General features: G+C 40.1%; 1 protein-coding gene across 3 annotated transcripts; it reads left to right on the plus strand.

Annotated features, from left to right (window-relative positions):
* The first annotated feature begins 4,007 nt into the window (after positions 1-4,007).
* MLIP (muscular LMNA interacting protein) lies at positions 4,008-118,063 on the plus strand. 3 transcript variants are annotated; one of them, XM_075049310.1, is made up of 15 exons: positions 4,008-4,048; positions 50,067-50,225; positions 52,256-52,624; positions 58,592-60,220; positions 65,701-65,772; positions 73,952-74,017; positions 74,100-74,183; positions 74,279-74,338; positions 76,077-76,121; positions 80,107-80,151; positions 88,602-88,727; positions 93,496-93,684; positions 107,502-107,555; positions 115,766-115,800; positions 117,720-118,063. In XM_075049310.1, the coding sequence occupies exons 1-14, from the start codon at positions 4,043-4,045 to the stop codon at positions 115,790-115,792; spliced, it is 2,931 nt and encodes a 976-aa protein (XP_074905411.1). In that variant the 5' UTR covers positions 4,008-4,042; the 3' UTR covers positions 115,793-115,800; positions 117,720-118,063. The 3 variants fall into 3 exon arrangements, with proteins under 3 accessions (XP_074905411.1, XP_074905410.1, XP_074905412.1); XM_075049309.1 differs by lacking the exon at positions 4,008-4,048 and adding an exon at positions 5,275-5,480; XM_075049311.1 differs by lacking the exon at positions 4,008-4,048 and adding an exon at positions 40,624-40,777.
* The last annotated feature ends 1,523 nt before the right edge of the window (positions 118,064-119,586 follow it).

Genomic DNA, 119,586 nt, shown 5'->3' on the forward strand with positions numbered 1-119,586 from the left:
GTGGAAAAGGTGACCTGGGAGGTGCCTAGAAAAAGCCTACTGCCTGACTACGGAGCAGTCGCTCGTTTTCTGTGGGGAACTGGCTTCTCCTCCTTCCCAGCTGCCACATCAGTTAAAAGATAGCTGAGAAGGTATTTAATGCTTTCCTAATGTATTTTGTTAGCCACGTCTCGTCATTGCCACGTCCATCATTGTGGAGGAAGGCAAGGCAAACAGTACCACTGAACATGGGAGGGAAGATTTTTTTTTTTTTTGTGATGCATTGAAATATATTTTACAGCCTAGAATAATTTGGTTTGCTGGGACATAGCAGTAATATTCAGACGTCATGTGTATATAGCTGAAAGGATGGATATCCAACAGAAGAGAGGTCAGTTGTTCCACTGCTGTCTGTACTCCTGGAGGACAGCAGATGTAGGACCTTGCCAGCACAAGGATACTCCACTTTAACACAATTGACTTAAAAGACCCGTGAAAGGAAGAAAGCACTTAGAGCTTCCATGGACGGCCATGTCAGAGAAGGTTCAGAGCTCTCCGAATCAGTTTATTGCAGTGTTGAAATAACCTTCCTTATTTTTATCCTAGAACGTATTCAAACTTGCCCCTTTGGAGAAAATTCGTCAAGGAGCCTCCTGCTCCCCGTACGTGACCTGTAGGGCTCTGCTTCCTCAAAGGCAAAGCAGAGACTTGTTGGTGCCCGTGTCGTTTCCCTTTTTCCGCGCCTGCTCCCTCCCGCTCCGGGAGCGTTTTTCGGAGCCAGCGCGACGGACCAAGGAGCGACAGCAGCAGCTGCCGGGTGCCGCGGCAGGAATTTGGACCCACCTCTCCTAAGGATCAGCTTCCCGGCCGCCGGCGAAGGTAAGCCTGCTCCGTAGAGTGTCCCGGCAGCTCCGTCGCGCTCTTCGTTTCTGCAAGGAACACGCCGTGAAATACCAGCTGGAAACGCTGCCGAGGTGCTGACGTTCCCCCGGCGTGTGCGTGTGACCTTGGGTGGACGCGCTGGAGTAACGTAGGGGATGCGTGCTGGGGCTGAGAGAAAGGTGGGCACCAGAAATAACCTGGAAATCTTAATTTGTGGCTTCTGCTGGACTGGTGGTTGCAAGTAGTGAGGGAGCCTCCTGAGTTTTGTGTTGTTTTTTTTTTTCTTTTAACTTTTTGACTTGTTTTAAGTGTGGGACAGACACACTCTCCACGTCAGACCTCTAAAAATCACTGCAGATGTGATTTCTGTATTAGTCTTAGGTTTTCTAACTGGTATATGTGACTTAAGTAGGTGGCTTTCAACTGAGTATGATCCAATTGAGCATATCAGGGTCAGAGTTAATACTTCTGACTGTTGAGTGCTTATGGTGGGTCTGATGCTGAGCAAATAAAAGCTACCAGCTTAAGAAAGAAGTGGTGCAGATGTATGACGTGCAATATAGTAATTGGCTGGCAGTCCTGGGCTACAGCTGAGTCAGGCGGAAAACGAAAATGTGCAAAGTGAAAGAACTACAGTAGCTGCGTCAGTGAGAACACAGCTGAGAGCGACACACAAACATCATGATAGTCACTTGCTTCCTTCTCCAAGAACAGCAGATCAAGCGAGCACAGCAAATACATCCGCTTAAATGGTTTATTTACACAATATTACTATATTGGATATTCAGCACTTGCCCCTTACAAAAAAAAAAATGCAACCCTCCCCCCATCAACTTCATCTCTTGGCCTCTTGTTAGGTCCCGCTCTGAGAAGAAAAACAGTTGTCAAGAGACCAGTGACTGTAATACAAAGAAGTAATTGAAAATAGCAGAGTAATTTAGGCTTTTTCCTTAGCCCCTGTTTACTATGTTTTCCCTTGCAAAGTAAAACAGGAAATATACAGTTAGAAAGTCCTCGGAGGAGAATAGCCATTATTTCTATGTAGGAATCAGAAATGTACTCCCATAACTATATAAAACCAAATTCTCATATGGTTAGGATCACGGTCTTTCCTCGGGTTTAAGTTGAAATGTCACGCTGAGCAAGATGTGGTAGATTACAAGGTGATGTCAGCCTTTCTACACTATTTCTAGGGTCCTTATAAATTAGCATCCAGGCTACACAAGAGCCCTGCATCCAGTGTTTCTTGTTCTCCCTGATTTCAACACGGTGGCATGAAGTTTGGTGTCGTAACCTGTTGCATTCTTATCTTTTTGCTTCTGTTCCCATCTCCAGTGCAGTCTGCTCCAGCTCCCTAGCGCTTGCAGTCAGCAGCATGATTCATCCAGAATACAAATTTCCATTCACAAGAAGTGGAGCAATTAGGTCTTTCCCTAGCCTAATATTTTAATTTTCACTTTTTTTTTTTTTTTTTTAAATTCTTTCTATGGAATCTCCTGTTCAGGCTGTAGTAGCCACACAGTGGAAGGGAAAGGAGTTAATTTTTTTTTTCTTGTGAGTGCTATTAGACACCTTTACAAGAAAGTTAATGAAAAACCCACTTGTAAAACCGCATACTCTCGTCAGCATCTTATGTTGGAATTATTATGAGTAAAGTCACTTCCTTGGGTCTTTCTGTAGTGATCGCCTTTGACATTCACATGGGTGGACTGACACATGAAAACAGTATAAGATCCTGGAAGGAGAGAATATAAACGTGATTGAAGATTACGTTTTAGGGTAGTTAGCATAAGTGCTAAGTTACACACAGCATAAATTCCAGATAAAATCTGCCAATGCTGCTGTAAGTCTGGAGGGACTTACGTATGTCTCAAGCCCTACATTGCTGCCTTGCTGCCCCACTGACAGCCTGCTCTTTTATCGACGTGGGTATCTGTTCCGCAGCACAAGGAGGGAACAACTGCCCTGGGAGCTGCTGTTTGGGAGCCTGCAGACAGCCCAGGTATCCAGCCACCGGTGGGACAGGGCTGGGGAGCGCACCGAGCACGCGCAGCTGAACGTGCCCACCTGAGACGCTCCGGTCCTTGTCTGTTGTCGTGGTTTAACCCCAGCCAGTGACTCGGCACCACGCAGCCACTCACTCACTCTCCCCCCCATCCAGTGGGATGGGGGACAGAATCAGGGAAAAAAAAGTAAAACTCGTAGGTTGAGATAAGAACAGTTTAATAGAACAGAAAGGAAGAAACTAATAGTGATAATAATAACAATAACAAAACGACAATAATAATAATGAAAGAATTGGAATACACAAAACAAGTGATGCACAGTGCAATTGCTCACCACTCACTGACTGATGGCCAGTTTGTTCCCAAGCAGTGATCCCCCCAGGCCAACTCCCCCCAGTTTATATACTGGGCATGACGTCCCATGGTATGGAATACCCCTTTGGCCAGTTTGGGTCAGCTGCCCTGGCTGTGTCCCCTCCCAACTCCTTGTGCCCCTCCAGCCTTCTTGCTGGCTGGGCATGAGAAGCTGAAAAATCCTTGACTCAGTCTAAACGCTACTTGGGAACAACTGAAAACATCAGTACGTTATCAACGTTCTTCTCATACTGAATCCAAGACAAAACACTATACCAGGTACTAGAAAGAAAATTAACTCTGTCCCAGCTGAAACCAGGGTATCTGTGATTTGAAACCAGGGCATCTGTGATTTAAGACCATTGCAAATGGGCAGGGTAATGGGAGCGGAGGTGCTTCAGGTTTTTTCACCTGTGCCGCAGGAATGGTCAGGAATGTAAACAGCAGCGTAATGTAAGCTGCTTTTTGGATCCCACTGAAGTCCTCCTTTGAGGATGTTAAGTGGTGCAAAGGCATTATGCAAGTCCCTTGCCACAGGGATAAGTTTCAGCCTCACAGAAAAGTTTTTGGAGATACAAACTTCTTATTACTGTTTGCCTTCTTGATGAAGAGAACTAGAGCTTTCCTCTGGGTATTATGTTGCTTACTCGTGTTCCTTGTACCCCAGTATTTCCAGGAGATGCAGTGGGGTGTATTTTTACTCTTGTGACATCAAGCTCATATTTATTCCCTCTACTGTGGCAGCCCTTGTAGATTTGACTGGTTCTTTGTGTTTGCCTGGCCACATTTACCCTTCTGCTGGCTGCCTTACACTTCTGAAAATGAAGGTAAAAGAAAGACTAAAGAGAAATAACTGTCACTGCAGTAACTTCTTCTTTGCTCTGAAGAATGTTTCAGAACAGGAATACTCTAAGGGGTTGGGTTTTTTTGGTCAACTTTTCGTATGTGTAGACTGTTGTGTGATGACTTCTTTGACTGCCTTTTCTTCCTATCCAAGGCTCTAAAGATCACCTGAGTATAGCATCTATCAAGAAACAAGCAGAGCAGAAAGGAGTGTGCCAAGTTTTGGCTGTCATTTCTACAAAGACAATTGGAAAATGATAGCTGAAAAAGGGTTTTATAGTTAGTTATTTATTTATCTATATATTTCTTTTAGAAGAGTCTTCTTTTACCAATATGTGGAGAGGAAGAGAGGGAAAGGATGTGTGTTTTCTTTACATTCTTGTTTAACAGTAGCAAACGTTTTCTGGGTGATTCTGTGTCATCATGCTTCCCATTCCCTTGCTGGTACATGTAGAACCAGCCTTGTGTGTGAATCACCCCCGAGACAGCAAGAGCCCAGTTGATGTGGCAACCGGAGGGTGTGTTATAAACCTTGGCATCCACAGCAGAGCCACCGAGAGGTTCCCCCAGTGCTGCAGTTTCTAATATTGGCCTCCTGACTTTATCGTCGTGAACCAGAGCCAGGTTATTCTTATACAGTCAACTAACAGGCTCCACAACCACCAGTATGGGTATTAACTCCATTTTAGATGTTTACCATTCATTTCTTGTATTTAGGGGTGCTCATAGTGCCTGCTGAAAGTTTTGCAATTCTTTCTGCATTTCAAAAATCCAAGAAGATGTTGTGTTCCCATATTAGAAAAGGAGAGCACACTCTGCATAAGCATATATTAACATAGTTCAGTCCCAAACACTCAACAGGGAAAGATCAATAGTCATGCTAAAGCACCATTTTAATTTATCGTTCATACGCTTTCTGTCTCTACATAACATGTGGTGCCAGCTAATCATATTTGTCGTTCTACTTGCTTAATAATCTCTGTGAACACAAGTTAGCGCTACCAGGACGTAGCTATTTATTTTTGTGGACTTTTTCAGTTTGAGCTTTTGGGGTAGAGGGAGCGAGGGGGGAGTGAATGGGGCTGGTAACCAAAATCCCTCCTGAACAATTTGCTGTGATGCCAAACCAACGTTTATTGTTATCGGAGGCAGCTGCCTGCCCTCTCTCCACGCTTCTATTTGTGGATTTTCAACGGCTATAAATGGAAACGCACGCTGACCAGAAATCACCACAGCACTGCCTGGTATTCATTCTCTCTCCCAACTCCAAAAGTACAGGGATATCTAACATGTAGTCAGGTCACTTCTGTTTAGGACATTAGGGTTTGGTTTTTTTTTTCTTTCCCCTGGGAAATGGAGTTAGGAAAACATGAAAGAAAAGTATCAGGAAGAGAAGCTTTAGAGGAAAAGCAAACGGTAAGATATGTTGAGAAATGTTGATTTTTGAAAATTATTTTTAATTTAATAATAAGAAGGAAAGGGAAATCATCTGTTGTGCTTTGTAGGGGTATTTCCTGGCTTCCTTTAACCACTGACCTTGAAGATTAAAACTCATTCATGTATGTTAAATTCATTATGACGGTACATTTCTGTGGAAATTACAGAGATTTGTGAATGCATGTTGTGTGCATGTGAAGTGCAAGAACTGAAATCTAGTTCAATGTTGACTTGTTATTATAACCCAGACTGATAGCTAATAGTCTGTGGTTTTCTTGGATTTTTCTTGAGGGACTATTTCATGTCTTTGTGCATTATTTTCCATAACTTTAGATCAGTAAATGGCAGAAGAAATTGTTCGCCTGTGTCTGGAGCTTACTGAAAAGAGGTGTGACCAAACCAAATTATTAAGAGAAAGTGGAAACAGTCAAAACACAGCTTCTTCTTAATTAGCGTAGGCTTGAAAAGCAATTCATAATTTGCCTTGCATTAACAAGGTTATTTTCTTGATACCACAAGAAGGGCAGTTTATTCTTGGCTTTGCAAAGCTGTGAAGAAAGGTGGCCATCACTTTTGTTAAGAAAAAAACGAGCACTGAAATTTTTTAGCACTTATCTTAGATAGTGGTGGTACTCGGTTGCTTTGGTTTCATGGTGGGCCAGTGTTTGCTCTTGTTTAATCACAACCTTTGCCTCTGCTAGCCTCAGTTAAGTGAGACTTGGCAAGCTTGTGTATTAGTTAATAGTTTTAAATACAACTTCACCAAGGCAAGGTGTGTGGGGTAGGAAATAAGGGAAGTGCTGAAACTGAAAGTAATAACCTCGCCTTAAAGTACCTTTTCTTTTTTTATGAAAAGAAGTATTTATCTAAAGAGTAATATCCAAAAGAGCATTGCTAGAGCTTCAGCATGAAGTTATGATATGACTATTATCTAAAGTTTTACTTGTTCATTTTCTCATTAATGAATTAATACTTTAGACCTCATTTTGAATTTGTGGTTGATATATAAAATATAAGGAAAACTCTTCAAAATTAAGAACAGTTGTAAAATCCACAAAAGCTTCAGGAAAGCTTTCAAAGGAATCCTTTGAAATTTTGTTCTAGTGCATGTGCGGAGAAAATATATAGCAATGTAATCAGGCAATATGATTATCTAATTGCGGACTGCATCCTGATGCAAAAAGAATTGAGCAGGCATCCTTAAGTGAGGCTTTTCCAAAATGCAGAACGCTTCATTTGGAACCCTAACGATCTTCTGATGACTTTCTCTGCGTGCAATCATTTACTAATTTTAAGAATGACAAACTGGAGCAAACAGGAACCCCGCTGATGGGAGCCACGTTAATACCCGTGCCAGGTGACCCGCTGTTCAAAACCGAATCCTCCGAACGCGTCGAGCGGAGAGAGCCCCCGTTAGCAGCGGCGGGTCACATCCCTGCGGGTGCTCGGCGAGGGGGACGGAGGAGGCCCTGGCTCGGCGGGTTTCACGTCGCTCTGCTGACGGCGGAGGAATGCCCTGGCCCCCTGCCAGCCCTCCCACCCCTTTCCCCGTCCCCTTCCAGCTGAGCCCTCGCCTCCCCTCCGTCCCACCTCTCTCTCTTTTTGCCTCTTTAGTCTTAATGCCTTTCTTTCCGATTGCTAGATGGATTTCACTTTGCTCCCACGTTTTTTTTCCCCCCCCCCTGGTTTTGTACCTCCTGGGCTTTTATTGATTCTGCCCTTTTCTCTTTGTTACATGCAGGTCGGGTCAATGCTCAAACACTGCATGGGAGCAGTGTCAATCTGTGGTACAGCTACTATTTGTACATGTTATTGTTGGTGTCTCTTCACATATTTAACTTCAGTTTAGCAAATATATAAACTATTTCATATTATAGGCACCGTGAGGCATCCATTTTCAAATATATAAACTATTTCATATTATAGGCACCATGAGGCATCCATTTTCGATATTACAGCCTATAAACTGGATGATACTTTATATATCTATAACTGGATGATACTTTATTTTTTTGATGTATGTTTCATAGGAGCATAGGGTAACTCAGGTGCAAAGGGAGCTCAGGAGGTCTCTCGCCCAGCCTCCTGCTTAAAGCAACTATGGGGTCAGACCGGGCTTCTCAGGGCTTTATCCTGTCAGGTCTTGAAAACCTCCAAGCATGAAAACTGCACAACCTCCAGGCAACATCCACCGCTGGGCTGTCCTCATGAGGAAAAACGTTTCTCCTCTTATCAAGTCAAAATCTCTCTTGTTTCAATTTTTGCCTATTTCTCTTTCCTTCTGCCACACATAGTTGTAAAAAGCCCCGAGTCCAACTCCTCAATAACCTCCCACAGGGACCGCGGCTGCTGTTAGGTCCCCCTGGAGCCATGCCTCTCCACGCTGAACAAGCTCAGCTCCTTCAGCCTCTCCTCACAGAGCAAGTGCTCCAGCCCTGACCATCTTGGTGGTCTCCCCTGAACTTGCTTCAATCTTTCCAAGTCTACTATTGGAGGCCCCAAATCGGATGCTCTATTCTAGATGTAATCTAGTGAGTGCTGAGGAGAAGAGGATAATTCCTTCCCTTCCTCTACTGGTTGTGCTTCTGTTAGCGCAGCCCGGGATGCTCTTGGCCATCCCGGCTGCCAGGGTCCGCTGCTGGCTCAGGCTCAACTCGCTGCACACCAAGAGCCCTGGGAGAGCTGTTCCCCAGGGAGTCAGGCCCCAGCCTGGGTCACTGACAAGGACCCTCCCTTCCCAGTTCCATATTGCTCCTGTTGGCGCATTCCTTCCGCCTGGCCTGGCCCCTCTGAATGGCAGCCTTGCCCTCAGGCAGGACTCCTCTGCCCAGTTTGGCCCAGTTTGTTACCTGCAAATCTGGGGAGTGCCTTGCATCACCTCCTCTGGGTCATTGATGAAGATGTTAAACAGGACAGGTCTCAGGACAGAGCCCTGCAGCACTCGTTACTATCCTCCAAGAAGAGTACAAAGCATTAACCATGAATGTCTGAGCCCAATCATCCAGCCACCTTTTTAGCCATCTCCTTGTCCACCACCCAGGCTGTCACGTCCTAGCATGGACATGAGAATACCGAGGGAGACCGTGTTGGAGGCACGTCAGGGTAAATGACATCCTCTGCTCTCCCCTCGTTCACGAATCCAGTCACTTTATCATAGAAGGCAATCAGTTTGGTCTGATATGATTTCCCCTTGGTAAATCCAAGTGCTGTTCCCAACCACGTTCTACCCACAGGCAGGTATGGGGGGAGTTAACTCAAGTCATCCCTGCCTTGATCCTCATCTACTGCTGGTTGCTCTCCTCCTCTCTGACCCCTGCTGCTGAGCACGGAGGTCTGGGAGACCTTGTTGGTGAAGGCTGAGGGAAAGACATCACTGAGTCACCCCAGCCTTATCTGTACCTGCTTCCACCTCCCGTGCTGCTTTTTTGCACTGCAGCTCAGTTACAAACTCCCTGTTGATCCCCGCTGGTGTCCTGGTAAGTCTGCTTGTCTTCCCGAACGTCAGCATGGACAGTCTTGCACATGTAAGAGGTTGTTTTCACAGACATGATGGCTTTCCCAAGCTCCTTGTGTTTCCAAGGTGCTGCCCATGGGTTCCCACTTACCAGCTCCTGGATAAGCCAAAGTCAGCTCTCCTAAAGCCCGGGGTCTGTGCTCTGGCACTCGCCTTCCTCAGTCCCCCCCAAGATCTCCAGCTTCACAGTGGCTACAGCCAAGCCTGCCACCGAGTATCCCATCCCCAGCCACTTCTCCCTTGTTTCTGAACAGCAGATCCAGCTGTGCGCAATCCTGGTCGGCCTGTCCAGTGCCTGTATCAAGAAGCTCTCCTTGACACCCTCCAGAAATCCTCTAGATTGCTTGCATCCTGCCCTTTTGTTCTCCAGCAGGTGTTAGGGAAGCTAAAGTCTCTTGTAAAAAACAGGGTCCGCGATCCAGATAACTTCCTTGAGTTGTTTAAAGAAGTTGTTGTGCGGAGCGTTGTCCGCTTTCTTACCCCAGTCGTCCTGTCCGTAGCCCAGTCCCACCGTGGTGTCACCCCCACTGACCTCTCCTCTGATCCTGACCCACAAGTGCTCACCCGGCCCTACAAGAGCTCCCCACATTTGAGCTGCTGCTTCACACAGAAAGATCCTCTCCTCCTTATCTTCCCTGCTCTGTCTTTCTGAAGAGCCCGTGTCCATCCATTGCAGCACTATAGCCACGCGAGCTATCCCACCGCCTCTCAGTTATTTCTACAGTGTCAGAGTTCTATGACCTAGGTATATTTATGTGAGACAAATCTTGGGGTTTTATACCTTGTTAAAAATATTTCTACCTGTTTTCAAAAGAGCAAAGTCTATATTGTCCTGAAAATACTCTGATTGCAGTGTGACAATTAAACAGAGAGCAGTTCATGCACAAAGTATAACCTCCATAGAGGACAACCTCACAGACAGTTTTATTAAGTAGTATTGTATCTTTACTTTCACTGCTTACTGTGGATGAGATAAATAATATAAAATTCTCTACCACTTCAGGCTATTTCACTTAATATTTGTGAAATTTATTGTGAAAGAATTCTTGTCCATGCTTCCTGGAGGAAGACTCCTTGGTGGTCAGAATCCTGAAGAGAGTCTTTGTGTGGAGCTGGCTGTGGAAATGGAAGATAATGGAGTTCCCATTTTGTGATGGGAAAATAGAATGACTCACTACAAAATAGACTGGACTAAGCAGATGGACTCAATTTTCCTTTTCATAGTTTTGGTTTTAGCATAGCTCAGAAGGACGGAGTAATTCTAGAGTTTCCCTATTGAAACGACAGGTCGGCTCAAAATAGTCTGTTTACATTCTGAAGTCCTCCTCCGTTAATGCGTATTGCCTCTGTTATTTGAAATTATTTTAATTATACTTCACACTTGTCTGTTTCCTATTTGATCTCTTCTCTCCCCATGAAAATACAGCACATGAAGTATTGCATTTAAAATAATGTTTACATTGGTATGTTTAACAGGGAACTTTCAATCTTCATACTTCAGTTTGCATTTATAAGGGGTTCTTTTACTTTCCTGTTACATTAAGTAGCTATCAAGAAAAGAACAGTCATATGGAGAAAATAAATTAAACCAAATGAATATATGAATCAGAAAGAATGCCATGCACTGCTTGAAATGGCATTAAGGTTCATTTTTGGATGAGAGGATGTGCTCTCTAAGAAGGGGCTGCAGGACTTCATTCAGAGCATTAGTGTTTGCTTTTCACAAACAGTATGTGGGTACAGCTCGTACAGAGTGAGGCAGTGCCAATCAAGCCCGCCCAAGTGAAACAACGATTAATCTTTGTACACTGGTACCCACAGAAAGAGTCCTGTCAAGGTCAGGTCCTCTCTGTGGGAAGGGTGGGAGAAGACGGCCCGGTTCCTGAAGTTTGCAAACCTAAGGGAACCCAAACAGAATGGAGGCCGGTGACTAATATGGTGATGACTGGCCTTGCTTGCAGGTTTAATTGTTGATTTGACTGTGTGTAGACCAGGCGAGAAGTGAGTATGGGACGGGAAGGGTTGTTTCAAGAGCCGAAGGGAAGAGGAGGAGAGCATGGTGGGGTGGGCATGGCAGGAGGTGGCGGGTACGATCACCCCCTATGGGGACCTCTTCTACCAGCTCAACCCCCATGGGGACCTCTTCTACCAGCTCAACCCCCATGGGGACCTCTTCTACCAGATCACCCTGGCTCTTGTGCTGGTGAGGGCTGGCGTCAGAGAAGCAGAGACGGCAGCCCAGCCTCCAGGCTCAGGCTGTCCCTGCAAATCCCCAGCAAGTGTTTCCTCGTGCAGATACAGGGAGTCAAACGCCCGGACAACAGGATCATCTTTGGCAACAGCAGCAATCTCGACAGTTGAGTAACGGCAGAGCGGTCGCTTCTGCCCACGGCATCGGAGAGGAACTGTGCTCATGCCTCTGTGACACACCAGCCCTTGAGCCTCACCTCCCGGTGTCCACAAGCAAATGCCCTTCCAGATTCCCTGCGGTGGGTGGGGGAAGCGAGCCTGGAAAGGGTGAGATGGGGGGGACGTGCTTGCTGCTCAAGGGGAGCAACTGGCATTGGAGTCTGGAGAGGGGCAGGTCCACAGGTTCCTCGTGCATCAGGTATCTCACATCCCTCGGGGTCTGCACGCTTGTACACGTCTAGCCAGGACAGCGGTGTAAGATCACGGAACAGCACTGCTGAGGTCAGCCGGGCATCTTCTTTTTCTGCAGAGAGAGGAGGTGACAATCACTGTGGGCGAGGATGGCAGAGATTCAGAGAACGTGAAATACAGCGGTACAGCTCCAAGTGCAGAACGTATAGGTGCTTCAGCAGGTTATGCTCTGTGAGAATGCCAGTGGCACATATACGGAGGACTGCTAGATACAAACCCTTCATCCTCTTTGCCTGTTCTCTCCCATAACAGAGGACAGGCTGGTGGCTGCCAGGCTGCCAGTTCACGTGATTCAGATGAGAGCGTAAAGGTGAGAGGTAAAATGAGACTTTTTTGTTTAAATCCTCTTTCTTAACTGGTATACTTTACACCTTGACTTTTCTATTTCTGCCTCCTCTAAGAACACACCTACCCAAAAAAGAAACTCCTAAAAATACATTGCCTGCCTGAATCCATTCCTCAGTTTGATGATTCAGTACTGAAGTATGAGCATCATGCTCATCTGTAGCATAGCATATGAAACTAAACAAGCACACATACTTACTACAGAGTCAGAGAAGATTTTATGCGTGTATACATTTAAATGATTCCTGTTTATCTAAGAGGAAAGCTTTATTTCTTGCTCTGGAGGTCGTTTGTGACCTCCTCTGGGGGCTTCTGTCATGCAGCTGAGTTTGGCTGGGTGAGTTGCCACACTTAAGGTATCTTGTGCTACCTTGTCCCAAATTACAGCAGCCTCAGCTAAAAGGATTGGTCATGGGAGACACTTTCAAATATCCCTGAGCTTTGAAGATCAGGACTGAGGCTTCGTAGTGGCTACAGCAAGAAACTGATAAGATCCTAGCATGGAGGCAATCACATCTCGCTGTGCAGGTAGAAGATGGCCGAGACAGCAGCCCAGCTAGAGGATCAGTGTTTCCTCTTCCATACCTAGAGTTGAGGCATTCCTGCCTGGCACTCCGGAGGCAAGGATTACTCCAGCAAGCGATCACGGAGGAGGAAGGAATAAACTTGGAGGCAGCAAGTAGCAGCATATTTTTAGCATCGTTGATGTGACATTAAACAGGACCAAAGCAAGTGGGAAGCACTGAATCCTGGTCTGCCCTCCTTTCTAATGCTGTCGCTTAGCTCTCGCCTTACTTGAGCTTATGCTGCCTTTTCTTCAACCTAATGCCAGTCATACAGAGGCGCTGCTGGAATGCTTGAGGTAGACTTTGGTTGCATCAGTGGGAAAAGAGCTATCCTGGAGAGATGTCAGCAGCGCGGTTTTTGGTTGGAGGTTACGTGAACCATTACCAGGCAAACTCGCGCAGGGATTCTGAAGAGGAGGGCAGCAGATTCCTGCAGGGACTTGAATGTGATGGTAAAAGAGGCTTGTTAGGAACAAGTAGCAATTGTATATTTTAACTTTTTGGGGTGAGAAAAGATAAAGGCCCCTGTAACAGCTGGATCAACAGCTGCATCAAAGTCATGCAGGGCAATTCAGATGATTGCATTTTGGGGGAGGCAGCAAAAAGAGGAGTATTAGCATGGAGAGACAGCCCCTGCTGATGAATTAAAACAGTTCTGGGAAATGTTTCTAGGCACTGGAACTCTCCTGAATTCAGTTGAATTGGAAGATTGGTCTGTGGTGGGGCGCTGGTTTGGTACTTCTCTGAATGATACCACCATGTCGCTTGAAATTTCCAGAAATAAGTTTGGATATAGAGACTATTATTCAGAAAAATCATGTGTTTTCAAAAGATATTCCTCAGGAATGTGGGAGTGAATTATGAGTGATACTTGGGAAGATGTTCACTGTCCATTGCTGCTGCTAACACTGAAATTTGGGATGGACACTAGGAAAAGCTCCTTCGTTAGAAGCGTAGGGCAGCACTGGAACAACCAGGGAATTTGTGGACTACCCACCCTGGGAAATTTTCAGGACTTAACTATATGAAGCCATGGCTGGCTTGACCTTGCTTTGGCAGTAGTCTTACTTTGAGCCGGTTGCTGGAGTGGATAACCTCTGGAGGTCCCTTCCAAACAACATTTCTTTCATGCTTCGATTTTGAAGCTGCACTACTGCATTTGTCACGAAGCATGCTAACAGCTTTTTCCATCTGCAAGACACCTTTAACACTTTTAACATGGATACACAATGAGACTGTACTTATCATCAAGACCTCCTCATTCTTGCATATAAACATACTGCTTTCAACTCACTGTCCTTTGAATTCTGAAAGCACTCCATAATACAGCAGTGGCATTAAATCTGTTACTTTGATATGAATTCTTGGAAACAGAGCTACTTGAAAATGAACAGAATAAAAGGAAAGAAGTGATTAATGAAAAGGAGAAAGAAGGTGGATGTTAACTGAGCTAGACTTTGAGGGCAACAGGCAGACAAGCAATAAGATACTTCCATGTTTGCTTTGTATCAACTATGAATTGCATAACATTTCAGTATGTTTTGCCCATATTGCCTCCCTGGATACACCATCAGATTCTACTTAAAGGCTGGTAATTAAGGATTGCATCTCAAAATAAGTTTCCTAAATGCATTTTAGACATTGAGTCTGAACACCTTATGCACTAACTTACCCAGAAAAAACTAAGTCTTTCAAAGGAAAATTATTGAAATATTAGGGCATTTGTTTTTTCTGCTTGTCTTTGAAATAAGACTGGTGTCATGGCAGCAATGAACAATAACTTCATTGATATTCCTCCAAAAAGTGAATTAATTTGATCAGAGCATTTTATCAAAAGTTTTCTCCTAAGGCAGGCAGTGGTTACTTTTTGTCTCTCTTTTTATAAAAAATTTGGTCATATAATGTACTGTTGACTATTAAAGAAACTCTAATGCATCAAATCTCTGTCAAGTGATGTTTGGGTTTTTTTCATCTCTCCTTGAGGAGAAGATTCCATTGGATGAGGAGAAGTGGGAATAGGGTGGCTTATATTTCACTTTTTAAATATATAGCCTGCTGCACTGATGTTAGCAAAGGCAGGTTGAAGAAATGCAACCTATGTGTGGAGAGAGTTTGTCCTGCAGGCAAATGGTGAGTACCTACTGCTTCCTAACAGGATGGAAAACGGAGCAATGCCTGGTGGTCCTTAGTTTCTAGGACCATCCACAACCTCTGATTCCTGTTGTTTCTCCTTTATAGGCGAGCACTACTACCCTAATTGTCTAAGTCCCATTGTATCAAGGGAGCAGAGCTGCAACTCTTTTCCTGCCATAGACAGAAGACTGTCTATGGCAGGAAAAAAGAAGTGTGCCAGCTTATCGACCCACCACATTGCATGCTAAGTGCTGTAGTAGGCAATCTGCAGCCTTCCCTGCCTTTCTAGGAGGGAAATGCTGTGTCAGGCCAAGTGGAGAGAGTCCAGGGAGCACGTTCTGGTGTGCCGAGGCACGGGAGTTACTGTAATAAAGCCCTGCAAATGCCATCGCAGCAGACACAATACTGCACAGCCAAATCTGCACGCCAACGTGTCTTCAGAAGTAGAAGGCTTTCCACAACGATTCTGCGTTTTCACATGAAATTTTTGCTCACATCTAATTTTTTAATGTTTATCGTGGAATTGATAGCTGAACTATCAGATGTCTTGTCCAGTAGCAAAAACTGCATCTTACATTTTGGCAGTGGTCATCCTGTCATCAGATCTATATGATGATGTTGTTTTAAGACAAGAGTGATCTTGATTGAATGTGATGGTCATACAGGGAACCTTTCTGCATTAAGTTCTTCATTGTTGAGAGTTAACTGGTAGCTTTTTCCAAAGGACTGATGGTGACATATAGTACATACTGCAAAGTACTTTTTGATGGTGTTTTTCCTATATTCATCCCTAGCTGGTAAGCTTAAAAGGATTAATTAAATATAGATTGAACTAATGAAGATCCATTCTTGAGGAAAAGGGACAAAAGCAGATTTCTGAATTTAGGTGAAAAATTAATTTTGCTCAACAGCTTTTAGTTTGTTCAGGATTCTGAAAAGCCGAAAGCAGCAGGCCAAAGCTTTTTATATCTTGGATTGTACAAATGAATATATTCATACTCCAGAACTGATATATTTACAGAAATCCAAAAAACAATTTCACATTTGTCTCTATGGGACAGAAATCCAATCATTACCATTCTGTCTTTGCTATTTCATGTTTCTTATCTTGATCATGAAGAAAATTGGAAATCAAACATGGGAAAATTATAGGAATTTTTAATGCTATGTTTTTAAATAATATGAAATAAATGATTTGGATTCACTTGAATGACTTAAAATTGAAGATTCTGGAAAAAGCCATCAAAATTTTTTTTCCCTGTTGAATAGATTTAAAATTGTTTTCATAGTGGTTCTGTACATCTCACGAAAAGTTACTGACAGCACATTTATCATCATTTTACTGCTTATAAATATAGCTGTTGGTGATGATTTTGTATAACAAACACACTAGAAAAAAATCATTAGATTTTTCAGCCTGAAGCAAGAACTAAGTAATGTAATATCCTTTAGTAAATGCACCTTGAAATACATCCAAATCAAAAGCCAGACATCAGCTGAACTAAGTGATAATCAAACAAAGAGATGGTAATTCTTAGCAAAGCTCCTGAGCCAAAACTGGGCTCTCTCTTTCAGTCTGAGACAACAAGAGCAAAATGCAAAGTATTTGTATTTTAAATCCCAGCAGAGAAAAGGACATGATTTGTCTCTCTCGCTCTGTTTTTCTTTAGTGGATAATGTTTTCACTAATGTCATGAAACTGGTCTTAGTTGAAAATACAGCAGCTTTCATTATAGTTAAGTTATTTACAATCTATTAGGTGAACTGACAATGATATTTGCATATAAAAAAAAAATCCCAAGAAACTCTCAGTGGTTTATTTGTGATAAGAAAAGTAGCTAAATCTAAGAAAGATTTTTGGTTGGTTGGTTGTTTTTTTTTTAATAGCAAGGTATCCTAGTTTATAGTGTCTTTTTCTGTGAAAGAAAGTGTATGTGCTGCAGGGTTACAAAGATAAATTATTCCTGTAATGAAGTCAGCCTTCAGTTCCTCCCAGTTTCTAAGGAGCAGAAGTCAGGACTGAGGGGCTCTAAGGTTGCAAACCTCGCCAATGACTTGCAGTGACACAGTGCTGCATCGTGTGATGGATTGCCTGGGGGTTTTAGGGGCTCCAGTATTTATGGCTTCTAAGAATCTACATCTGAAAAAATGCACTTTAAAGTTTGGAAATTAGGATTATCTGAGGAAATTTAATTTTCCCTCTATTTTATTCATAAGTGTTATGACATAAAAGTCAATAACAGGATTATGGGCTATTTCTTTCTTCTCAAATGGTGGTTGTGCTTAGGAATTGCCACCACCAGCTACATCAGGATATGATGTGATCAGAACAAAAGAGCAGTTACCCTCAATGGTAAGTAAAATACAGTAAAATAAAACCTAATATTTCATCCTTCTGTTTCCAATTGAATATTTTTGCATTTTTCAGAACATGTGCTTCCTGACATATACGAGAAAATGTAAGTCAAATGGTTGAGATGTCCAAAGAGAAGGAAACTTGGCATTTTTACCCTCCCACACAAAGGCAGTCAAAGGGATGAATTCAGAAAACGGTTCTGCACACTGCAAAGTGCTCTCAGAAATTACCCGCTGGCGGGAAGGGGCGTGGGTGGCACTGTCAAAATTACTAGGGACAAGTTAAAGTTGTGTCTCAAAACCAGCAAAATTTGTGGATATTAGTCATTTTTTTAGAAGCAGAAAAGATCAGACCACTTGACTTCCTAGGAACACTGTGTTAGTGCCTCTGTGAAGTGCTCGAGTATTGCAGATGTGAGTGTCATGAAAAAGTCTGGAAATGAATTTCCTGATGCTCTCTGCAGTGTAAAGCTTAGGAGGGCTGTAAGGCCAGGCACTGCGGTGTCAAGATGTGCTTTGACACACGTTGATGTTGATTTTCAGAATATACAATGGTGTAAAAATCAATATTATATACTCCTTAAAATTCAGAACTTTTAAACTCATTTGAAATGTTGACCTTAGTATTCTGAAAGCATCTTTTTTCTGATTTATCCACAACTTTCTTGATAGGAAATGCTCTTAAGAACAGAATTACTTATATAGTCTTATTTTTGTTGTGTATTGTAGATATCTAGTAAAATATTATTTGTCTATGAAATTTTGTCTTATAATGTTGCAGTTAATGTTCCTGAGTTCTGTTTTTATTGCTATTTCTTGTACAAAATCTTACAGATTTAGATGTTCCTCCATTAATGGCGCAGGAGAGGATTTAAGTATTTCAGTTGTCTTCTTTCAGACTTCTTAAACAAGAACAATTTGTTCCAATAGTGGAACTATCTTTGAAATAACAGCTTTTGCATAAAATGTAAATAGTTACCAGTAATTATCTCACTGACCTATCTCAGGGTAGCAGTAATTTAGTTCAATAGTTGTTTGTCTTCCTTTGTAAGTGCAGAGATATATCATAGTCTTATCCTGTAGTTACCTTATTTTTAATGTCTGTGAGGGTACAATTCCTAAATGGCTATCCAGCAGCTTACGTGTGTAGTCCAAGAATTTATCAAATATTCATTGCATGTAAATGATTTAGAGGGTTAGTCAATGATGCCCCAAATATTTAAGTCCCTTCAAAAGCAGATAACCCATTTCAATCAATGTCTGAGTGAGCAGATGACAATTTCCCAGTAAATCTGTTGTTACTTACCTGTGTACGTTTCTCACATATAGACTATATTAGGTAAAGCGATGATCTGTGTGGCATGCCTGAAATACTGCCCTGCAGCAGAACAGATGCCAAACCATGAAGAACAGTATTTTTTTATTTGGCTGTGCAGGTATGGGACAGCATTTGTAGCAGAAAATGTGAAGGGAGCTGATAAGCTGTTTTGTAAACCAGCTTTCACTTTTGAAGCTGAACCCAAAGGTATTTTGAGGCATTATTAGGTGGTTCTGAGTTCAGTGCAGCAGCTTTTGCTCTCAAAAGAAGAGACCAAGACTTGTTCAGAGTGTGGCTGTGCCTTCTTCTGAAAGAATCCAGCCATGCTGGGACGTGTCCTAGCCACATTTTCTTTTTTTATCTGGGGGATGGTAGAAATTGGGAGAAAGATTTTAGTACTTCAACTTATTGAAAGTAAAGTGAGTTGGATAATATTCGGGATTCAAAATGGTTGTTTTGGAAATCAATGGAGACTCTAAAATCATCGCATAAGTATTAATAATCTTTGCATCATCATTAGCATTACTAATATTCTAAGTTTATATGATGTATGTTCCAATTTTACCCATGAATCATCTACATCAGGGCCTCTTAGCTGAAGGTTAGGAGCAAATATGTAACCAATGACTACTCTTGTCTCCAGAACACGCTGCACATGCTATTGTACACTAAATTCTTCATATGAATTCTTTGTAAAGTTCAGATGTTTATTTTAAGCTCCTATTGAATATATGGGAAAAGCACTATTTCATGTGATCTTGAAACAATCTTCAGGAGACTGTAAACAGCTCATTTTTTCCCCTCTAATTCATGACTAAACATCCCAACATTTGTTGTATTCTTGAATTCAATAAATAGTTCTCTAATTAAATGTTTGTAATTTTAAATATGTGGATTTTATAAACAGGAAGTTATTGCCACAAATTACAATTTATATGTGGTTTTTGTGCTGGAAAATGAAGTATGTTTTAATGACGTTTTAAAACTGTAATTATATCATAAATTTAAAATGTTTTCTTTGCTGTTGCTTTCATTTTAAAGCAATGAACATATCTGAGTTAGAGAAAAATCATCAGCTAGTACATTTCTGACTGTTAGCTATGTCAGTTATTTAGAAAATGACTGAAATGACTAGGGAGGTATTATGTGGCATGGCGAGTACTTAGGGTATTTGGAACTATTAACCCACAAAGAAATTGAAAGCTACTTTTTAATATTTAAAAATAGACACAGAACAACCATTTATTTTTCAGTGAAGGTTATTTGCAACAGCCGCTTACTTTTCAAATTTTTTTCTTTATATTCTCACCGGTTAAGCTTACTTTTTTGGTCCATTAGCATGATGTTTCATCCCCTTCTGCCCTCCTCCAGCTGAACAGCAATGCTACGCTGTTGGAAATGCCTTTGCACCGCGCCGCCTGGTTTCGTAATGTGGCGTCTTTGTTTTTCCTGAGCATTGCATGTTGCCTATCAGGAGATGTGGGTCTGCGATACGTGATCACAGGCTGGCTTTGGGAGCGAGGTGAGCACCTTGATGTTGAGCTGAGCCAAGGCAGTAGCACCTTTGGACAAGCAGTACTGGTAGCATAGGTACCTTAGGACGTTTTAGTCCCCAAATTCAGGCACGTGTGGGTTTGCAGATGCTGAAAAGGGCTGGACATTGAAAGGAGGAGGAGGAGTTGAAAAGTTGAACCTAGGAGCACTTTTGAGGCATAAGGGCTATTTTGAATTGCTAAATTGGTTTTGGTGGGAGCATCAGCGCTTGGTTGTTTCCTGAGGCAATGGGACTTAGCTCTACCGATTTACTCCCACCCTGTGCAGGCCAGTGAAATCAGTGCTGTAGGGAAAAGTACTGGTAAAGGAAAAAGTGGGGTGAGTCTGGGGGGGGGTCTTCATACTCAGCGGTGCTGTGGCAAAATGTGAAAATCGCAGCGTTAGTAGTTGAATTAATCTGGCTGAAGTGCCAGCGATGTGATGTACACCACTAACTTTTTTAGTACTGCACTGCAGGTTACAGACGTAGTTGTAATGCACACATTAGACAAGGCTTGGGAAGAAAGGAGGTAGTAAGACAGGAGATGTTGGGAGTTCTAAAAATCATTATGAGAAGGTAGAGAAAAAGTAATAGGTGTCAGAAATGGGAGAAATTAAAGAAAAGGAAAAAATAGAATTACTATTGAAAAAAGAAGTAAAACCACTAAAAGAAGGTGGGAGTGAGAATTAAATAAATAAGTGTAAATAAAAAAAGTTCAAGAAACATGGGAATAGAGAAAGAGAGCAAAAAATAGGACATGTGATGGGCTGAATATGAAATCTTATCCTTTTAATAATTGACATGTGTTAAGTGAATAGCTGCTTTTTATCGATCGATCTAATACTTCATCATTTGCACCTGATACTAAGTTTCCTCACACTTTTGGTAAATAATTGTGTAGAATTCACTGATTGCTTGCCAGAACACCTGTAAGTGGCAGGTAAGCATGGCTTAGCGGGAGAAACTCCATATGCTAATGTGTTTATAACAACATTTCACATTAACCTCCCAACATCTGTTAATTCCCCACTAGACACTTATAAGCCTCTTCCAAGAAAAAGTTTAGTTGTGGTTTTTCACATATTGCAGGATAAGGGATTTCAGTAAGGAGACCAAAACCTTCCTGCTGTTGCATTTGCTTGCTGGCTTCATTAGCACAGCTTTCCACGTGGGTTGATACTGATATTAGGGACAACTCTTTTCTTTCTGTACAAACTAGTTTTGCCTTTGACTCCCATAGCTGAGCCTAGCTGAACTGTAAACAAGATTTTGATTTCCCTCCAACAATTTTATATAAAGCACTTGACTGCACTTGTTACTCAGTCTTACCCAAATGATTTTATGTTGATCTATATAAACAGATATGGATAAGTATAAAGAAGAATTTATATCCCAGGATGGTTGTGTAACTAGAAGATATATTTCTGCTCAGGAAGCCAGGAGTGATACTTTCCATCATATCTTCAAGTGAGAATGCTTCAGCTCTTTGCTTGATTTATTTTGCTATTATTATTTCCGTCTTTAACATCTCCCTAGTATCTACAGACAATCCTCCTTTGCTGCTGTTCTTTTAGTGCCAGGGTTGCCTTCTCACTCATCAGCACCAGGCAATATGTCACATTTTTGGTTGACCTCTTGTTCTCCCGTGTCTTTTGAAGTGTTTACAGTATTTGTGTCACTCTAGCTTGCTGCACACCAGGCATGTGAGGCAGCCACTCTGCTCCAGATTGATGGGAGCTTTGGGCATAATAACAAGAATTGTCCTTTCACAGCTTTGCAGCACTCTTCAGTCCCGTGGTTGGTTCTTTATTTGAGTCTAGGCATAACCTCACTTTTTTTCAGCATTAAGAAACCCATAGCAATAGCAGATAACATAAATTAGATTGTGCAGTTGCCCTGATTGTTTGTGGGATCTCACAAGGTTGTGTTTTGGTTCCTTTATTTTCTTTTCAGTTGTCTTCTGTCACTTACAGCAACAACAGACTGACTGGTATTAGTCTTTCATTGCTGACATATTATTTGTTTTTTTGGCATCTGGTTACCAGCCTGATTCCTGTCTGTTAAATACTTGGGGCTATGACTTTGTGCGGATCTATGCACACACTTCATTAGAAGCACTCCGCTGATTTTGTTTGGATTGCTTCTGTGATTTAATCTCCACAGGGATCAGAGTTTGCGGTTGAAAAATTTGGTAACTCCATGGCAATGACTGTTGTAAGCGCTGTGTTATTGGCTGCTAATACAGAGATGAATGTAAGCGCTGACTGTATTTGCCATTAGAAAAAGCACTCACACTGTTACTTGATAGTGCTTAGCTTCATGTGGCTCCCTTTCTACAAATGCAGCCAGTTTTGATTATATCCCATCCTGGTTTGATTAAAAAAAAACAACAACAAAACCCCAAACACTAAAACTTCAAATATTTTTCTAAAGCTTGCCACTACTGAGCACAGGTTTACCCTAGCCAGCCAGCTTGCATATTGAAATATTCTCTGCTCCTGGTGCTGTCTGTTCTTATGGGCTCTCTATACAGGCTTGGCTGCAGTAAACACAGGCAAAATCTGGGGAAACGAACAAACAGGAAATTTGGTGGGGTTTTGGAAGGATTTTCTTGTAAATTGCTGTAACTATTTCCTGATTTTAGCAGGATTTGAACATTCCTGTTTGGGCGAGTCTATTTCTACCCAGTTTTGAAATAATTAATTTACACTGATTGTACTGAGAGATAACAGTAATTCATTGCTCCCTGGATTGGTATGGGATGAATGGAACGGTACTTAGTGGAAAGTATTTTTAGGATTCTTGTGCTTATTTGGAGTTTTCAGGGTTTTTTTCTGTAGACCTGATTTAAAAGGGCTCAAAAGAGAGTGTCTTAGCTTAATATGACAAATATTCTTCCCTAACATACTTCTCTCAGTCACCTAGAAGTATTTAATGCGAACAATATGTGCCCATTTCAGTTTGACATGAGAGTTCAGATTTGGTTATGCGTAGCAACAGTCACTGCTGAAATACTGTAGTTACCCTGGTGGCTAATTTAAAAGAAAAGGAGGAGGAGGGGTTGGGAGGAGGAGAAAAGAAAAAGAATATGCCATACGTGAAATATGTTTTATCGCAAACAGGTCAGAGCTTATGTGCTATTTTGTATTGCAATGATAGCTCACCACTGAGCTCCAGATTGTTATTGGGAAATCCCCATGTGTCTGATTCTCTGGAAGAATAGTTGCAGGGGTTTTAGGAGAGGGTTTTGTGTAATGGTTTGGTATTTCACTGCCTTGAAATGATAAGAAAGGGACAATGCAGTAGAAAGAAGCATTATAAAAAGCAGCCTTATCTCTTACTGTTTGTTTTCTCCCCTTAACAAGATGGAGGTAAAAATTCAATTAGCAGTATTAGTCACAGTCTAAGATTTGAGTTCCTCAGAAAAACACTCTGCAGTCAAGTTCTGCTGCTATTCTTAGCAATTTCTCAACCTTGCCCAAAAGGATGGAAGACGAGACTACTGCTGATGAGTCATATTGATGACAAACAGAATGGATAATGTCAAGTAAGTGTTTGACTCCTACACTTACTGTCCTCACCAGTAAATATCTGTACTGAAATAATGTACCACGAACAGAGAATTGGATCAAGCACAAATGTTTCAAAGTAGGATTGTAAAAGCAGGTGGGGTGATTGTCGTGGTTTAAGCCCGAAGCTGCTCACTCACTCCTCCCCCTCCTGGCCCCGGTGGGATGAGGAGAAAATATAAAGGAAGGCTCGTGGGTTGAGACAAGGGCAGGGAGGGATCACTCAGCACTTATGGTCACGGGCAGAAGACAGGCCCAATTTGGGGAAGAAACAAAATCACTTTACTACCAATCAAATAAAAACAAGGATACTGAGAAGTAAAACCAAACCTCAGAACACCTTCCCCCCACCCCTCCCTCCTTCCCAGCTCACCCCCACTCCCGGTTTTCTCTCCCTCCTCCCCCCGGCGGCGCAGGGAATGGGGGTTGGGGTCAGTTCCTCACCCCTTGTCTCTGCCGCTCCTTCCTCCTCAGGGGGAGGACTCCTCACTCGGCCCCTGCACCAGCATGGGGTCCCTCCCATGGGAGACAGTCCTCTATGAACTTCTCCAGCATGGGTCCTTCCCATGGGCTGCAGTTCTTCACAAACTTCTCCAACATGGGTCCCTTCCGCGGGCTGCAGTCCTCCAGGCACAGCCTGCTCCATTGCGGGCTTCCCCTGGAGTCTTGGCCATCTTGGGGGGCATCCATCCCCCTGCTCCGGCGTGGGCTCCTCTCTCCCCGGGCTGCAGGTGGGCATCTGCTCCCCCGCTCCCCTCCCTGGGCTGGGGGGGGACAGCCTGCCGTCTGGTCTCCCCACGGGCTGCAGGGGCATCCCCTCCTCCCCCGCTCCTCCTCCCCTCCTTCCTCACTCCCCTCGGGATCTGCACAGGGGTTCCTCTCCCATTCCCATCCCCTCACTCCCGGCAGGTTTTTTCCCCTTCTGAACTCTGTTCTCCCAGAGGCGCTACCGCCGTCACTGACGGGCTCGGCCTGGGCCAGCGGCGGGTCCGACTCGGAGCCGGGGAAGCTTCTGGCAGCTTCTCACAGGAGCCGGCCCTGCGGTCCCTCCCCCGCTACCAAAACCCGCCACACAAACCCAAAACACAAATGGCTTACATTTTGTGTTTGTGCTTTGAGTGTGTTTCCCAGTGTAAAATTAAGGTTTAACCTGTATTTGGTAATCCTAGGAAAAATAGTATGTGTGAGGCAGCGTTATAATATTCCTTGCTTGGCTCACTGCCGTCAGAAAAGTGCTGGCAATATTAGGTCAGAAAATAAGAATTGACATACTGACTTAATTGGAGGTCCATCTCGCCCAGTGTCCTGTCCCCGACTGTTGCCTGCAGTTCATGCTTAAGGAAAAAAGTCATGGGGAAAGGAATAGATATTCTTGCCCTTCCTATTCCTCCTGGCCTTAGTGTAAATGAGTGGATCTATTCACTGTGGATGTATTTTCTTGGGTTTTGAACTGTTTTTCTTCTTGGGATCTGGAACTTCCTGAGGCAGTGAGTTTTATAATGTAATTATGTGTCATATGAAACCCTACCAGTTTTGATTGTATGATAAATTTGTGTGGTGCTTCATGGCAATTTTGGTCTTATACCAAGAATCCATGACATTGTAGTGAAAACTATACATATCTGCTTTTCTACACAATATTGCACTAGGCATAGTCTTGCTCTAGGTACCACTGGCTCATGTTTATAGGGAATCTTGTGCATGAATGGTCCAATTAAAGTTGCTTAGACAGGATTCATATCCCTTCTTAGATGTCTAATGTACATCTGAGTGAGAAACTCATCTGAGTTTCTTCTGAAGTCAATTAAAAAAAACAAGCATAGGAATTGTAGAGCATGATTAATTAATCTGATCCATATTAGACATTTCACTTTGAGTAGGATGAACTGCATCGCAGAAGTGCCGATTTCTCTCTATTGCATACAAAGAGAGCACAACTCAGATGCAGATTTCTGTTCTGGACACCTTTGCATTTGGTCGGATCAATATCACTCTTAGTGAAGTCATTCACTAGGGAAGAAGGAATATACATAACCCTGGGAAACAACTGTGCTTTAGGAAATCATTCACCAGGTAACAGGCTGGTAAAGTGTATTTTACTTGCTGTCCTTCCTCAGACACCCTTTGAGCAGGTGGTAGTCAGACCCTTTGGGCACTAGCTAAGGTGCTTCTGCAGTAGAGAAAGAAATGGCAAGGCAATTTCATCCGATTAAATAATCTTAAACCTTTTTTTTTTCCTTAATGCCTGACATCATGGTGTGCCCACACTTTTTTTGTGAAATTGTCTATATTCTCAAGAGAGCCCATTCCTGGGATGATGTAAGTGTTTCATTTGGACTATAAAGAGGGTTCCCAGCACAGTGGGTCTTAAAAGGTCACCCAGAACATTTTGATTACTGCTATGTTGTTTATGTTTGGCAGCTAGGAAAAGGGAGGAAAAGAGAACACAAAAAAAACCTAAGGCAAGGTGAAAAAAACACTTTGCTCCTTTAACTAAAGCAAGGTGGCAGGTAAATGTTATCCTCACAAGCACATGGTGTGCAGTGGGTTTGAGAATAAGAGGTGATCCCAGGGTCAGGGGAGGAGAGGAGCTGGTCCCTGTACCAGGCAGATAGTGAGCCTCATTTTGCAAATGCCTGGGTGGTGTGCCTTTAGCTGAGAGCTTGCCATCTCAAATAAATTCCAAAAATTTGATCTCCCTGATGGCTGAGGAATCTGTTGCTGTCATACTGCACACTGGCACCATCATACTGCCTTGCGACTGATGTTGCCCTTTTGATGTCAAGTCTTTCCTGATCCTTATGCCAAATACATAGTGGTTGATTCCAGTAGGTAATTGGAAATAGTATTTTGATTTTAACTATTTTCCAGTGAAAAGATAGGAGAGGAAAATTGATCCAAGGACATAAACCATCCTAGACGGAGCCAATAAGCAAATATTCAATAACCTCTAGCATTTGACTTACCCTGGCTTTGCAGTTTCTGTAACTAACTGCAAATGACATTTAGTTTCTAGTGGTGCTTTCTGGCATTCTTGTGCTATGCTTTATGAAAACAAACAAAAAAGACATTCATGCCTGTGTCTTGGTTGTTCTGGCATTTCAGCATTCCTTCCCACAGAAATTTCAGGTGCCAGCATGAGATTTCAATACAGAAATTGCAAAGAAATTGTCAGAGTACCATTTTAAGTTTATTTAGGACCTATGCTGTGAACTTTGGATGTGGAAGTCAAGCTCTAGGAGTTTGAGACCTACAGGAGATTTCAATATTCTACTTGCTAGTCTTGAGGAATAATCAAAGAGAGGAGAGTGGGTAGGCCCTGAGTTACAATCCTTTTTCTCCTACTAATTTAGAGTCTGATCTTGCTTTAATTACCCTATCTTCATTCCCTGAAGTCAGAAATTTAGAAATTCTTATTTTAGTTCACATGGCTAGTCAATAGGTAGTGATTCACCTCTCCTGAGTTTAGACAGCTGCATTTACATCTGAACAGGTCATCTAGACTCCTGTTGTAGTCAGTGGAAGGAAACAGGGACTTCTGGGCATTATTCTCTGATGTAGTTTAGATGTCAATCTTATGGTGAAATTAATAATTTTTTAAGAAGTGCCTTTTCTCTCTCCTTTGACCATAATGCAGCCTTGAACAAGCACAAATGTAGATGTGGTAAGTACATACATTTCCTTAACTATCTGTACAGGAAATTTAAGTCTGCAAAAACTTAGGCTTTTCAGGTTATTGAAATGCTATTTTATTGCCTTTCAAATTATTTCATTCATTGCTTAGAGTTATCTTTGGTGTGGAACAGAGGTATCAGCTGACACACCAAAATTTTAGATGGGAAGTTCAAGATACACACAAGTGAAAATGCAGAGAAGATGTAGACTGAAATCTGGGCAAAGTCCCAAGAAATAGCCAGTGATATTCCTACTCCTGCGAAAAGTGTTAGGCTATTTTAAGAGCCACTCTTTTTGATGGATAGCACAGGGGGTTTCAGTCTGAGAGGACTTCAGCATGTTAAGTATGCCAGCGGCATTTATTATCTTACACACTTTGTCTTTCTTTTGTGTTTTCCTAAGTCATTCTTTCACATAACCTGGTTAAATATTCTACTACGTCCTGAATATTCTTTCTGGCACATTTGGCAAGCTAACAAGGCTCTGCTCATCTTTCTCACTTGAACAATAAAGGATAAAATGATTAGGAAAGCATTCAATTTGTACTGTTAATTATGTGAATTTAAGTACTGCAGTTTCCGAGTTGTAATAACCATAACCCCTTCCTGGTAGGGAACACTGCCATTTAGGCATCACTACTGCAATGGGATTGACGCACGCAGTTTGTATATTCCTTTATTTTCTTATCAAAGAGAATAGTCCCGGAAGGCTACTCTCTTTGCTGTATTTGTAAATTCAGGATGATCTCTATGTTTTAGTAGTTATTAGTCAGGAAAGAAAAAAATGTGAGGGGGCATGACATGTCCTGAGAGAGGGCAATCACACGTTCAGAAAGAAATTGGCTGTGTGATAAAAGGAACTACCTGTTTTCTTCTTCGAAACTATTCTGTTTTGGGAAAATAGAATTAAGAAATATGCAGAAAAGGTCTTTATACTAATGGGATGAATTACTTATACTTAGTAAATGCTTTTCTCCCAGTAGGAATTTGTCAGAAGGTGATTCAATATACTCAACTAGTATGTATTCACAGATTGGACCAGTCAGTCCATCTTCCTTCAAAGAATCAATGAAAGTTTCACTTGGGCTGCAGGGAACTTTTCTACTCCTTTCTCATGAAACTGAGGGACAGAAGTATGTGGAAATGTCCCACTCTCATTGCTTGAATTTCACTTAACTCCATAGTGTATATACTCTATTGAACATGAATTGAAGCAGTAAAATTATGCAGGAACTTTGCATAATTTCTTGCAAGAATTTACTGGAATTACAGCAACAGAGGAGCCAGTTGATTGTTCTCATCTAGTTTTCATTTCTGTTAGAAAATCATAATGCAGAACAATTCAATTCTAGAAAAAAGTATCTTGCAACTTAAAATCTTTACAGAAAGAGTAGCTTTTCTCGTTTAAACAAGAGTAACTTTACAAGGCACTCTGTCTACAAATAAAGAAGTAAGGACATTCTTTTGTAGGAAGGGAGAGGGACTGGGTTACATCTCACCAGATAGACCTTCTTAATGTGCATATCCATGCTGTGCTGCATCACCAAGAGTGATGTACTCTACAAACCTGAAGCCTCCCCAGCAAGAAAAAATCAAACATGTTATGCAAGGGTAAGCTGAATTGTGACCTGCCTAAGGCCATATAGTGACAGAGGCAGGAATGAAATCCATGAGATTTATCAAAGATATCGGCCATGGTACCAATAGGAGATGAACCCATTTTGTAGCTGTATGACTTAACCAGATACTCTGCCTCATTGCACCTGGCCTAGGATTCGCCTGATTTCCTTCGTGATTCATGCTTAATGGGATGAAATCAGGAGTCATTGGCAGCACTTTCTTTTAGTAGACTGTTTCTTGCGGAGGAAACAATTCTTCAGAAGAAAAATCTACATTACTTAAGGAAATGCAAACAGCTGGACATTTGCACGAAGGAGACAAACCCACATCACCTGCAGACAAGGAGTCGGGCCAGAGGAGAGCTGTGCCTGCAGGTACAGTGAGAAGGGGGGGGGGGGAGACTAGGAAAGGAGCTGCTGCTTCTCTCAGTCATGTTGCTTGTTGGATTATGGGTTCTGCAAATCAAGCTGGCTCAACTGAGCAATTGCCTGAAGTTAAGTAGTGTGAAGTGGAAATATGTGTATATATATAAATGTTAGCAGCAGTTTGCTATGGTCAGACCTTATTAAAAAAAAAAAATCAGTTTTACTGAAAGCTGATGTGGAGTTATTCCAGGCTTTCTAGAAAATTCTGTACCTCCACTTGACCCTAAATGTGCGTAAGACCATGAAGCTGGCTGCCTTCTCCTCCCTGCGCACCCCCACCCTGCCTCTGTAAAAAGGTATCTACATTTATTTAATTCACATACCCAAAGGGAAGTCTTGGAAAGACATCTTTATTTTTGTCTGCCTTCCCAACCTGATCCTTATGAACACAATGGCTTAGCATCATGCACGCTACTGGCAAACGGTAGGGACAGTTGGGACAAAAGTCCCAAACCTTTGCTAATGGCAGTGGAGAGCAGCCGTGTGCCTCGGAGGGCTGGTGGGGGCGTTGATGGGGTATGGGACTTCCCAGAGTGCTGAAGGGCTTCCCAGCACGGTCTTTCCCAAGCAGAGCCCGTGCATTCAAATCCTTGCCTTTGGTGATTAAATTCCATTCAACATTACAGAAGTGGAGACAATAGCCATGTAAGGAGAAAAAAGTATTTAAGGGGAGGGCACAAACCACAGGAGTAAATCCACAGCCATGTCAGTTTTGACAGTTAAAGCCAAGCTGTAAGTGAATAAGCATTCACACGGCAGCTGCCCATACGGTCCTTGGTGGCACAGTGCATAGAGAATAGCTGGGTTAGGGTAGGGACATACAAGCATTTATCTCAAGTTTTCTAAATGGCAGGAGGTACTGAGCATCTCCAGGGCCCATTCTACACCAGTGGGCAGAAGTGGTTGATGCTGTCACAGCAGAGCACCATATGTTCATTGACTGGCTGGCTGTCAGGGTCAGGTTTCTCTTCTCCCCAACCCCAAACACCCTGTTCTGAAGATCCTATAAAATTAGGATAATTTATTGGCAATGTATCAAAGCAGTCCTTGTAATATTTTGGCATGTAGATTATTTATAGTCTGTTTAGGCTCAAACAAATCTGGTCTCTTCCCATTGTTTTCTAGATTTATACCAAAATGCTTTAAGTAGAGATGGCAAAAGACAAAAAAAGTAAATGGCTCTTACTGACCATAGTTGCAAGCTAGCTTACTGCAGTGCAAGGCAAGGAAGAGTCTCCTACTTGGGGACATGAGCTGAAAAGCCTTTCACATCCAGAGTAAGATTGAGACAGAATTTAAATATCTCAGTCAAAATTCTGGAAAAGTGCATTATTACTTTCCTTCAAGTCATGGGCAACTACCAACATAAGGGCATTCAAGGCTCTTTCATATTAAAATTTCCCAAGCACATCAATTTCAGCTTCAATGACTGTTTTACAGTATACTCTGAGTATTTTGGTGCCTGGCTGAAACTGTAGCCCCATCACAAATGCAGAAAGCAGGAGTTATTTTTCACAAGTCATCTGATCCTATGGGTTTGATCTAGGCCCACCTCAGAGAACGGAGTTGCACAGGGTGGCCATTTCTGTTCAATACAAAGGGAAAAGAAAAGTCTTTGGCCCATTCTAGAGGATCTCCTACTAGGGGGTGCTGGGGGAGAGGGCCTTCAGCATCCTGGACACCCAGTCTTTGAATAATTTATTTAAACCAACCTTAAGATGCATTCCCAAACCCAAATCTCACCCTGTATTAAGAATGTGTCCTAACAGTCAGCGGACAAAAAGCAATCATAAATGCTGAATATTTTCTGAATATAAAGCAGCTGTAATAGAAGAGGGAATGAGCATTATCTCTTGCAAGAACAGCCTCTTGCCTTGTGGTTGGGGAATACATGGGCTTAAGCTTCTTCAGGCAGACTTTATTCAGAAAGCTTGTTTTAAAAGGAAAAAGAACTGTCTTTATTATACACCTGCCTCAATGTTTAGTAGTGTAACTACCTCTATATTGCCAGTCTCGTCTCTGGTGTAATAGATAGAATACTTGAGCATTCCGAATAGTTGTTGCATCAAAAGTTATAAATAGCTTATGGACAATATTAATTGGATGCTAAATAAGATTTAGGAAGATATTTAGAAATGGGGTATATGCTAAAGGAAAACATTGTAAGAAATAAATAGTCATTACTATAGATTCATGAATATTTGAGATAGGAAATATCCTTTTGAGCCTTACCTACTTTTCTGTGTTACTAAAAACCCAATCTCTGAAGTTTGGCACAGAATTTGTACTACTGTCCTGGGGAATTATTTCACGGAGTGATAGATGGCACTGGGAAATGTTTCCTGATACCCAGATGAAATACCTTCCTGAAACATTTTCCTGCTCCATTTTTTTTCCCCACTGGTTCTGTGGTGTGGACTAGTGAAGCCACAGGGAGATACAAAGAGTGGTGCCAGTTCACACCAGCTGAAGAAGCAGCCCACAGTCTCTTAATCCTCCTTCAGGTGAGAGTTACCTCTTTCATGAATTCCTCCTCAGATACTTTGGATTTTTATGCCTTCCTGAAGCCATAGGAATCATTCTATCCAACTGCACAATTTTAGCTCTTATAAACTTTGTCCCATCATTATTTTAATGCTTTCTCCCAGGACAAGTGGTGTCAGATTTATTTTTTTTTTGCTTACTACTGCCAATATATCTAGACAGCTTTAAAGAAAAAGGAAGGGGCTTGCAATATTTTATAGGGTCCTAAATTGCTGCTCTGCAACAGAGTATTCTGCAGGAATAGTGCAATATGGTACATAGTGTTTTATATGAGACTATATATCAACACATAACATAGACGATAAAAAGGCTGAAGTTGACTGCTACATGATCACTGGGTAAAGGTGATCACTAGCTTAACCCAGACTTCATCAGATATTCTCAGTGATTTGTGCTGATGAACAAAGTTTTGTTTTATTTTTGTGATTATCCATCCCAAAGGAGTTAATATTATGGTGATTTTGTGGTTAGAAAGTAATTTGCTACTTTCTTTCTGCATCATGTTTGATGTGTAGTTTGGGATTTGCCTACAAATCATGGGGACTGAATCAAAGAGTACAGTATGATTAGCATTTCCTTTTCTCAGTGTCATGTCATTTGTCAGTTTTGAGGCTATTTGGTTTAATTTAAAGTTTTGTTTCATTACGGTATTTATTGCATGGATTAAGCATGTTTTCTGGAAATGCTTTTCGAGAATTGAGGTTCAACAAGGTGCTGTAATATTTATACATATTTACATTTATATATAAACATGAAATTGATTCTGTTTGGATGTAATGGATAGACAGATCCCTGAGGCTATTGCCTTTATACCATTGGTATTCTGTATCACTAGGAATGAACTTGGCTGACTGTCATCAAAAAACCTCACTTCCATAACAGGCAGAAAAATGTAATTACTTTTGCAGTATTGCATACAGTAAGCTCAAGGGCTCTCAGTGTATTTTATTGCAGTTGCAGTTGACTGATGGAGATTAACCTTATGCTAATCACTGTAAATGTAAAACCTGGTCTTAGATGGAACTTAGTACAAAGGCTACTGATGTAATTTATTCATACAAACTTAGAAAGTTATTTTTTTAGTGGTTAAGCAGCCATTTTGGAATCTGACAAATTAATACATTACTTCTGACCATCTATAATATTTATGGTGCACTTCCAGTCACAACAAGATGTGCTGCTCCTGATTTTGGACAGCACGGAGAAAATATCTTGCAAGTTGACTGCATTTAAACTCTTGAAAGCACCAGCTTCTTAAAGTAATAATATTGTTAACACCTTTATCAGTAATTCTTCAAATCTTTTAGCACCTGTCACGTGTCTTGCTTAAGGAGACAGATATTAATGTAAAAAAAAAAAAAAATAATAATAAAAAAGATTATTTTTCTGGAGGTTCATGTAATGAGTAAGCTATAATGTATATTTTACATTTAGTTCTGAGTGTTGCACAGTAATAATATCTAGCCTTGTTTACAGTGTAGTCTCCTGTCTCATGATTTGGGAGGATCTTGCCCAGGATTTGACTAGGTTTCCATTAGAAGATCCCACTACAATAATTTCATAGTTAAAGGAAAATTAGTACATAAATAGAGAGAAATCATATGACAGAACACAACCCAAGTCCACCCTGTGCTTTCTTGTCTCATTAGAGAAAGCAAGAACAAAAGATATCCATTTGACCTTGCATAAACATTTTCATTAAAGTACTTTGGACAAACTTTGAGGACACATTCTTTCTTCACTGAAATCAATAGCGAAAATCTCAGAGGCACCTCTGGTCCCAGTATTTCCATCCCACCTCTGCCCACCTCAGAACTCATTCACCGATTTGGACAGATACATCGCTACGTTGGCACCCTTCCGTCTGAGTGACACATGAACGTGCTGGTTAGTGACCATGATGTGAGCATCCGCCACCATCACCGTAGGCAATGTTCACTGGAGCTCGTTTAAGTAGAGATGAGGTACCAAGGACTACATCCAAGTTGTTAGAGGTTTAGGGACTAGTCTTTCCTGGAAGTGATACTCAGGCACAGAAAAACTGCTGTCATTCATATGAAGTTTTTTTAGGAGTATTTTTATTTTTATTTTTATTTCATGAAGGCTGTCACAGTGGGAAAACAATAGTTAGGCTAGAGTGATGGTACAGAAGGTTCTTTTTGTCTCCTTTACCAACAATGAAAAATGCAACATGTCTCTTTCTTGCATTCTTCTGCTGAGGTTCTTTACCTCTTATAAAATCCTCGCTGGGAGTAAATCTGTAAAATGATTTCATGGTCTTGTGTAGATAATCAAATATTTCTATTATACTGCCACTATCATATTAATAGGTGCTATATGTGGTACTATGAAGCTGAGGTATTTTCCTAACATAAAAATTATTTGAATGTCCAACTGCAACTATTGTCAGTCCTTTCTAATAGCTACGTTTGGAAGAATCTTGGTTTGCTTGTAATGCTTGAAGGTTTATCATTTATTCATCAACTTCTTAAGTTAGATAGCCTTGGTATCTCAGCTGTCTCTAGCAAAGCATGTTGATTAGTGTTTTCTAGAAAGATTTGACATGTTAGGTTGATGTTGGCAGAGAAAGGTGGGTAGCATATGTAGTGCATTATCGCTATACATTTTAGCTGTTGACAGTGACAGAAGCAAGCTGACATTAATGCATCTTGATAAGTGATACTGCAATTACCAGTGTCACTTTTATCATCAACTATGCAAAACATTGACCTAGGACTCTGATTTGATGTTATAATAAATTTGGCATGCATTGACATACATATCACATTGACTTCTTCATGACATATTCCTTGACAGGAGTACGATTATTGTATATTGCTTCAGTTCACTTGTTAGCATTGCCCTTAACATCTCCTTCAGAAGGCAATAATCTGATATTTATTTTTGTACCTTTTTTTTTTTTTTTAAATGATAGAGATAGCATTTATTGGTTCGGATATACTTTGTGTGGGTGCTGCGAAAGTGTGAACTCAGTCTGAATAGAGAAGAAATGCGAAGCCTTAACAGAGGGTTTATCTTACCAATCAGTTGCTATGAGGGATACAGTATATAAAAATTCTTACCCAGAATATACTTTCTAAGTGTGTATTTGTATACTAGTTGTTTCAAAGTGGTGAGAAACAGCAAAAACCCCCTAAATATATTAGAAGTGATGCAGAATTCAACACTGCTGACTAAGAAATCCTGCAAAAGAGTTTTTTGTGATGTTTCAGGCTTGTTTTATGAGATATGAGAGGTCATATGATTGCAAATGCTTGATTAACACATTCAAATGAGTTATCCGTCGTTAGTGGAGACACATTCTCATGTTGCCCAGGGAAGAAGCAATGGTAGGCTAATTTAAATGAACCCATTTTCTTCACAGTCATTTTTTTGTTTTGCAGTTGCAGATGCTAACAGCCTATAGATGGTTGGTTCACTATCTGTTACCTCCACTGACAGATAATAACCTTTTAAAATAGACTCACAATCATGCACATGCTCCAAGAGAGATAAGCTGAGTATGGATGAAAAAAACAACTTCTGAAGTGTGCCACTTAGGTAATTATGAGATCTGAAACAAGCTGATCATTTAGAATTTGAACTTTCGATGTGATATGGCATACTTCTTCTGGGACCGTGCCTTTAAATAGTCTTCATGGAATGAAGTATATTTTTAAGTAGGCAGGTGCAAATGTAGCACAGCACATTTTATTTTTTTTTTTACATGATCTCAAAAACTTCATAAAAACTTGATCAAAATTTAAATTTTTCCCAGGTAACCATTAAAAAACTCTAGAGTTTCATGTGAGCAAGGCCTAATTTATTTTAACAGGACAAGTATATAGTCTGCTGACATAGCTATTTGCAAAAGCAAATCCCAAATTCTTGGCACTTCGCCTCCACCCACGTAGCATTCTCCTGTCTTTCATTTTACAAACAGACACAGACAGACAGACAGACACACACACACTTTCTACAGAAAGCATGCCGGAATGCTCTAATGAATGTTTGAGGTTCTAGTAAACCAGAGGGAAAGTGTAATGAATGAGAAATAGTTTGTACCACATGCAGCAGATAAGGAGCTCTGAAGCAGACCTGATTTTGTTTTTGTAGCAGAAATCCTCTGTAGAAGCCTTTTTTGCAGTTGACTTCTGCCAAGAGCAGCTATGGGCCAGTGCAGCCTTAAATCTGTGTTTGTTCATCATTAGTAAGAAGCCAAACAAAAATGCCTGCCAATTACTTCACATCTATCTGTGACTGTGTCCTCAGATGCGTTGTTTTGGAAGAAGAATAAAGGCTGATGACAACCCTTGAGCCCAGACCCTTCATCTGCAGCTTTCTGGCTTGTTTGTGAACTTCAGGTGCTGCAGTGGGTCTTGGCTGCTCGCTGGCAAAAGGTGGGTGCCTTTGCCTCTCAAAGTCGCCTTCCTTGCTCCTCAAATTCTTCACCCAAGGCCTTAGCTTCAGGATTTTTCTGCTGATTGCTTCCCCAACCCTGGGAGGTCATATCGCCGTTATAACGTTCAATGACTGGGTTTGACATTTCTGGCTAGGAAAAAACTTTCTCTGAAGGAAAGTTTCAACCTTTGGCAATTTGTTTTCTGATGCTAATGGAGGAAGACATGTTTCAAAGCTTACGCTGAAGAACACATCTGAGAAAGAGACATCCGAAAATAGCCTGATAGCTGGGGCATTCACTAGCCCTGTAGGAAACGTGGGCTAAGTTTCCATTTTGTCCTTCAGAGAGGCATATTCAAAAGCATTTCTGTCTCTCCATCCTGGTGTTTCTACTAATCAGTCCATCCTGGATTCAAAGAACCTTCCAGATGAAAAGTGGGTAAAAGCAAATATGTTCTGTTAAAGGATTTTGTCCAAGCAAACTGGCTTTTTTATGTGGAAGAAAATACTTAAATGAAAAATTCCTGGTCCACTTCAGAACTGCAAAGGAGATGAGATTTCCTATGTATAATGGCAACATAGAGTCAGCCAAGGCAATCCTACATGCAGCAAACACAGAGTTTGTCTTCTTAACTGAAATTAAAGGCAACCTTTTAAATGAATGAAATTTTACCAGCTACTGGTATGTTCAGTAATTTTCTACAAGGATCTTTTCTGGGAAGCAGAGGAACAAAAGTACTTGGTACAAGAGGGCTTTTGAGTCACTTCCAAAAATAACTTGTTTCATTTCCTTAACTTTCAAACTCTTTTCTCCATGCCAACTTCTGGCTAGTTAACAAACAAGACCTAATAGGCAGGGTAGATTCAAAATCAGGGACTGGTGCTGTAAGATGTACTGCATGAGGTAACTACTTTTTTGGTAAAATGCAGGTTATTTATTACACTTCCTTTAAAAGTCAGAAAACGGGCATTTCACGGAAGAGGACTGATCCTGTGGGTACATCTGCCTTGTGCTTTTCTTGAGTGCCTGAGCTCTCCCGTGGACCCGTAGTCTCTGCTGTAATCAAAACCACAGCTGGATAATGTTGGCAAGACTGAGCTCCTAATCACCTTTTTTCCTGAAGAAACAGCCATAGTCAGTAGGAACATAAAATCTAACACCATGAGTAAGACAGAATTTGACAGAAATAGCACAGCAATGTCCTTTTCTTAAAAACTATGTTAAGATAATTTTAAAATAAACTGAACCTTTAGTACGACGTGTGTATAAATACGATTACTTTGCATTGCCGCTGCATTGCAGTTAAGATGTTCTTAATGCACGACTTACAGTTTTAGGGTTTTTGAAATTTTTATTTTTTTAGTTTGAGACTACATATGCTTCTGTATTATGTAAACCTGTGAAGCTATTCAGAAGACATTGATTATGAAGCTTGCAGATTGCATGATGCCTTGTGCATACAGATGTGAGAGTTTTATTAAAAATGCTTGTGATTTCTTAATAGTGTGCATAGGACTTATATAATCTCTGGGATAAGGAATCCTAGCAAGAGTTATTTGTTGAAACATAAGAATGAGTTTTATTAAGTCCAAACCTGTTTATTATCTGTAAATCTTCTAACTTGTCAAAACACTGGGTGAAAAAATAATACATGAGTTATAGGGCCTTTCCTTTTGAATTTAAATGAAGGATATATATTTGATGTCTGGTTTAATGATCCCTGCTCTTGGAAATTAAAACTTTGACTAATATCTCAAAACACAAACTGATAACTGAAACACTTTAAGTTTTTTAACTTTCATATTAACCTCCTCATTTATATAATTTGAATTGCAATTTTCATTTCTACCTGAAATATATTTTTCAGGAGATGGATGAAAGATAGAAAGCAATCTCTGTTGGTAGCAAATTGTGCATATATAATATTATTTTCCAGAGTTTTGAAGTTGACTTTAACTCAGAGTTGAGTCTTTTTTTGAAATATTGTACATTGTTATAACTGGACCATAATGATAAATGGTACAGCTCTATTACTAGTAATGACAGAAATAATGTTTAATTGACATCCAAGATATATTTCTTCCCTTTTCAAAGCTAAGACCAAGTTCAGAAATTGCATCCATTTTCACTCAGTTCTCAGGTAAAATTTGACTTATTTCAAGTAACTCTCAGAAAAAAATGGTCCAAAGTGACAAAAAAAATCAGCAATTCTTCTGAAGTCTTGAAGGACTGTCCTCAATCCAGACATTTTAGAACATTGCAGTAAGCAAGCAACGTTATCCCTGAATCTGGCAGCTCTGCTCTTAGGAGACTGCAGAGTCATCTACTGCTAAAGCAAAAGGAGCAAAGGTCTCTTTGAAAGGCTACAGAATTTTGGAATCTAAAACTTATAGTTTGAAGAAGAGGGTATGTGTCTTTAACTAATAAAAACCATAGCACAAGATAATCTTGACTTAAGAACACTTAAAATTATCAAAATGCTAAATCACTGGACAGGTGGAGAGAAAGAATACATCCCATGTGGCATATGTTAGTTATGTCACTTAATGTACAACCTGAGGGTAACCAGTTCTCCCTGGGGATGAAGGTGGTTTAAGGATCTATATGGAATATATTGGAATTACTGTCAGGGTCAGCCTTGATTGGACTGAGTTTATTTTGGGGTATTATAGGGAATATGGGCTTTGAAATATTTTAAGGTGATAAAAATGTTTATAAAATCTCTGAAATTGTAGTTCTGGCAATAAACTAACTCAATTGCTTCTTTATTCTAAAGCTACGATTATTACACCCATGCCTTCTTCCAATTGCTTAGAATGAAGATGCAACATGGAAGTACAAATGCTTCAGAATCAAGCACTGAATCTACATTCTTTGTTACTACATGCAAAAGTGTTTTCCATTGCATTGTCACCTGTATTCTTATACTGGGAAGTTCTGAAGCAAATCTTGGTAGAAAGTAAATGGCAACATGCAGATTTTTGTTGATTAAAATTAAGTCACCTGCCCTTTTTATAATACTGTGATTCTTTTGGTTAGTTCATAGTATCTATAGTGTTATTTACACATTTTCAGCTGAAAGTCTAAAGTATTCTTTATAACATTGACAGGGGTTTGCTTAAATTTGGAAGATTTCTTTAGAAGCCTGACAGTAGTAGCATACTTGGTCACGAAACCAAGCCTAAATACACCATGTTTCTCACTTTTCTAGAAGTCTGCTTTAGATGTTGCAAACTCTGCCATAACTTAAAGGTAGATTGCAAACTGGAAATGGAGAGGAGAGGGACTGAGAAAAACCTAGGTCATAAGAGATCAGTAAGGACAACATAAAAACAGAAAGGAAAGAATCACTGGTCAGTAGATGTGTTAATTGACACTGAAATATAAGACCAAGAGCATAAGGCTAGAAAGAAGGAAAACCTGATTTTGAAAGTAAACAGCATCACTTGTATCTCTGTTCTGGCAGAAATATGACTTGCAGGGCAACCCCAAAACTTGACTTAGGTGAAGATGGCCATCTGAATGGGACAGTCCTAGTTAGGAAGAGCTGCTTGGCTGGACTCAAATGGAAGCTTTGATAGATGCCATATGTCATCCCTAGGTAGAGAAACCAGAGAGGTGAGAGTTGTCCTAAGTTAAGGCTGGCGTGTACTAACTACGCATGTTACCTTCACTGAAACTAGTCAAATAATGTCATGTGGATGTAGGATATCTGGGAATATATGGCTAAGAAGTTGCAGTTACCCATGGACTGTCAGATTATTTTAGTATAGACAAGGTTATAGGCGCTTACTCAGGGCTGCACAGGAAGCCTGAGGCGAAGTATAGATTTCAGTTTGCAGGCTGTCCAGATTTCTTGGCTAAAGAAATTATGCTTGTTCTTGGTACAAAATGTACAGTCTGCTGTGCAAAATCTACTCCTATTCTTTCTCCTACACTCTAAAATATCTGAGGAATGGTACATGACTGTATTTAGCTGAATGATTATGCTAGAGCGCAAAACTCTAAATGTTTTTTTTTTTGATGAGACAAAGTCAAGTTTGTAAAATGACAATTCTTCACACAAATGCTTTTGTTGGAAAAATAGGAATAAAATTATTTAATTGGAACAAGTGTAACTATTCTTCCAAATAGATAAAGACATATGAAAATGACCCTGGCACTGTTAAACATGCAATATTCTTGACATCTGGGAAAGCTCAAGTTAAATGTTTAAAGACAGCTGCTTTTTAATGATTAGCACAGAGAAGAAAACAAGATCCTAAGTTTATCATCCTGCCCTCTTGTGAACATGCAGAAGAAGCCAACAGCCATTCAGCTTTACCTTTTTGTTTATTAGTAGCTGAGTGCCAGAATAATTACTCTTTGTAGCCAGCATTCTTCTGGGCCCACACAGACCTACTCAGAAAATAGCTCATTAAAAGGACCTCTGAAAATCCTTGCTGAGAAGGGGAAAATATGACCTCTTCTTCGGTTTTATCACACACATTTCTTCACTGCTTTTTTATGTTCATTTTTTACTTATCTCCCAACTGTGCTCTACATACCACAGACAGCAGCTTGGGGAAGGAGGCATCTGAATTATCAGCCCACTGAGTTTTATTAGCAGAGGACAGGTAAGAAAGTTTGTAGATGGGCTCGTATTGATTGTTCATTAAATCCCTTGCGCAGATGAATGTAAAAGGTGGGGCAGCTTCTGATGGGAAGCCTATTGCTGATTATACAGGATGAAATAATCCATTTTTAATGATTAAAATACCAACTGCCTCCTCCTATGGTTGATTAAAAAGCTGAAAATTTAGCATCTGATATTTCCAGAATACTCTGTGTATCCCTAATGTACCATCAGTGAGAACTCTGTTCTCTACTTTATGGAAAGGAACTGAGGGATCTGGGCTAGCTGGTATTACAAGACTTTCACTGCTGTCTCCTGGAATGGCAGCAGAAAAAAATGACAGCACATAAACTAGAAGTCCTCAGTCTGGTCATATAAGAGTGGATAAAGACTAAGGTTTTAATTTGCACTTCATGAAATCTATGAAAGCAATTTATTTTTTTTTAAATATATTTTTCTGATTGATCAAAAAACTGATAAATCCAGATACCAGATGGCTTTTTGGATCTTAAAAATCATATTTGAGAGTATGTCATGATCAAGTAGTGAGATACCTCTAAAATGTGAAAGATGTGCTATTATCTGGCATTGATATGGGGGTGCCAGGTGCATAGCCTTTGAAAATTTAAGCTGCACAGCTCTATATCTTTCTTTATATGCTTTGGATCCCTGCTCCAGGAATATAGCTCCTTAGAAAGACAAGTGCCCAGACACAAGATGTAGCAGTTTGGAAAACGAGGTATCTATTGAAAATGTCATACTTCAGAGATTTCAAAGAAATAAAACCAACAGTTAATACTACTACTACTACTAATAATAATAATGGAAGAGTCCAAACATAGGAGACAATTTGACAGAATCTGTGCTGCCAAAAGCAAATCACATCAACCTTTTTTCCCCCCTGTCGGATCAATTATTTTAAAATGAAAAGTTACTTTCCAATTAAACAAAACTCGGCCAAAATATTTTAACACTGAAACCCCCTTACTTTTTACAGTTTTAAAAAATGAAAATATTTTTTAAAAACTAACCTGAAAAAGCTATAAAAAATTAAAGGTACCTTTAACATTGTTTAGCTGAGAATAGACAGAAGTAATAAAAGAGTGAAAAGAGAGGAAAAGGAAACTTTTAGGGAACCAGAAAGAGTCAAAATGAATGAGAAGACAGCTGCCAGTGCAGAGCATATGCATATGGTACCTACAGGATGTACGTGAGTAACAGCACCTCTCTGCTTTTGGGTGTTTCAGTGGGAGCTGATTGTATCTTGGGACAGCAGGTAATGACAGGAGTGATTACCCTGGGGCAGAGAGAATGGGCACATTCATGCCACCCATAGGGAGCTGAAGTCTCTGGGTAGGGAGAGACCTCCTGGTGTTTGAAACTGAAAAAACCCCTGGTTTTCTTCGCTGAAAGTGAGAATGAATTTGAGCCTGAACCTGTGGTCCTTCAGGTTTGAGGAGAATATTTTTAGAGTAAGTGCTACAATACCAGGTGACCATGGTATAAAGGGCCATGGTTATGCATTTCTTGCTGTCAGACGTGGATGATAGGGGTGTTCGCGCTCTGTGTTGAAGTGTTTTGGATAGAGTTATACCTGGGCAAACACAGAGACATTGCCAGTGCTGGTGCATACGCTGAAATACTGCTAAAGGGCTCTTGGTAACAGCAGGTTTGCAGTGAAGCATTGACAGCCCTGACATCCAGCACATCTTCATCGGAGCCCGTGAGGGATTTCACATACAACTGCTGATGTCGAGCTGTTCAAAGCATAACTCAGCTGCTAACGTGAGGCTGTACCAGTCCTCCTTCAGCTGCGTGCGAACAAAGCGGGAAGGCAGTTCTTCAAATGTGAGTAGAAAAGTTGCACAAGTGGGAAATGCTCAATCTCATCTGCTGCACCCAAATCACTACCAAGTCTCCAGGGTGTGGTGAAAGACCAGACATCTTGTGGAACTCATGCGAGCTAGAGAAACACAAAAAGAGACGCAAAAAATTCGTAGTTAATCTAATTGAAGTATTAGCATTCTAATCACAGAGTTATAATGTTGTTAGTTCCTTTTTCCCTGACAGGGGGTCAAGCTGGAGCAGGCACTCATCAAAACCAGTATTTATCACAACATTTTTTATTGGCTAAGCTATTATCATTAATAGAATGAGGCTGTTGTCATTAACGGCGGATAACTATTCACACGGTGCATTTAGTTACTCATTCAGGTCTTTCGTACACTCATGCACTAACTCACATGTACCCAGCTGGAGCCACAGCTGGGAGGACAACCAGAAGCAGAAGGTTCTACTGCTATGCCTGTGGCTTCTAGGTGAGTGGTCAGAAAGCTGTGTTAGGGGCCTCTCGTTCCTTTGTTTGTATAATCCTGCAGCCTTTGTCCATGTAGAGCAGCTGTGGCCTTCTTGGATGGGGTTCAACTTGTTCACTGCTGATGCCAGCATGTCCTGGTGGCCTTCAGCAGATTGGGCTGACTCTTGGTATTCTGAATTTCTTGTGTATTCAGCTGGACCACTCATCTCCTGAGTTTATCAGTTTAGAAAAGACTTCTATGCAGTACCTCTCATACTTACCCTCTCTTCGATCTACTGTTTTCTCTTAACACCTCCTCATTGTACTGTTCACACAAATAAATACACATAAATTCACGTGTACATGGGGCTCATATGATGATTACTAGTCCAGCTACAGTGATACTCACACTTAAAGTCCAAATGGTGCAATTATTACAGCTCATTCTCAATAATTATATGGTTAAAACTGACCTAAACAAACTTTCACATTTCTACCACTTCTTTTTTTCTATGCATTGTTATGGAAGCTGCCAGCATCTCCAGTTCTTTGCAGGGAGGTGTATGATGATGGTGTGGCTTACTTCCCCTGCACTTTTAGCACACTTGAAGTTGTATTTCTATGTTTGCTAACAGTTCATTTACTTGTTCTTTCTTCATTGACCAACAAATTCTGTTATATCCAAATTCTATGGTGTTTGATATGTTTTACATATGCTGGATACTGGTTCTTTGCTTCGTCTGTTATCCTTAATACCAGCACACAAGGTTGCGTTCCTGTAGTGACTAATAATGGGTGATTTGTGCTTGTAGCCCTAGGGCCTCTATCCTATACTTACATTTTCAAGGCCTCTGCTATTATCTTGTGCTTGTACTTTTGGAGGCATCTGTTAAAATCAGCTGGTTTTCTCCGACAGCCTTCAAGCTATGGTTTCCTGATAACATGACATAGTTTTATTAGCACATATATATATATCTCCTTTTTCTGGAGTCACTCAATAGTTGGTTCACTGTACAAAAATAATGGTCCGTTAGAAGACACATGCAAGGATACGTGTAGGCACAGATGGGACACTGGGCACCCTCTGCCCCCGAAATGTCTTGCTTGCAACAATACCGCTGGTGTGCTACCAAACTTGCTTTGCAATGCATCTTTGAAAGGAGAACGGTGGAGGTGCTCATCTGTGGTGGCAGCACCACGTGGGTTTGACGCTCCCGTGGTGCTGAGGGCAGGACTGGCAGTGCTCACTGGTGGGGTGGTGAAACCTCACCACGTATGAGCCTCGGCTCCGTGGGGAGGGAGCTGGTCTGGCTGAAATCCCTCAACCCCTCAGACTATCTCGAGAAACCGAATGGCAAATGGCTGATGCGCGTTACTGTAAAATTGAAGTTCCTTGCTAGCGTCATCCCACAAGACTGATCTCTCAGCTCTGACAGATGTAAGAAGGGATTTATTTCCATTCCCAGTGCTTGATTTGAAAATTACGCCTGCTTACTGATAGGTGCAGCTTTTGGGAAAAGAAAATGAGGGGAATTATATCATCCACATTAATGAGTCTGTGCTCCAAGACTGCTGTGAGTATGACAGCAGCATTCTGGGACTCTCTTGCAGGGCTGAAATTGCAAGAAACATTTACAGGAAAAAGAATACAGGTTAAATTTCAATTTCTCACTGAATAATTGAGATGGAGTTGTTCAAAAAAGGACCGGAAAACTGGGATCTTTTGTGCCTCACGGTTGTTATATTAATGTGACTAAGCAGTCTGCAGCCTTTTTGTTGGGCAGAAGTATCATAACATTGTATAAGCATATATTACATATATCAGTGTGTGTGAATGTCTCTGTGTATACACTAGTATGGATACTCTACATACAAACTTGTAAATCCTATGACCTTCTAAGGACCTAAGTTTAGGTGCAGATATTTTATGTAGCTACAGGCACTGGACTTGGTCTGAAGGGAGTCTTCTGACCACTAACGTATTTGACAAGCGGTCCGTGTGCATGCTAGACAGCACCAGTTTGTTTCTGTTTTTTTTTTTTAATTTTCTTTTGCAATCAGCCTTCAAACTTTTTCAGTCTACTTTTGCCAGTCCTTGACTGCCTTCTATGCAAGGCCAGATGGCAAACCTGGCCATACTACAAACAAAACCTGTGCAAAATCAGCATCGGTATTTCTGGGTCATTTCTGATGGATCCACACAGTAAAATGAAAGCAGGACAGACAGAAGGAAATGGTGATTACCTGCTGAGGGAGTAGCTGGAGGCAGTCTGGGTGTGGGATCGCCTGGCTGCAGGTTTGTGCATGGGTGATGGACTACCTACAGCAGCTTGGGTTCTTACAATAGAGGTGTTTTTAGCTTGGAAGATCTTGCTTCCTAGGAGGCTTAGGAGACTGGACCAAATAAGAGCTTAAAGGATGTCAGTGATCCTAAAATATGATTTAGAGACCCAGGTCACCATTGGGTCTAATGTTTTATGACCATCTAGTCAAACTGCATTTAATTAAATCGATTAAATATAACAGGCAAGGTACTTTACTCCCCCTTTGCAAAGGAGGAAATTAAAGGTTATCTTTACTTAGTTTTCACTATGCTTAGCTGCATATGCATAGACCAGTATGAAAGAGCAATTACAGTTGTATAAAGTCTGCTGGCCTGAAGAGCTAATTAGAATTATTGTTGAAAAGAAACACTTCAGCTGAATGAGCTCTTGCATTTTGAATAATAGATTACAAATTTATACTATTATTCATTTGCTCTTTCTAGTGCTTTACACACATTGATTTTCAAAAGAGATTTGTCTATGTGTGTGTTTTAGTGTGTGCTGCTGTATTGAAAGAAGCAAAAGTGATTTGCTGAAGGTGATACAATGGGCACGTCACAGGGCTTGGGGAAGTTCCTGGGCCACAGCTGTCGGTGGGAATTTTGGCACACGCGTCAGCTGGGCTGTAATTTCATCCTGGACTTTTGGATTGGATTTAGCTTTTTCCCCAGAAGTTTCACAGATATAAAGTTGGTGTTCAGTTGATCATCTGCTGCTGTTTGTAAGAGGTTTTAGATAAGCCAGAGCTCACATTACACAATAATCAGCTAATCCATATTAGGTTACTGTGATAGCTAGAATAAGTCAGGATGCGAAGATATGCTGAAGATTCTTACATCTCACTAACTGCTAATTTCACCTGCAGCAGACTAGCCTTTTTCTCTGTCTTCAGGAGGAGACAATGTCTCTTTGTGGTTTGACTTTAGTCCGAACACAGAAAAGGAGTTTAAAGAGAGGTTACACAACCCGGCGCGTGTTTTCAGATGGCCCCTCTCCCTGGCTGGGCGAGCAGTGCTGGCTGTCCTCTCGCTGTGTGTTAGAGCTATATTTATCACTCAGGAATTGTGGGCATGTGAATTTATGCTCTGACCAAAACAGCGCTTCAGTCAACATGGCTTTATGTCATGATGCACACGCTTGTTATTTTGCTACTATTTTTATATATATATATGTATTTCCTTTTCGGTCCTATAAACAAATAAATTAACAGCCTCAAAAGGAAGTACTTGATATTTAAGAGTGAGGTTTTCTCAGGGTGTCATTTTATTAGCAAAATGACTTACATTAGCAAATCAGTGGAAGAAATGGTAATGTGAACCAGCATATTCAATTTCACTTTAGCAATCTGTATTCCAGAAGGAAATCCTGGGAAGCAATCACTGACAATGGGACCTCAATTTAAATCACAAAATAGGCAGTATGCTGAATGCGTATAGAGAATGAGAGACATTAAATGGAAGTGTTCATTTGTCTTCATAAGGTAACCAAGACAATAAAAATGTGCTCTACTATTAAGGACTGTAGAAGCTGTGGTAATGAAAACAATAATTAATATAATTTAAGTTACTATCCCTGAGGCAGTTGTAAATTGATGGTATTAATTATGCAACAAACCTGTTTGTAAATTGATGACATAGGAAGTCATGGAAGTCATCTAGAATAAGTTTCTCCTTTTGAAGCTATTCTGCAATGTATTATGCAGCAGTCTATAGCCCCCAATGGATATTCAAAGGTTATTTATATTAAATTTTATAATTTATATACTTCAAAGAGCTAAGTAACATGAAAGGATACAATTAAAAACAATCAATTATTTCATTGTGCATAAAGTTGATTATATAATATAAACCAGAATTCATTAACATTAACTTGAATAGACATCCATATGGTATTTTTCTGCAACCGTAACTCCACTGATTCAAGCAAATTACAGCAGCAGGGAATGTATGGTATTGAATAACTTCTGCTGTTACTACTGGTTGTGAAGAAAATATGATAATCTGCAAGAAGGTTTCGTATATATATTCATATATATTTGAATTTTAAGGTTATTTCTCTATTATTTACCTCCACATGTCAGAGTGGCTATTAATAGATGTAATTAAATGCTGACAGTCCAACCTGTTCATTTCTTTCAGTTCTTCAAGAATAGAAACATCAGCCAGTGAGATATAGTAAATGCGATGAGTATATGAAAAAAGGTGCAAAAATCCTTTCTCTGCCTTAAAAAAAAAAAGAAAACTATGTAAAGGTTCCTTCTGCTTCACGTTGTCCAATTTAAATTTTAAAACGTCAGAGTATATTTACTTATTTTTTTTAAATCTGTAATTAAAAGCAACCAGTTACAAGATGTTTTTAAGCAAGAATTTTTTCTCTTTTGATTTCACCAGCAGAAATGTTTGCGTTTTCTGACCAGTCTTGTGATATTTGCTCATTGTCTAGGTTTCTGTGGTGCAGCCTAGATCGCATGACCAGTTTTACCTGCTAGAAGTTCCTGTTTCCCACTTGCTATGAGTGAATCTAAGAGGAGAGCATTCCCGCACACTGCCTCACGCAGTATCTGGCAACTTAAAACTTTCTGAAATGCAGTAATTCTATTTGCTGGTTTATACTTTCCCAACTCTAGGAAAACTAAAATATACTAGGGGAATATAAGGAATGCCACGCTTTAATGGCATCTTCCACCTGAAAAAATACTCTAGCTTGCACATCTTTATATGTGTTTGTCAATCTTTGTTTTACCTTGCAAGCAATTTTGATGGTTATTTCCACAATGTGTTTAGGCCAAACACAGCAAGGTCTTCTTCATGTAGCCTTTAATTTTTTCACCAGTACAGAATTAGGTGCTAGCAAGATCTCCCCATTACTAGGCAATGGTCTGGAGCCTCATAACTTGGCTTTTTGTTTGTATTTCCTTGTTACAAATATGATAAAGATATGATACAGGTAAAGTACTGGGAGTTTAGCAATGCTACCACATTTGATTGGAATTTTCTATAAATCGGATTGTGTGTGGGCTTGCTATTTGCACACTTTTTCTCTCTCTTCCTTTTTCTTTTATAAGGAATATTTTGTGCTCTGACACAAGAACGCCCACTGATAAGAACAGCTGCTGTCAAGTGTCAGAGCATGATGAGAGGGTGAGGTAGAGGGGGAAAATGTTAGGAAAGACGACTGAGGTAGCCAGAGTCACAAGCAGCATTTCCTAAGTAGAGACAGAAAAAACCTTATTCTTTCAGAATTAGGGGTGGGCACATGTAAATTTATTCTGGGTGTGTCTGACAGTAGAGTTCTCCTAAATTGTAGAGAAAAGAGCAGCTGGCAGTGTTTGTATAAATAACCTGACTCTGTTTTGCCCAAGCCCTGGAGGAGACAGCTGTCAGTGGAAGTAACTAATATTTGCTTAGATTTTTTTTCAAAACTGGAAATCTGTGTCTATCATTTTTAATATTCCAGCCATGAGAAGATTGAGTCATGTGAATGTATTCCGTAATTCCACTCTGTTCTGTAATTGCTATTTACTTATGGATGCAAATTACAAAGAAGCATAATGAGAGCCATAGCTCTCCAATTTGTTTCACTTTAAACAAGCAAGACAAAAAAAAAGAGGCAAAGCAATAGTCCTGTTTTTCTGTATGATTCAATACAGTTCAAGGCTCTGCGTGTTAGAGTTCATTGAAAACACAGTTAACTGCCGTAAGCTTTGAATCAGATGATAAAACAAGGGAAAATCTACACATTCTATAGTTTTGAATCAGAAAGAAGGGGTTTTTACATCAACTAATAGTGGGAAAGTCAGCATGTCGGGTTCAGTGGTTTGAGATGTGGTTCCCCCGATTTATCTTGCCAAGGCCTTTGCAGTTCCTCTCCCTGATATGTGGCAAAGCAACTGAGAGTTTTATCATGGTGTGGACTTGTTTTTCGTGTCCAGCATTTCCTGTGAAGGAGATAGAAGTGATGGGAGACCACTGTGACAAAATTGAACGTTTAGGTGAAAGTGGCTTCTCTTAGTCTCTCTTCTCTTCAGTGCATTCGGGTCCTACGTACACAATCCTAACGAGAATGCAAGGTGGGGAGGGAGAAATGAGCAGGCAGACAGATAATTAGTTGGTGTTTGTGGCTGAATGGCCCAAAGAAAATGGGAGAAGATCCTTTCCTTGAATCAGAATTCATCCCAGATGTTCAGAATTAGCTGCATTTGCCTTAGAAAATGTAAACATGTTCTGCTTTCTTTTTGCAGAGCAAAGGTTTTTCCAGTTTAAGTTGTTAAGCAGATACTCTAGGGGCTATAGTATGTCCAGATACAGAGGTATAATTACATTGTTGTTCTACTAAAGTGGAGTTAAACAGGGATAAAAACAGCCTTGAAATGAATTGAGTATGGTTTTCTGATTCTGGTGTGGAAAAAGGAAAGAATAACATTATTGAACAAATTTTTTCCTGTCTCCTGTGCCACACCACTAGAATATAGGGGATGTTGATGGGTATAATCAAGGCAGTATTGTCTGTTAAAGAAGACCTTAATATACAATGACCAGATAAAAACAATGACCGGTATAGTTAATAATAGGTTTGTAAGTTACATAGATTAATTAATTAATGTTATTTCAACTCTGACAAAAATAATCTTTATTTGGATAATATAGTTGAACTAATTGTGTATTTTGTAGGTCACTTCTCAAGAATCTGGAACCAAACCACTGACCTTCACATTCGTACCATCCATTGGACGACTTCCAACACATTTTGAGGTTGTGGATGTCTCTAAGTTCCTTGTGACAATTCCAGAGGAACCAAAGGATCTGAGCAATCAAGAAATTATAAATAAGGTAGATCTTTGTTTGCACTAATTTTTCCACTTTTTCAAAAGATACAGAAAATTTTATCCTGAGCATCACTGAACTGAAGCTCTTTCCCTTGAACCGTTTCTTGGCTTGGGCTTGGTTTTATTTACCAAGCCTACCAGAGATGCAGAATCATTGCGCAAGAGAAGGCTGTTATCTGCTCAATGGCCTGTTTTGCCTTTGACAGAGTTTCTCTTGGAAGAAAAACCCTTGACCATCTTGATACTGTCCTCTGTCAGGCATGCAAGGCTATATTCCTGGCAGATGAAGGGGGATTCCTTCCTCATCCTCATGGGAGCAAGGGTGGTGTGCGAGGAGTGTTACCACACAGGAACTGAGCAAGAGTTGGTCACTGGATGTTGGTCACTGGTTTCAGCAAACGCCAGCGCTGTGGCTTCCAGCAAAGGTGCCAGTCCCTTTCATAGCTCCGTAGTAACACATCAAAGTGGAAGCTTGCTTTTTGTTTTTCAAAGCTTGTCCCCATGTCCTGTGACGGTGAAGCCAGCAGCACAACATTCCTGGTTCTCCTTCCTTTAGCCAGCCCACAGCGTTTGTTATTCCTTTCCTGCCTCACAACACTTAACAGCCTCTTATTTTATTCCATGCTGCTTGAAAGGCAACTGCAACCCTCAGGTTAATAGTCATGCTTACGGCGATTCTGCTCTTGTGTAGCAGCTCCTTCCCTGGGACATTGCTGTGGCTGCGGTTCTGGGTACTCTTCCACGTAATACACTTTTCACAGGATTTCACAGCCCTCTGACCTGAACCTGCTTTAGCATTTTCAGTGTCCTATCTGTCACAAAAGGGTTAGGTCTGGGCAGAGAACAGACGTGTGTGAAGAGATACGCACTGGAGCATTATCCTCAGGATAATTGCATTTCCAGCCACTCAGTATTGGTTTTACTGTAAGTAACGCCCTGGGTAAAGCAGAATCAGGTCTGTCTGACATCTGTCTCCCTGTGTTTCTCTGCAGGCAGAGAAAACTATCCTGGCAGATGATGCAGTACTGAGGCCTTCATAGCACTGATTGCTCCCTTTTCTAAAAGGTCTAGAACCTGAACGGTGTTTAAAAAAAACCAACCAACATCAGATAATGAAAATAACATCTCCAAAGTCATACTGGTGGTATCCCCCTTTATGGTCCGATATTTTTTTAAAGAACTGAGCTCCAGGGACTTGTGGAACTGTAAGTGAAGTGGAAATTTGTAATTATTGTATTCCTCAAGCAGGATTCAAATATGAGCCCCATCTACAGGCTTTCTCTTGCAGTACACCATATTTCTATTCTTTTTACCTGATTCCTCCTTCAAGAGAAATATGATTTAGCATAGCAGTTTCAATATTGAATGATTTGGTGATGTGTGCGTCATATACCCAGCTTGCACTACTCCTGCTCTCATCCAAAGCGTGCTTAAGGAGTTACACACTGGAAGTAGAAATGGCAGAAAATATGAAGAACAATTGTGGTCTGTGCTGAGAACCTTGAACATACAGTAAAGCTCTCTGACCTCGGATTCTTTGTCTGCTCTCTTCAGAGAATGCCCTGGCTTAAAGGCCTTTGTTTCTTCATTAATATGTATAGGTTTTGTCCCAGATTTGTCTGTCAGGCTCCTCTGAGGAGCATTGTCTGCTCCCGTGGATCCCGCGGTCGGGACGCCTTCCCATCGTGTCTGGCGTAGTCTGGTCTGACAGCTCATTCGGCTTGACTGCACCCTCCTTTTCGGTTCCCGCGCCAGCCCCGGGCTCGGGCCGTCGTTGTGCTCTGAGTCCCCCCGTTGCTCTGCGAGGTGGTGGGAAGGCAGCCCCCGCATCATCGGCTGGGGGGGCTGGAAGCAGGAGGCTCCCTGGGGAGCTGGTTGGCTTCTGCTAGGTGCTCGTGCCCAAATTCTTCATTCAACCTCTGGGTTTTTGGTAGAGCAGTGCCAGCCACTGCCGCGAGCCAAAATGACTTTGCGTTTTGGGGAACACAAGTAATATGCAGCTAATTGGGATGTTCTTCCTTGTGTCTTTTGCAGTCTCATGCAGTCATTGATGAGCTGGTCTTAAAGAGTGGGGCCAGCCAAGACCACGTCCCCACCGTCGGTCCAGACAGCACCCGAACGGCTTTCTGGTCCCCGGGGTGTAACTCGAGCAAAGGAGAAATGCAGGAGAATGACCTTTTTAAGGCTGAGTTTATCCTGATTACGGACTCTGGTGATGAAGATGAAGTAGCCGCTGCCTCAAGCAACGTCCACCGGCCTTCCAACGGCTACGGTCCCATCAGCGCTCAGCTGCTGGCCACGTCCCACATTTCCCCTGGCACCGGAGCAGGGAGATGTCCTGGTGACGGGCACGTTCCAGGTCCTGCGCTTTCCCACAGCGCTGCTGATCCACAGAAACAACAGGTAACCTGCTCTTTAAACTCTAGAGCTAACTTTTGCTTTCTAAAGCTTTCAGGTCATGGACACTGAGTCAGTTTGTAAAGCAGCTTGGCCAATTTATTCTTTAATTAGCATTTTTGTTGGCCATTCCTGTAATATTTGGACTCTAAGGAGGTGTCCCAACCCCCTCCGACGCCTTTCCCTATGGCTCTGGTAAACACATGGAGCAGGTAATGCAGATCTATTGTTCTTTCCTTTAAGAGCAGCTCATCATGACAGTAAATTAATCAGAAGGTGTTAGGTTCCTTGCTAGTCTAAATTGGCTAAGGTCATTGAAATCAATGGAGCCTGTAGATCATTTGAATTATTAGCATCAGACTTCTCAGGCCTAGGGTTTTTTTCTTAGCACCAGCTGCAGCCCTTTATGCTAGAGAAAGAGGCTGTAAAAAATCCTGTTATTCTGATTGTTAGTTAGCACTGACTTTGCACAGGTGTAAAGAACTAATGAAGATGAAAGGTCCATTTTATGTTGATCTTTATAGTGCACATTTATTGATTTATTAAAATTTTAAATTGTCACTGGGAGAATTCAAAAAAGTGATTTTGAAATGTTTCATTTTCAAAATGCATCAATCTGATTTACTGCATGAAAAGTTAATGTCTCCCATCTTGGAAAGAGCACTGATAGTTTTCAAGGTTGTATATGCAGTGGAAAACTCAACCTTTAGCAAAATAGCAACATCCTTCTCACATGGAGTAAATTAGGACATTTCCTTTGACCTCGACAGGATTTCCATCAGCTGAAAATGCAATTCTTCATTGATAGTTTAAAAAAAAAGTTAAGTATGGCTACTTTGTCTCTGAAAATGAATAGGACTTCCTATCTTGTGTTGAAATACTTGTGCTACTCAATTTTTCATCAAATTCAGTGTCAATTTTTGATTGAGGTAATTGTGAATAAGAAATCCACTCTGGTTTGGGATTCACAGCATTATGAAATATTCATTTCTTCTGAGAAGCTCCCAGTGAAGTCAATGAGAATTTTACCAGAGGAGGGTGTAAAGGCGTAGAAAAATCTATGTAGAGGAAGCAGCTTGTGAAAGAATAATTGTCCTAGGGAAATACAAATTTACCTCAGCAATGTTCAGTATGCAGATTCTGCCAGGATTACTTGGGTGGTTTCTTTAAAGGCTATTACAGAAATTGGGTGGCTTTTTGTAAGACTGTACGGAAAATTCATATGCTGTGATGATGCCTTGACAAGTAAACAGGGATTTGCCTGGTAAAGTAACAGAAAATACAGATTGCACAGAACAAGAAATTAAAGCCTAACTTTACTAACTGTTCACCTGAATGTGAAGAGAGGTAGTATGTAATATGGGTAATGCATATCTCATCATTATTGTTAAGTCACAAGTGTTCAAGACAGTAAGTACTTTCTCAGTCTTCATTATCTAAATATCTCTAGTTGTCTCTATTGCTTCATAAGAAGAGGATGTTTTTACTAAGCTACTTTTCACTGATGTTCTGATTCTTTTTTGGTGTTTCCTTAGGCATCACTCTTTCTAGCTTACTATCTAATGAAGTATCATCAGTTCAGAAATGAAGGAAAATTAGAAAAAGATTAAATGTATGCATTATTTATCTGTTGGTAGATTTCCTTTGTACAAAGGATTCCATATAGGGGCTACCTTGCCTGTTCTTGGATTATAAGCGCAGTATGATGTCCCACTTAAGAGTTATTACATATAACATTATGTTCATTTAAAAGCATAATTAGACTATGTATTTCCTGTCAGAGATAAGAAAAACAAGGACCAGCATTGGGGACCATTGGTGTCCAGGGGATCACTCTAACTGAACCAGAGGGCTCCTACAGCTTCATTCATTTCTGACTTTGTTTAAATGAAAGAAAAAAAGAAGACCATTGAAAAAAATGGAAGCTTTTGTTCTTCTTTGAGGCATAAAGGTCCTGACTGATGTTGGAAAATGCCACACTATATTCAAAGTCTGAAAAAGATATTAAGTTAAAAAAAAAAAGGTCAGTTATTCTGGTAATATTTGGAACTTTTTGGTGACAGTTTACTGTTTATATATTGTGTTTGATTTTGGGTTTTTTTGTGTGGTTTTTTTTTTAAATGTTGAAGAGTGTCTAGCCATGCAAGGGAGAGGCAGACTGACTCCTGCCTTTGGGAGTTTACCCTTTGGGATGAGGGGGATATCTGCTCCCCTGACTGCTAGGACATGAACTCAGCTTGGAGAAACTTCTTGACTCACTGTGGGGATCAATAGCCAGAAGGCTTTTTTAGCTAGTCAAAGTCACTTGACACTCCTCTGTCCAGTGCATGTCATCTGGTTTGGCTTTTCCAGACAAATCAGTCAAGACTCCCTACAAACTCCTGCCATCACCAGGAAGAATACACATTCCTTGTTGGGAGAAACTGGACTGTTCTGAATGGCATCTATATTAATTGGGTCTCAGCTCACAGTCTGATTTACTGTGCTGTCTCCAGAGATTTTGTCAAGTTTTCCACAATCTCCAGCACTTCTTTCTGACTTTCTGGTTCTCAGGTTTCAGGCTTGTTAGGGAATTTACTTTTTCCTATCTATAACCAAACTCTACTGAGATCAAAGCATGGTTAACTGGCCCCAGGACCAGGTCTACATCAAGCCTATCTTCTCTTGGACATGATTTTTGCCTTTTGGGCTCTCAGTTTGTCACACTCTTTCCTTTTCCTCTTTGACCAGCACATGTCTCAGGGCCTTGCTGGTATAAATAACCGCATTTTTTGTGCCCTTCCAAAACAATGTGATCTCACCAGAAAGACCACTTGCCTTGTGTCCAGCTCAGCTCTGCCATTTCAAATGTGCTGAAGGTCTCCCCTGCAAGGCTCAAATCTAAGACTATGACCTCTTTGATATTTCTGGGATCATCATCTATGAGGCATAAAGATTGTTTTCAAGTTCCTTGATCCCTTTGTGCTACAGTAACCTTGCCACCTATTTCAACTGTCTTTATACATTTTTGGGAGATGTATATCTGAGGTGCTCCTGAGAAGAGAAGAAGGCTTGCAGTTGAATCACAGACCAAAGGAACACAAATCTACTTCAGTCACTCACTTCCTCTGCACTAATCCAGTACAACTACAGAAGTGTTTTAAACCAGTAGAGAAACTGAACAGAAAAAAAGGCCAAAAAAATTTCCACTGATCGAGGGAAGTTATATCTCACCTACTGGCACTGGTGAGGCTGCACCTGTAAAACCCTGCTCAGTTTGGTGGCCACTCACCCCCAAATTCAAGAGTTGTGAAGAAGGGAATGGGGGTCCTGCACAAAGCTATAAAGGTGGCTGAGGCACGTGAGCTGAGGCTGAGACCTGGCTTTGTTGACTCCCACCAAGAGGCAGCCAAGGAGATGTCTAGGAACAGTCCACCACTACTTGAAGGGCAGTTACAGAGATGACAGAGCCAAACTCTTCTCTGCAGCGGCAGGTGAGACAGCAATGGCCACAAATTGAAGCATGGGACATCCCAGGTGGACATCTGGAGAAGGTTCCTCACTGGGAGGTGGTGGAGCACTGACACAGGCTGCCCAGAGGGTGCTGGAGCCACCTCTGTTAGGGGCTTGAGACTTGGCGAGACACAGCCACAGCCGACCTGACCCACTGGTGGTGGTGTCTCACCTGCTTTGAGTAGGAGGCTTGACTAGATGACCTTAAGAAGTCACTTCCAACCAACTTTGATTTTGATTCTCTGATCCTGTAAACAAGAGGCTGATCATCTATAGATGTAGTCAACACTGTAATACAATAGCAAAATCTTTTCAGAAGACTTAATAATGGCTCAATTAGCTCAGCATGTAAATGTTCAGTGGTGTTCAAACTGGAAGACGACTACTGCAAAATGTCTTTATCATACTTGAAGAAGCATATTTATTGTTTGTTACTATGAACATTTTCCTAGCTGCTTTTAAATCTTGCTTAGTAACTTTTAACTAATTAGAAGTCATTGCACATCCTGCTCTTTCATTATGGAGTTTCACATTCATTCCTCATTTTCTTTTAATCTGTTGTCTTTGTAAGGGAAGTTTATCTAATCTATTTCAAAATATAGAGATTTCATTCCCCAGTTTTGTTTTGGTAGTTGATCAACTTCCAGAACTCATTATTAAAGGCAGGGGGCTGCTCCAATTTATCAGATGTATTACCATGCTGCTTTTGAACTTGTTAAATAATTTTATGTTTCATGACTTATTTAAAAATGATTTTTCATAATGTTTAAATATTGATGAATGATTCTCAATTTCTGGTATTTTTTCTTATTCTTAATTAGCAGCTTTTCCAAGAAAAGGCATAATTTCTTAATCCAATAGAATATATGGTACAATGATATCATGGATATTAATTTTTATATTCCAATATTTGCCCTGTACTCATCCGTTGGCTTTCCACTTTGAAATGGGATACCTTAGCACATGTATAAAATAAGGGGAAGTTAGTGTGGTTATAAAGGCATCCTGATGGTTGGTGTTTATTTCTATAAATCAAGGCATTGCCTTAGCTCTTCTGAAGATCTTATACAGAAAGTGTCTTCAGTTTACAAGCCTTGCTATTTATATGGTATCATTTAGCAGGAAGAGCTCACTTACTTATTTTAAGTTATAAGGGCTAATAGGGTTCTGATCTGCCTGTTTAGCCCATGTTTAGCCCTTAAAAGCTGCTAAGTCTTGCTATTCTGTCACAACTTCTTCCAGCATGTACTCTCAGCTGAAAATCATTTGATTTGTTCTTATTTTTGTTTTGCGATGTATCAATACTATATGACATAATAATAATCATCATCATCATAATCATCCTCATGATTCCTCTCTCTTATAGGGAAGACATTTGTATTAAAAAATATAACTCATATGCTGAGCCACAGCCATGTGCAGGTCATGTATGTAGAAACTGAATGGTATAATTGTCTTTTCTAGAATTCCATAATTTTTTCAGGGTATCAAACAGTAGAGAAATAGGTGGTTTTGTATTTATATAAAGTTTGTAGGGATTAGAGTCAATTTCCCTGCTTTCAAATTGCCCAGTCAAAAGTTAGGGGATAATTTGTAGCCTTTTGGTTTTACAGTTGACTTAGCTCACTATTTCATACTGATAGATTTTACTCATATTGTGTATACCGCAGTTTTTAATTGCAGTATTATAATAACTTGGAAGATTTTGAGACAATTTCTTTCTTTAGAAGCATGAAACTGTATAAAAGGTTGATAATATACTTGTATGCTCTAATTAGTTTTGACAAATCCTAATTAGAATAGACCTTAGAAAAAAAGGCTCTCATGAAAGAGCTCATTACTGTTTTATTAGTGTATTGTAAGACTGTGGAAAAAGGGATAAGGACTCTTATATGCCTGCAAACTGTCAAATGCACTGCTTTGTGAATGACAAGAGAAGTGAAAAACAAACTGGATGTCTGATTTAAGTAGTTCTGAGCAAATTTCTTGTTCTGATATCACAGTGCTGCAGAAGGTGTTTACTGAATGAGAAAATGAGTACTTGACTTGAATCTCATTTACAGAAAGGGTACTTTCCACTGAACTGGTAAAGTGAGATGGGACAATATTGCAATTTTCTCACTTTCTGTTGTGTTTATACAATGTGAATGGCATCACATGATTCTGGACGCCGATGGCACAACTGTCTTGGGTTTTAACTAAAATGAAAAATACAGTAGCCTTGAACCTTGTTTATGTCAACAAAACTGAGGTCTCATAAAAATAAAGTAACACGAAACTTGTCTGCTCTCAGTCACCTCACCTGAGAGCCTTATCCATCAGGCTGTATCCCTGAGTTTAAGACAGCCTTGTGTGCTTTTAACCCACAGAGCAATACTAACCAAAACACTGTATGCATGACCACAGGACTGTAATGTGGGGTGCTTATCAGTTCCACAGGTTCCGCCTATATTAATATTTCTGTTTTTCTTTTTTCTCCAGTTAATTTCTACTCTTTCCATCTCTGATCATCTTTCCTCTAAACCACCTGCTGTCCACTTAATTTCTCCAACTAATCAGAAAGTAGCGTGTGGTGCCATGGTTAACCTGAATCAAGCCTCTTCGCTGGAAGACTCCCGTAACAACTGGCAGTCAGCAACAGGGTCTTCTAAGCAAGATTCATCTCTCTACTTTCAGTCTGCTTTCCATAGTTCACCTCCCTCTGTGTCTAAAATATCCTCTTCTGCATCAAACAGTTGTTACTCCACTCCTCGATTGTATGATAACATACAAACTCCAAGTCTCTATACCCCTGGCTGTGTTTGCAAAACGGGAGACTTCACCACGTCCTCTGTTCCAGCAAAGAGCCCGAGTCTTCCCCCCAATCCTCCACGTTCAGCTGAAATTCAAGGATCTTCAGCTCAGTCGTTATCCCCCCATACTTCCAAAAGGTTGAACGCTTTATCTCCTGTCCCTGTACATATAATAACACATTCATTATCTCCTAGTCCTAAACCTTTGTCTCCACCCTCTCTTTACGGCTCCTCTTCAACCATATATGGTATAAATGAGCCTTGCACACAAATGTCATCTAGAGGAAATTTAGCAAGGTCAGGAGTCAGATCCCCTCTGCCAACTAGACTCACTCTCTTAACAGCTATTTTGAGATCAGGCTCTTCTCAACAGAGACCGCTTTCTCCTGCTTCTTGTCCCACGTTTTCTCCTAGCTCCCTTGGTTCCTCGACACTTACAATAGATCAGAAGTCCAAAACAACTCCTCCAACCCCCAGGAAATCTGTTTCAAGCCCTCCTATAAGGCCAGATTCTCCCAGTAGAGAGGAATATTGGCCTTCAAGATGGGCTCAGCATCTGCCTTTACCCTCCAAGCCTCATCCCACCCCTCGGACGAGATCCCTTTCTCCTAAAAAGCACCTTCCAGTCAGAATGCTTTCTCCAGACTCCCCAAATCCTCTGTCATCCCCTGTCTCCTCCCATAGAAAAGCAGTTTCCTCTCCAGGTTTGCAGTCCACGCTGCCTCCTCCTTGTGTCCCAGCACCCTCCTCCCTTGCACACCCTGTCTCTCCTTCTCCAGAAGGGCTGTGGTATGCTGAGTCCCGGTCCTGTGTACCTCAGAAGTCTCAGAAAGTACACACTTACTCGCCCATCTTTACCTGCCGGTCGTACCCCTTGCTTTCTTCTACCACTCTTAGTGGCACATTCTCCCCCACCCTAGAAAAACACTCATCTCCTTCCCCAGGTTTTTTGTATTCAGCGTCTAGATCTAAATCAGATTCATCCCAAACGCCTGTTCAGGAGATGAGTGGCTCCTTTCCTACCCCTCTAAGTGTCTCAAAGCAGTGGTCTCTCTCACAGCCTCATGCTACTCCACCGGTTCCACAAACTGGTAATATTAATTCCCGTCCACTGCAGCTTAATTCTTCATCGGTGCACACAAATTATAGGTCTCATTCCTCCTCTCCAAGACCTGAGCAATCTGCCACCTCACCGGTGTTAAAGTGCAGATCTCCTGTCTCGGACAAGTCACGAGGCACACTGCCGTCAAGACCCAGAGAGCTGACTTCACCACAGTCTTTTTCCCTGCCTCCTGACCATGAAAACATCAAACCCAAGGTACTCTTGGTGCATGCTTATTTTCTAATAGTTCTTTGTCCCTGTAGGGGAAATCACATCTGCGTTGCACAATGCTAGTAAAATAAATGGGCTGTGGAAATAATGTTTAAAAAGGAACAGTTACTGTATTGATAGTGAAGATAGCAAAGACTAAATCCTACCATATCAAATTGCTAGCAAATGTTCTATATTATGGGGAAGATGCTGTAGGAATCCTTTAGCATAAAGTGAAATACTCTGTTCATGAGTGGGAGGAGATACTACTGAAGATGGATTTGTGGCCAGTGGCTCTGATATACATTTGGTGCACTTATTTTTGAAGCTCACCTAAAACACTGGTGTGTAAAAAATAAACCACAAGACATGTTCTATATACCCCATGCTAATGTCAATGTGCAGGTATTCCTACTGAAAGGAAGAGAAATATGGTGATCTTAGGTGCAGGGCTGAGCTAGAAGCAGCTTAATCTGATTGATGTGAAGTGGCGGTTCCAGTGACAACTGATTCCCCAGCTCCTCGTCCCACTTGTCCTCCCCACTCCCCAGGAGGTTGGACTCTGCCCGGCCAGGGCAGACCCAGGGGCACAGCTGAGCTCTGGGGACTTTGAGGTCAAGAGCCAGAGAGGGAAGACAAGGACAGTCTTCTGCTTCTTCCCTTTCTTTGGTACTTCTCTGATCTTGTGCTAGACAGAGGATGAGGGGGAAAAAAAAACCAAGCTTCCTACAACACAAACTACTGCAAATATGAAAGTCTCACACTCGAGGGATCAGCCACGTTCCCGCTGTTCATCATCCAGGCACAGGCGGGGGAGCCCCAGCAGAGTGAGAATAAGCAATGCTGGTGATTGCTGCAGGAGGGCTTGGGAACCAGTCACACTTTAAACCTAAAGATAAATCTCAAGGATGGGAAGGGGAAGGAAAGGAAAGCTGATCAGAAAACATGCAGCAGGTAGGTGAAAACAAAAGGAACTGCTATGCAAAAAGGTGGCAGAAGACATCAGAGCTGCAGAAAGCTTTCCAACCTCTTTTATCTCTGCACACTGTGCTTCCTTTGTGCCCCCTCTTGCTGATACCTGAGCTTTGCCTATCACCGAAAGGCTATCAGAGTTTATCGATTTATTTGTTCACAGCACAAAATTACAGCCTGGTCTGCCAAATCAAATTGTGTCAAATGTGTTCCTAACAGCTTGGCCATGGCAGGGGTGACTTGAACTGCTTGGAAAATGTTAATTGAAAATGAGAGGTTTAAATCAGCACAAAGTAGCAATTGTCATGAATGGTTCTTTTAAAAAACCCAAACAACCGAGGGGAACCATTGTGCCAAGCACAGCTGTACAGTGTCACTACCCCCTGTCAGTATCAATGAAACAAAAAGAGAAATGAAACTGTAGAAATTCCAAGAGAGAAGCCCCCAAGACAAAACTGGAATGCATGACTGAGCCTGCAGATTGCAAAGCAGTTGTGGTTTCTGCTAGTCAGTGCAATGAGCACTGCAAGAGACTCTGGCAGGAAAGAAATTCTCTGCTTGTGACACAGAGATTTTGCCTGTGTTTATATTTGCAGGGGTTATTACACCCTTTCTGTCTTTCCTACTGTCCCTTTTCCTGCTAATTCTGCTTTATCATGTGATATGGTGGCACTTTTGAAACTGCCCCACCACCCCATGGAGACTGGGAGAGTATACACCAATTTAAGAGACTTGGGCTGTTACTCTGGTGCAATTTTTAATCACAGAGCCAACGCTGGCTCCACTGGCCATGTGGAAGATCCGAAATCTCTAAATCAAATGCAGCTCAGTGTTCAGTGCAGGAAAGGTCTCCTGTGGCTTTGAAATGTGAGGCTGAGACTTCGTTCACAGTTGATACTAGGGTGTATTCGACATCCTCCTTTCCTCCTGCTCTCATTTATTTCCATACCTAGTTTAAGGCATAGCTCAATGAACTTGCTTGATGTGTTAATGGTACCAGGCTCTCTGGTAACACTCAAACCTCAGATCTCAGTTTATTTCCACAGAAAAAAGGAAAAGATTGAGGAGAGACCACATTAATGTCCTAAGCAGCATCTAGGTCTCTTTAGTGCCAATCAGCTCAACTTTAAAACTAGACAAAAAGCAGGTTGCTCCATCTGATGACTGTTGATGCATGACAAAATTTTTGCATGTATGAATGTGCTAAGTGAATATCAAGGGAAAAGCACAGTGTTTAGAAGTGCTTGACTTTGGCATGTGTAATTTTGCAACTTTAATGTTGCTTCAACAGTGGTTGAAGCAACGTCAAGACATGTATTAAACCAACAGCTATAAACCCAGAATTTTGACATTAGATGTACTTTTCAGTATTTTTCATTAGCATGATATCAAAGCAATTATGCAAAAAGGATTCTTTAATGGAGAGCTTTTATATGTCTATGCATATGCATGCACCAATTCATGCAAATCAAAGAATAACCTATGAACTTATTTAACTGTTTGCATTTATACATATAAACACATGTGCTTTCCCATGCTTTATATATTTATCTTTATGTTTGCCAATGATTTAAAAATATGGCTGTTTTGCAAAGTGAATATAAACATAAATCCACAGATCAGTGTGAAGTGTGAACTGTGGGTGAACACGGAAATAAAACCCCTCTCCCTGGGCTTTGCAGACACTTTAATGGTGTCCTCATGGACCTGATATAGCAAAATGAACAGTAGGATGGAGTGGAGACAGACAAAATTGCTGATTCTGCAGGAGCAGATTAGAACAAAAATTTCTGGCTGTTGTTTAAAAACCCTTTGCAGTGGTTTCATGAGGTATCATTCCTACATGTTCTTTGATTTTTCCTGTTTAAATGTAGCACAGGAATGCCTGTAGATCTACCCAAAACAGCCAGGGAAAAAAGTAACTGTAGCAACACTAAGCTCAGCACAGCTGCAAAATCTACCACAAAGCAGGAAAGATTACTCGTGAGGAGCTCTACACTGCCATGGTTAGTCGCTGATTTTAAGCCTTTATAGGTATGTGTGTAGCACACTTTGCAATGCCCTGTTGGTACCATAGGTGTTCATTTCAGCAAGAAAAGTAGGACATTTTCCCCCAAACTTCCCAGGCTGATATTTGCCTGAGCTTTGATATTGGAGTTGGTTTGCTTTTGAGTGTGCCATGGTGCAAGCTAGAAGACCTAACTGTCCATTGGCGGTTTAAAAATAACTGCTAGATTTCTATGAACCAGAATATTAAATGTATTTAGGCATTGGATAATAATTTTAAGTTATGTGAACTAATGTGTCAAGAAACATATTCATATTGATGAGAAACTGAATTAAAGACTTTCCACTCAGACACTGTGACAACAGCACATTTCTCACAGGTTCTACCGTATCTGGAAGCGATGAAACTTTTACATTTTAACAGTCTGATATGTCTTTGTTTAGGTCATGTAACAGTACAACTAACTTCAAAGTGGTCACAGTTTTCCCATTGTATATGATACCCATCTCATCATATGAAAAAGCCTACAGGCTAGTGAAGATACTGCATTTCATTTACATATTCAATTATATCATTTTCTTGATTGAATATCAATTATAAGCAAACAAAGATACATTTTGTGGATATGGCAATTTTAATATTTGGAGTTTTGGCCTTCCATCTTACTTCAGTGAGCAGTTTTTTATGTCTTATCTGCATATAGATTTTGTATATACATAAATATATATATGAACCCACACACATTTATAGCAAAGTGTTGCTGTCTGAATGTTCAAAGGGCGGGATTCAACTCACGTGACTTTTGACATTTGACTGTTAGATATCCAAGCACAACTTGGGCAATTGTATTATAGCTAATGGAGGGAATAGGGTGTATTTACAGGATGATTTTATTTTACCTTTCTAGGTGCCAGTTTTGGGATGAGATGAATTATCCTGTAGAAATGCTTATCACTATAAAAGGCATTAGTTTTGACTGAAGCACCTACATGGTAGACATCCAAGTTAGAATCACTAAATCTCATATGAACTACTACCCCCCCCACAAAAAAAAAAGAAAAAGTGCAGTTCCAGCATTTGCATTCATCTGCTTTGTCAGACTGTCCATTCAATATTATTATTGTGATCATTTACGTCTTGAATGTCTGTCACAGTCCAACTTCTGACTAAGAAATATGAGTAAAGTAGAAAGCAAACATAATACTCTGTATAGAAAGGATTAAAAGCTAGTGTCCTACAATATTGCAAGAGAGGTGTGAAGATGATATAAGTTTCTCTTATCTGAATTAAAATTTTGGCCCCTCCGCTGTTATCGAGACTTTTATTAGATATAAAGAAAAGAAGAAAGTGACAAAAGAATGACCGAAAGTACAGCATGCTGCTCAGCCCCTTATCTCATAATCACCAGTATTCACTGCTACAGACAACGGTACATTAAAAAACCTCAACTGATTAACAAGTAACTTTATTTCTGGATGATTATCACAGAAATAATCAATGAATAACTTAAAAGTCTATTGTGTGAATTTGTGATTTTTTTATTAGAATGTTGCTGAAAAGGGAACAATGCAGCAAATCCCTACTTAATTGTTAAAAAAGATAAATTCTAGCAGTCATGTGATTAAGAGCCCTAGCTCTTGAACTCATGTAAGTATAGAAGAATCTCATCAATGATTTAAAAATTACTGAATTCAACCTCCATAATTGCCAAGAAAATGTAGTAAGTGTGGTTTCTAAAGAGTAAAAAATAACTGGGCAAGCTAATATAGTCTAAAATAGAAATCGTTTCAAAAGAATAATTTTTAAGGCTGATCTTAGAATTTTTGTACCCAAACCCATGCATTTTCTCTGGTTTAGATTTGTCAGTTCTGTATACTTCATTAGAGTGTGAAAGTTCCTATGCTTGTTTTGAAGTATTTGTTTGGGTGGTAGAGTTACTTATTCAGGAGATGACAAGCTGTGACATGACTTAAATGATCTATCCACTCACACAAGTAATTCAGCGTTTAAGGATCCTAATCAGTCTCATTAAAGCAATCACAGAAATCCCTCTTACCCAGAGGTCCAGGATCACACCCCACAGCAGCAGTTGTTGAGGTACATGTACTGGCAGAAGTAGCTGTGCATTATCATAACAAATCACAAGCAAACTTGAAAAAAACTCACAGCCTCTCCTGATATTCATTGAAGGATAGTAGTCAGCAGAAAGTGGTCAAAATCACTTTGGAAGTTACAAGCTGTTACAGGGAATTCACTTCGTCCTACTTCATTCCTAAAAGCAAAAGATGTAGGTTACAGTCCTTTAAAATCTTAACAGAAACACTAGATTTTCTTTAAGAAATAGCTTTCCTAGGTAATATGTAAGCATTATATTGTTGCAACGTGTCTGCAAGACAATTGGAATCGTCTTTCATTCTGTCGTACCTTTCCCCTCTCTTCCCCTCTCTCCCTCTCCTTCTTCTACCCTGTTTTACGTCTCTTCCTGCTTTCTGGTTTACCCTTTTAGCAGTACAAGATCAAGACAAGCTACAAGGCATTTGCAGCAATCCCTACAAACACTTTACTTATGGAACAGAAGGTTAGTGTTTGCTCAAAGACATGGTAATTGCACTGTATATTTAAGACCATTCGACTTTATGTACGTATTCTGACATTTCTGTGGGTGATATTGCAGAATGTAAGCTCTGGAACTAACTGCTCAGGATTATAATTCCAACTATTTTTCAGGGTCAACCACTTTCCACTGAAGATCAAAGCCTTCAGAAATCTGAATTTCTGCAAATAAATTTACTGTAAGAAAAAAAGTGTCCTGAAGGAATTGCCATTTATGGCAACATCTCAAAGTCTGTTTTGTTATTGGAAAGTGTCTGGAGCACTGCTCTTCTGGGGCCTACCAATCAGTAGGTCTTGGTCAATTAATGATTATTCAATGGCTATGCTTATACTAGTAAATTTTAAATCCCAAGATAGGCAAATTTGACCAGCTGTATTGTTAAACTGTGAGAACAGTCCTGGCCATTGCACTGGCCTTCTCCCAAACAACTTCCCTGAGCACTTCAACAGTTAGCATGGGCCAGGGGGCTGTTCCCAGTACATAGTTTGCGGTAACGATCTTTTTCTGTAGGGCAGGATGATAGAGCCAAAGAACAGTCTCTAGTGCATTTATTTACTACCAAGGACACAACCAACAAAGACTGGGTTTTGTAGTACTTATTTAGATAATTCATCTCTGGAAGTCAATTGAAAATTTAAATTTTGCATTGGAGGGTTCAAAGTACCCATCAATGTCTATTTTTTAAAGTTTTTTTCCCAAATTAGTTTTGCAGAAAAGAATAGCCCACTAAGTTTAACAAAAATTTCTTATGATGAGCAATGACCTAAGTCTCTTATATGTTTAAAGGCATGCTTAATCACTCTGACATCCAGTTTATAGCTTTATCAGAAAAATCTGTGGACCTAGTTCAGGAACTTAACCTCTGATTAATTTCTGTAAGATTAAGCATTCCTAACTACACATTTAAATATGTATTCACATACACAGCTCAGCTGATTTCACTAGGAGTTTACACAGCCTAAAGACACTGGAGAGGGTGAACTTAACCATGTAAAAATTTTGAATATGATAATTTTGTCCATGAAATATTACTCATTGTGACCTAGTAGTTATCAGTTAACTGCTATAAGTAAGTTTGGGGGTGTTTTGGTTTTGTTTTTTTTAAAAAGGGACATCCTTTCTTTTCCAGTGTTCTTTTAATCTTGAATGATTTTTTAATTATTTGCATAAAACCTGATCCTTCCCTTCCTTAAATCTTGAATGTGCTAACGAAGGCTACGTCTGCGTTAGCATGCAATGTGGTCCAATAGAAATGGCTCTGTAGAGGAAAATAGCTGCTGCAGGGGATCCTACACCATTACGGAATGTATTTTGGAAGGGTTTTGTTTGGGCAGAGTGCCCGTTAGTGGCTGGAAGCATTTGGTGTATTCCTGAAATGCTACTTCAGGGTTGACTTAACCTAAAAGGCATCCAGTTTGTGCGCTCTGAGACTGCACTACTCTGCAAACCAAGTCAGGTATGGGACTTTGAGCAGGGTATTCACTTTGGGAACACATTCCTGATGTGCACTGGCGGGTTAATGTCAGCCATCTGACTGCGCTTCTTCCGAAGAAAGGGGATTCCTTCTGATGGTCTTGCTGATGTTCTCCAGGGGCATCGACTCACAAGCTGTGTGCTACTTATCCCCAATACATAAGACTGAATTGTACAATCTAATGCTAGTATCTGTAGAAAACGTAATGATTCAGAAGATACCTGTATTTAGATAGAGACGTTTGGATTCCCACCGCTTTATTGAAAACATTATTTTTGGTGTATCCTTCAGTAGCAAAAGCACAGTCATGTAAAACTAATAAGAAATCAATTTTCTGCTACAGGATTTGCCTTCAGGAGAGGTTCTTGACTAATTTACTTTGTAAATTGTATGTTTCAGTATGGCCTGACTACACGATTTCTCTCATTTGGGGAATTATGTGCAATAATCTGCTATTGATCCATACCAGCAGCTAATTGCAGTGCTCCTAAGCTAGTCCTGTTGTGTTAGCTGACGTGCATTTGGAGTATGGCTCTTAAAGAAGCATGAAGGAGTGACATGGCACATGCAGGCCCCATTGTATCAAGCCCTAATATCCAAGTATTCCCCTCAAAAATACTGGGGAGGGAACTGGGAAGGAACTCATGCCACATTGTAGCTCAATGACAGTAATTATGTTGCTCCCATTTTATGTAATGCATTTTATACACTGGATTAAAAAGAGATTGAAGACAATGAGATTTTAACTACATAAGTGATGTTTTATTAAGATTAAGATAAAGGTTATGTGGAAAAGAAGTTTTCGAGTGGCCTTTTTATTTTTTTAGCAAGGAAGGAAGGCTTGTAATATCTGCAAGTCATAAATATTACAGAGCTGAATGCATGATTATGAATACATCATCTGCCTAAAGTGCTAAAAAAGTGTTTTGCTATGTGATTGAACTGGAAACTCACATTCTCAGATGTCAACTTTTTCTACTGTGTGAGTAATTATATTACTTAATTTGAGTAGTCATGAGAAATAAGATTAGTCAGAACTGACACGTGGGTGATCCTAGTGACAATTCATGTGCAGTATTAATTAGATCCCATGAGAGAAAACTGTCTTTGATATGTCATGTAAGGTACAATGCTTTGTCTGCCTCTAAATTGTCTCCTTGTGTCTAACTTTCTTTCTCAATTCAATTTTTTTCTTTTATGTGTGTGTAGATGCTTTAATTTCAGCCAGCATTTTTCAACTTCTTCTTATGAAGCCATTAGGCTATCACCATCTTAATGGTTTTTCTAGAACATGTTCTTATCCTCCAGTACTCTTACTCAATGCGAGTTGTTCAAATCTGTGCTCATTAGCAGAGAAGAAAAGGCTTATTGACTATATATATGTATACTTTGGCAACCCCAGAAGTGACTTAATATCAAATCTCATAACTGGCATGCTTTCCAGCTGTTGGAGTTTGTATGAACCTGATGTTCCTCACATCACCTGTGCTCTGCTCCAAAAAATCCAGGCTATCTCTTGGAAGATTGGGCTGTAACTTCCTACAGGGCCAGAAGAGCAAAAACTTGTTTTTAAGGGACTTTTCCTCAGCATGGTCAGGCTCTGTCAGGGAAGGTGAACCAGGAACCGGTGTGACAGCAAGGCTGGCAAGACGGTGTCCTCACCAGCAAGGGCACAGCTCCCCAGTGCCTGGGCAAGGAGAGCAGAGATGGGGATGATGAGGTGGTGGTAACCATGGTCAGTCAGCAGTGCCATCATAGCCACGCAGATTAGAAAAAAATTAGAAAAAAATTCTGGAGACTGAAATGGGCTCTTTATCACAGAAACTGAAAAATCAAGACAAGACACTTTTCTGGCACTTCGTGCAGTAATTCCAGACAGTTCTGTGGTTTAAAGAAAAGGTCAGACTAGGTGATCACTGTGGTTCTTTCTGGTCTTATTAACCTTGAGTTAGTGAGTCACCCCTCTACTGACACTCACTTTTGTGTAGCTTCTACAGTTATATAGATGTGATCACAGTCTAATTCAAAATTCCATTCCTAATCAGATAGTATTTAAAAAGTAATACATCTATTATTTAGAGATTGTATTTATCAATTATCTATAAAAATGTCTTTCAGTCAAAATAGATAGTCATGAAAGGTTTATTTCAGGGAGCTACAGAGAAATTCTTAACTTTAAGTAGACAGTCTCTTGAACCAGATCCTACTTCATCTTCAGAATTATGTCAAATTTGTGATGTAACATCAAAACTGTTGGATGCCTTGAAATTGCAAACCAAAAAAGCCTTCTTTTAACAATTCTGTGGTCATTGGTTTACAGCTAGGTCTATGCAGGGGAATTTGTGTTTGCTGTGTCTGTCCAGATACACACCCCCTCTGCAGGCTGATTGGGGTGAACTTCTTTTATCTGGGCATCATTTCGATGGGAAGGAAACCTGGATGTGTAGACTTGAGGGGGGGAGGCACTACAAATGTTCTGCTCAGATTTCCCCCATTTTGAACTGTGGTGAAACCAGGATGATGGGATGTGCCATGAAGTACACCTGCTTCCAGTCGAGGCTTATCCCACCCTTACCACGTCTTCTGGAAAGCACTAGGTATAACTGGCTGTGGATGGAAGAGGTGCAAATGAAAGCACTGTTGACTTATCTGGCTTGTATTTATCAACTAATTAGAAGTAGAGAACTATAATTTCAATTTTAAATAAATGTAGAAAAAAAATCTGTCTTAAAGAACAAATACTTCAGGTTATTGATTTTGTCTGTTTATGGCTGTTCATATTTTCTCTTGTCACAATGCAATTTAGCTAGCTTCAAGAGAGTCTAAAACAGTCTTACCATATGATGTTACACTTCTAGGAAAACCCCAAAGACTTAGTAATTGCATGCTTGCATCCCATCACCTACCCAGCAGACTCCCAGCAGTGCAGCGTATTCTCCTTGTGCAGGAAAAAAAGAAAAAAGAAACAAAACAAAACAAAACATTTGCCTCCTCATGCAGAAGGAAAAAGAGGGTAAGGGATTCTTTTGGTGAAAAGAAAGAAATGCAGCTGAGGAAATACGGTAGTGATCTGCTACATTGGAGACCCAGCTTTAAGTTCTTGCCTTGACAGAACTCTTACCTATTGTATTATCAAACATCCATTGGTATAGGGGCCGATCATGGCAAATGCAGATTCAAGTTGCTCTTTGAAATCATACAGCGGGAACTTGGAAGCCATTTTTTCCCACTCTCAGATGATAGACCTAACTGCTGGACAGTTGAGTGTTATCAAGTATGTCAGGACCTTTCTGGACCCAGAAAGCACTTCTGACAACACTTTGTTGAGAATATTTTGATAAAAAAAATTTGAGTTTTCCCCAAGTATTTCTGGTGTGCACTCAGTGAATTTCTTGCATCCAGATTACGTGTTCATGTCAAAATGTTTCTTAAGGCTAGAGATAAATACCTAGGGGTAAGAAAGAAAGGAATTAATTTGTGCATTCATAGAGTGATAAAGACCTAGTTCATCTGTAATAAAAACCAAGCTGCAAGTGTAAAAGCAGGCTATGAGGTCCCTCTTTCTTTCAAAGGCCATGGAGCTTTATCAATTATTTTATAAGAGGAAAAGTAGTCAGGTCTTTTTAGTATCATCTCCCAGAATCTTCAAGGAATAAGTTAAAGGAACTCATGGTATGTGAAGGGATTTTTTTTTGCATTTGCTGAGGGCTTAGGAAAAGATATTGATGGGAAAAATATGCAGGAGAAATAAAAGAAGAGGAAACTTCTTGGCTTTTGCTCAGGCCAGGGTTTTCACAATACGATAAGAAGGAAGGTTACAATATTTGTTTTTTCTCCTTCTATTGATGTGGTTCATTGGTGAATGAAACAATGTTCTATATTTCCTGTGTGTTGTCAAAAGCTTTCATTCTTCTAACAAAATATTGGAGATCCTGTTCGGATCATTTACCAGTATCCTTTCAGCTCTGATACAGCTTTAGCAATCAGATAGCTTGGGGGAAAGAGGAGGGAAGGGTTGTAGTCATCACTGACGTCAATGGCATATATGCATCACACCCTCAAAGTTGCCCTTTGCAAGGAAAAAATTAGTGGTTCAGCAACTGGTTATTTCATCTGAACATTTAAATTCTGTCACAAATACATTTGCATTCTCTAAATTGTTCTTGTCTTTTAAATTGTGGTCTTACTATTGTTCTTCATATATAATAAAAAAAATTTGAATGCCCAAATAGGAATGTTCCACTTTTGATATTGTTAGACCATCAGCATAGGAAATGAAGCTTGAATACTGTTGACAGCACTAGTCAACAGTACCCTAGATAGCACTAATGCTTTAAATGAATCATAACATTATTGCATGATAACTCCAGTAATGAGTTCAGAAACGCTAGTTGTACTTTTTTTAATCTCACATTTTTCTCTATGTAGAAATGTAAAAAGAAAAAAAAGGCTCTGCTGGAAAAAAAATTTGAGTTGTACTTTGAAAAGCTAACAATGGATTAAACAGAACCTTTTTTCTTTGTAGAAGTCATAGGGATGCCTAAAATCTAGTTATCGTTTCTTCTTTTTCTTTGGAGGACTCAGGCTGTTCAAATAGGAAAAAAAAAAAGAAGATAGATAAAACAACAGTGAAAGAAATTAGATGGATCACTTTGAACATGAAAATTTTCTTTCCCCAAAGGTTTAAAAAGGGAGAACACCACTCAGGGGGACTGTGGAGCGCATGGACCTTGGTGCTGTGCTCACCTGAGTTTTTTAGTCAACGAAGGCTCCAAAATGGAAAGATATAATGCCAATTTCCACTGAAACTGTTGGATGTTTGGTACTTAAATTATCCAGAGTCTTGGTTCTGAACAGAGACTTGTGGATGTGCCTGTAGTTCCTCTAGAAAGATTCCTCGGTATCTTCTGGGTAGTTGTTTCCTACCCTTGATTGTGTTCACCCTCTCCCACTTGCTCCGGTGAATGGAATGTGAAACAGAAATATGTTTTTTTTCTTAACAATTATTATGTTCATTACCCTACTGATTTCTTGGAGGTTTTGAGAAGCTTAGCAATTTCTCCATTCCGAACTTGTGACTGATTAAAATTTGCTGTTTTTCCTAACTCACATTCAGACTCATCATCTCTTTGCAAGAGGCTGCTTTGGCAATCCTGGTGCCAGTGGGTACTGGAATGACTCTTCTACTTAATTTTATCACTTCATTTTATATTTACCAGGAGGATGTAATCTCAGCTGAAGCTGAACAGCAGATACAGTACTTGAGTGTAGTGCTGAGCCCTCTTTGGCTGAGCCCTCCTCTTCTACAGGACTGTCTTTTGATCTGAGAATTTAGCTGGATAACAGTGATGAGATAGCAGAGATGAGAACATCACTTTTCAGTTCTGCATACATAGATGTATGCTTCTAGTAGCTGGGCAAGGAGAGAAAAAAAAATTGTACTCAGCAAGATTAAACTCAGAAATCATTACTTAAGTATATGCCTATTTTCTTTTTTTTTAAAGATTCTGCCATTTCCCCCCCAGCTCCACATATGTCTTCTGTGACTGGCAGCCCTGATACCCACCTTACTGGGATCAGTCAGTTCCCACAGAATCCCACAATCATGAAAAAGTGTTATACAACAATGCTCTTTTTTTCTCTTATTACCATTTATTTTTTGCGAATAACTAGCAAAATGAAACTTCAGAAAAACATATTGTGTTAACCAAAAAAAATCCACAAACCCTGCAGGTCCCTCCCCTGTAGTCCAGCTTCATGCATCAGCAGGCTTCCAGAGTAATTTTTGGTCTTGGCATGGAGTCTATTTGGAAATCACTTCAAAGCAGAAATGCGTGATGGTGGTGAGAGTGTGCCTCGAAGACTCTGGAGGAAGATGAAAAGGGAACTGAGCACTGGAGTTTGGCTTTTGAGGGTGTTTTGTTAGTTTCCTGATAAAGTGAATTGATCAGCGAACTGATTCTCTATGTTCTCAAGCCTGCTCCAAGTACGGGCATAGGAAAGCAAGAGGTATATCCAAGCACAAGAAGCTTGTGTTTCATTTTGGAGACATTACCTGCTTAGACCAGCCATGTTTTAGTGCGGTATCACATATGTATAGCACATATTTCACTCTATACAACTGTGATTTCAGGCTAAAATCCCAAACCATCAAGCACTGTTTTTATTGCAATGTGGAATCACCATCCTCTTTAAACAGGAGGCACTTTTTAAAGAAAATGTCTACTGGAGGAAAAGAAAGAGCCTCCTGCGTGCTTGGACCCTGCCTTGTCTGGCTGCTTACAGCTGGTGGGTTTCCTCCGATGGTGTGCGGCAGGCAGCCCCCCGACACCCCTGTGGCACACAGGGCACGTTCACTGCATTACATTCCCTGTGAAGGAGGGGGGAGTTGGTGGAGAAGGCTATTTAAACTGGTAGTTTCTGATCTCTAAAAGTAGAGACAATTGACCTTAGCATTCTCCCTCTCTGCAATGCCCCCCCCCCCCAATTCTGAATCAGAAGTTGGTAACCTGAAGAGCCTTACTACTCCTGTAATTTCTTCTTTTTCCATCGTTCCGTGGTGAAATGAGAAGTGGCACATTTGGAAACACAGTATTGCAAAAAAGTGTAGGTTTGCTTGGTTTTTACAATTTTGAACTCACGATCACATTAAAATCTTTTGAATTGCAGGCATTAGAAGAGCCAGCCAAGACTGCTAGTGTGACTGAAGGCACTGCTTTGGACACCCATTCAGAGGTAGTGCTGTTATATCTCTTTCAAATCTCTATTTGAAAACAAGAAGCAAAGGTTCACTGAGCGATGTGTCTTCCTTTTTCAGATGTGCTCCCCTGCCCAGCTCAGACAACAAACGGAAGAGCTGTGTGCTGTCATTGACCAAGTTCTGCAGGACCCGCTGACTATGGTAACCCATCAGCTTGTGGGATTGACTTTTTGTCTTCCTTTCCTTTTGTCTCTTGTCATTCATAAGTCTGTTCTCTGTTGAAAATCATTTTCCAGCGCCGATGCGAATCTTCCCCAAGTTTCCTGCAGATGAGCACGGAGTCAGATGTTGGCAAGGTAGGTGAATAAGCCCAAATGCTCTTTCCAGGTGGACGTAAAGTAAATAAAAATCACAACAGTAAGGCCCATGGCAACAGAAAGCTTCAGTTAAGAGATGCGATATCAGTAGAATTGTCTGGCGATTTAAAAGATATGGAAGGACAGAACTGTATCCCTGGAGTCAGTGCAGTCTTTGTTGCAGGATGCTTTCCTGAAGTCAGAAGGAGTTATGTTATGAAAGAGAAGTTGTTTATTGAGGTTTCAGAGGCAAGGATCCATGAGAAAGAAATCCTTCACACCTTGCCTTCCATATTGCAGGGTCTCTGGCCATCCCAGAGATTTCATCCCATCTATGGGTCCTTACTACAGAAGAGCCAATGTTTCTAGCTTCAGTGATTGGAAACATCTTTCAGAAAAATTCTTTTTTTTTATCATATTCATTATTGGCTTTCAAATAATGGGATAATTAACTGAATACGTAGATTTGCTCTTAAATGCTGATTTCCTTTCAACTCTGGCTCCTCACAGGAGGGTGATGTCTGCTATATCCCTTTACCCCGGATAACTCAGAAACAGGTAGTGAGAGGCAGGAGTTACTTTCTATACTTCTGGTGTTAAACTTCTGGTTTCACTATGTTATACTGGTGTGCCTTCTGGGCTCAGAAGGATGAATAACCAAGGGAGGAGGGTCCTGTATTCAGTTTACCCCAGGTAAATTTAAGTTGGTATTACTAGCTATAGGAAAGTGAAAATGGCAGAAATCCAGCTGAAAACAGGAGGAAAGGGATTTTTGGCAGAAGAACACATCAAAAAGTTAATGCATTCAAAATATCCTGCACAATGTACACTCCACCACGCAAAAACAAGGCACAGAACCAGCATTCCTGAGTGGGAATATTCAATATACACTTCAAATTTCAGTTTCATTTTTGAAATTACTTCTATCAACCAGCACGCAGTGGTGAATCAGACTTCAGGCAGCTGAAAGATGGAAACAGTATAGTAGCCAAAAAGTGGGAAGAGACCGTTATTGAGGAAATGTTTTCCAATGCCTGCCCTGAATCTGAAGTGGTTTAAATTCTACTACTAAGTTGGACTTTTGAGCTATAGCATCCAAAACCTACTTCCTTGGGCAATTGAGAACTGAGCCTTAACCAAATAGAAGGCATCTGTTAGCAGTCATGAAACCAAATAAAGGAGGCAAAGGGTGAGTTTACCAGGATGCAGCATAGGGACCAAGCTAAAGATTTTGAAGACCTCAGGATGAGCGAGTACAGTGCCTAAACTGAGGGTAAAAGAGACTCATAAACAGGAAGGAAAAAGGAGTATATGTAATAAGTAAATGCCTTAGAAGTAGAATGGACTGGTCAGAGGAAAGCAAGTTCTTGCAGATAAGATGGTGTTTCAGGTTATTTTGTGAGCACATGTAACTTAAATTTCATGGGGCAATCAAACTTGTGGCTGTATACTAATAAGCTTTTTGTTATGGGAGTTCTCAGAGGCAATTTAAAGGCCAGCTTGAATAGAGTGGGATCAATGTTTTTGAGTGGTAAAAATGAAATGTGATACTTCCTACAATAAGCATCTCAAGCAAAACTTTAATATACCTTATTCTCAAGTACCATCTCATGAATCTTTACGGAAAACTGAATTTTTCTTGAATTTCAACAATTAATAACTTGTCACAATGATGAAAATTTAAGTTACTCCTCAGAATAACTCTTTGCTCTTAATATAACTATTTATTTTCTATAAGGTGTCAACAACGCTGCAGAGAGCAGCTGGGCGTGAAACAAGATATGTAAGTACTTTTGTAATTACTCTATATTTTGCATGCATAAATGTCTAATTTGTCCAATCTTACTACCATACTAGGTGAGTCTGCAGACACAGGCATCTACTCATGACTTGAGGTGTTTTCTCTAGTACAGAGAGGCGAGCATGTTAGAGCATTGGCAATTGAGACTTGAGATGTCTTCCCATTGCTGTAAATCTCTCATGGCTGGAATATCCTCAGTGCAGTGTCTACTGATAATTTTACCTGTGTGAATATGTTAAAATTAATTTATTCACACACTTCTTTGTCGTTGTTTGCTTTGAGTGTTGGACAAGAGCTCAGCTATTTGGCAAACAGACTGTTACGGGTGCTGAAGGGTTTGTTTGTTTGGACTCAGCCTGCACTGTAGGGGACTTGCTTTGGTAGAATTCCTTTGGTTCTTGCCTATCCATCAGAATTTGAGGTTGACCCAAACTTTTCTTTCCAAGATATAGAGCTGGCTGAAACCCTACAGTTTAGCCTTAGACAAATAGAAGCTGTTTTGTCACATATACGCACGTTCCAACATATAAAGAAAATCTCTGTATTGAGTCATCAGTTCAATTATTGAAACATTAAACCCAATGAACATTTTAATTCTCACTAGCACACACAGTTACTGCAGGTTCTGTATTTTACTTACAACTCATCTAGTCATGTGGTGAGAAATCTCTGCTTACTGTTCATCGTTCAGCATTTCTATTGAACCTCAAATCAAAGCAGTGCTGGCAAAGCAATAGAAGCCTCCTAGTCTTATGCCAGCACAATGCTTGACTGAACAATTCCATTTTGCTTCTTGAATGTGGTGGTATGCATATTTTATTGCATACTGTGATTTTTACTTGACAGATTGTGCAGGCTTATAGCAATTAGGAAGGATATTGGAAGAGAGCTTTTTAATGACATAAAAGAGTGTGTTTCAGAGGTAGTCTGTGAGAACAGAGATATTTAATACTACTCCAATGCAGATCTCCAGCTCCTAGTACTGTGGCTGACATATAGCATATTTCAGGCATCCAACTTACATGCCTAGGGATACAGTTAGGTTTTCTTTGCTGGCATAGAAAATCACCCTTACAAACTCTTCCTTCCTAGTCTCCCCTGGAACTTTCTAGATAAAGAAACAAATCAATATTTAAAAATACATTTGGGAATAACACAGAGGATTATCAGTAGGCTAACCTTTCCTGTAAATTGTAGAAGCATGTTGAATTTTTGGTGTGTCAGAAAATAGACTGTGGACTCCAAGCTGCGGTGTGGTGGCTGAACTCGGTGGGTCCAGGCTCTGCTGGACTCTGCCATCGCTGCAGCCTCCAGCAGAGTCTCCTGAGGCACAAACCACGTGTCCCTTACAGACCCCATACATCACAGCTCTTTCCCCGTCTCTTGCTCTGCTTCCTTGGGAAGACAAAAGCTATTTCTGTCCCAGCTAACAAACCAGGTGGTGGCTTGTCCTCCGGCCCTTAGGGTGAGCACGCTCTGAGGGGGTTTTCCATTGAGTTGTCTTCTCCTCTTCCCCTTCCACTGGCCTCATCCCTGCAGCTCACTCGCAGAAGTGGGCTTTTAGTTTATGCAACAGAATTAATTTTACTAGAAAGAATTAAAATGGTAATTTACCAATATAATTTTTTTAATCTTTTTGTATTCCTGATGTCTGATATTGAGATGCTTGACAAAATGTTGCTTTGAGGGTGCTTTTGGTTAAAAGAAAAGCTTCAATTTGTTTATGAGTCAGGGATAGGAAAATCTGTTATCATGCTAAAGTATTATTTATAAACACACACACGTAAATGTATAAGCATGCACACATGATAACATTACTAATTACTTCAGTAGGTTATATGGAGTGGTAGACTATACAAATATGTTGAAATAGCCTGCCATTTAACAATTAAAATGGCATAGACTTGCTTCAGCCTCACTTTTTGTATTCTCATGCACTTCAGAACCTTTTAAGGATGTAAATGATTGTACAAATAGCAAGGGAGCGTATAAAAAGTCTGGAAAAATGTCTGACTTCAGTGAAATTACAGCAGTTTGTACCAGCTGACAACTAAGTACTACTGTTGTCATTTAACAACTTTTTAAACTGTATGGTCTTTGATAAGATCCCATTCACCATTTTATAATAGTGCATCTCTGTTGGCTTTAGGGATGATACTGCTGATGGGTAATAATAATATAATAATATAATCATTCTCTAAAGAAATTACTTTTATGGCTATCGAGTGCCTAATATATATACTTAGTCATTGTGTTTCCATATAATTACTGTCACCAATGAAAGCTTTCTTAACTTTAATTTCAAGTTCTAGCAAATTTATAGTTTTATCATTTAGCCCACTTACAACTGCTTAAAAAATAATTTCTCATGATTAATTGGAATAATTACTTTGCATATTATTGACATTTTTGCTCTTCTTGACAGTTCTGTTCTAAAAAACCCCTATTTTAAGTGTTACAGACATGACACACAAGTGAAAAAAATGAGAGAATATGAAGCAGCTAAAAATGCACACAGACGTGCAAAAATAAGAGTGTTTTTCTTTATCTGCGGTCTGCTGTGCTTATATACATTTCAGGTAACCCCTTTGAAATGAGATTTAATTTGCACCACTGAAGTGAGAGAATTTCATTCTAGCCCACTTGTATCTTTAGATCATTCTGAAGTGCTTTGATGTCTTTAAGCCCACAAGGAGATTGGTCATCACACTTGGTTAATGGTATGAAAGTGAGTCCCTAGTGTGTAAGTAACCACTAGTAAAAACTCTAGTTTACTCTGTCAAGGGCAGAAGACGGACCTCTTGTAGATTTTGTGCTAAATCACAGCTGTCCCTGTGTCGGTGGGAAGGTTTCCTCCACCAGTGGCTGTGTTTAGAGATGTGAGTGAGGAGCACAGTCTTCCACCACGACTCATGGTGATGCTGTTCTCACCACCAGTGCAGGACTAGAGCCAACAGCTCCAGGGAGGGAGGAAACATCTCTAGCACTTGGGAGACCACATCTGGAGTTCTGTGGCCAAATCTCTCCAAGGTCTTTGTCACAGGGGAACAAAGGAAAAGCATATTCTTCCACCTCCAAATGAGCTGGAATTGCTTTTCTGCTCAAAATGGTGAGAGGAGCATATAGCTGTGCTGATAAAAAAACAACTGTAGTGGTCCTTCTGCAGAGGGTGCAGGCTGTAATGGCACTGACTTGTCTTCTACTACTGCTATAACATCTAACCATTGCATCTAGTACTTTTTTTTACCACCATACTGAAGAACATTGGCATTTTAGAGTCTCAAGGTCTCCAAATCACACCTACATAAAGGAAGGGCACGTTATCCACACAGAAACTGTGTTATCCAGTGGAACTCCTGAAGAACTTGAAGGAGTTGATTGGAGGGATCAATGCACCAGAAATCCTGAATGTCACCACTGTGTGGGCAAATAAGCATGTGGCACATGGCTGTTTCACATACACACACAAATACTTTGCATTCATCACATTTACCCTTCATCTGGAAAATAGGGCTTCTGCTGTTCAGTGTATATTCAGAAAAAAAGAGTAATGCTTGAGTAGGATTGTTCTGGTTTTCATAATGTAAAGTCAGAGGATGAGAAAGTTGGACCGAGCTCCCAATACAATTGATAGTGTTAATAGCATTGATGCTGCAAATTAACAGACAATGGCAGGCTCAGAAATGTCAGGATTTTAATTTTGAGATTAGATAGAGATGAAAAAGTGAAATTTTGTTGCACTTGGAAAAAAGTATCCCAAAAGTTTAATGGGCATTTATATTTGATTATACCTAGAAATAAACTGGAAATGACAATATTTTAACTTCTCTTACCAATTGCATGTCACTGCATCAGTGGTAAAAGCTCCTGTACCTAAGCGTACTGCTGTCCGTGGATTTTTCTTCTGTCATCGCTATAATCACTATGATATTGTATGTAATACTGTATATATTTACCTTTTTGACAGGCCAACCTTTACAAATCGGCACCTATGGTAACAGAGAGTCAGCTGGTATGTATTGCACAGCTGTGATATGCTGTTTTTCAAAATTTGCACAAGCACAAAATCTAAAGGAATCATTATTTACTTTCTTAGTCCTTTGAAAGAACCTGCAGTCAATATCCTCCTACAAAGCTGCATTGCTTTCTTCTGTACTGAACACACAGCTGTTTTAAGTAACCGTAAATTCTGACAGTACTTGTAAACCCAGGAATCAAATGACAAACTAGACAGCCTTGCTGAATCTTGAGGCATATGACAACTGTAGAGTCTACTGCTGTTTTTTGGACTCTTTTAATATTCCACTTCTACAGTTTTGTTTATATGCAACAACGTTCCGGCATCTATTTTCTTCTTACTGGTTTTAATCAAAGCTGGCTTAACTAGTGAAAAACAAGGGTAAAAATCAAATAAAGAAAGGGAGATTATGCATCAGATGTTCATTTTAGCTCTCATCACAATCAAATCCCGTTGGAGCCAAACTTTCTGAAGAAGAGTCAGAGGAGAGGTCATGGAGCCCGTCCAAGAGACAGTGACCACTAATGAATGCTTAGGGAAAAAAATGAGATGTGGATGAGAAATTTTCCCCATTGTATTTCAGCTAACGGAATTTTAGGGACTTCCTGAATCAATTTCTTCTGTTTAGTAATCTTTGACCACTTCTTCTTTCATGATTATTTCCAGTGACTTTTAAAATCTTTTTATACTTTGGTCTCTACAACATTCTGTAGCAATAAGGTTTACTTTTTAATTATGCATTGTGTGAAATAGTACATTATTTCTTTGTTTTAAACCTACTACTTGACCTCAGCTCTTGCACTGAAACAGCAAATAATTCTTCTTTCTTCACTTTCTAAATAATATTAAAGATTTCTAGGTATTAACCATAATACCCTATCAGTCACCTCTTTTTCATACAGAAAAGTCAAAATTGCTTAGTCACTCTTGAGAAGTATGGATACAGTCCCTTATCTTTGATGATCCTTGTTGCCCTTTTCTGTATCTTTTTCAGGTTTTTGTTTTTGAGATTGGGAGATTAAAACCATGAACTGCTCTTTGCTAGCTCTGAACACTTCCGCTTCCTATTTACAGAATGGCATGATAACATGCTTTGTTGTTATTTCTATTCCTTTCTTAACAATTCCTAGTAATTTATTTAGTTCTTACTTGTATTCAACAGTAAGCCAATGTTTGCATAAAAGTGTATACAATAAGTCCAAGATATATTTCCTGAGTAGCAAGAGCTAGTTTCCGAGCTAATTAGTTCATCACTGCATGTGTAAATTTAGGATGTGGTTTAGTTTTTCCCTGTGAAATGTATCAATGTTGAATTCAGTAAGTTTCACCCGCCTTTTTATCATTCATTCGCTCAGTATCATAAAATCTCCCTGCAACTCTTTGCATTGATATGTTGTTTTTACTCTCCTGAATGATTCAGTATTACCAGCAAACTTTGTCACCTTACTAGGAACTCTTTTCTAGCTGATCTACATCCATAATTCAAAGCCCAGATTCCAGAGCACGTCTCTGAGGAACTCTATTTGTGACTTCCCTCCCCTGTGAAATTTGAACATTTATGCCAACCTTTTCCTTCCTATCTTTTAACTGGTCCATAGGAAATATTCTCTTTTACTCTTAGCAGTTTCATTTCCTTAGTAGACCCTGCTGAAAGACCTTCACCAAAGCCTTTGGAAATCCACGTGCAACGTGGCTGAACGTGCGCTGAACTTTATAGTCTGTGATGCAGCCTCAATTTTGTTATCCCTGGTCATGCATTTAGGGACCTGGTGGGGAAAGAAAAAACCCAGACACTGAGCCTCACAGAAGATGGTCTGTTGATTCCCAATTGATTTAATCTAATGTCTGTTCCCAGATACCAAAAGTTTTCATATTGCTACTTTAAACGTAACTGCTGTATCAGCCAGCTTTCTTGCATCACTAACCCTTTAAAATAACTGTAAAAGATTTATCAGGCATGAGTGCCCTTTCAAAAGCCATTCCTGATTATTTGTCCAAATGTATAGTAATTCTGTTCTTTAGTATAATTTGTTCCTACTACTTTGTACAGCTTGAAATGTCACATGTAGTGATTTGTGATTCAGTATCCTGTAGTAAAACCTGTCCCATAGTTGCCACTTCTCATTCTCTTGGTACTGATTATGTCTGAAGGCGTAAGTTAAATACCACAGTTCATAGTGTGGCAATTTCACACTGGAATTGCTTTACAACTTTATTTATTCCTTGTACTTTATTTGCTCATTTTATTGATTTTTCTCAAATCTGTCTTAAAGACACTGTACTTGAAACAGTTCCTCAAAATTGTTTCTTTGCCTGGGTGAGAGCCTCCCTAAGTCCTCCTGTGAGGAAAGCTGAAGTTCAGCCTTGGTCTCCTCTTCTTCATGCATCTTTTTTATATGTTGATTATATCTACTGGCCCCATAGACTTTTAGTTGTAAGGAAATTTAGCAAGTTGTTTTTTTTTTTTTCTCAAAGTCTTTCTTGGCGTACTGTATGACATATTTATATTATGGGCTGGATTTTTTTTTTCTTTCTTTTTTTTCTCTAGACTGTATTTGAATACATCTTTCTGTCCTTTGAGCCTTTTCCTCATTCCTTTTTTCACTTCTTTGCAGTGCTCTTTGAACATCCTAGTATTTATTGATCTCTTAAAGTCTTCTTCTAAGCTGGTACATAATTTCTTGGAAACATTACTATCTTAAGCAGTATTCTGGTCACTTATAACTGTTTCATCCTTTTGGCAGCTCCTTTGATTTTTTTTTCTCTTGTTCTATAACTATTTTAATTATTTATCTATAGCTTTAAATTACAGCAGTGGAATTCTTGTGTGTCTTTTTTGATCAGACAGCAATGTTGTCTCTGAGCACACTGTGATCTCTGTTGATGAATGACTCTTCAGTAGTAACATTCTGACTTAGAAATTTTGCAGGATTTGTGATTCAGCTAATTACTTCTCCTCTTGTGGAATCTCTGACCAGCTATACCAGGGACCAGTCATTATACCTACACCTCTCAGCTGTGTGACTTCTATCCAATGGACAGGCGAAGCATTGGGCATGCCACTGTGACTCTTGTCAACAGATTTTCTACTCTTTTAAAAGATGGCTGTGAATGACTCAGGATAACAAAGTGCAAAGCCATACCCAGCACACCAACACTACACACAATATTGCCATTATCATTGACTGTAACATTTGTTCTTTATACATTAAGCAAATAATAAGACAAAATTCACATGGGACCAGTCTTGCATACCTTGGTACCATTTTCTTAGTTTTTTTTGGTTCAGACATTTTAATGCTGTGTGCAATTTTAATGAGTGTGCAATGGAAGGATTTATCAAAATGTATTTATACACAAAAATAGTAGAAGGGGAGTCATATGTATTTAGAGCAAATACAGAACGGTATTTCTGTATTTTGTGAGCAGGTTTAAATGACAGGAACAGAAAGAACACAGTGCAGTTTTTTGCATGAAAAGGATTGTGCATAGGAATTGCAGGAGCTGGAGACTGGACAGAAGATGAGTTCAAGCATTTGAAGGAAGAAAAGCATTAGAGAAAAGTAGATAACAATGGTCTGGTCCAGGAGTTAAAGCTGGAGTGTTCCATTTAATATCTAGACATATTTCTATGGCCTATTTTGTTCTGGTGTATTTTAGATGTGACTTGGCAGCTTGAAGTATTTTTTCACTAATTAATTCATTTTGAAACACATATATTACCAGTATTTCCTACATTTAAATCTGTTGAGCCCAAAGCTCCATGAAATAAATCAAACCAAGCTTGAGAATACAACACCTCAAGAATTATACCGTGATTGCTTTAAGATAAACTAGCACTCAATTCAGCATCTTTTAAGACCCACTTCTGGTCAGAATGGCATCAAATATAGCATAGTTGTCAGGTCCAACATAAAATCAGGGCTCATGGGTGCATCTGTCCACCTAAAATGATTTCATGGCCTTTGAGCACTGATGAATGACTTCTGGAAGGCGTTCGAGGAGTGGTCCATATAGAGCCATCACACAAGTAAGAGAGTTTAATGATATACCAAAGGAAAATGTGAGTGAAGGGAACTTAAACGTGCTTAAAGGATTTCCTAAAGAAAGGGAAGGAAGCAGAGAGCAGCGTCAGTTCTAAGGGCTTGCCCTCATACCCTTCCCTGCCACCAGCCTGGGCAGCGAGCAGTGCCTGGGCGAACCTGCTCCCTTTTCTGGTCGCAGACTTGCAGGCTTGCTCCTCTGCTGGTCCCAGAACAGCAGCAGAGGTGAATGCCTCCTTCGCACTACTCTTATTGTGGGTCTGTTTTCTCCAGCTGTTGAGGAAACGACTCATCCCTGTACTGTGAGTAGAATGGAAAAGAACTAAATCCATTGATTTTAGTTATGGCTTAGTTTAGCACAGAGTCAGTGGAAATCATAATACAATATAGTATCAGACATCTTGTTGAAAATTCAGCTGCTTCTTTAAATGCGAATATTTCAGCATGAAAAAAAATAAAGACAACTTGAATTTCAAACAGGTGACTGTTCTCAGTGCTCTGGTGCAAAACCTGCTGCTGCTTCAGCATGAAGGTGGAGAAAATAATTATCCTTTCTTCCTAGGCTTTTCAGTGATGTGAATGATTTACTATTTAGCTGGAGGAAGAGGAAATCCTTGTAACCACAGTTATATGCCTTCACACCTTCAAATGTACTAAAGAAGAACTTCATTGTAGATTGACACGCTGGCTGGATTGTTTTACTGGATTTTGGCAAGCGTAAGGCCTCTACAAGGGAAAATAAATATAAACTAATATGTTCAATAACATATTTCCCTTTGTGAAGTCTAATTTGTGGCAGAAAAGAAATAGAAGGGTACTATTTTAAGGCGTTTCACAGTCTAACTAAACAAAGCATCTCTGTTTGTGCTGTTAGGGCTAAAAGCATCTTTTTGCTGACAGTGGAAACTGCAATGATCCTTCACGACAAGGGAGCCAGATGCTCACTATCTGAAAGCAGGTGCTCTCAACTGTTTAGAGGCTCCTCAGGTGACTCTGGCTTCTCAGTGCTGACAGAAGATGACTGCATTGGCTGGGGCGTGCTGTGTTGCATACTTGCCCAATCTGTCCCAGGGTCCCTTTCCTAAAAACTAAGGAGGTCGTTAGAAAGGACTGGGAATGGTTCCTCTCCGTGAGGGAATTCTTTGGTTATCCCATTTGAAGGAGAAGGCTTCAAAGACTGCAAGAAACTATTTGTACAGAAAAGTTGGATATAAATGCTATGCAGAACAGATAGACTCAGGGCTTGTTATTTGCCAAATGAGGTCTGATGGACCTAGAGCAGAAAGGAAAGAGAGACGGCAGCTAACTCTTTTATCCCAAGGCTAGCTCTCCCATTTTATTATACATTTTTATCTGATCATGTCATATTTTTTAATAATTTTTCTGGCTGTCTCAGAGATAGGCTGTTTCAAAACAGCACTGCATCGAAAACATATTAAAACGCTAATTCCTTGTTAAACATTAAGAGGCAACTTTCTTCTTTGCAGGAAAGCTGTTCAGCTATCCAGAACAACTTAACATCTGTGTAGTGACACAGAGCACGGCAAAGAGTTACTGCAGTCATTGCTAGTTACCAAAGAGGTGTCCGGCCCTACATACTGGCGATCGCTGAATACTCTGGATAAGGGGAAACAATAGTGACTCGGATAGGAGAAACATAGGACTCAGAGGATTTTAGGCCTCTGCTGAGAGGAACGGGGTTGCAGCTGGGACCTTCCTCACCCCTGTCAGCCAGGGACATAATAACAGAAGGAAAAATCAGAGGTGAACATGCCCATGCACCTGCTGATGAGAATTTCAGTCTTCTGACTTTTGAGGCAAATATCGTGCAAGGCTCACTTTCATACAGCCAAAATACCTCCTGTCCCTGAAGAAGGGTGGTCGTGTCCATACCGCCTATCAACGGGTGCCCTGGCCCAGCCTATCCTCCTATTTCTGACTGTGCACTTGCTGACCTGGGCCAAAACCACACCAGGGAGCACCCTGGTGCTGAATCGGTAGAAGTAATTATGGGTCAGCTCTGGAGTTTGTGTCTTGGCCCTGTGTAATTTGCTAATAGGGCTGTAGCCATATGGTGGCAGCCCATTGCTACCGTAACAGCCTTCACCATTTTTCAGGACTGTTGTAGGAAAACCAACGCTTTCCTTGGCAAAACAGTCTTAGCTTGTTTCTCAGCAGTGTCAGTTGTGCCACCCGCTATCGAAGAAAGAGTTCAAGTTTTTAGTTTTGGATGAAAGATTTTATATAACTTGTCAGGGAGCTAATAAAGTCTTCGAAATTCTGGTTGCTGGCTGATATCTGCCACTCTGTTAGCAGAGTCAGACATAAACATATGACTCAGTCAGCACTTCAGTGCGCGATGTTGTTTAGAAAATGCTTCCTTAAAAGCATTTCTACAGCGTGCTTTTGGAAGAGGTTTCCTACGTAAGGAGAGTAGCTTATCCTTGATGATTTCAGGTACCTCAATGGGCTTTTAATTGCGTGATTACATGGTGTGGAGGAGTGCTAGAAGGCCACAGGTCCTTTGTCTGCATAATGATGACTTGATAACAACTGTAGCTTTCTTTTTATTTTTATATTTTCCTTTATGTTGAAAGCCAGGAGTCTTTTACTTTTAGAAACTCTTCTCAGAAATCTCAGAGAGGAAAATAATTATTTCATGGTGAATCCCACAAAGAAATAGTCATGAAATATGGACTGTAAGTTCATTAAATGAGCACCGTGTCTTTCAATAAGTCGATCTTCTTAATGAAAAAGTTTAAGTTTTTAATGCAACTTGGCAGTCATTGTCTTTTAAAAAAGTTAGTACCACCTTATGGCTTATTTTTTGCTTTCGGTTGAATACGTTTCTTCTTATTTGATGAGGCAGATGAAAGGGCCCCAACCTGTGGAAAAGAGGGAGGGGATAAAACACAAAGCTAAGGGAAGATATTTTGCTGCCTGGGCCTCGCTCTTCCCAGGCGTGTTGTGCTCCTCCTGCCTCTGCCACCTTCCACCCAGCCCCTGGGCACCACTCTGTCCTTTCCCAGGGCATGGGGACATCTCCTGCCTCCTGTAGCCCCCCCTCCGATGTGCACCCCTCTTGCCCTGTCCTTGCCAGATGCCTGCAGATCTTATTTTCAGGTGATCCATAACTCAGTTTACATGATACATCCAGCAATCTCAGCTGCATCATTCTCTTTTTTCCAGACAGACTCCGTAAGTGTATTGCTCTTGTAAATAGGCAGCATGGTGTTAAATGTACATAATCTAAATCTTATAAATAAATCTAATAGTGAATCACGTTTCTTCTCTGCATTTTTGTACCCTGCTGGGTACTGAGGATGGGGAGCTGTGACCGCACCTATTTCCAGTCCCAGCTAGGCAAGCTGCCCCTCTGGACTGCAACCACAAAAGGAGCTCAGCAGCAGTCCTGTTGTTATCTATCTCAGTTATGACAAAGACTGCCCATTTTCTGTGGGGTAGCTGTAACAGAGAAGAATATAACTGACATTTAAATTCAATCACAGACTTCTCCAGGACTTCAGTTCTTACCAAATTCCAGTGAGAATGTACACTTTTTTCTTCTTTTTCTTTACTTACCGAACAAGAAGTTGTTTATTTTAAAATTATCCCCTAGCCTCTGTTTAGAGTTTATGCCACAATCCATCATGTCAGACTTTACTGCAAGAATTCTGAAAATCACAGCTGTATTAAATTGACAAGTTGATAGTCAATTTTTTGGTTGGCTGGTAGCTAACCAGGAAATTTTTTCTTAATTCAATAATCCAATTTGTCTGAAATGAGGGGTATCACAGATCCACGCTGATTAAATTCTCTAAAAATGTATTTTTCCAAGTGAAGCCTTAAAGATACTGTCAAAATCCAGCATGTGATCACTGGTATTATTCCCCAGAAAGACTTTTCCCTAACATGTTGCTGCCTGGGTGTAAGTTAACAGCATCACATGTTGACCTTCCTTGTTTCACGGTTACTGTTTTGAGTAGCCCAGAAAGGAATTTGCAGTGTGAAAGCAGATGTGTGGCTGTGCATAAAGTGTGACTTGATGAACTTATCAAGATGCAGCTGAACAGTTAGCAAAAACAGCCAGCAAAGCCCGCAAACCACAGTCTGACAGCCCAGCATCTATTTTTGTGTCAATAAGAAACAGATGTCAGTGGTGAGGCTCTGTGCATAAAAACAGCTTTTGCCAATTTTGTCCACAATCTCTGTTAAAAGTAGGCCAGGCGGCATGACACCCTAATAGTTTTGGTGGTGAAATATGTTATTAATAAAATTTTAAAAAATCTAGTCAGTACACCCCATTGGAATTGACCTGGCTAACAAATATTCTGTAAATTGTGAAGTATTTTATTTTATTTTTCTTCCATCTCTTTTCTCCTGGGTGTGCTACGGGTCAAGACAAAACCTGGTGTCATTCGTCCTGTGCTGGTGAAAGGGAAGAGTGCACAGCAAAAGGAGGAACCCTATCAACCCAATCCTTTTAAAAAGTACCTTGAAGAAATCGGAGATCAAGATACTGAGCAGGTGAGTAACTCACTCGGAAGGATTTTATAACTTCAGCTGGTTTCCTTAAAGACGGTGGAATAATCTTAGATGATTTCCTGAGGGGCACCTGGCTTCTGGAGGAGAGTCTACAGGCTGGGGATGGGCAGCTGGGCTTTCTACGGGGACTTTTTTTTGGTGATCTAAAAACCTATATGTTGAGGAGAGGACCTTTTTGTGGTAGGAAACACTACAAAAGAAAGTGGAAATCCTGTGCTCCCCTGTCAAGCAGGTGTCTGGATAGGATCTACTAGAAAGCGCTTCCTCCATTTGGTGCCCAGACCCAAATTCTCTCTGAAGAGGCCAGCAAGGACTGGGCAAGGTTCACTCTTCCCTCTCCAAGGGAGACGGCAGAGGAGCCCCAGTGAATTTGGGTGTTACTGCCCAGTGCACAGCTCCCCCAGGTTTGTATTCGTGTCCCTCCACAGCTCGAGGGGACAGCTCTTGTACCGCACGTGAGGACCATTAACAGGCAGCCCGTGGGGCAGCAAAAGTGACGTCTTCTCTCACATAACGACGTAGGATCACTTTGCAAAAGCACGTCTTGAGCTTTGCTGACCTGTATGAGGCATTCTCTCAGAGAAACACCAGATAAATGCTTCTGACAGCCTTTTCTCACGCATTTGTGTTTGTGCGCGTTATTGTGAATTAAACCTTAACTGCGATAACATAATCTGAATGTCCCTGTAGGAGCTTATTATTAACCTATCCAGTATGTTCGGAATCTTCCATCTGGAGGGTAGTCAAATGGAGCCAATAGTCCTCGTCAGACACAATGTAAATAAAATACCTTGCTAATTGAATTTCTCTTACTTCTATGCCTCTCTAGTCGCATTAGAGAGAGACTTTAGCAATGGCAGTCCTCTCTTCTTCCTTTTATAGCTAAATTTTTTTAAGATTTGCATTTTCGCTCTTTCCGTTCCTCTCCGTAGCTCTGACTTGCTGTAGGACAACCCTGGCATTTCTCAAGAGTACTGCAGCATTACAAACAGAGGAAGGTTTATTCATAGTGTTAGTGGGTTCCAACAACACATGTGGGTAGCATCAGAAGGTTTCTCATTCTATAGGTTCCTATAGAATGTAGAGTTTCTGTAAAATACTAAAAAAAATGCATTAAAATGATGATTTACAATCTGTCTCTGAACTTTTGAGGTTGACGGTGAATATTTGACTTCAGGTGAGTCCATAGTGACTTTTTCATGCTTTAACTTACTGAAACCCTTCTGATGCCAAGGCACTGTGCTGCCATTCACCTGGGATGAAAGAAGAGGAGAGCTGACCTGGAGCTGCTGCTAGAGAACTTCTGGCCTAGGCCACCCCAGCTGATGCCTCCTTTTCATCAGGGCTGGGCACTGATTCTGCTGGCTATAGTTTTGCTGACGAAGAAATGATGCAATCACCAAACTTTGTATTTTCAGGCAAATACAAACCTGGGGTTATTGCCATAGCCTGAAGCTTTCTGACATTTGAAGCTAATTGTGAAAACCAATCAACTTAAACCTTACAAATTACTACGGTACATATTACTGAAGTGCTGAGGATGTAATAAGTCCATGAATAAATGTGGTTCTTATAAAACAAGCCAAATTATTTTATATAAGAGCTATGTATTAAAATGAACTAAACAAATAGTGCACTGACTTTGATAGATGGAAAAGTTAATTTCACAATGAATACGTTCAGTTTTGCTTCCTTTATTTAAAAGAACAATGTCGTATGCTTTAAAGTATTGATAAATTGGTATTATTATCCTAACCTAAGAAATACCACAAGTTGCTGTAAAATACTTGTTGTTTTGGGAGATCTCTATTAAGACATCTTTGTTCTGAAAAAGGAAGTACTTAGAGCTGTATTCAGATGGATTCACTGACTTAATAGAAACTGGTTTTGTTTGTGTGAGAAATGGCCATGTGATTCTAGTGGTGGTCTAATACAACAATTAATAGTACGATAATAGCCAGATCTGGGGAAAACACTAAAGCACTGAACATGACAGCACATGCTTATGATTTCAGCTCTGGCCTCTCAGAGTAGGTTTATGGTGCCGATACGAGTCCCTTGTGAGTGGAGGAGACTTGGGTGCCCGCATGAGGATGTTCACAATCTTACAGCATCTGTGAAACGCTCCTGAAAATTGCCGTGGCTGTCTCCAACCCCGGGGTTGTTAGCCTACAAGGACACTTGCTCTCCCTCTTCACCTGCCCTCAGTAGTTAGCATTTTTGGCTGCACAGTGGCTGGCTTTCAAAGACTGGGAGGCGTTCCCACCAATATTACCCCTAAATCAGGTGAATTGACTGCTTTCATGGGATATGAGAACTGTGGATTAAAACTAGACTAGCAGCTAGGCTTTCTGCTTTCTGCAGGAGAGCCGGTGCTAGTCCACTTGTCCTCAGATAAGAATTTAGCAGGCATCTAGTGTGGCTGAGGGCAAAACTGCTCATACTGTTACTGATTTTCTCTGGTTTTCTTTGGAGATTTTCCCAGTCCTGCTGGGAGGCTCAGCTCTTACATTTCTGTTCTCTCCATCTCTCTGCATTTTCTTTTCCTTTCTTTCCTTGCCAACAACACCCTCCCTAGGTGACGTTGCTGTCCCTCCTTCACTCAGCCCATCTGGAAAGGACAGACCCTTTCAGGCTGCATCTTTGAGGACGGTAGACTAGAAGAGGTTCCAGATGGCATCAGCTTTAATAACTTCCCTCTTAATTTTTCTTAGACCTCTGCAGTACCTCCCCTCCCTGCCAAACTTCCCAGTGTGACACTAAGCACTGGTGACTATGTGGGTGACATTCAGTTTGAGGCATAATGATGCAGCCAGCCGTAACTGCTGACCTTCAGCTTCACGTCCCTGTGTCGAACACGTTTTTTTGCACAACAGAGAGTAGCTTGTTTGCTTTGCATTTCATTAAGAAATGTCCCCATGTGGAAAAGGCCATTTGCCTTGTAAAAAAACAGTGATTTTTGCTTTAACAGGCAGCTGTTCTCATGCAGATAATTCAAGGTAATGGATGGAGACAAAAAGAGATTTCTAAATTAGTAAAGATCATCTGGAAAGGATGCAGCTCAGCTCACAGATAACTCTTCTTATCTGTGTTCTGGGTACACTGTATATAGATTGACACTGGTCTGCCAATCAAATTAACAAACCAGGGAAAAATCCCATTTTATTTTGGCTTTTTCTCATACTAGCTCATGCTGCCTTTTTTTTTTTTTTTTTCCCTGAGGACTTCTACAACTTATAGCACTGACTATTCAGTGGATATCCCCACATCCAAAACTTGTTACAGAGTGCAGTATTTCTGAGGTTCCAATATGACAGTATTAAGCTTCCCACATTTTAAGAGGCCCTTACTGGAGATGACAATTTCGCCTTCATGAGAAAGAATTTTTTTCCTCTTGCTTAGTACATTTCAGTAATATTTCAGAAATTTTGCAAGTATGCTCCAATTTGTTCAACAAAGCACCATAAAATATACTGGAAGTGAGAGCTTCATGAAAATTTTCATTTGAAACTGGGGAAACAATCTTTTCTGGGGAAAAAATAGGGCATTTTGATACATAGTAATATGAAAACAACTCATAATATAGGGTAGAGAATTAATGGGCTTGCAAATATTTATTGACAAGAATGTACATAGGCTCCTTTGTCATTAAAAAAATAAGCCACTTGGAACCATGTAAGAGCAAGATAAGGGTGAACTAAAGAGATATTAGTTACACTTTGCATGAAGCTGTGAGGCCAGTTTGCCAAGTGTTATCTTTACCAGAAGTAGGGCTGGTGTCTCTAAGGAGGAGGCAAAAGTCAGTGTGAAGCGATGGTTGCCTGGTGCCCTTCCAGCCGCTCTCACTGCTGCCGGGCTCTTATCTGCTCGTTTGCTCGTGCTCACTCTTTCGGTGGGTGATGCGTTAGCTTCTGCTGGAACTAATCACAGCTCATCACAAATTTTCTGGGTCTTGAGCTCAAAGGCACAGCGCGCAGGGGAGTTTCTGGTCTCCACTCAGCCAGCCAAGTGGGTGAGAATTCGGGATGTTTTGTGACAATGGCCTTGACAAAAACCTAAGCACGATTTTTGCCAAAAGCTGGGTATGCCTCCTTGACTCTTTACTAAATCTTTTAAAAATCAATTTTTTTTAAAGGATTTTATCCTTCAGGTGCAAAAAGCACATACGTATTGGTTATTTTTAACCAGCAACACTATTAACTGCTGACAACTTGCAGTAGTAACATGTATAGTGTGTGCACGTTCACTGGTTTAACTCTTAAACAGCTGAAAAATCTTGTTAGAGTCTTGTTAAAAAGGCTGAAGTGCTCCTGCTAGTATATAGGCAAGGTAGACTTTCTTTTGTACCTCGCAGACACTGTTTTCAGATTGGTTTTGCTTCCAATCCCCTCTCTCAGAAAATGTCCCCAAATGGGGCCATTTTATCCTAGCACAAGATCCTTCTGGGCTTTCCTTCTCTGTCACTTGAGCGTCAGTTGAGCTGCAAGAGGGAGAAGCACTGGACCCCAGCCAAAGCCTAACTGGTTTAATGGGACATCTACAGCAGGTTTTTGTGTGTGTACTTTCATGCCAGTGAAAGTGCTTAGTGTAGAGCAATTGTATTGGCACGAAGGTAGAGTTATATTTCCTAGTTAATCATCAAGCCCTGTGAAATGTAAAAAAGGTGCAAGACAAGCACTTTGCTTTCTGTCCAAAGCTTTTTTTTTTGCATTCATTAATCTGCTTCTGTTTACTTTTCTTTTTTTCATAGGAGACTTCTCTCCTACACCCTCTGTATCCAACTAAACTGATCCCTCCAACTAAGTCCCCTTTGCGTCCTCCGTCCGTCTCCCTCGCTGACTGTCTAAACCCTGGACCTTTCAGCCACTTGTCTTCTATCACGTGTGATGTCCATGAGAATCCTTATAGCCCTTACAGTCACAACTCTTTGTACAATAAGGTGAGCGTCAAGTGTGGTGTGATTCAAAAGTGTTGTCAGGCTTTCATCCTTTGAATTCTAGGCAGAATTCAGCTGAGTCATTACATTTCAGTGCTGGCAGGTGCTCTGGGAGATGCATCTCAGATGAGCCTGTGTCTCCAGCATCCTTGGAGATATGATTGCTTTTCCTTCCCTTGGCACAGCTCATGTCAGGGCTTGCTTCCTCCAGATCAGCTAGGACAGGGCTCCCACCACTCTTCATTCAAGCTATCTGTTCTCTAAAAGTGGAATAATCTATTTCATCTCTCACGCTTAGATTACTTTTAACATTTACCCATAGTAAAGTAATGGGCTATATCTTTTTTCTTGGGGACGGGAAGGGAGACTAACCTGAGGGAAGGGAGTTCAACCTGAGAGAAATATAGTCTTTTCCAGTGGCTTTATTTGTCATCCTGACAAGCAGTTCTCTCTTGCCAATGCAAAGGGAATCACACCCTTGCTGACGTTTGTGTCTTCTTTGAAACAGCAGTGAAGAAGTTAGACAAAATCTCTGTAGTCCAAGGTGTGTGGGGGACAGGGCTGGCTAATGAGCTTTGTAAGGTGAAAACTGGGTCCTATGTCTTAACGGAAGTCTTTTCGAAGAGCAGCTGGAATGAGGTATTTACAATACCTCAAGAGAGCCCCTGCCTGGCATTAGAACAGCATCGGTTGTGGAAGTCTGTAGAAGATGCTGTTTGGACCCCTCGGATGCATCCCTCCCATGTCCTCTTTTTCTAACACAAAATCTGGCTGCAAATGCTCAAACCTTGATGCCAGGAGAGATAATCCCACTCCAAGATGTACAGTGTGATTTATTTGGGATGCAAGAGGTTAAAACACAGGCCTTAGTTTCTGTCTCTTTAGGCTACGTCATGGTTTCCTCATCAGGGGAAGGACCAATGTGAAATACGCATTACTAGTCTCAGGCACATTGGGAGCCAAGACTGCTTTGGAGACAAGTATCACCTCTGCAGAGAATGTATGTTGGTCGGCTGTCAGACTCTGAAGAGATGCCTGGAAACACCTTTTTCTCCCCATTGACTAGAAACATAACTTAGGTTAATCGGCAATGTCAATATTGTCTGAAGTTGGCCCCTCCATCCTGTGGGCTTTATAGAATTTACCATTTTACCCACTTATTATGATGGGCTAAGACTAAGACTAAAACTAAAACTAAAACCAACCTTCCATTCTGTCTTTGAGGCATCCTGAACAAAAGCACCTTTTCACATCTGCTAGACTGGGTTTTGTTCTGTTCCAGTTTTTACTAAACTGGGCTGACATGTTTATTTAGGCAGCAATGATTTTATGATCACCTATTTTTTGACAAGTTTCCTGGTTCATTGCAGGGCATTCACATGAACAAACAAACAGTTCATATGACCACTGAAGCCAGTTCTTATAATGAAAATGGGTATTTGCTATTGCTAGTGGAAAGACTGCTAGAAACTCAGAAATTTATATAGGAAGGTGAATAAGGCAGGGAAGAGTTGTCTGAAGATAATTAAGATAGTGTAATTTTTTGGTATATCATGTTAGCTGTTTTCTCAGACAGGGATATTCTTGCTGAATAATTGCTGAAATAGGGAAATTTTGCTGCTGCTCTGATTTCCCATAGTACTGTGCACCCAAAACTCTTCTCTTGAATGCCGAGGTCATAGAACAGCCCAGACTGTGTATTTGCATTCCACCCATGTGGTGATGGTTACGAGGCCTCTTCATCCACAATTTTTTATCTCAAGGAACTTTTGTCATTCTAAGCAACCTTTGTGAGCTTTGCAAACTGATAAATGCAGCCACACCTCTCTGATGTTCAGACATTCTTCCTGTACAATGTAAATACAAGAGCTACACCATCTCTTTGATTTCTTCCATTTCCCTGTATAACATAAATTTGCTTTCTTACCTGGGTCATTTTTTACTGTCCACTATTAGCAAAGGTATTTCACATGATTCTTCTGTAACCTTCACACATCTGTACACAGCTTTTATTTTATTTTTATATTTTTTATATTTTTTATATGTATTATGTATTTTATGTATTCTAATTTCCATATTGAACTCTGACTCTCTGTTTAAGTCTGCAACTTTCCAGGGTTGAGCAGCACCATCCATAGCCTAAAAGTCAATGAAGAGTGCTGTATTCTATCAAAGGAAAGCTCAGAGGGTCCTTTAATTTTACTTCAAATACTTCTGCAGCACCATTTTGAATGATTATGTCATCAGGGAGCTAATTGAGAGGGCTGTGTTTTAGATGAGGCCCTAGTACTGACCGCTGTGACAATTTAAGCAAAAAAGTTCACACATTTGGGCTTCTGGTTGTCTTCCCACTGCCATCCCTCTCATCGTGTAAGTGAAATAGGCTCCTGACTTTTGTCAAGACCATATGCAATGATCATGCTTGTGTTTCTCCAAATGCATCCCTTAATTTAGTTAATGTAGCAAGTTGCCTCTTCCATCCCATGAGATTTAGTGAAAATCCATGGGAAACTATGATGTTAACCTTGATTAGTACAAAAAAAATCAATAATTAGGTCTTCTGAAGCAGAATTGGTGAGAATGACAAATATTTTTGAGGAGTATCTTTTTTGAGACTTCTTTGGAGAATTTTCAGTATAACGCAATTTACCATTGATTGTTTCCTAGTGTTTAAAATAATTGTAATAATTGAATTATTTGCAATAATTTTAAAGTCTTAGCCAATGAGGATAAGGGTAACTGATATAAAATAAGACAACTCAATTGTCAGAGGTAGGTAAGATTTTTAAGCACTACTGGTAGTGCTAGTAAATACCTTTAGTAAAATTTATTGTATTTCTGAACTGATGTCACTCTCTAGGTAGGTGTGGCCCAATACTTTGGGAAACAGAATAATCAAATGTCAATATTGGGCTAGTTTAATACAAACAGAGGTTTATTTACACAAGAAGTAAATATTCACCACTTAAAATAATTTTTTTAACATTTCTGTTTTGATCTATATTATTAACATTCTTTGATAACCAAAGGAAGATTAATTTTGATCTCATTCACATGATCAATATTTAACATTTGAGTCAATATATGTTGATAAAACCCCTGACAATATTTGCCTGCTATTTGTCGGAATAGCCCTGTCTTCTGCGCCACCCAACTACAGTCTAAGCTATTCATGTTTTTAAAAAGACATGATTTGTTGGACTCCATGATCTTAAGGGTCTTTACCAACCTAAACGATTCTATGTTTCCATGATTATATATTTTTTGGTCATAAATAATCGAAGTAACAGAAAACACAGTACAGTAGACACAGTATCAGGTGTAGAAACAACATCCTGATATCATGGGAATTTCTTTCCATTCTCTACTAAACCTGAACTGTCATCTCTGTAAATTCCCTGGAGGTCCCCCTCTCCACTCCTCATCCCTTGGGGTGACTCTCTTGCTGTCTCTTCAGCCATCCAGTAAACACATGGTCAGTGTCCACATGGTTCATCTCTACCTATGTTACATTTCTAACTATATGTTGTATTTTGCTTCATGTTCCACTAGAGGGCAAAACCTGCTGCCATAAATTCTTACAATCATTTAAAATATGTTGTCAATACACTATTGAGAACAGACAGGATGTGCCAGTGAATGGAGTTGCTCCTCTTCACCCGCACTTTCATTACAAAATTATTTTGAACAAGTGTTCTCTCAGAAATGGGAAATGGGATATGGGAAAAAACAGAATGATCACCTGTGTCTTGTATTAGGGAGACTAGATATGGTGAGCTCCTAAACCCAGTATCATTTCATTTGTTGGCTCAGGGCATAAGAAAATAACAGCTGTCTCTATCTGAAATGCTTTATTGAAAGGACACGGTGGTGTTGTTTAGGCAGACTGGACCCAGTGCCAGCCGGTTTTTGTTTGAAGCTCCACCAAGTACCTGAATCTTCACAGCTGATGGAGTTATACAGATGAAGCTGAAAGATAGACCTGGCAGGTTTTGTAGATTATAGCTGCTCAGAGTGATGAAATCCATAAGCTGTGCCCCAGATCATTTCCCAATGTGGTTTTAGCTTTGATGGGAGGAGGCAGCGGGAACGAAGATACTGTGTCTGTCCTTCTGCTTGGAGAAGAGCAGAGAAGGGTCCTCTCATCTGTGCACAGGCTGCTTCTGAAATAAAAATGTTGCCCATTCAAGTGAGCTGATACTGTTTCCTTCAGCCTTGTCACCTCCCTTGTCCTCTCCTTCCCCACTGTACTCCCCAGGCACCAGGCGCTGCTGCTCTTATTTACACTCCTTGGTCTTGAGTAATTATACGAGTTGAACTTTTTATTATAAGAAAAAGTTCCTTTTCCTTTTGATTGGAATAAAACAGCTCAGGAATGTGGACCTGAGTGCAACTATTGCAGTGATGGAGAGCCTGAGGTAACATTTAGCTCTGTGGTTAACTCCAAAGCGTGCTTCTGCTGGGAAACCCTCCAGCCTTTAATGGAGGACTATGTAGGGTGGAAGAGAACAACCCTGCACCTGGAGTACTATGTCCAGTTCTGGTCCCCACAATTCAAAAAAAAGGTGCAGACAGACTGGTGAGAGTCCAAATGAGGGCCGTGAAGATGGCCAAAGGGCTGGAGAACTTGCCTTATGAGGAAAGACTGAAGGAGTTAGGTCTTCCCCTGGAGAAGAGAAGGTTCAGGGGAGACCTCATCACTGTATTCCGGTACTTAAAGGGTGGCTACAAAGAGGAAGGAGGCTCTTTCTTCACAGGGAGCCACATGGAGAAGACAAGGGACAATGGGTACAACTTGCACTGGGAGAGGTTTCATTTTTATGTGAAAGAAATTTTTTTTACAGTGAGAACACCTAATCACTGGAACAACCTCCCCAGGGATGTGGTGGAGTCGCCATCACTGGAGTTTCAAGACGTGTTTGGATGGGGTGCTAGATAATCTCAGCTAGGCTTCCTTTCCCACAACAGGTTGGACCGCTCCAGCCCGGGCTGTTCTATGATTCTATGATTCACGTGGAGGCACAATCGATGTAGATATCTGTCAGGGCAGAGAGCATTAGATTTTGGGAAACTGTCCATCGTTTGGAAGGAGAAAGGAATGATCTGTCCGAGTGAAGAGGCAGGGGATGAGCGGGTGTAGTTCCTCAGCTGGGGACTGCCTCTCGGTCCCTACTGACTTTCAGACTGCCTTTTCTTTCTGTCAGCAAGGGCTGAGCACATCAGTCATGTACACCCCTGTGAAAATCTCCCTGTTGGTTCAATATTTAGCAGCACAGCCTTGAAAATGGATTGGAGGGAACCGGCTTTTTGCAAGAGGTATGAGAAACGTTAAAAACCTACCATTTCTGTTCAGACATTACTTATAAGAGTAAAGGTCCAAGACTGCAGAGGACAAGTTTTATTTAATGCCTAACTTTGGGCTCAAGCCAATTTAATTTTTTTTCTGGACCTAAATGGAGTTTTCTTGAAATCATTAAGTGTTGTGTTGGAATTGTCAGCCTTCCATAATCACTTGCAGGTCGGCAGGCTCCTAAGTAAGCAGAATATTTAAAGGGAATCTTTATTATTTTTTAAATGAAATCAGTGGTGTTTACCTCACCATCCACTCTCCTACTCATTGGAGTTCGTATTTGATTAATAGTAGCATAGTGGGAATTGACGTTCGGTGAATGCAGCAGCCTTTCAAGGTTGCCATGGAAAAGCACTTTTCTCCCAGACATCATCCCAGCTGCTTTTATTTCTAGAAGAGAGTTTTTTTCTTGCTTTTGAACTTTGATATTTAAATGCTCTACTTGTGTAGCTGTATTATGGTTGATCAACCTTCTGCACTCTGTGATCCAGAACAATTGCTTTAGTACAGAAAAACAAATCAGAGGCAAACAAGGCAGTTCATTAGTGCTGTGCTACAAATTGGAGCTCTTTGTTGGGAAAATACTAATGTTTAATATTGTTGTGTCTCCTTTGTATATGCTTTTATGGCATTGCTTGCGCTCAGCGAGCTATTTTAATCATATCATACTTAGATGACATTTATATCACTTTGGACTTGGTTTGATAACGCCTGCAGAAAATGCCTCTGGAGTTCTTGCTCAGCTCATCTCCAAAGAAAGGCATTTCTCCTAAAGCACTTTAGAAGGATCATAACTTTGAAGTCATCAAATTAGCAACAGAACATGAAGGTAGCTTAGGCTCAACAGGAGACACAGCAACATGCACTTAACATGGAGATGTCTCAAATCTGGCACTGCCTGGAAAGAACTCTGCTACACACTCCTGTAGAAACAGCTCTTCCAAAGGAAAAAAAGGAATTGATTACTGTGTCACTCCTTTTGGCCTGGCTAGTTAGGCAATTTTGAGAGCCTTTCTGTCTTATTTCCCCTAGGAGACGCTGTGGATGGTAGGACCCTGGTATTTCCTTGGTGTACTTCTGTTCATTTAGAAAACAGGAAAAAACACAAAAAGTTGTTTTCTTGAATGTGGTAGGATCAAACCCCAGCAGGCATTTTCCATACTTAGAAACTAAAATGTGCTTCCCAGTGAACGCTGTGCCCAGAAGTGTCCAAGTTTCCTCTTGGAACATACTTACAGCCACTACTGTTGCTTTCTGCCTTCACATTTATACAGGCTGTCTCTGCCTGAGTAGCTTAAACCAGTCTCAAGCAACAAAAAGTGCTTTAAAATGTTTTGTCTTCATTCTTAGAAGTCTCTCCATAATATAAAAGTTGGGTTCAGTTATGCTTAGCTTTCTAGGATGATTTCATGTAGACTAGTGGATTACAGGCAGACATTTTTAATACATCAAATCGAACAGAAATTCTGGCCCTAGCTAACAACTCATTTCTGAGAAGTCTTTATCTTAGCCTTCTGTATCTTCAGATTAATATGTGAACACACATCTTAAAACAAACAAAGGAAACACAACAGCCCAAATACTACAACACTGCTAGTATCTGCTTCTGATGTCTCTGTTGGTCTGTGAAGGGGATTCTCTGAGATGTCCCAGGGTGATGGGGGCTAGCTTGCCATAGCTCAGAGCCTGCTTCTGATGCTAGGATCCTGATCCATGACTGGATTTGGACTGGATACGACTCCATTTCTAGGGGAATTTGAAACCATAGAAAATGGGAATGTCAAAAAATAATCTCCATTAAATGATTTGGCAAATGGGAACTGCATGGGGACACGTCTTTGCTTGTAACATAGTAATAAAAACAAAAGACAAAATTACAAAGAACAGAATCCACTCAGAGGTAAAGGTTGTTATTAATGGCAAAAGCAGAAATATACTATTGAGTGAAAAATATCAAACAAGATTTGCTGGACATGTAACCTGTGTGAGAAACAAAAATGATACTTCTACGCTTTTTATTGAAGACAGTGAGAAAACAAAGTGTGAAGGAAAAAAAATCATAATTAATGGAAACTATCCTAAAACACCCAGAGCTATAGAGAAATTTGTATCTTAGACCTCATTGAACACAGAGGTTTCTAGGCAATTTCCTGCTGCTCTTTTAGATTGTAAAAAACTCTTCTGAGGTATCAAAGAAAAGTTACAGTGAGCTGATAAACCGTTGGAAACTCTACATTTTAAAGGACAAATTGGCACAATTAGAATTCACTTAACTTTTATTGCAGGTATTGATATAATGTGTACTCTGAAATATGGCCTTAATTAACTCCACTTCCAGTTATGTTAGAAAAATGTATAAAGTATAGTTAGTTCTGGTGAAATTCCAAGTATGTACTTAGAGCTTTATTTAAAGAAGCCACTATTTACCTATGTTACAAACATGAAATTCAGGGCATTAGTGTTTTTTTTTTCTTTTTTGGCAAACTGTTCTAAACTTTGATCAAGAGGTCATATATGTTAAACTATAAATTATAGTACTAGCTTTCTCTTTTTCTTAATTAAACAGTGGCTATTATTTTAGTACTTGTATGATAGGCAGAATATGATCTTAATACAAACTTAATACAGTAGGTGACAGTTACACACGTATACTCTTCAAAATTCAGTCAAAGTTTGTGGTTTGGATTTAAAGTAGCTAAGGTCAAAGATCCTTGTTGCATGAGAAGCTTACTCAGAAAACAGGGTTTATTCAATTTTGCAGCTAATCTGGGGAGAAAATATGTGGGGGGAAGGTCAGCTGTGAATATTAAATCCATTTCATTTCACACTCACCTGGAAAGCAGTTCAAGTTCTTTGGCTGTTAGCAGTCAATGAGCAATGAGCCCCTTCATGGAGCAGGGAAGCATCGTCTCTTCTAAGCAATGACTCGATTTCTGTAAGTCCATAAATAGTTCACAGTCGATATGCTGACGGAAATTTCAAACACTTGTGTTGTTGGAAATTCTGAATTTTTCTTTCCAATAGAGATGTAAATTTGAAAACTTTTAAATACTCCAGAAATCAATACGCATCATTTGGGTTATATGAACTAACTCAAACCAGATAGTTCTAATCCATGTGATTAGAAGATGATTGTCTCCTCTCTGCCTTAATCTATAGGTGTGTAGGTTGTGGTTCTCGTGCCTCAAGTCTTTGTTACAGGCCTGGTACCCTTGCTGGTCACCAGCTCCCATAATCACCTATAGTGAAATTAGCTCTGCGAGGAACTGCAGAGCTTGATTAGCCCACAGAAGAAAATAGAAGCTCTTATCATGATTTCCACAAAGTGCACTAGCGGTGAAATACATTTTAATATTTTATGGAAGTGATCCAAACCAAAACATCCAGGCCATAAAACACAGTATTTCAGAAAGGGGTGGGATTTCTTATGATTAAACACTTAATTTTAATTTTCTAAGGGACTAGTGAGAGTTTGCAAGAGACACCAAAATGTTTTGCAGAAAGCTTCATTCTCCTGTTGCTAGTATTTTTCACTGAAAAATAATTTTTGGCAGAAAATCCTTAGCCAATTCCATCGTAGACTAGCCCTGCATGAGAAATTAAACTTGGCCTGGGAAAAAGGATCCCAAGAAAAATCGATGCACTGCTGGGCTTGTGTGCATCTCCATCCCTCCAGCTCCACTTAGAGATGAGGAATTCCCTCCTGCAAAGCCCTGTAACTCCTCCAGCCTCTGGTGTTCAGATACAAATCCTTCAGTCTCAGCCCACGCTGGTGCTCTCCAGGCCGGTGTCCTGTGAGAACCAGTCAGGGAACCATGTCTGCATCCGAGTTGTCCCTCTTGTGCACGTACTTATCGGTATCTGGAGAGAGATTTGAAACCTTCAAGTTAAAAGTGCACAGGTACAGTAGTGTATAATAATGATTTGCAGGCCAGTCAGGATGTTCTACTTCATACGTGGCTGAAGGCACATTATAAATCTTTGCTGTGATCACCATTTCTACTTCACATTTCCTTTTCTAGAGAGGTGAAAGGTGCAAAAGGATTGACTGCATCTTTGAAATGGATTTTATACTGTGTCTTTTCAGAGAGACTGTAGACATCATGATTATAAATTGTCCCTTTATGTTATGTATTTTCCCTTTAGTTGAAGGTAGTCCTTGCTCTGCTGCTGTGGGTGTTTTACCATTTACTGGTGCCCTAGATTTCATGTTCTTGGACTCAGAAAAAGTGGTTATCTATAAAATTCTTTTATAAAAAAAGGTTGCTTGTTATGCATGTATAAATAAACATTTTTGGTCTTTGAGAAGTTAGTAATTTTTCACATTGTGAAGGAATGACTCTATGTTTCTTCAAAGTCTAGAGTACCTAATTTATGTTCAAAGTGGATCAAAGACTTAACAGAGTAGTTTGAAAGAATAGCGTATATGTGGATGTTCTCTGGTTACTGTAGTTGAAACATTCTTATTTATTTGTTCTGCACATTATCTCTCACAGGTTCCAAAGAGTTTTAAACCCATGTCTCAATTAGCAAAGGTTACAGACCCTCTAGAGAGTGACTTAGATTTATGAGAAAGGTCTTACACTGAGAACACCTCAGAAAGCTTTATATTAGTTCAGAGGCAGCTGTGATTCATAGCACAATAAAGATAAACTGACCTTTTAAAGGCAAATATGCCTTGCTGATTACTCTACAGAGCTAAATGAACAAAGGTCTAACTAAGATGTTATATAACCACATCTCTTCTAAGCCTTGACTGAGTCTGTAAGAGGTTCTTTTGGCCAGGTATATAATTTCCCTTTGAACTTACATGCTGCAAATACTTACATATTGTCAGGATATTCTGCTCTCCTCAGTAAAATTTTTGCAGCCACAAATAGAGATTTGTCTAGTTTGCTCTTTCACAGTTCTTAGAAATAATAAAGAAAATGTCACATTACCAGAAAACTGAGTGACATGTAGAAAAGTTAAGAGTTATTAATTAACTTGTAAGAGTAATGCAGAATTTAACTGGCAAAGGAAACAAGAATAGAAATTATAAAACCAATATTGTCATCTTCCACCACCAACAGACGCAATCCTTTTACATTTGTAGAAGAAAATAAGCCTTCTTGCCAGCTGCTTTGACCTGGAGATGAAAGGATGCCAGTGATAGAGCTTAATCCAGTCTCACTAAAACAACTCACCTGTAAAAAGTACATCGTCCAAGTTGCATTCACACTTCAGATCTTGTGGACACATTCCTATATGACCCTGAGGTATGATAATCACACAATGACTAGCAAGGAAGGGTTAATCCCACTTCATTCTACCTACTCTGCATTCTGGTACCTTTAAGTTGACTGTTTGGTACTCGGATGTTGATAGCTCATCTTTGCAGAGATGACCACACTCTGTGAGGATCTTTCCCCTGGGCTTAGGGCCGTCAGTTGTGCTGTGATTCAGATACAAGGCTGAGTTTAATCTTGTAGGCTATTTGTCCTGTTAAGTGTCCTTCGAACACCCTGGGCTGACCACCATGCAGAGAAGGCAACATGGAGATGCCAGTGCCCTCCCGTAGTGCTTGTCCAGCCAGTGAGAAACCTGATTATAGTGCTCATCTCACCCTGCAGAGGTTCAAACTTCTCTATCTTCTAAAAGCATCTGGTCCTTACCCACGGAGCTGCAGAAAGCAAGTGCGCTGGGACAGCAAGTTCCATCCTGCTTGTGGGACTGGTGTGGTGTGCATTTGAAAACACAGAAATCCTATTTGTAAGAAAAAAATCAGGGAGGAAAGAATAAGACTCTGTAGCCTCTTGGTTAAACTCTGGGAGGACAGGCACTGAACCTTTTCCACTGCAAGGCTGACACATTGACACTTGATGGAAATAACACAGAGGAGAGCGTCCAGCTCGTTAGCATGAAGTCCCCCAGGCCAAGGAGCTCAGCTCCTTTGCAGCTGGCAGAGGCAGAGCTGTTCAATTCCAGGGAAAAACCCAACACCCTCCCCTCAGGGACCTGCAAGCCTATGCTTTATTTCAGCAGGAAGGATGCAGCACTTGGCTTATGTGCTCCATAGTCACGAAAGTACTGCTTAAAGTTCTTTACAAATGTAGCCATATGTGAATTCCTTAAGACTAGATCCCCTGTCATGGAAAAATCAGGTCTCCAGACCTGACTAGTAGAATGTATAGACTCTTCTATGATAACTTCAGGGTTTTTATGTCAGAGAAGCCTTGTGAAAACAGAGAACTGTATATTGTTCAGTTTTTCTCCAAGTCTTAAGCCTCTATTAACTTTTTTCCTCCATTATTAATCAGTAAAGACCTTGTTTGCCTCTCACTTTTTTTCTTTCAATTAAGCCTTTCCAAAATAATCAATGTTAACAGTCTCTGTCTGTTAAAACTACACATTATACACATAATTTTCCCTCTTTATGGAGACTGTTACAGATGTTGGCTCTTTAGTTTGAAAAGAGGATTCTATCAAAATAAAGGAAGCAAGTATATTTCTTGGACAAAAAAGATCATTACTTTTGTCAGGTCTAAAGAAGGACTTGAGACCTCATAGTCAAGGAACAAGCTAAGGCAGAATCACGACTCACGGAGGCATTTCAGGTTAACACGGTATGCAATGAATACTAGCAAGAAAGGCCAGGATGAGATAACACAATAAAAGTGCATTTTTCATTGATTGGCTGGCTGTGTAATTTGAGAAAAAGAGTTGCATTCTTGGATTGCTGCCTCACTAGGGAGCTTTTCTTTCTTGCAAGCAGTGGACAATTCTTCTCAGAGAGCTTAGCTGCACATCAGAAAGTGATCGATACTTTCCCTCTTCTCTTTGTGATTGACCCTTCTTACTTTGCCTGGAATACAGACATGCGATATTCTAGTGAGGCAATAGATAACTCAACTCTAGGGTTTATTTCAATGGAATAAGCTTGCCAAGATAATGCAGGTTTTGCTAGAACTTTGTACCTGTGCATCGCCAAGGATTGCCCACCCTCGGTAGCTGCAGGATGCTGGGTTTGGAAACAGGACTTGTGTCTCCCCCGTAGGGCATTAAACACCTCCTGGGTCTGGTCTGAAGAGCTGTCGGGGTGCTGGAAGGTCTAGGGGCTGCCTTGGCGGCTGTGCTGGCTGAAATCCGGATCCAGGTGTGCGGCAGAGGGAGGCATGCTGCCGCTGAGAGGATCTAGGCTCCTTACCCCTTCCTTACCCTGCCTTTGCCTAAAATTATTCCCTCGTCTAAATTTACTGAAGAAAGAAATAAGCTTATTGCCTAAAGTTATTCACTTGCCTTTTTATTTTCGAAAAAAAAAAAGAAAAAAAAAGAAAAAAAAAGTTAAGCAGTTCAAAGCTTCTGTAACTGCTGCTGTTGTTGCTGGAGTGGATTCCTGTTTCCCTGAAAATGAATTGGGGCAAATTCACAAAGGGGGAGAGCAATACATAGTAGACCCATAAGGTAACTGCAGAAAACTAGAGTATATTCCACTTCAGTATCCTTCTTTGTTTATAGCGCCAGTTTAGCAGATGAGTTTTGCTTCTCAAAAAGCAGTTTCAAAATTAATTTTCTTCAGGTAAGAGCAATATTTTTTTAAGCAACACATAATTTGTTAATTTACTATTTGGTCTAAATACCAAAACAAAGTAATGCCTTCCAACCTTGGTTTTGTACAATTCTAAAATACCCAAACCCTAACACTTTCAGCAACCTTTGCTCTAAAGAGGATGTCTCTGTGTCACTGTATAGGAAAACCTCACAAGCTTATGATCCTAACATTGCATTTATAAGCTCCAGCTTATCTATTTACCTGTATTCTAATGAAAACCTTATTGAAATTGGTATGGTTCTTCACTTGAGTCACAGCCATTGAACTTCATTACTCAGATGCAAGTCATATAATAGTGAAAACACTGATAATTACTGAGATCTAAAACTCCTTTCTGCACATACTATTTAATGTTATACAGCATTTTTTAGTTAAATGTTTGTATGATTTATGTCTATGGAATTTAAGATTAAGGAGAGCTCTTTTGGGGGAGAATTAAGAAGACAGATATTCAAAGTGACAGAAATACAGTTACAGTTTTAAATAAATTTATGTCCATTATCTCATACTCAATGTATTATAAAGCAGGTGCCCTTGCTGTGATTTTTACTTGAGATGCCTCTTTCAAATTGGAAAGTGTTTTATACCTTCCCCGGTCTTTTGATTATGGGAATATGATATAACAGAAAACAGGCCATACTTTGAAATAGATTTTCATACAGACAGACACAGAGTAGTAAGAGAGAGCTTGTTCAACGGGGAGCCTGTTGAACACAGGTGGGATCTCATTGCCTTGCTATCCTTTGCATGACTGAGGGTATTGGCCTTCATTATTAAACTTCAGTAATATTTTATATAGAAATTGAACTGATAATGGATTTCTTTTTCCTGTTTTTTAACCTCATGCTCTCTCCGACCTGTGATATCTTGGCTCGACAGCCCAGTCATCCCATAGTGCCTATTCCAGAAAATGAAACACTCAGCTCTAAGGAGGTAATCAGTTGATATTTAATGGGTTTAACCATTTGCATGCTAGCTTTATCTTTTATTTGTGTAGATTGTGTAGATGTCATGAGCAAAAATGTGCTGAGCTCCCAAATCTGCTTTTGTCCAGTGCACAGACTAGATAAGCATTAATTATTCTTAATGATTAATGAAGGAAAAAAAAACAGAGTTGTTTTTCAGACTGTGTTGCTTATGTGAATTTGGAGTAACACTAACATTTACACTTTAGGTTCCTGGTATGTGCTGTTGGGATGTTAGCAAGCGGGATGTGTTAAATTGTGCAGTTAGTCCCATTTAAATCACGCATTCCACAATTTGCAGTTACTGGTATAGTTTCTGTTTTAAATACCGGATACAGCAACTGCCACAAGCACTTAGGATAATTAGTTATTGAGAATTTCATAAAGGACTGTCAAGAAAACATAAACCAACACATAGTGCAAGTTTGCCCAGTATCAGAATTCTGTGCCAGTTTTATTTGACTTTGAAGAAGGACACAAATCTTCTTGAAGTCTAAATTCAGTGGCCAATTCCCTACTACTTTTACATATCTAAACTCTAGGACCATAGTGGTTGCCACCCTAGATAATTCATTCAGTGAGAGATGAAGAGCTCTGCTACACGTCATCAATTTTCTCTTGAGACAGAGTATATAAAAATTAAAAAAGTTCTGCTGGCACAGGCAAGTTTTTTGCCAACAGGATCATGAACATGAAGCTGAATTATAGCCTCAATGTTGAAATAAACATATGTAATTTAATTAACTATCATATTCTTTATTGTAGGCTTTGGAATGTAATAGAACATCTTTAATTAAAGGACATTTTCAACATTATTTTAGAAATTCACATAAGAAGGAATAACTTACTACCAGTAATAGCAATATGAGTACATTTATGACACAAGAATGAATTTTTTTACTACTGAGACCTCTTTTGGTTACCAGATGTGTGCTCACAATTATTTCACAAGTTTTTTAATGAGTTTAACAATATAGATAGGAATGATAATTACATTTTTGTAACATAGTTTATTTAAAATTTATTATTTTAAAATTGGATTCTAGTCTTTGTAAAAGCAGAAAAATGAGCATTTAAATAAATGAAATGGATGTTTGCTAATAATTGCTACCAAATAAGTAACTTCCGTGTTGTTTTGAAAAATATTGAGGGAGTTTTGAGGTCAAGCCCTTCACATGTTTAGAGGCCTTCAGAGAAGCAGAGGGATTGCCTGAATTCTGAGTTTGTTGACAGCCTGTCAATATATCCTCACTGTTTATCTCAGTTTCCACTGAAAAAAAAAAGTTAAAAAAAGTAAAAGAAAGAAAGAAAAAAAAAAATAGACAACTCACTTGTTGGGTGGATCAACAGACTGCTGTTCTGCACCAGGAGTATATGAGACATGAACGTAGCCTCTTATTCTCATGGCACCCCTGGCCTCTCTGTGCAGGGGGTCAGGGACCTAGAGCTACTTCATATCTCTTTTTGCAGGAATCTTCACCACAGCCTTCCAGCCTCCTCCCTTCTTCCTTGCCTTTGACCTTTCTGCATGTTTCTACACCATCAATCCCCTTTCCTCTGCCTCCCAGGAGCCACTTCTTGGTTTTCTCAAAAGCAGTTGTTATGGTTTCTGCTGCGGATCTATCCAAAGGAAGCCCCAAGATGCCTTCAAAAAGTGAAGTTAGACAACAAATACCTTGCTGAGCTTCTCAGATATAGGTTGTTTTTTTTACATCTCGTCTGTAAAGTTTCTGAAATACTATTGAATAAAGATATTTCGTTAGAGGGTGGTGAGAGGGACTGAATAGTTCTGAGGATAAATTTGTTGTTGAGATGAAACAGATTTGCACTACATTAGGCATTCTAAAATGTGTATATATATACACACATGTGTATTTGTGTAAGTGTGTGTATATATATATATAAAAATCTCTGTATGCATGTGTGCATATATATATATATATATGCAGCCTTTGATGATGCAGATGATTTTCCTGTATTTGAAAATAAGATAGAGGAAAGCAAACAGCTAGATCCACATGTCTCATCCTTCTTTACAATTTACACATTGAGGAAGAGCTTTGCAGATCTAATGGAAAGACATATCTTTTCAAACAGAACTCTTTTAAGAAACAAGACACATAATTTAACTGTTGCATTATTCAGATCAGTTCAGAAAGTGAAGCATCTCATTGACATAGTAAAGTCAGACTACTGTGACTGAGATATTCTTGAAAACATGAGGTTGTAGCATGTTCCAAATTGACAATGACAACAAAAGTGTAAAATTCCTTTAGTTAGAGACCAACTTAGTCTGTTCCAAGGCAGATAAAATATATAGCACTGTCTTCTAAAAGTTGCTTTGTGTTTTAAACAACACTTCGAACAGAATTTCTATCAACCAATTTATTAAAAAGTTTGAATGTTCTCCAACAGTCGAAAACTATGTACCATGACCTATAGAATAAAGATCTCTGATGAAATTGTGGTTGCATTTATAAAGACCAAATACTATCAGCTGGAAAAAAGAGGATTTATCTGGGCTGTTATATCAGTACTCTTTGTATTTCCCTTGATTAACGTCGTATTGGGTGATGATCATTCACCACTTACTTACAATAACGTTAGCTGGAGGCAAATAGTTAGCTTTAAAGTTAAAAAAAGTGTCAGATACTATTTGGTACAGCTGAGCAAGCTGTGTTTTTGTGCATGTTCCCTGAGGCCTGTCACTAATGTGTATTTTTTAACTGACTATAACTATACAGGTGGACCCCAGTCCGTAGGTAGATACAGCAGGAAGAATTGTGTCAGAGTCACCACAAACTGGTCAGGAAATAACATCAAGAGATGACACATTTTCTGTTTTCTTTATTACAAATCAAAGAAAGTCTTCTCCAATTAACTTTTCAACGTACTTGTACAGGGCATGTTATCTAATTTTTTCCCCCCAATTTTTAATCTTATTTTTAGCAAGAGGAGGTGACCAAGGGACACCATCCTGGCCATGTTGAGACTGAGCAATGTCTTTACATGTTTAGAGGGTAGCAGAGAAGACACAAATATATCTAGAGATCCCCCCCCTTTGCTCATTCTCAGTCAAGAAGGACTGAACAAAGGCATATGTTTCCCTTGAGATCTGTTGCTGGAGATGGAAGTATACGGCACTGACACCCAGAAGGAGATCAACATCTGTGTTATCTTGGAGACAGACAGGAGAGCTACATAGGGCCAGGAGCAGCTCAAAACAAACTCTTCTTAGCTGCCCTGAGGGTGGTGGCTTCTTTGAGATATATTGTTGTTGAGCTGTCTCTGAAGAGCCACCACATATTCACCATTTTCCCTTTCATGTGCTTGGGTCTTCAGAATTGCGTGTTATGCAGCTTTCCCTTGTCAGTGCATTGAAAAAAATAAGGTAGGCCTTGGTTGATGATTTTTAAAATCACAACATCTTTCAGGCACCTATATTGTTCCTTCTTATTTAGGAACCTATCTTGACTCTAGGAACTGTTTATACTGAATTTACACTTCATGAGTTTACATAACCCACAAGTCTCTACCTAATTTAAAATGTCCTTTTTATCAGTGAAGTCCTGTTTGGATGCTGAACTGGTTAGGAAAAATTCTAAGTTATAAGCCCAACATTACTCTTACTGCTGTAATAAGACCTTAGGTGTCTGTCCTGTAGTCTCTGCCCTCACCAAAATGCTCTTTATCAAAAGTTACATATAGGCTCATACTTAACAACTTTTCCTGCAATGTTCCTCCCTCAGAGTTAAAAACACAGTGAGAGAAAGTCAGTGTGATTTATGCAATTCCAAAAACGAATGGGTAGGCAGATGCTCTGTGAAATGTAAGCACCTCTTTGAGCTTTAGGAAAGAGTGAGAGAGGGGAAGAAGGAAAGGTGCTGCTAGTTTCTACTGAGTAATTTGTATTCTTTTCCTCAAAGTGAAGTATTCACTGGGGGGAAAAAAAAAGGAGTTACTTTTGTATTCAGAAGAACAGCATTCTATTTTTCATGCAACTTTAGCTTCATTCTGTAACAGCATGAAGCAAATCAGATCTGTCACTTCTCTGTGAGAGCAGGAAAACAAATAAGGGACATTCTTCTCCTTGTCAAATCCTTCTCTACAGCCAGTGCTTTTTAGTCGGAAGAGATCTGAAGGATACTCCTTTAAAACCTAACCAAGAGATATACCAGTAATTTCTGATACCTACTGTCTTCTTTCAAGTAAAGCTAGTGTTTTCCCAGGTTACGATGTGTGAATGATGTTATAATCATTCTCAGAATTGTACTGAGACAGAATCTTTAGAGAGAACATGGGGCTCATGTACCTGCAGAGTCACAAAAAGACATTGCATGCAGGTGCTAAAGGTATGTACTCATTACCCTTATTCGTATATGACTTGCAAAATCCCAGGTCTATTATACAATTACTTTAGCTTCATATAATCTTTTGCTGCAGCTGTTACTCTGTCTTATCTGTTTGTTATTCCTGAAAGATCTGCAATAATTATTTGAGATAATAATAGCATCTGTAAGGTCAACATTCATAAAAAGACCCCATGAGAAAAAGCTGATTCTATCGACTTCAGTGGTGACAGGATTTCACTGTCTTTTGCGCAAATTTGTGAGAGTTTTAGTACAAGAAGCTCTTTTTTTTTACAAGGGGAAACAATTAATCTGCCATGCTCCACTTTAAACAACTTCAATAGCAGAAGTTCTTGAAATTTGAAATTCTATGAAAATGTCAATAAGGTCCAAAGTTCTGTTATACGTTGCTCTTAATCTTTATTTACTTAAGGAGTGTTCCTGGTTAGAGGTCGACATAGTATTAATCATTGATAGGTTCTACATATAGGAAGAAAATGCACCCATTTTATGAAAGAGTCCTTGTACTAAAGAATTTATGTAAAGGTTTTTACATTAGACCAAAGCTCCAACCCAAACGGCGTTATCAGAGCAGAGTGATGTTCCTCCAGTTAAAGAAACTGTCATTGTACCCTGGATTTACAAAGAAAAAACCCAGAGCTTACACAATCCCCCCCTCAAAGTTGCTTGACATTACGACCACGTTGAAGCGGGGATGGATGAGCGTGGGCTGTGCCCATAGTGGAAGCCTGCCCTTCCTTGTCTGTGGTGGGAAAGTACGAGGGCAGGGTACAGTCTGCCTTCTCCAGCTTATCCTGAGAGCCTGGGAGAGGCTGCTGCTGGTGGTTAGATGTTCTGCAATGATCCACTTCTCACGTACTGTTCAATACCTTTTCGACTTGTAAAGAAGATCCCTGTCAAAGCACGAACAGGGGGATGGGAGATACCTAATGAAACTAGAGGGAACTGTATTGGAAGCTGCTCTTGCTCAAATGTCAACTTCTTTGTTCCAGCACCTTCTTCTTCCATGTGGTGCTGGGACAGGTCCTTCTCTGCACGCAGACATTTTGGGGCAAAAGTCAGTGTTGGTCTTGTGCTTTAGTTGGAGACACAAACACGGGCTCACCTGTCACGTTGCAGACACACTATTCACTTTCTACTTTCAGTGTTGCATCAATTTACAGCCTTGTCCTCCAGCCAGTGGAGAACTTGTTTATATTGGTATGGCAGAACATCGCTACCAGCTCCGTAGCTAGCCAGGCTGCAGAGCACGCCTGTGCTACACCGTGACACCGCCAGCATCTCCTCTGTTCCCACACTCGGGATGCAGGGGCAGAGTAACTTGCAGCACTGCTGATTTGCAAGTTTATGAATTATCTAATGAACTAGGGGACATTAGGCAATTCATAAAGAATGCTTCACGGACTGAGACTAAGCATAGAGATCAAAGCAGCAAGTAATAAGGCAAAGAGCAATAGCGATACATGTAAAAAAGGCTCTCAGATGATGCAAATTAGAAAATCCCTTGATGCCACTTACCTCCAAAATGAGAACTGTTCTGACTTGACCTGTGATCTTCCAAAATTATTTTGGAACACACCGAACAGTACTTCTCTAAAGCGACAGTCTCACCACTCTTAGTTTATTTTGACCAAGCCAAGAACTGCAGCCCTAGGCTCTCTCCATATCATCATAACTGTTCATTTAACTGAAAATTTAATGATCCTGCAAATGAGCATTAAAAGTAGGAATAACTATTGCTATTACTAAAGGAATAAGAATTTCAGATGTTAGCTGTGACAAATTCTTTTACCTCCAAAATGGATGGGCTACTAAAAGGGAACAGTAAACTGCAGTCTTCTGCTATTTATAAATAGAAAGGTAGGTCCAAACAATGCACATTTGTAAATTCTCAAATAAAACCTCTAAATATCAGCAGACATACTTTCTATTTACTTTATACTTTAACAATGTTTTAAACATTTTAATTTTTAATACTTTATATGTACAACAGGAAATTTATACTTGCAATGGGTATTTGGGTAATACTTTTGGCCAGCTTCAATGATATCTCCTTGTTTTAAGTAAGAAGTTTCAGTTATAGCCTACTGACATGAAAGGGCATATTAGATCACCATGCATTAACAAGGAAAAAGCATTTTGTGCATTTATAGGATTTTATTTCTAATGTGATCACTATAAAAAGAATTACTGTAAATATATTACTTATCGTAAATTTACATTAAAAAGTCTGAAAGGGTAGTAATATAAATGTGATACAGATAAAGTACAAAATGTCAGTATGTCATTTAAACTGCCATTTTAATCTAATTCTATTTGGCTTTAAGAAACAGCTGTTGTATTTGGTCCCCTTTAAATAATAGCAGGAGTACTGTGTAACAGTTTATAGGAAAAGAGCTTGCCCTGAATACAGTGAGAACACAGTTGCAGTTTGAAGAAGGCTTTTTTATTATGCAATACTTAAGTAATGCATAAGTAATTAGAATCACATAATAAGACAAAAAATAGTTATAGTGTTTGACCACTCTTATGATAAAAAATATTTTTCCTTATGGCTAGTTAAAATTTCCCCATTTGTTGCCTCTTTTCCTTTCACCATACAAATCTGAGCTGTCTATAAACCCCACTTAAATAGCTGGAGAGGGAAAACAGAGACCCTTTAGCCTACCCTTCAGGTTAAACAAGCCCTGTAGCTTCCCCTCATATGTCATATGCCTTTCCCAGAAATCAAGGGATGCTCGAAACCATCCTGATGGTCCTCCATTGTGTTTCTTCTGTTTCCTTGGTAAATCTTTTCTATCGGGAGGGCTCAAAAATGGAAACTGTGTTCCAGATGCAGCCTCACTAGTGCCCAGCAGAGGGGAATAAAAACTTTCCTCAACCTGCTGGCTATGCTCTAATTAGCACAGCTGTATATGAGGTTATCCTTCATCACAACAAGGGTGGTCTGATCCACGTTCAGTCTGGTGTCAACCAGACCTCAGGTCCTTCTCTGCAGAGCTGTTACCAAGCCAGTCAGCCACTGGCCTCTACTCTTGCATGGGGTTGTTTACTTCCCCTGTCCCCCTTGTCCCCCGGCAGATGCAGGATTTTGTCTTTGTCTTTGTTCACAAATGTCCTGCTAGCCCATTCCTCCAGCTTGGCAAAGTTCTCCAGGATGGGAGCCGTACCCTCAGGCTATCAGTCTCTCCCTCCCCACCAAGTTAGTAACATTGACAGAATTCCTGGACATGTAGGCTCTCCTACCACCCAGCTCCCCGCTGGAGATGTCACCCTAGCATCCTCTGGAACGCCACCTGGAACAGAGACTTTGAACTGTTGGCTACTGTCTTTTTAGACCAGTGGTCCAGCCAGTTATTCATCCACTCTGTAGCCCAGAGTTGGGTACCAAGTTACTGTAGGAGACTGTGTTGAAAGCCTTGCTAAGGTGGAGGAAAACAACATCCATGCCCTGTGAATGCAAGGTTGGCCACAGGCTCTGTTCTTTCAGGATGTGGTCCCAAAAAATGAATGGAAACCCAACATGAGTCTGAAATGTCCTCTAATGTGCATTTAGCCAAGGTGATGCTTGTCTGTTGAAATTTTACTATGTGCAGTATACTTCTTCAAATATGTCGATGCATAAAAAATCATCCCCAGTTCAGTAAGCATAGTTATAAATTAACAATGCAGGAAACCAATGTTTTTAAAAAACAAGGTGCTGTTTGAAGTTGTCCACCAGTTTGTAGAACTGTGCCTGCTTAATATACTGCCGTTTTTATTCTCTTCTCTACTTTGTTTTCACCTTTTATTTCCCTTTATTCTACAGGTTGCCAATGAAAGAGGTTCTGTTTAATGATAGTGGTGAGTATTACTATTTTTCTGACTTGATTACAGTCACACTTTGAATATGTAACTACTTCTTTAGTGTCACTTTAACAAACTTCTATGGTTTTGTTTAAGAAGATGATAGGATACTTTAGCTATACAATGTAGTGTTTGGATAATAAGCTGGCTATGTTTGCTGAATGATTTTCTATTAACAATTACCAATGCAGAATAATTCCACTTCTTAGCATCACAAAACAAAGTCACAATTTAATTAATTTTAAGTGGGCTGCAATCAAAGAGCTGGAAGAAATTAAGGTATGGTCTGGAATTAGATTGTGAAGTAATGTCATTGAAATAAGATGAATATTATTTTATATTTGCGTGCATAACCACATAGCACCATTAAAATGAATGGTTTGCTAGCGTTAAACAATACTATATTGCGAATAATGTGCTATGCTTGAGAGCAGATATAACACAGTACTTCACAAGGGACATCAGGAAATAGGTGATATAGAAAAGGCTGAAATGTTCAATGTCTTTTTTTGTTTGTTTCAGTCTTCACAAAAAACGTTAATTATGATTAAAAGTTTATTTCAGTTATTATTAAGAATTTGGGAGTAGGATCATGGAGAGAAAAGCAAAAGAACACCTGAAGGAATACTGAGGTAAATTGGAGTATTCAGGATGACGCAGCCTAATGAAACGTACCCTTAAAATACTTAACCAAAGCAATTTCTCAAACTCTAGTGATTAGCAGGATGAATAAGTTCCTAGAAAACTGGAGAAAGGTGAATACGATGTCATATCTAACAAAGGAGGAAAGGCGAGTCCAAAGAATTACAGAAAAGTCAGCCCTAATAGCATTTCCAAGACACTGGAACAAAGTCTTACACAACCCATTTGTAGGCATCTAGAGAATAGTAAGGAGATAAGAGGACTTGCACAGGGACACGTCAGAAACAAATCCTATCAAGTTGATCTCATTTCCTTCTTTGACAGCAAAACAGATATAGGGAATGTGTTTGATACAGCGTACCTTCGGCCCAGTCCCATGGGACATTCATAAGCAAGCAAAGCAGATACGGACTAAATTAAATTCACATAATGTAGATGTGCAACTGATTGGAAGGCTGGCTGGGCTCTGAGAACAATCATTTGATGCCAAAGTGGGAGAACATCTCACACAGGCTTCCACAATGCTGTCTTCTAGCTCTAGCACTATAAAATATTGCCATTAATTACTTGCTCAATCACATGGAGAGTAAGCTTACAAAATTTACAGATAATGTCCATTTGGGAGGACTTGCAAGCAGCTTGGAAAGCAGGATTAGAATTCCAAAAATGTCCCTTACATTAGAGGAATGGCTTGAAATCAATATGATAAAATTCATTGAAGACATATACAAAGAAATATGAAAAGCGCAGACAGAAAAGGAATTACAATAATACTGCAGGAGAGAACCTGAGGATTACAGGGGAATCTGAGTTGAAGAAGCGATGCTTTTAAGAAAAATGCCATTCCAGGGAGATGTGGAATGGAGTGCTTATAATATGATGGAGGTTACTCATCTTTGTTCAGTATTAGTGAAGAATCAGTTGCATGGGATGTGGGAAACAAATGGGAGATTTAGAGAAGATGTAAAGGTTTCAGTGTCTTCACACAGAAGGAAAGAAATAAGGGCAGAGTAGAGGCACAGAAGTTTGTATCTCTTCATAATGGACTGTTATAAAGGGTCCTGCCAGCTGTCATCTTCTCTCACAGCTATAGCACAAACAAGGTGGCTGAATATCATTAGGGGTTTTTTTCTGTGAAACTATGAGTTATACTTGTTAGCAAGATCATCAGGTTGTACAAATTAGGAAAACTAAGTGACCGCAGTGCATGTTACACAGTTTACTAATCTGTATTTTTGACAACTTGTGTTCACGTGAAAACTCTTCTTTTGCAGCCCCGAATTAGGATCAAGAGCTAAAACCATAGAGTATTTTGAGGCCTGTTTCTATACTGAGAAAGAATCCACGGCACAAATGTCATTTAAAGCACCATTTAAAAAACAAAAATTGCTTCCAGTATGCTAATTGCAAAGCAGTAATAACAATCAAATATTCTTTCAAGAGATAATCTTATGTACTAGCATAATTAACCCCAGAGATACACACATGAATGTGCCATATTGAAATACCATTTCTTGAAGTGCTTGCTGGTTTAAGAGATGCCCAATATAACACCGCATATTTTCTTTAGAAATAATATAAATGTTGAAATTAAATAAAGCTGTATTTTTGTTGCAAACTGTTTGTTGTGATTCTTATTTTTACTCCTGTAAATCTAGCTCCATGTATTTCAAATAGCTGAGAACAAATGGCAGCATCGTTGGGAAAGGAATGCTCCCACGCTCTTAACCTTGGTCACATTTTGCCACCACACAGACACTTAACATTTTGTGAAATCCTCCAGGAATTATTCACATTTGTGTCAGCACCCACAGCAATCAGCATGCACAGTGATTCTTCCCTGCCATGCAATATTCATTGCCCTTTTGACCAGGCAGTGTCCATGCCAGCTGGTGACTGCAGGCAGAATTACTAGCTGCCCTCCTGGCGCACGTGGAAGAATCACCACTTTCCTCTGGAGTTTATGCTGCTGGTTTTTTTGACCCTGTGCTGCTCCCCCACAATGTTGTCCGAGCCTGGATCTTAAGCAGTTTTCTTCCAAAATGCATTATAAAAGTCTAAGGAAGGTGACTGTCTACGCTTGCACAAGTCAACTGTCTTCTCCCTGATCCCTTGAACCTTTGAACCAGAAGTCACCCCACAGTTACGTATATGTTCAGAACCTTTGCATTGCAGCCCTGTCCTCACACACTGCTATGTGTTGTGTTTAAGATTAATATTTTAATGGGAATCGCTGCTGCTTTCATTAAAACAATGTGATGAACTAATTTATAAAATATTATCATCAGTTAAAATATTAAAATTAAAACCAGTTTAAATAGAATAGTTCTTAGGCTACTCAGCCTCTTGCACTATTGGACCCGGTGTAATTTCAATCCAGCCTGCATTTAAACTGTTGAACTCTGGAACTGTGAAAAGAAGAGAAGTTCAGCAACCAGCGAGTCTCTCTATGTAGGTAAAATATACATTTTTCCCTTGGTACAGGACCACACATGTCCTTCAGAATGTCATGAACAGAGTGATAGACATAGAAGGGTTGTTTTTTTATTAGTTTCTTTTCTCAATAGAAAAATAATAGAAGTGTGTGTATCTTGTGGACAGCATACCCATTAACAGAGGGTGGAAAAAAAAATTGAGAAAAGCATTTCAGTGAATTCAAGAGAGAGTTCCTGGGGACAGAAATCACACATTTAGGTGAATATAACAAAAAAGTACTGAAAACTTTAAAAAAATAAATATAAATGCATACATATAAACACATCTATAGATGTGTTATAAATATGTTATAAATATTGTACAAGATGTAATAGGTCTATCCACCAAGGACCTGATAGTATTTCTTGTTATCACTAGAGCACAAAGTGGCCAAAATTCATATTTAGAACCAGTGTGATCTGTGTGATTCTCAAAAGTCTTAGTAAGCTTTCCTGCCCATTTTTTTTCAAACCATTTGCTTTGTTCTGAATTTGTTCCAAACCCAACTTTCTTTTCCCCTTGAATTTCATTTTTGTAAAGCCCAAAGCCCATCTAGCATGTCTAGCCAAGAGGATTATTCACATGGTATGGTTTAGGTTTAAATTAGGCCAGGTGATAGGTTGAAGCCCATGGCAGGAAGGAACACAAGCAAAAGAAAGAACTCCT

Source organism: Buteo buteo, chromosome 17 (genome assembly GCF_964188355.1).
Source record: "Buteo buteo chromosome 17, bButBut1.hap1.1, whole genome shotgun sequence".
NCBI lineage: Eukaryota > Metazoa > Chordata > Aves > Accipitriformes > Accipitridae > Buteo > Buteo buteo.

Excerpts from the sequence above, each read along its gene's own strand:
- MLIP (XM_075049309.1), top strand. The coding sequence starts at position 5,418 with ATGGAGTTAGGAAAACATGAAAGAAAAGTATCAGGAAGAGAAGCTTTA. Across the intron at positions 50,226-52,255 it reads ATCAAGAAATTATAAATAAG|TCTCATGCAGTCATTGATGA; the intron begins GTAGATCTTTGT and ends TGTCTTTTGCAG. Across the intron at positions 88,728-93,495 it reads GAGATCAAGATACTGAGCAG|GAGACTTCTCTCCTACACCC; the intron begins GTGAGTAACTCA and ends TTTTTTTCATAG.